Genomic DNA, 138,205 nt, shown 5'->3' on the forward strand with positions numbered 1-138,205 from the left:
GGGGCATTCTGAGTGCAGAGATCATCAGGTTCTGGCAGAGCTTTGCATCTAAACTAAGCCACTGTATAAAAATGGTTAATTAACAACATCTGACATTTACGGAGTGATTGCTATGGTGCCAGGCGATCTATGTGACTTGTCTAAATCCATCCTCTCAACAAATTATTATTTGAAGGCTATTTCATATTCTCTCCCATTTTACAGATGAAAAAACTAAGGCGGAGATAGCTGCCGAAGCTGGTGAGCTGCAGAGCCAGAACTCGAACACATGAAGTCTGAAAGCAGTGTTAGTACCCTTTATCATATTACGTTCCGTAACCTCGTAACCAGCAAAAGTCATAGGTGAAAGCAACTTTGTAGACGGAAATCAATGGGGTCAGGGGTCAGCAGGAAGTGGCTACAGGATTCTAGGTCAGAGGTCACTAATGCGTCAAAGGAGGATTGTGGGGGCGTTGCTAAAGATAGTCTGACTTAGCCTTCTCGATCGCGTATCGGTTAGTGGGACCGTAAAGTGACCAGAACACCTGGGGGTAAATAAAAGGCGAAAATGCATAAGAATCTGCGGGATCAGCCATGATGGGAGGGGGCGGTGGCGCATGCGCGGCATCCGGGTTCTTGAGCTCGCGTCTACTGCAGACGTGGCAGAAGGAGTGTTCGGCCCCGGAGCATGGGGGAGGAACTTCCGGGGACGACGCTCCGGCCCCCTCGGAACCGGAAGTTGGGCCTGGGAGCCTTGACGTTAGGAACGAAGTCGAACCTGGATCTGGAGCCGGGTGAGGAGTGGCATCGGGAGGTTGGTGGGTAGGAAAGCAGGGGAGAGGCCGGAATATCATGGCCTGATCGGGGTCCGGTCTGAGAAGGAAGGGAGGAGCCTGAGGGCGGGGCACAGGGAGAGACCCTCGCCTCACGCATCCATAATCCTGGATCAGTTCTGGACCCTCCCTTCTCTCCTCCAGGCCCAGGTTCCGGCTCCCGCTTCCTGCCCGGAGCCTGTTGAAGGGCGCAAGTCGCTCGATCTCCATGCTTAATGGACCACCCCTCTCGTCATGGCCCGAGAAGCTAGTTTGTCTTCTTGGTCTTGATGCCTGGCGCGCCCAGCCTCCACAGCTCGACTACTTTCAGAGTTCTAGGAAGCTTGCCCCGCCCCCTGGGTTGTCACCCTCGGCTGTCTACCCAGAATGGAGTCCAGACTTGAGCCTTACTCCAAACTCTTGGGTGTGAGATTATTTCCTGGCGAAGAAGCTCCTTTCCTCCGACCCCCGCCCGCACCCTGACTTTAGGAAGATAGAGGGGAAGGGGTCATCCGTCATGCTTAGTGTTGTGACTTGTGCAAGGTTTAGGATTTGGAAGAACAGTTCCTGGGATGGTTGTAAGGTTAAAGAATTCTAGTCCAGAAGCAGCTCAGTTTTTCTATAATCAGGATGACCCTCTCTAACAAATGGGAGAGGCCCATTGTTCTACTGCAGCAGCTGTGAACTGTCCTGCTTCTTGTGCCCCATCTGTCTATAGAGGAGTGGGAATGATCAGGTTGTTTAGATGTGATTAGACAGTCTTATCCTTGGAAGGACCTGGAAAAGGCCCTCCAATTCATTCCTCTGTTGCTGGGCAAGATTGTAATAACTTTAGTGGTGGCCTAGATTCATGACAAGCATTAAGGAAAGCAGAAACAGAATAGTTGGAGGAGTGCATGGGATTTGGGATACTCCAAGCTCCTCTGCTTGAAGGTTAGATAAATGATCTTTTTACATGAAATTTAACTTTGTCATTGATCCTTGAACTCTTTTCCTAGGTAATTGTGAGAAGTTTTTGTGCCTGGCCTGCACTTAATAGTGTCTGGTACCCTACTAGAGTTTTGGGGTATCCTTTGCCTTTAATGATTTTTTTTTTAATAATTTTTTTTAAAGATTTTTATTTATCCATTTGATAGACAGAGAGAGATCACAAGTAGGCAGAGAGGCAGGCATAGAGAGAGGGGGAAGCAGGCTCCTCGCTGAGCAGAGAGCCCGATGTGGGGCTCGATCCCAGGACCCTGAGATCATGACCCGAGCCGAAGGCAGAGGCTTAAACCACTGAGCCACCCAGGCGCCCCTAATGATTTTTTTTTTTTTTAAGATTTTATTTATTTGTCAGAGAGAGAGAGAGGGAGAGAGAGCAAGCACAGACAGACAGAATGGCAGGCAGAGGCAGAGGGAGAAGCAGGCTCCCCGCCGAGCAAGGAGCCTGATGTGGGGCTCAACCCCAGGACAATGGGATCATGACCTGAGCCGAAGGCAGCTGGTTAACCAACTGAGCCACCCAGGCATCCCGCATTTAATGATTTTAATGCTTCAGTTCTCAAATCCAACATTCTTTTGGTGGAAAGACTGGAAATGGAGTAGCATTTGAATTGTTGCTGTTCAGCCAAAGAATTTCATTTCTTTAATCAGTTACTCTAAAATTTGTCTTTTGAGGAGGAAGGAATTTAGCTGATATGTTTTATATGTGTAGCCTGAGTGATTACAAATGACTAGGACATTAGAGGGTATTCAGTTTTTTTTGAATGAACCCATGCTAGAGTGAATGAGTTAGAAGTGGGAACGTAGTTTCAGTTACTTAATATCACAGTAGTTCATCAGTAGCAGGACTCCTTGTGTGATTAGACACTAGAAATCATTACCACTGGAAAATGGAGGCTGTTGCCCCATTCCATTGGGCGTGTCTGAAGTTGAAATTTATACCCTTTTGTCAGTGATAAAGCATGGGGTTCACAGTAACAAATCTTTACTTTGAGGAGGTAATCTGGCTACTGGCTGGGACAGAAAATGATAAAGATCCTGTGGTAGTATGGGAACAATTAGGCTGATAACTGCCTGATAAGGTCAGTCCTTTTTTGTGTCTACTTCCTACCTTCTATAGTTGCTCTGTCTTTAGAAAGTTGATTTCGACTAATTTCTCACTTCTGTTTCATCTTAGGTGAGATCGAGTTGGGGATGCACTCATAATGAATGTCAACCAGTCAGCTCCACCTCTGCCGCCATTTGGGCAATCCCAGCCTGTCTACCCAGGGTATCATCCATCCAGTTATGGTGGGCAACCAGGATCCACAGCCCCCCCAACTCCCTATGGAGCCTACAATGGCCCAGTACCAGGCTATCAGCAAACACCTCCCCCAGGTATGTTTCCAAATTTCCTTTGAGCTAAGGATGGGAATCAGTAGTGTTCAGGTTGGGTGGTATTGCCCTACCTAAGCTGCCTAGAGAGTTGGGGTGTCTGGGATTGAGGAATATGACTCTGGCTCTCAGGCATTGAGAACTTTGTGGGCAGTCTGCCCTTTCCTGTTTTTATGGAGTTCTGCCTTAAGACATCTGCCTTAAGACATTAGTTTCAGGGGCAGTTCACCTCATGTGAGTGTCACCCTATACAGCCTCAACTGCCTGCTTTGTTCACAGCTGGAGGGCAGGGCTGTGGTCACAGCTCCTCCAGAGCCTGTAACCAGGATTGAATGTTTCCTGTTGACCTAAAGTCTCCCTGAAATGACTTGTTCTTCATATATGTTGATAATGCCTCTCACTGAATTAATGGTTCTATCCATAATTGACCCTGTGACAGAGAAACTAATTCATGGATAAAAAGTGTGGTGTTTGTGTGCTTCTCCTATCTTTCTGCTCATATCATTCTTTGCCTTTGCTTGAGTTTCATTTGCTTCTTAGATGCCCTGTAATATCAGGGCAATAAGAGAAAACTAATCTGGTCCTGCCTTCGGATCAGTGTTTGGCTTTTAGATTACTTTTGCAAGAAGAGCAGCTGGTACTCTATGGATTGTCCGTATGGCTTTTTGGGAAATGGCTAACAGTAGATCTTGATTAGGCTAGCTGAAGACTTAGGGTATGCCAAACATTTTATGCTTTTTAAGATAGTAAGTTCCATGCAGGGATATGGGGAAAAGAAGACACCAAGGAGGCATAAGTAAAATTTGGGAAATGAATGAAGTATTACCATTTTAATTATAATTTAGAAAAAAATTTGTAAAGTGGTCAGATTAGGTCTCAGCTCTTTGGAAGAGCCTTATTCTGGGTTGAGACTTTGGCTGGACAGAGTCCATCTCCAAACTCTCAAGTCCTGGCTTATCAAAATGGAGTTTGGCATTGGCATAAGAGGAAGTTTTGTTATTGAAAGGAAAACGTATCTGTTTCTGTGATAGCTAGCAAGCAGGTTCAGATTAATAAACCTGTAGGCAGTTTCTAAATTGTCAGGTCTCTACCAATTAACAGAGCAAAAGAAAAACAATTGTTTGAACAGGGGTCAGCAATATTTCCAAAGTGGTGTACCAACTTACTAATTCCCTGCATTTCATGTGGGAAGGATGGTTGGGGATGGTATGCAGAAAGAATTGTTGGGGGAAGTAGAAATAGCTTTGATGCATCTCTGATGAGCAAAAGGATGGAGTACAGCTTTTATGAAGACAAAGGTGGCAGACTAATGGGAAGGCAAATCAGTTGTCTTGACTGAACCACTGGGCAAAATCTCCAAACTGTCAGAACATTTCCCTGAGCCATGTGATATTGGAAGCATCAACACTCAAGAAGTGGATGAAAAGAAGATGGTTAAGATAATTAGAATATATGAAAAAGAGGTTGACAGAATGGTCTTCCCAAGAGGAGCCTTTCTTTACAATCTAGTTCAATAGATTACTTGATCATCTTCTGTATCAACTTTCCCATATGCTCTAAGTTTCTGAGTTCTGGAGTCGGATCTTTTCCTTAAAAGAGTTGACTTCCTAGGGTGCCTACTTGGCTAAGTTAGTGGAGCATATGACTCTTGATCTTGGGATTGTGAGTTTGAGCCCCATGTTGGGTGTGGAGAATATTTAAAATTAAAGTTTTTTTGTTTGTTTGTTTTTTGTTTTAAAGAGGTGACTTTTCGTTGAGGGTAAAAACATTAGACTGATCTGGATTGAGTAAGAGCGTATAGTGATCAGGAAGCCTCTACATTCTTGTAGTTCTGCTTACAGCTTCACCTGTAGTATATCTGTCTAGGAGAGTGGAGACACTGACTGATCATCCATGTTCAGAATCTGCTATAACTAGAGTTACATGTTCGTTCTATCCTTTTGATTGCAAAGCTATAGTATTGGGCCAGCGAAGGTCTGAGCTTATTTATCCTTGCTTTACATTCCTTGCTCAGGGTGGAGAAGAAAGTTATTTCCCAATCATTTAGTTTCTGTCCTTTACCCTCAGGTGTGTCAAGAGCCCCGCCTTCTTCAGAGGCACCTCCAGCCTCAACAGCACAGGCCCCTTCTGGCCAGGCTGCATATGGCCAGTTTGGCCAAGGAGATGTACAGAATGGGCCAAGCTCCACTGTTCAGATGCAGAGGTATGTACTTAGGTCAACCTAAAATTGGTTTGATGAAACTAGAAGAATTAGGAATGGATGAGGGCCTGTCTCCTTCTTTTTCTTTGCCTTTCTCTTAGATCCTCTTTTCACTTCCCTCCACTTTTTTGTATTTTGTTTTCATTTTTCCAGGTTACTGGTGCTACTGTTGTCCACTCTGTAGATCATTAACCCATCTTCATACCTAAGTTCTTTTGTGTATTCTTTCTCTTTCTGTGAACTTGAGTTTTTTCTTTACTAGACATATATCTTCAATAAATGTTACAATCCGGGATGCCTGGGTGGCTCAGTGGGTTGAGCCGCTGCCTTCGGCTCGGGTCATGATCCCTGCAGGGGTCCTGGGATTGAGTCCCGCATCGGGCTCCTTGCTCAGCGGGGAGCCTGCTTCTTTCTCTGCCTCTGCCTGCCTCTCTGCCTGCTCGTGTGTACTCGCTTGCTCTCTCTCTCTCTCTCTCTGGCAAATAAATAAAAAATCTTAAAAAAGAAAAAAAATTGTTACAATCCTACCGAACCTATCCTCAGGGAGAAACAGGAAAAGGGGATCTCAGATTTATCTCTTATATACAAGGGTCTCAGTACAGTGATACTAACACAATCACAAATGTGATTACTAAAAACAGTATATTTAAAAAATTTTGGATATACTGTCCTTATTCTCTAATAATTTTAAAAAATATTTATTTTTATTTTTTATTTATTTTTTATTTTTATATTTATTTTTTATTTTTATATTTATTTTTATTTATTTATATAAAAATATATTTTTAAAAAGAGGTGACCTTGATGGATTCAATAGTAGAAGTAGGGAATCAATCCTATTAAGAGGTTGTTATAGTAGTTCAGGTTTAGGATGGTAATGGTAGAGGTGGTGAGAAAGAGATCTGGGATATGTTTCACAGGTAGAGTCAATAGGATTGGATGTGAGATAAGAGTAAAAGAATAAGTCTGGATGTCTTTTAAGTCTTTAAGTCTTGATGGCTTAAGCAACAGCAAATGGTGCTGTTTACTGAAGTGAGGTATATTTGAGGAGGAACAAATTTTGGGGTTTATTGAAGGGTTTTATTTTGTACATTATAGGTTTAAGAAGCTACTAGCTACCAAGTAGAGGTATTGAATATGTAGTTGTATATACAAATCTGCAGGTGAGGAATAATGTCAGGACTAGAGATAAAAATTTGGGAGTCTGCAGCATAGAGATGTTATTTAATGGCATAGGACTAGATGAAGTCATTTAGAAAGTGATCACTGACAGTAAAGAACAGAATTGTGGGGTCATCTGGGTGGCTCAGTCAGTTGAGCGTCTGCCTTTGGCTCAGGTCGTGATCCCAGGTCCTGGGATCAAGTCCTGCATGGGGCTCTATTCTCAATGGGGAGCCTGCTTCTTCCTTTACCTGCTGCTCCTCCTGCTTGTGCATACTCGCTTTCTCTTTCTCTGACAAGTAAATAAATAAAATCATTAAAAAAAAGAAAACAAAAGAAAGAGAATTGAGAACTGAGCCTTAGAGCCTTGGAGCTTACCAGCATTTTAGAAGGAGGTTTGGGGAGGGGCCATGAAAAGACAATGAGAGGGATGCCTGGGTGGCTCAGTTGGTTAAGCCACTGCCTTCGACTCAGGTCATGATCCCAGGGTCTTAGGATCGAGTTTCGCATCGGGCTCCTTACTCATTGGGTAGCCTGCTTCTCTCTCTGCCTCTGCCTGCCGCTCTGCCTGCTTGTGTTCTCCCGCGCGCGCTCTCTCGCTCTCTCTCTCTCTCTCTCTCTCTGACAAATAAATAAATAAATAAAATCTTCAAAAAAAAAAAAAAATGAGAGCAGTAGTGAGATCAGAGATTAGCCAGGAGAGCGTGGCATCCTGAAACTAGGTGAGGAAAGTATTTCAGGAAGGCAGGGGAGTAATCAGCTATGTTATTTGCTGCTGAAAGGTAAGACAAGGACTGAGAATTGATTGTTGTGTTGGGTGAGGTTTGGCCTCATAGACAAATGTGGTTTCAGGAAGATATGAAGACAGCTGTGTAGTTGGAGTGAGTCAAAGAGTTTTACTTGAGTAGTAGATTAATACAATCTGAAACCCTTTTGCTACAAACATCTAGAAAGGAGATAGGATATAGAAGCAAAAAATGTTTTTCAAGTGCATAATCAAGCTTAAAAAGAAAAAGTGAGGGGCGCCTGGGTGGCTCAGTGGTTTGGGCTGCTGCCTTCGGCTCGGGTCATGATCTCAGGGTCCTGGGATCGAGCCCCGCATCGGGCTCTCTGCTCCGCAGGAAGCCTTTTTCTCTCTCTCTCTGCTTGCCTCTCTGCCTTCTTGTGATCTCTGTCTGTCAAATAAATAAATAAAATCTTTAAAAAAAAAAAAAAAGAAAAAGAAAAAGTGAAATCCTCATGTACTAGAGACCAAGTGAGAACTGAAAATCAAAGTGGTAAGTAGACACCGTGGCTGCCTGTGGAGAGGGCGGGAATGATCATTTTAAGAACTTGAGGACTTCAGTTTAAGGAGGTACTGGGAATGAGGGTCCAGAAAAGTCCTTGGGCTTTTCTGCGCTGGTGTTTGGTCTTGAGATCTTATCTGTGAAGTGTAGTCCTGGGCCGCACCTTCAGAGAATAGGTAGACTAGGAAGAAAATCTGCACATTGTTACTGGTTGATATTAAGGAATCTTATTTCTTGTGGGTTGACTGTGGGTAAGTGGTGGGAAGAACGTCTTAGGACTGCAAATGGACACAAGGGAACTTCTTGGGTAATGAAAGTGTGCTAAAATTAGGTTCTGGTCATGGCTGCACAACTCTATAAAATTTACTAAAACTCATTAAATTGTACACTTAAAAGGAATAAATCTAATGGTATGGAAATTGTATTTCAAAGCTTTTTTTAAAAAAAAATGTCATCTTTGGTGTCAGTACTGTTGGAGTATTTTATAGACGGAAATGTGAAACAACCACACTTCCTCAGCTCGGGCTGTAAAGGATTCTCAGAGGGAAAAAAGAAAATTGATTAGGCTAAACAGAGGCTATTAGAGGAAGCAGACAGTGGACTAGTACCTTGAAAGCGTTAAGGGAATACAGTTGTCATTGTAGAATTATGTACCTAGCTGGGAGGAAGCACAAATAAAGACATTTACAAACAGACTCAGAGTTTACCGTGTATAGACCTTGGCTGAGAAAATTATTAAGGGATAGGCTAAGGAATAAAAGGAAAATTAACCCAGAAAGAAGGATCTTTTTTTTTTTTTTTTTTTTTTTTTTAAGATTTTATTTATTCATTTGACTGAGAGAGACACAGTGAGAAAGGGAACACAAGCAGGGGAAGTGGGAGAGGGAGAAGCAGGCTTCCTGCTGAGCAGGGAGCACAATGCTGGGCTTGACCCCAGAACCCTGGGTTCGTGACCTGAGCTGAAGGCAGATGCTTAATGACTGAGCCATTGAGGCACCCCAAGAAGGTTCTTTAAAAAGAAAGGGAAGGGGTGCCTGGGTGGCTCAGTGGGTTAAATCTCTGCCTTCAGCTCAGGTCCTGATCTCAGGGTCCTAGGATTGAGCCCAGCATTGGGCTTTCTGCTCAGCGGGGAGCCTGCTTCCCCCTCTCTCTCTGCCTGCCACTCTACCTACTTATGATCTATCTCTCTCTCTGTCAAATAAATAAATAAAATCTTAAAAAAAGAAAGAAAGAAAGGGAAATAAGAACTCAAGACCTAGAGATGGAGCATAGACATATCAATTCTTTGGTAATGTTTGGCTAAAGGAGAAGCAAAAGCTTGAGGGAGGTATGAGGTTTTAGGGCAATTTTATTTGGCTGGATTTTTATTTTTTATTTTTTTAAAAGATTTTATTTGAAAGAGCATGAGAGAAAGAGAGTACAAGCAGGGGGAGGGTTCGAGGGAGAAGCAGACTCCTTGCTGAGCAGGGATCCTGATGTGGGACTCAGTCCCAGGAACTGGGATTATGACCTGAGCTGAAGGCAGACATTTAACTGACTGAGCCACCCAGGTGCCCTCACTGGATTTTAAAAAACAACATAATTGAGATATAACTGACATGCCATGTAGTTCTCCCATTTAAAGTATACAATACAGTGGATTTTAATATATTCATAGATACGTGAAACCATCACCACAGTTTGAGAACATTTTCATCACCTCAAGAAGAAACACCATATCCTTTAGCTCAGGATCCTTTTGCTTATCCTTTTGCTTGTCCTTCATTCCCCCTCAACCCTAAGCAACCACTACAGTAGTTTCCCTTTCTGCAATCCATAAGCAGATCATCCTCTCTCTGAGGTACTATCAGAGGGTTAGTAGTACAATAAGATAAAGAGAATATATTAAAAAGTCATTCAACTTCATAAGTAATGAGAAAAGTACAAATCAAAAGCGTAAGATTCTACTATGTATCCATTAAAGTGGCAAAATTAAAAAGTCTGATAGTCCCAGATGTTGCAGAGGATATGAAGTAGTAGGATCTCTTACCCACAGGTGGTTGGATGCAAATTAGAACAACTACTCTGGGGAAATAATTTGGAATTATCTGTTAAAATTAAAGAAATACATACCTTGTGATCTGGCAACTCACTTACAGATATATGCCTTAGAAAAATTCAGGTATATATAAACAAGTATATGAGTGTTCATAGCAATGTTATTTGTAATATTAAAAAATTAGAAAAACTGAAATATCCATCTACATTAAAATACTTAAGTAAATTAGGACATTTATTTAGTGGAATAGCATTTAGTAATGACAGGCAATGCCATTATAGGTGAATTTCAAAATCATGGTTGAACAAAAGACGCCACACCCAAGGAGTATGTATGATGTGATTCTATTTACAAAAGTTTAAAAAAGTGACAGAACTGAACTATGGTTTGTTGTTGTTTTAGGGAGAGACAGAGAGAGAGAGACTCTTTTTGCCCAGAGCAGGGCTTGACCCTCAGACTCTATCTTAACAACCCTGAGATCATGACCTGTGCCCAAATCAGGAGTCAGATGCTTAACCAACTGAGCTACCCAGGCACTCCTGAACTAGGTTGTTTTAAAAAGACAAGGAAATGAATATTAAGAAGTTAGGAAAGTAGTTAACCTCTGGGAGAAGAAAGGGAGCTGTGATGGAGGAGAGGCACAGGAGGCCTGTGGTCCTAGTGTTCTATTTCTTGACTTGCTTTTTAGTTACATTGGTGTTTGTATAATCATTAATACATATTTGTTTTATGTATTATTTCTATTTCCATTATATTTTACAATTAAAAGTAAAGTACATTGAACTAAGATCAGATCTGGGCTGTATAGTTCTAGCTTGTTTTGCTGCTTATACTCTTCGTGTCTTACTTTTCTATCTGCTCTGTCCTCATTTTACTGTGAGGATTAAATTAAAGCACTTAGAGATGCTTGTAAGTTGTAAAGCTATTTACAGATAATATTACTAGGGCATGTGGTGGAGTAACAGTGGGTAGTTGATATAGTTGATATAGTTATACATATTAAAGAAGTAGTAACCATGGAATATAATTATTCTGACAAGGATTTATGAGCATTGGCCATGGAGCTAATGGTATGTTTGTGGTATGGAAAACAAAAAAAGCAAAGCCCATCAAAGAGCTTAGGGAGGTGTAAGGTTCACTGGCATAACAGTCAGAAAATAGTAGTTGAATGAATGAATGAGTGAAAAGTGTTAAACTGCAACACTGTAGGAACTAAACAAATCAAATAAAATACAAGTTTTTTAGTAGAGACAAGCAGAAAGGATAAATCAGAATTTCAGTGTAACAGACTATTGTTTTGAAGAATTTGATTCATTCGTGAAATCCCATATGGAGCTTGTTATGTATAATAATCTATGTTGGAGATTTCTACGGTAATAACACCATAAAACACCACCAGTGCAGTTCCTCATGGATATGTAATGATACTGGAATGATTCTGTATTTATATTAATGTGCCATCTAATGCCATGGGAATGTCCAGTGTAGCTATCCAAGTAATGAGGCTTTTACTAGATAAACCCAGCTAGAAGGCTATCTGGTTTATGTCCTGTTTCTCTAGTCCCCTCTGGTAGAGTTGGCATCATCTTTGTAATTAGTACAAAATGTCAAAGTCAGTTGACCTACTTTGCTCCTAACACCTTTGCCAGGATAAAGTAGTTAAGTACTTTGGTTTAAAAGTTAAACAATCAAACTGCATTTGTTTGATCCCCCATTGGTTAAGTGCCTATTGTGTTAATGCTTCTGCACACTTTCCCTTTCAACTTCTTCAGGGCTTCTGTTTAACAGTACTGAGGTATTTTGTTTGTTTGTTTATGAGGTGGTTTTTCAACACAAAGGATTAAGTCAGAAGAGGTGATAATCTAGTAAACATTTGGTCTGAGGGTGCTTGGCATATGTTTGTGGAGTGAACCTAATGGAAAACAAGATTTGCCATGAATAATCATAGTGCAGATCATTAGGAACATAACATATTTACAAGTATACATAAGTACAAAGCCATTGAGGAGCCCAGATGATAGTAATATGCCGTACAACAGTACATTTTCTTATATGATGTGGAGCTCCTGCCAGCTTTGAAGGGGGTCCTAGCCTGCGTGTCACCTCTGCCTTCCTTGTCTTCACAGGTTCCCTGGGTCTCAGCCCTTTGGATCAGTACCACTGGCCCCTGTGGTCAGCCAGCCAACTGTGCTTCAGCCCTATGGCCCTCCCCCAACGAGTGCACAGGTGACCGCCCAGCTGGCTGGAATGCAGATCAGTGGTGCTGTGGCCCCAGCCCTTCCCCCAGTGGGGCTGGGCTATGGTGAGTAGCTATGACCACAGGAATGTGACTGTCCCCTTCTTTTTAGAAGCATCAGACTTTGGGGTATACCTGCATCCCTTTTATTTCTTGTGCTTCTGAGTGCCAGCAGATGGGACAATCATTCCTGCCCCTCTCATGTGGAAAGGGAGCGATTTACTGAATAAGAAGGCAAAATGACTAGAGATCTGATTCTACCTCTTCTACTTCTCAGGCCCACCAACATCGCTGGCCTCAGCCTCAGGAAGTTTCCCCAACTCTGGTCTGTATGGCTCCTATCCTCAGGGCCAGGCTCCTCCCCTTAGCCAGGCCCAGGGTCATCTTGGGGCCCAGCCTCCCCAGCGATCTGCCCCACCACAGGCCTCCAGCTTCACATCTCCAGCTTCAGGGGGTCCTCGGATGCCTTCGATGACTGGTCCACTCCTGTCTGGACAGGGTTTTGGGGGGCCCTCCTTGAGCCAGCCCAACCATGTGTCCTCACCTCCTCCTCAAGCTCTGCCCCCTGGCACTCAAATGACTGGGCCCCCAGGACCACCGCCACCTATGCACTCCTCCCAGCAGCCAGGCTATCAGCTGCAACAAAATGGTGAGTTTTCTGCAAGGTCTGTCTAGGGGCCAAAGCCTTCAGCTAGTCAGGTGTTTTTGTTTGTTTGCTCTTAGTATTGCTTGTTAGGTAGTGAACTAGGTGGACAGTTTCAGGGCATTATTACTAGGAGGTAGGGTTTATAAGACGTTCTTTTTTCTTTTATTTTTATAAGATTTATTTTTTTATTTATTTGACAGGCAGAGATCACGAGCAGGCAGAGAGGCAGGCAAAGAGAGAGGAGGAAGCAGGCTTCCTGCTGAGCAGAGAGCCCGATGCGGGGCTCTATCACAGACCCTGGGATCGTGACCTGAGCCAAAGGCAGAGGCTTAAACCCACTGAGCTACCCAGACGCCCCTCTTTCTCTTTTAGTTCAGATAGTGTGGTCTTTTTCTGAATGGTTATTACCTCAAAATTCTACACTTAAAGGAGTCTGGTCATTTTCCTGAGGCCCTAAGAGATAGGGAGGGGATTTTGAATTTATCAGCCTTGTGCCCTTGTGTCTCAGGTTCCTTTGGACCAGCCCGGGGCCCTCAGCCCAATTATGGAAGTTCCTACCCAGGAGCACCCACCTTTGGCAGTCAGCCTGGGCCTCCTCAACCACTGCCTCCTAAGCGCCTGGATCCTGATGCCATCCCCAGCCCTGTAAGTCAATACTTATGTGGTCCTAGGGATGGAGTTTTTGGCTGCCAGATAAGTGAGTCAACCTAGATGAGATGTTTGCCTAGCGTTTTCTGATTATGTTCCCTTTTCGTTCATCTTCTTGTAGGTATAGAACCAGTTCCTTTGAACTGGAACTTGGTAGGTATAGAACCAGTTCCTTTGAACTGGGACTTCTGCCCCCCAGAAGTCTTTTGGGGGGCACTTTTGCTCCATAGCTGGGCAGGGAAGGAAGGGAAGCCAAGAGTGATCAGTAGTGTCAGTAGAGCACTGGTTGAGTGCTGCATTCTGTCACTATTGGACATAGCATGGTAACCTCTGCCCTTGGAGTAGTAGGGGGATCCAGGTCGTATCCTTTTAGATTTGATAGGATGGCAGTCGTCTTAATGGGTGGAACTGGTGGGAATTAACTGATGGTAGGTGTTAAGAGAAGGAAAGCCTCACTGGTTTCTCTCTGTCTCTAGTTGGACAGTGTTTTAGGAGGAAGCCTACAGTACTTTTGTTGGCTAGAATCCTGCTGTGTAGATGAGAAGTGATCTACAGTTTACAAGGGCAATGTGGGGAAGCTGTTTTTTCCCAGGAAGAGAGTGACTCTCACCCTTAGAGCCATCATCAGAATCCTTAGGCCTTCCTTATCCTCCTTGGAATCGAGGTTGGGACTGTACTCCTAAGTAGGGGCTACTTTATAGTTCTGTCTACAACATTTGCTCTGTCAGTTACCTCACCATGCTTAGCCATTGTCATATTCCATTCTGTTCTCTTCCCTCTTCCTTTGGGGAATTACCATGGTGAAGGACCCTGTTGGCTAAGAGTGACTGTAGAGGATTAAGCAGCCTCTCCTTTTCCCCTCCTTCAGGGAGAACAAGAGTCTGGTCTGGTATAAGGAAAAGCTTCTTTAAGCATTAGCACAGTCCTTAGATGGGAGGTTTGGCTTTTTGGAAGGAATATCCTTCTTCCTCCTTCTTAAGGCTTCTCCTCTTCAGCCCCTCCCTGTAAAACCCCTGCTTGCTTCCTGTTTGCCCCTTTGTCCTTTGAACTGGAACTTGGTAGGTATAGAACCAGTTCCTTTGAACTGGGACTTCTGCCCCCCAGAAGTCTTTGTACATCATAGTCTGAGCCATTAAAGCCTATGTGTTGGGCCAGAGAGGCTTGGAATTTCTGACCTAGAGAGGGCCTGATTTCAGCAGTATGAGCTGGGCTCCAGCTGTTCATGTCTAACTCATCAGGGTCGAGAGAAGTAACATCTGCTTCTTGTTCTTTTGTCTCCCTCCCTGTATTCCCCTGCTGCCTTTATTATTAAAACACTAAAAGCAACTCAATGAGCTGCCTCCTCAGCAGAAAACCAGGCACAGAATAGACCCTGATGCCATTCCTAGTCCAGTAAGTGCAGGGGGTGGTGTGTGTGTGCGTGTCATCCCTGTGTTAATGCCACCCATGCATGCCTGTGACCTCATCTTCACCTCAACCACCATGTTCATCCCTCTCCATCCTCTTCCCTTAGTTTTTCTAGACCCTCGCTTTTACCTACCAGAAGGATGTGCATGTCTCAAATCACCATGTAATGAAATGACAAGCCATTAGCAGTGCTTTGAGTATGGGATGGTAGATCAGGCTCTAAGGGTGGGGTCAGGTGGCATGTTAAGCTTTGGTTTTAGTCCGGTTGGGTCTTCCGGTGGCCTGCATGTGACATTTGATAGAACAGGACAAAGTGGAGTGATAGGTTCTTCCCCTTTGGGATTGATTTGTCTACAGCTTATGGAGAAACTTTGGGTAGGTGACTACAAATGTATAAGTTTGGGATACTGGCATTTCTCACAGGGGAAGAGACTGCTGGTTTGGGAAAGCGTGGGCCACATTCTCATTGGGAGAGTTTGTTTGACTCTGATACATTTCTAAGCTTCAACTCTTAAGGATATGGAGTCTTATTCTCCATTTACTTTTTCTGGTTTTACCAAACCATCTTAAAGTAACTAACCAAAGGTTATCAGCCTACACAAAGTTCTGATTGCCAACTTTGTAAAATCTTTTTTTTTTTTTTTTTTCCCTTTGCTGGGTCTGTCAAAATGTGGGGGACTGAGGATTGGGCTTGTAAAGATCAGGTACTTAATCCTCTTCTCCCATATTGACACACTGATGCTTACTTGAAAATAAGGCAGCATCTGCTTCCTCACCTTACCTGGTCATTTCTGTTTAATCCTCTCTTCACCCTGTCCCTTCTACTTTCATTGAGTCTAGAGTCATTCCAGGTAGATCCATTTTTACATGGTTACTGTTGTCTGTTTTCCTGCTCTGACTCAGAATGTGTCTTGGTGAGAGGATTGGGAGGGGAGGTGTGCTGGGGGAGGGAAGTGGAATCCAGTCATGTTGGAAGGTTTATGATGAGACTTGGAGCTTTCCTGGACTGGGGGGAATAGTGGGGTGGTCACCACAGATTGGGGATCAGGGTAATTCATAAAGAAGCCCATTCTCAGTGTTGCCTGCTGAGCATTTTGCTGCTGATTATAGAATGGAAGATTGGCCTTGTAGCACCTTATGTGATCTCCAGAAGGAGAGCATACCTGGTGCATGAGGTATTCTTGACAGATTACTGGTTTCCATGCTGTAGCTCTAGCCTTTCTCCTGGCTCTCCAGGACCTGGTACTTGCTTTCTTCTGTCACCTCATTCATTTTAGTTCTTCCCTACAGATTCAGGTTATTGAGGATGACAGGAACAACCGAGGTTCAGAGCCATTTGTTACTGGAGTACGGGGACAGGTGCCACCCTTAGTCACCACCAACTTCCTGGTGAAAGACCAAGGTAAGGAGGGTATTAATTTCTCTCTAGAGGGCTTTTTCTACTATGGGTAAACTTTTATCAGTTTTTTGGGTTTTTTCAAGCTTTATTTATTTGAGAGAGAGAAGTTGGGGTGGGGGAAGTGTGCACACGGGGAGGGGCAGAGGGAGAGGGAGAAAATCTCAAACAGACTCTTTCTGAGCATAGAACCCAACCTAGGGCTCTACTGTGAGATCATGGCCTCACTGACCATTTAGCATTTTGGGGGGCAATGGGTGGATCAGCAACGGAGAGCTGGTGTTTGGAGGGATTCTTTGATCTGACCCTGGTTTTCTGCCTCCTCTAGGGAATGCAAGTCCCCGATATATCCGATGCACATCCTATAACATCCCTTGCACATCTGACATGGCTAAGCAGGCTCAGGTGCCCTTGGCGGCTGTCATCAAGCCACTGGCAAGGCTGCCACCAGAGGAGGTAAGTCAGGGAAGGGACTAGAGTATAATGAAAGGGAGGAAGAGGGGGAAGAAGACTTATTCCTAGAAATGATTCTGGCAGTCATAATGGAAGAAATCTTGGTTGGGCAAGAAGGGAGATTATCTTCAGTAGCTTTCTCTCCCGGGCCCATGCCTGACAGTTATGGTTGGGATGAAGGGAAAAGCCCAAGAAATTGTTGGAGGGGAGCAGGGGCCCTATGGCAGACAAACTATGAAAAGAGGTATGACCAACTAACAGGGGAGGAAGGCAGAGGCCTCACATGGCACGGTCATCTCCAGATGATTACAAGTACATTATCCTGTTTTTCTTCTGTACTTTTTGTCATTCCAGCTAAGTTTGGGAATGTTAGGACAGCATATAAGAAAAAAAGGTAGATTAGGGTCCAATAGTCCTTCTCTTACCTGACTTGGGCCCTGATTTATTACCTCAGTACCTGAAATCAGCATGAAAAGAGAGAGTGAGCTTGTCAGCTGCTCTGCCAGGCTTTGGTAGGATACCATCATGTTTATTCCGAGCTTACTGAATTTAGGGTAGATTTCTCTGTAACTAGAAGCTCACGATGCAGTTTATATCCTGCCTCTTTCCATCTTGCTCTGTTTTTTTTTTTTTTTTTTTTCCAGTCTCTGGGTCTCAATGGGGATGGTTAGACACTTGGGTGCTGATCTCTTATCTATAGGGTGACATGTGCTTGGGACATTGGTAGTTGTCACAGAAACCCAGGGGTGGAGGAGATCATTGTTAGAGATGCTTGGCTGGGGAAGGAAGCATAGAGTTAAGATCCCTAGGGCAAAAAGTGAGGAGAATTGAAGACAGGGCCAGAAATGAGAATCCTAGGTTATCTTTGGCTTTCTCCTTACATGCCTATGGCAGCTCCTTATTTCTCCATACATGCCTATGGGGTCGGGCCACTTTCACAGTTCTTTTCTTTCAAAAAGTGGAATTCTGGAGATGAGGAATAAGAAGAGGGAGCTATAGAATTTGAACGCTTAAGGACGTTCCTGTGACCAGTACCCTCATCATTTATCTTCATTCCCCTTTACTGTACTCTCCTCAGGCAAAATACCTTAGCTATGCCCCCCTCCCTTCAGGTTGTTCCTCTTTATCTCTTGGCATGTGTCTCAACCCACTGTAACTTTCCACTCTCTGAGCCCCTCCCTTTTGCTCCTTAGGCTTCACCGTATGTCGTGGACCATGGGGAATCTGGCCCTTTGCGCTGCAACCGCTGCAAAGCATATATGTGTCCCTTCATGCAGTTCGTTGAGGGAGGGAGGCGCTTCCAGTGCTGCTTTTGCAGTTGTATCAATGATGGTATGTTCGCTGGGATTGGGGGGATGTTCTTCTGTATTGCGTCTCTGTTACTCTCTTTCTAGTGAGATAGGTGAGGTTCCCTTATTTAGGAACTGGGGAAGTAGGGCACGTATGGGGATGTGGGGCAGTAGAGTGAGCTCAGCCAGGCCAGACTTATTAAGATTGAGATAGACATTTGAGTAGTATTCTGTCATGTTCCCCACAGTACCCCCCCAGTATTTTCAACATCTGGATCATACCGGCAAACGTGTGGATGCTTATGACCGTCCTGAGCTATCCCTGGGCTCTTATGAATTCTTGGCCACTGTAGATTACTGCAAGGTAAGGGAAAGTAGCATGGGGAGAAGCAGTGCGTGGCAGACAGTGAGACAGCTAAGAATTGCTGTGTTCACTTCCCTTACTCTTTCGTTGTCCCCCTTGATGTTGACTTCTCTCTAGTCACCTAGCAAGCTTACCAATCCCCCTCTCTCCCCAACGTTTCCTTCCTTTGCAGAACAATAAGTTTCCCAGCCCTCCTGCCTTCATCTTCATGATTGATGTCTCCTACAATGCCATCAGGAGTGGTCTTGTTAGGCTCCTCTGTGAGGAGCTCAAGTCACTGTTAGACTTTCTACCTAGGTGAGATTTATGGAGACAAAGTGCATCCCTTGGATAATCACTGGGGTGTGGGTGGTTCTGGGTTGTTGACTCAATAAGTAGAGCTTGAAGTCATGACGTTGGCTGGTGAAGAAGGTGGCAAGTGTGGGTAATGATGTTACCGTTTACAGGGAGGGCGGAGCAGAAGAGTCAGCAATCCGAGTTGGCTTCGTCACCTATAATAAGGTGCTCCACTTCTACAATGTGAAGAGCTCATTGGCCCAGCCACAGATGATGGTTGTATCTGATGTGGCTGACATGTTTGTGCCACTGCTGGATGGCTTCCTTGTCAATGTCAGTGAGTCTCGGGCAGTCATCACCAGGTAAGAGCCAGATTATAGAGGTAAAGTGGGAGTGGGGTGGAAACAAATACAGGAACCCAGACAGCTGAGCAGAGGGGTCAGCAGATGGACAGGGACTGTGCCTCAGGAGTTTTCAGTCTAGGGGGCTACATGATTCTTCAGAGGATTAAGGACTGAGGAATTGAGTCTGGATAGCAGTTTTGATTGCTTCCCATCACCTGTTTCTCCAGCTTATTGGATCAGATTCCTGAAATGTTTGCAGACACAAGGGAGACAGAGACAGTATTTGCCCCAGTTATCCAGGCTGGCATGGAGGCTCTAAAGGTAAGGTTAGAACCCTGACAACTTCCTCTGCCTTGCTTTCCTCTGACCATCTTATACCCTGGGATATAATTACTATTTCTTTAGTGATTGAAGGCTGTCCAGTGAGTGCATGTGTGACATAACTGGCACTGAATAACGGCAAGGGAAGGGATGAATGAATAATAGCTGAATAAAGGAAAGAATGAACAAGTAGTCTTCTCTTTCCTAGGCTGCTGAGTGTGCAGGGAAGCTGTTTCTGTTCCATACCTCCCTGCCCATTGCAGAGGCCCCAGGGAAACTGAAGAACAGAGACGATAGGAAATTGATCAACACAGACAAAGAGAAGGTATGGGATTGGGAGATGGGGGGGGACTTTCCATGACAGAGGAAGGTGGTGATTCTTTGCAATGCAATACTCTTAACTTTCTTGATTGGGTATTAGGACTAGACACTCTGCTCTTTCACATGTCTAGTCCATGACTGCCAACTTTGTCCAGTGCTCCTGCACTTCTCTGTCCCATTTCATCCCAAAGCCCTTGATAGATTCTTTTTTTTTTTTTTAAAGAGAATGTTCTACTACTGTTGCAAATACCTATGAAGTAGATCTGAAGTTGTGCATATATTTGAATATCCCATATTAAATACATAGTTCTCAAGTAGGGTGGAGCTATTTGAATATTTTCTTCTGTTCCTCCACAGACTCTGTTCCAGCCTCAGACAGGTGCCTATCAGACCCTGGCCAAAGAGTGTGTGGCCCAAGGCTGCTGTGTAGATCTCTTTCTCTTCCCTAACCAGTATGTGGATGTGGCCACGCTCTCTGTTGTACCCCAGCTCACGGGTGGTTCTGTCTACAAATACGCTTGCTTTCAGGTAGGGCATGGGACTCTGGGTAGCAGGTGGGAGTGGGACTGGGAATGTCTGCTTTACATGTGGAGCAGCTCTTTAGCTACTGACTCCTTAATAGGAATCCCGGTGGCAGAGAAAACCCTATAATCTAAAGAAGAGAGCCATAAGGGTAGTGGTTAGGAGCATGGGGCTTGGAAACAGTCCTGGGTGGTTATTCTGGCCTTCCCAGAATACTAGCAATATGACCTAGGAGAAATTACTCATTTATTGCTTTTGTTTCTTCATCTGTAAAATGGGGTTTTAATACTTCTTAATTAAGATCTGTCATTAGAATCAAGTAGTTATACGTAAGGTTCTTAATGTGGTACTTGGCACATAGTAAATGCTTAAAGGTGTCATTATCATTATCATTATTATCATCATCTTCACTGCTATTGTTATTATGATTCAGCAGGTTGTAGCATGGAGGGGATACAGGGAGATAGACAGCAGGTTGTTATGTAGTCAGTGATGTGACTCTGCTCCTGGGGGGCTGCAGGTGGAGAACGACCAGGAACGGTTCCTGAGTGACCTGCGTCGGGATGTACAGAAGGTTGTTGGCTTTGATGCTGTGATGCGCGTTCGGACAAGCACTGGTCAGTCCTGGTTAGAGAAGAGCAGGCGGGGGACTAAACCTGGGAGGGAGACAAGTGGCACCTGTGATATCTGTAGCCCTGACCTTATCCCTGTGGCCTCAGGTATTCGTGCTGTAGATTTCTTCGGGGCTTTCTACATGAGCAATACAACAGATGTGGAGCTGGCTGGGCTAGATGGGGACAAGACGGTGACTGTGGAGTTCAAGCATGACGACCGGCTCAATGAAGAGAGTGGAGCCCTCCTGCAGGTAGTGGGCAGGAGGCAGGGCCTGGGGAGAAAGTGTCAAGTATCACTGTACTGGATATAAATAGGCTGCAGGGAAGAGGGTTGGAGGTGGGTGGTGAGGACTAGAAGAGGCCAGGAAAGGGATGGCTCGTCTTTCTTCTAGCTTAATAATCCAGCAAAGGAGCAATTTTACAGAGGGCTTTGGTGAAGGAAGGGTATGAGTTCTCCCTTTCTCCCTTCCCCTAGTGTGCCCTGCTCTACACCAGCTGTGCTGGGCAGCGACGGCTCCGCATCCACAATCTGGCCCTGAACTGCTGCACGCAGCTGGCTGATCTGTATCGAAACTGTGAGACTGACACGCTCATCAACTACATGGCCAAGTTTGGTGAGGGTAGAGGCAGGGTGAAGTGGGATTGGGGCTGAAGGGTGATTGTCAGTGATTCAGCATTCCCAGGTAGGTGTGGTGGCAGGAAAGTAGGTGCGATGGGGTGGCCAGCCAGTGACTGTGCTGTCTCCATTTCCCATCCAGCATACCGGGGGGTCCTCAATAGCCCCGTGAAGACTGTTCGTGATACTCTCATCACTCAGTGTGCCCAGATCCTGGCCTGTTATAGAAAGAACTGTGCCAGCCCCTCCTCGGCGGGACAGGTGGGCAAGCACCCTGGAGGAATTGTTGGGACAAATGTTTGCATTTGGGGGCGCCTGGGTGGCTCAGTGGGTTAGGCTGCTGCCTTCGGCTCAGGTCATGATCTCAGGGTCTTGGGATCGAGTCCCGCATCGGGCTCTCTGCTCAGCGGGGAGCCTGCTTCCTCCTCTCTCTCTGCCTGCCTCTCTGCCTACTTGTGATCTCTCTCTGTCAAATAAGTAAAATCTTAAAAAAAAAAAAAAAATGTTTGCATTTGGGAGAGATTGCTCATGATCATTAACTTTATTTTGATAACCCCTGCAGTTGATCCTTCCTGAGTGCATGAAGCTACTCCCAGTTTACCTGAACTGTGTGTTGAAGAGTGATGTCCTGCAGCCTGGAGCTGAAGTCACTACTGATGACCGTGCCTATGTCCGACAGCTGGTTACTTCCATGGATGTGGCTGAGACCAATGTCTTCTTTTATCCTCGGCTCCTACCATTGGTGCGACTGAGGGCTGGATGAGGCATTGTGTCCTGAGAAAGGGGCATCATAGGAGGAAGGGAAGGGTTATTATTATCTCTTGTCTGACACTAGTGAATTTGTTTTCAACCTGCATTATCTGATGTAATTTTCACACTGAAGAAGTTACTGAGAGATAGAGCTTTCTGAAATTTCATGGGGAGGAGCCACAAAATGTGTCCTCAGTCCTTGGTAAATAACCTTTTGCCCCCTTCCTTTTGTCTAGACAAAGTCTCCCATTGAGAGTGCCACTGAACCACCAGCAGTTCGAGCATCTGAAGAGCGTCTAAGCAATGGGGATATATATTTGCTGGAGAACGGGCTCAACCTCTTCCTGTGGGTGGGAGCAAGTGTCCAACAGGGTGTTGTCCAGAGCCTCTTCAGTGTCTCGTCCTTCAGCCAGATCACCAGTGGCTTGGTGAGGGCAGGGAGTCAAGGGGAGTATGGGTGTGGAAATGCATTTTTGGATATGAGTGGGAGCCAGTAAAGTGTGTGCTAGTCTACTTTAATACCAGGGAACATTTGAAGAGGAGGGATGGGAGGGATGGTGCTTCCTGGGCTTGTTACAGATGATGAATAAACCTGTGCTGCCCCATTTTTTACTGGACTCAGAATATCTTACTATAAGGATAAATGAATTTTGTGTTGCAGAGTGTTCTGCCAGTTCTGGATAATCCGCTGTCCAAGAAGGTGCGAGGCCTCATTGATAGCTTAAGGGCACAGAGATCACGGTACATGAAGGTAACACTGACCTAAATCCTGGATTTCTTACCTTGTCAAGTCCTCTCCTAGAAGGGGAGTGGGAATAAGTGATGGGATAATGGGAATTTAGGGCATGTTTAATTTCTTTTGGCCCTGCCTCATGACCCTATTTTTCTGGCCATAGCTTATCGTGGTGAAACAGGAAGACAAGCTGGAGATGCTGTTCAAGCACTTCCTGGTGGAAGACAAGAGCTTGAGCGGGGGAGCATCCTATGTGGACTTTCTCTGTCATATGCACAAGGAAATTCGGCAGCTACTGAGCTAGAGCAAGTGGGTAAATGGCATAGGGTGCCAGGCCAGCTTCCAGAAAGTACTCCAGGATGGCAGAGAAATTGGATATCTAAGTCCATATCTAAGTCATGTAAGCTGACCTCAATCTCTTTGGGGGGAGGGGGAAGTATAAGGAGACACCTTTCTGGGATCAAGTATCCAACCACTCTGTCCTGTCCTGCTGATGGAAGGTGCCCCTATCTCCTCGCATTACCCTCCTTTTCCTGCTAATCCTGTCGTAATGAATGTAGTTTCTCAGTTCACTGTATATGATTCGGTGTTGGGGGATTTGGAGGCACCCAGACTTTGGCAATATTATGTGTCCCCTTGGACCAGCCTCCAAGAAGAGAGGGGCAGGCAGGAAGGAGTGGGAATCCCAGGGTTACTATGGGGGGGAGGGACTAATTCAGCTCAGTGTCATCAACAACTTCCTATATTAGGGATGAAACATACAGGTGCACAAGAGCTGGGGTATACAGTGGAGAGAGAAGTGGCTGGTCATTCCTTCTTGGGCCTGGAAGTCGGCAACCAAGTCAGAGTTAGGGAGAGTGGTTGATTAGCTTTTCTCTCTCTCCTGCAATGATGATCACTCAGTGGATAGAGGCACATTGTCCCGAGATGAATGAGCCTGGGAAATGAGTTGCAAAGCATATTAAGACATGGGAGAGGTACCAGCCTCTTTTCCAGCTGGAGAGGCTCCAACACTGGATGGTTCTGTAGAGAGCCTGGTCATCAACTTGCAATACCTCACAGAGCCAGCCCCTATCCCACTCTGAGTTCCCCCTGGAAACACTGCTTCTCCAAGCGGGAGTTGTTGGGGAGAGAGTCAGTGGCTGCTGGAGCTCTGTTCTCTCCTGCCGGGACACCACTCCAGCTTTGGTATTGACAGAGTGGCTGATAGATACCTTCCAACCTGAACTGGCTGGGGCAGGACAAGGGCTAGGCTTGATGGTGGCCAGGCTTGTCTGCTCCCAACCTGGGATGCCCCTGCTCTGGACCTCTCATTTCTCCTCATTGGTTTATTTTTCAATGCATCTTTAATTTGTAAAGAAATAAAATAAATTAAGATGTAACAATTAGTCTCATTTTTACTTGTGATTTACCACTGTTCCCCCTGTTCATTCCGGTTAGGCCTAGTACTTCCCAGGAAGTGGCTGGCTGAGCAGAACTGCGCATGCGTCACACGCACTGCGGGCGTAGGACCTCGTCGGGTTGCGACTCACCGCAGGGCGGGGTCTAGTGCTGCCGGGAGGAGTTGCGGGTTTGGTGGGCGGTGGGGGGGGGGGCGGTTGGGGGCAGCTGGCAGTGGACATGGCGGCGGGCCGCAGCGGGGTTGTGCTTGCCGTCTTCGGAGTGCTTAGTATTTGTACGGTCAGCGGCTCTGGGCCTGTGGCTGAGAGGGAGACCGGCGGGGAGGCGGGCTGGACGGAGCCATGGGATGGTGCGGTTTTCCGGTCGCCCTCAGCGCTGGGCGCGGTCGGGGTGGCGCGCAGTCCAGGAACCCCGCGGCCAGGGAGGGAGGAGGCGGTGGACTTGCCGGTGCTGCTGTGGTGGAGCCCAGGCCTATTTCCTCACTTTCCGGGCGACTCGGAGCGCATCGAGTGCGCGCGCGGTGCGTGCCTGGCGTCCCGGGACCGACGGGTGCGGGGGCACTCACGGACGCGCGCGCTGCTCTTTTACGGCACTGACTTTCGCGCGTCTGAGGCGCCGCTGCCGCGCCTGGCACATCAGAGCTGGGCGCTTCTGCACGAGGAATCGCCCCTCAACAACTTCGTGCTGAGCCACGGGCCCGGCATCCGCCTCTTCAATCTCACTGCCACCTTCAGCCGCCATTCGGACTACCCGCTGGCGCTGCAATGGCTCCCCGGGACCGCCTACCTGCGCCGCGCGGCGCCTCCGCTACAGGAGCGCGCCGAGTGGCGCCGCCGCGGCTACGCGCCTTTGCTCTATCTGCAGTCCCACTGCGACGTGCCTGCGGACCGGGACCGCTACGTGCGCGAGCTGATGCGTTACATCCCGGTGGGTGGGGCCGGGCGGGGCCGGGGCGGGGCTGGGGGTGGACGCGAGGGGGCGCGTGCGGCTGAGGCCGGGACCCCTGGCGTCCCGGCAGACATGCAGCACCCACTTGACGGCCGTACTCTACCCCGCTCAGGTGGATTCCTATGGGAAATGCCTGCAAAATCGGGACCTGCCCACTTCGCGGTTACGGGACACAGCCACAGCCACCACCGAAGATCCAGAGCTTTTGGCCTTCTTGTCTCGCTATAAGTTCCACTTGGCCCTCGAAAATGCCATCTGTGATGACTACATGACAGAAAAACTTTGGCGCCCCATGCATCTCGGGGCTGTGCCTGTGTATCGCGGCTCTCCTTCTGTGAGGGACTGGATGCCCAACAATCACTCCATCATCCTCATTGATGACTTTGAGTCACCTCAGAAGCTGGCAGAATTTATTGACTTTCTGGACAAGAATGATGAGGAATACATGAAATACCTGGCATATAAGCAGCCTGGGGGCATCACCAACCAGTTCCTTCTGGATAGTCTGAAGCATCGGGAGTGGGGAGTGAATGATCCTTTGCTGCCTAACTACCTCAATGGCTTCGAGTGTTTCGTCTGTGACCATGAACTGGCTCGGCTGGAGGCCGAGAAAGCTCACGCAGCCTCTCCTGGGGATATCCCTGGCCCTGAACCTCATATTGCCCAGCCCTCACACATGGATTGCCCGATGCCCACACCTGGTTTTGGCAGTGTGGAAGAGATTCCTGAGAATGACAGGTAAGGATAGCTGAGGACCCTGTGGCCATCGAATCAAATGACTGATTGAGTAACTTGCTTGCTGTGGGCAGTGAACTCGTATTAGATACTTAGGGGATTGTTGTATAAGGAAATTATGACATGGACTTATTCTGCCTTTAAGGTGTCAAGAGTCTGGTTGGGGAGATAAGACAAACTGAAAAAGCTCAGTAAAAGATGCAAAGCAAAATATCATTCAAGGTGACAACATGAGATCAGCTTATGTGAACAGTGTTTGCAACAGGTCAAAACAGGCTTCGATCAGAGCAGAGGGGGCCTATTCAGATGAAGTGATGAGAGACAGAGTTGGGCAGATAAACTGGGGCCAGGCTATACATAGCCTGAATACTAGGCTCAGGAGTTAGACTCTCCTGAAAATTAACTCAGCTGTTTATTTAGCACCTTCTAAAGGATGGGGGTGGGGATGAGCAATACAAAGATGGGTATTTTGAGAGGTTTGTCTGCAGTAGGGTTTACATCTGTTAACCTGGCATAATTATTTTTTTTTAGATTTTTAAAATTTATTTATTTGACAGAGATCACAAGTAGGCAGAGAGGCAGGCAGAGAGAGAGGAAGGGAAGCAGGCTCCCTGCTGAGCAGAGATTCCGATTTGGGGCTCCATCCCAGAACCCTGGGATCATGAACCTGAGCCGAAGGCAGAGGCTTTAACCCATAACCTGCCATAATTATTAATAGCATCTCCTTTCACTCTTAAAAGTACCCTAGTTTGGATGATAAATTACGCATTTGCCCTAAACAAGAGAGAAGGACTGCTTTCAATAAATAATAATGAACAGTGGTGGGCAGTGTGAATTAGAAAAGTGAGGAAGCGTGTGCAGTAAGTGGCAGAAGGTGGTGCACTGGGAAACAGGTCAGCATGGGAGGTGTGAAAGTGTTGAAGCAACGTGCAGCAAGCCACATCTGTTTGGGGAGAGGTGATAAGACTATTAAGCTTAAGAAAGCAAGGCTGCTAGACTGGCCTGCAGAGACCGACTTGCACAGTAGATGGCAGCAGAGGGCCGTCTATATACACGGCTGGCAAACTTTTTTTCTTCTGGGAATGGAGCCTTCCATGAAGTAATTTGTATCTAGTATATGCTGAACATAGTATGATTTACTAGAAGAAAAATGTAAAACATTAAAAAAATATGTTTTATCTAGACATTGGGCATCACAGCACCTTCATTTTGATTATGGAAATAAAGGTGCAACTTAATAAGATAACCATCTAGAGGCTCCCTGGCTTTTCTTACAGAGAACGCTGGCCCTTGCCCTGCCTTCCTCTGAACTCCTTCCACATTTGGGAACCTGGAGTGGGCAAGTCAGGAAGTTTCACTCATTGTGGGTAGGCTGTGTGATAGATAATGTGTTGCAGCTTACTGTCACCTGTACTACTACTAGATTTACTTCACATTTCATTCTCTTCAAAGCAGTGCCCTGTCCCAGCCAGAGATTACTGTATCTGTTTAAGATTCTTTGACCCATTCAGAGAAGGCAGGACCATAGCTGTGCAGAGGTTCCATAATCCAACTCCCATTTTGATGTTTCAGCTGGAAGGAGATGTGGCTGCAAGATTATTGGCAAGGTCTGGACCAGGGGGAAGCTCTCACTGCCATGATCCACAACAATGAGACAAAGCAGATGAAATTTTGGGATTATCTACACGAGATCTTCATGAAAAGGAACCAAAATCTCTAATTATCCTTGCAAGAGCCTTTAACTTGGTAGAGTTAAGGAGACAGAAGTCCTTATTCTACTATCAGGGGCGTCTGCTGCACAACCTTAATGAACACTGTCTTATCATGAGTCCAAGGAATTCCATTTATAGCCACTGATATTTTATCCTAATGTTGTGTACCCACTGTCTCAGCTTGTGGTAATAGGGCCTGTCTTCAAGGAGAGGTGGAGGTCTCCAGTTCTTAGATTAGTGGGAAGCAAATGCCTGAAACACCCACTTGTTTCAAAGTGCTGATTGAACAGAATTTTAAAAGAACTGCATCTTTTTCTAGCCATCTCATTCTCTCAACTGTGATTGGAACAACACCTTGGTACTTGTCTAAGAATGAGGTAAGGTGGGTCAGATTTAAGATCTTAAAACTTTGATGCTATTCTTTAAAACTTTTCATTATTCAGTACCTTTCCTAATCTGTTTTCCTCATCTCCTGCTTTATAAACTGTTATGTTGGTGGTGAAGCAGAACTCTTGGTGGGTTGTATTCTGGTTCTTAGAGTTGTATTTTTAATATCATTTACTTGTCTTCGATGTCAAACTTTTTATTTTAAATGAATTTTTCTTTCTTGGTTTTCCACAGTAGCTGATGAAGATGCAGGAGCCTTGCCACCATCCCCACACTCATTCTCCCCTGCATTAAACTGACTATAGACTTGACAGCTTTTTTTACTCCTGATTTGCCTTTTTTTTTCCTCTTAAGAGTATATCATGAATTCCTTCTCATCTCCTAAACATGAAGATTCAATGGCTAATATATGCCATGTCAATTTAATGAATTGTCCTGCTCTATTTTAGGTTGCAGATAGAGACTCGGGCTGGAAATGATGACAGAGTATATATCATTCATATATATTTAAATGATTTTGGAATGTTAAAATAGACCAGTGCAAATCAAACTGCAGATTTTTATAGGTCTTTGTCTTTTCTCCCATCCAAGTACTAACCAGGCCCGACCCTGCTTAGCTTCCGAGATCAGACGAGATCGGGCGCGTTCAGGGTGGTATGGCCGTAGACGGTCTTTGTCTTTTCTATTTGCCTAATGAACTCTTCTATTTTACTATTTTTATATGCTACCAAAGTCTCGTTTTCCCCAAAGAGTCATGAAAATTATGTGGGAAAAAACAACCCAGCAATATAGTTGTAGTCATTCCCTCATATTATGTAGCATTTTTCACTTTATGTGGAATGAATATTCAAACATCATTCTATTACCAGTATCTGTCTGTACAACTTTCTACTTACTGAGACTGCATTTTGATGGAGCCCACCTAAGGTCCTCTCCAGGGGAGGTGAGGCAAGAGATATCCACAAGAGGCTGACTAAATAAAAAATTGTTAGGCAGATTTTGGGGTATAGCCAAACCCTTTTATCGCTGTGGTTTGAATATAAAGCTTAATGGGCAGGGAGACCATTAGGTTTTTCTGGGCCAGTGGAATAAGAAAGAATACTTTGGATTTTAGCACTACTCTGATTGTATAATATATTAATGAATTATCACTAGAGAAGTTCCAGAGCCCATCAGTTTATCTGTTTGGGAATTAATGTATGTACTTTTATATACACGTATACACACTGATATACAACCAGAAGTGTTTGTGTGTGTGTGTGTGTGTGTGTGTGTGTGTGTTAGATGCTTCAACAACTAGGGTCCCACCCTTAATATTGTGACATCTAAGGATGTGGCAGCTGTAATTGGGGTTGGATTTCACTGCCAGGGTGGTTCTTTTTCCATTTAATTTTTTAGTAAAAAATACCCTTCACAACAGCATGGAAAGTTTGCTTAACCTGTTTGAGCTTGTTCAGAAAAGAACAAGAGGGAAAGACAGACCTTCAAACATACTTATATTAAAATAGTAGCGACCCACAAAAGAAGTCGAATTCAGGACTCTGATTTCTGAATTTGCAATCTACTTAAATGCAGGTGCTGATTTATAGTGCAAACTACATACTACTCAAGTGCAAACTAAGGTTAGGAATCAAGTTTCATGATGTGCAATAAAATGGGTAAGTGCCAAGTGTATAACCATCCTTACCTCTCCTAATTAGACCAGTTCACACTGTCATTCCTTAGCACTTTTATGTACAAAGTGGGCCAGTTGTTGATGAATTATTGTGGCTGGAGACTCATGCCTGCTTTGTGGACAGTGCTTCCCAGACTTTCTCCTTTAATCCTATCACAAAAGAAGTATTCATAAAAGACCACGGTAAACCAGGTGCTATGTTTCCGCAAGAGAAAGCAGAACCAATATGAAGAGAAAGCAAACAATGTGAATTTTCTCTGGTTTGGGCCCAGCTTGCTCTGTGAACAGCAACAGGCTCAAGATTATTGGTGGAAGAAGTGTCTGACCAGGAATCAGTTTTATTTGTGCTGCTGGGGTGGCAGTGGAGTACGGGACTGATGTCTTTATTAATCTGTATGTTGCAGTTCTCTATTTTCTTACGTTTCATTTTGTATAATAAATGACTTCTTTTTAAACAGTGTCTTCTGCTTGGTTATATTTCTGGGCTGAGTATGATACACCTGGAGACTTGGTGGGTTGTATTCTGGTTCTTAGAGTTGTATTTTTAATATCATTTACTTGTCTTCGATGTCAAACTTTTTATTTATTTTTTATTTTATTTTTTTTTAAAGATTTTATTTATTTATTTGACAGACAGCAATCACAAGTAGGCAGAGAGGCAGGCAGAGAGAGAGGAGGAAGCAGGCTCCCCGCTGAGCAGAGAGCCCGATGCAGGGCTTGATCCCAGGACACCGAGATCATGACCTGAGCCGAAGGCAGCGGCTTAACCACTGAGCCACCCAGGCGCCCCTCAAACTTTTTATTTTAAATGAATTTTTCTTTCTTGGTTTTCCACAGTAGCTGATGAAGATGCAGGAGCCTTGCCACCATCCCCACACTCATTCTCCCCTGCATTAAACTGACTATAGACTTGACAGCTATTTTTTTACTCCTGATTTGCCTTTTTTTTCCCCCTTAAGAGTATATCATGAATTCCTTCTCATCTCATAAACATGAAGATTCAATGGCTAATATATGCCATGTCAATTTAATGAATTGTCCTGCTCTATTTTAAAGATTTTATTTATTTACTTGACAGAGAGAAATCACAAGTAGATGGAGAGGCAGGCAGAGAGAGAGAGAGGGAAGCAGGCTCCCTGCTGAGCAGAGAGGCCCATGCGGGACTCGATCCCAGGACCCTGAGATCATGACCTGAGCCAAAGGAAGCGGCTTAACCCACTGAGCCACCCAGGCTTGGAAAAACATGTCAAAACATTTGTTCATTTAACGAGTATTTACTGTCACTATTCTAGGCACTGGGGATTCAGGAAGACAGGGTCCCTTTCTCTCATGGTGCTTATTTTAAATGGGTGTTGCTGGTAAGCAAAGCTGTAAATAAACAATTGTCGTGGCCAGCGTGACAAACCGACCAGGGTCGAGAGGGTAAGAGGATGGTGAAAAGAAATTAAGAGACAAAGAGATGGGGGCAGGAGGAGCACCAAGGAGGATGTCCAACAGTGCCAATTTTATTCAAGGCTGTGAGGCATTATATAGCTAACAGAAACAATCATAAGAAAAGTATCTATTTTTAGCTGATTACTAAAGAGTTTGCAACATGCACAGAAAATCCTTCAAGCTTTCCTTTAAAGGAGGCACAAGTCAGGGCCTGGTTTGGTCCTCGTCTCAAATCTTACCATGGCCTCCCACAAACAATAAGTGAACAAGATAATTCAGACTGTGATATGTGCTATGGAAAAAATACAAAAGCTTGGTGTGGGGGGGGCGGGCTCAGGGAAGGCCTTTCCGACAGGAACTGAGACTCAACAGAAGAAAAAGAATCAGTCTTGCAGAGATCAGTGGGAATATTAAACATCTGTGATAAATGATTTTAACTTTAACAGTGATAAAATGATTTTTTAATTTTAGCACACTAAATTTTATACAACCAAATAAATATTGCTCCTCCGAAGTAGTCCTCATATGAACTAAAAGCTGTTCAAGTTAAGCTTCCATTACCAGAACCATTTTTTTTTAAAGGAATATAAAACTATTTATTGACCACTGTTTACCAGTATTTACAATAAAGTAAACAATGTACAGTTGGATAACATTCTGACTACAAAGTTACGGTTTTTCCTGGTTTCTGCTGAACCAGTAACTCAAATACTGAAAAGACTGAGCTTACATGTCAGGAATGAACTGGGGTAAAGAAAAAACATGCAGGTGAAAAATTTGGATTATACAAGCCTGTCCACCTATTTACTCCAGCAGGTGCTAAACTGCCAACATCTCTAACCATCTGATTATGATTAGCTTCCGTGAAGGAAGTTGTAGACAGTCCATGAATCACGACCTTTTAGTCAATACAGCACAGAGAATTTCAACTTCTTAAAAAGGAATGGTTCACTAGAAGGAATCTTTAAATGTCCATTTAACTAAAGTATTGCTTACCTAAGTAAAACACACAAGGACTTGTCTAGTTTTGTCATTTGGGTGGGGAGGTTTTTGGTAGTGATAAAATTTTCCTTTCAGGAATCTTGCAAATATACTTGCATTTATATGGCTGTAGAGAAGGATATGGATTCTGATATGGCTGCTTTTAAATTGTCCAATTTAAATTGTTTACATTATATTTAAATTGTCCAATTAATTACAAAATTTGAAAGATTAAGGCCTCAGGAAAAACTTCACTTTAAGTGATTTCTTTCTTTTTTTCTTTTAAGTGATTTATTTCTTAAAATGCTGAAAATGATAGCATCCTGGAAACATGGGCTTATCCATGGTTATAAAATGCTGTTTTTGTTTTGGTGAATGTTAAAAACAAAAACCACTTATGTATTTTAAGTATATACACACAAAAAAACCCCTAAATAAACAAAAAACCCAGAATGGTCTTTAGGCATATAGGAGTTAAACACAAATTCTGACTGAGTAAAGACTATGAAGATTTCCCCCAACATTTAGAAAAGGTTCTCTAATGCAGGGGGATAATATATCATGGTCTCAAATATTCTTTTCCGATAAAGGAAGCAACTACAGAAAGCTTTTATTTGTTTAAAGTAACCAGTGCTATAGATGCAAAAACCCCAACAACTCCCCCAATACTACTTCAAAACAAATATATCAAACTTGATTTTCATTAGAATTTTATTTCTTCACACTAATAAATCAAAAAACAAAGACCAAGATTTTATATATATATATAAAATCTGGGCTATATATATATATATATATATATATAGCAAACAATTATTGAGCTTCATCTTCTGGACAAGAATGCCAAGTTAGTCTCTCTTCATAAAAAGCAATTACAATTTGAGGACACTTCATGTTTGCCTCTTTTGCCAGCACCAAGTCTGCCTCATCTAAATCTTTCCATTTCATGAGAAACATTAATTCTCCACTGCTGTCTGTGGCACCAATTATTTGTTCAGGATCAAGACCTCTGGCAAAGCCTCTTGGTTTATCAGCAGCATCTCTTTTCTTCTTTGATTTGCTATCATCAGATTCACTGTCAGATAAAGATTTTCTTTTTGTACCATCTTTTTCTTTACCAGCTTTTTGAGAGTTAAGAAATGCTTCAATTAACTCTGGACAATCTAGATTTTCTTCAGGTTCCCAAGTATTGTCAGCATCTGTAAAACCCTTCCACTTCAGGAAATACTCCACCTTCCCATTCACTACACGTCGGTCCAGTACTTTTTCCACCACAAATTCTTCAGGCTCTGCCTCTTCTACTTTTTTACTCTTTCCATTCTGTTTCTTTCCCATTTTTTGCAATGTAGTTTTATTGGAGGCCATTTTATTGCAGACTTGAAGAGCTATTATTCACCGCCTCCGAGCTGCTCCGGGTCCCGGATCTGCGGCGTCTCCGGCCCTGCACGCCTCAAGCTCCAGCCACATCCCCAGAACCATTTCTTGAAGCTTATTTTTAAAGGCCTTGAGAATCCCTGGCACATCTTTGAGTTTTGTAAATAGCTTAAAGACACTTAGACCCAAGTCTGATGAAGCTAGGCATCACAACTGATGGGTCCAGTCTATTAATAGGAATGATACCACCAAGTATCTTCACAGGATTGGAGAGATTAAATTAGATGATAAATGCCAAAATGCTTAAACCCCACCCTACCCAATTAGATTATTACAAAGGAGAGCAAAGGATATATAGATAAGATACATAAGTAGTAGCAACTTTATTTTTATTTATTTATAAGTAGGCTCCACTCCCATCGTGGAGTTCAATGAAGGGCTTGAACTCACAACCCGCTGTCAAGACCTGAGCTGAGATCAAGAGCAGGACGTTTAACTGAATGAGACACCCAGCTGTCCCAGTAATAGCAACTGTTTAAAAGATCCTAATTTTTCTTTACAGTTTTGGGGTGGTTTTAAAGGTAGTAAAATCCAACAGTTCTTGAAGACTTGCCAAAATACAAAATCTGTCCAAACCAAACATATTTAAGTCTCATATTTTGATTCGCTCCCATCCTCTGTCCTTGCTTATGTCAATCATACTCTAGTTCAGCCAGCTCCCACCATAAACGAGGGTCCTTTTTATCAGGTCATTTACTAGATGTTCCCTGCTTAGTACCGCCCAGAGACTTCAGGGCCGCGAGCCCACAAAAGAGCGGTCTAGATCTGCGAACGAGCCCCAAAGACTCTCTCCTAACCTGCACACACGTCTCGAACGGCCGGTGTTGGATCCCAGCGTCCCGCCTGCCAGGCCAAGAGACCAAACAGGTGTCCCAGCTTCCCGCAGGTTGCGCGCCTACGCTCCTCGAGCTCTTTGGGGTCACGCAGGGTCACGTACGGGACGACGCAGAGCTTGCCGGGAGCTCGGTGCGCAATGGCGACGCCCAGCCTGCGGGGTCGCTTACCGCGGCTGGGGAACCCGCGGAAGCCTATACTGAAGCCCAACAAGCCCCTCATTCTAGCTAACCGTGTTGGGGAACGACGCCGGGACAAGGGCGGTGAGCAGTCGGAACCAGGGAGGCTACAGAGAGGAAGCCGGAGGGATGCACCGGACGGCTGGGTGGGAGGGCCTTAAGGTAAAAGGTTTCCTTGTGACTGACGGTTCTCTCGTTCTGCTCCTCCAGAGGCGACTTGTATCACAGAGATGTCGGTGATGATGGCGTGTTGGAAGCAGAATGAATTCCGCGACGAAGCGTGCAGAAAAGAGATCCAGGATTTCTTCGACTGTGCTTCTAGGGCTGAGGTGATAGAAGGCTCTTAGGGTGCCCTCTTGGGAGGAGAATGGGGGCGGGGATACAAGTAATTGTTCTTGCCTCTTGCTAGGTGATAGGAGGACCTTTTCATTCTACAAAGGCGAGGAAAGTTGTGGGAGCGATTTCACTCACCCTACAGTGAAAAAAGTTATGTTTTGAAGGCATTGTGATCTTGAGCGATTTCTTTCACTGCTCTAGGCTTTAACTATACCAGATGTAAAAGGAGGTTAATATTAATACCCATCTTACAGAATGTTGTATTAAATGGAGGAATGAATGGGAAAATTTTAAATGCTGCTCAAATAGATATTATTGTCTGAAATAGAGCTAAATATTGTGAAGGGCAGGTTGTTTGGATTTTAGCCTAAAATTAGTTGCTAGCTATCATGGTAGCTCAAGTCATACTGTCATCTGTAGGTTCCAAGTCCCTTTTGAAAGGAGACTGGATAGATGACACAGATAGTTCCAGGCTGGTTAATGTGTTATTGTGGTTTGCGGCATTGTGAGAACTTTTGGCCTAGGTCAGGATAAACTCCAGAGCTGTCATTTTTTTTTTTTTTTTTCTGTATTTTCAGGGGGCCCGAAAGATGAGATCAATCCAGGATACAGGAGAATCTGGGAATTTACCCCCCATGAAACTCAATAAGTTGTTACAGAGATTTCCTAACAAATCTCATGTCAGTTGAAAATGGAGAAGCATTTTCTATGACTGGACTGTAGCTACTGAGAACTATGCAGAGGTGTTTTAGAGACGTTTGCACTGCCATGCTCTATTTGAAAGGTGAAAGGAGGCAAGATATCTTTTCATCTTTTGTAATCATTGTCAGGGTGGAAGTTATGCTTTATCTTGAAATAAAATCCTCTGAAGAGAAGTTGGCCTTTGTTGTAGATTAGGTTTGTCCTCTATACTTGAACTCTGTATCCTTTATGAGACTGGAAGTTATTTGCTCCCTGATTTGCTCCAGGATCAGGACATATTTATTCTTTTTTTTTTTTTTAAGATTTTATTTATTTATTTGACAGAGATCACAAGCAGGCAGAGAGGCAGGCAGAGAGAGAGAGAGAGGAGGAAGCAGGCTCCCTGCTGAGCAGAGAGCCTGATGTGGGACTCGATCCCAGGACCCTGAGATCATGACCTGAGCCGAAGGCAGCGGATTAACCCACTGAGCCACCCAGGTGCCCAGGACATATTTATTCTTGTTCTGCATTTGAAGTTTACACCATTTAGTATTCTTGCCTTTGGATGCAGTAAGGGAGTTGAAGTTGCCTATAGGCAGAATTTTTTTTACCATCATCTGTAAGTATTTCGTAACTGCCTATTTCGTGCATAGCCCCTGCAAGATGCTTCCAGAATAATCAGAAAGTTCACAAACTAGTGACCAAAGTTGCTGCAGATGTATTTTATTTAGCCAACACAATTTAAAATTTCTTTTTAAATTAGAAGACCACCTTCAAAATAGGAAAAAATATCATTAAAAATCCACTTTGGAGCTTTCCATTAAAAAAAAAAAATCTGGCAATACTGATTTCTTATTCCTGCATGGCAATAATCAAGTAGAGCTGATTATCATTGTCTCTGTTCTCCAGGTACCTGGCATTGGCCTCTCCCAAATGGTGAAACTGAAACTTATTTGGCAGTTACCTTCTTTATCACCTGTTCACTTCTCTCATTAAGTTATCTACCTAGTTGCTGAAGGCATTAACTTAAGTGACCACTTGATATTTGAGACAATTGTATAGCATTTAATGTATACTCTGCCCTTTCAGGCATAACTAACTTAACGTTTCCTATGTACATTAGAGGATTAAATAGACAAAGGGAGGGGCACGTGGGTGGCTCAGTGGGTTAATCCTCTGCCTTCAGCTCAGGTCATGATCCCAGGGTCCTGGGATCCAGCCCCGCATCAGGCTCTCTGCTCAGCAGGGAGCCTGCTTCCCCCTCTCTCTCTCTGCCTGCCTCTCTGCCTACTTGTGATCTCTCTCTGTCAAATAAATAAAATAAAATAAATAAATAGACAAAGGGATCGGTGGGGTTTCTAAATCTCCAGTGGGATAATTAATCTGATAAAGAAAGGGTCTTGCTTCCGTGACCCCCACAGCTACCTATTCCCATAGTCCTCATAGACCGTGGGTATAGCACTGGACAGCACTAGTTCTGAGAGCTGAGGCTTTTAGCTGTAGGAAGAAGCTCGGTGCTTAGGCACTTTGGACTGGACTCAGGAGTTCTTAACCTAGGGTCAATAGATTCCCAGTAACAGGTCTGTGGACATGAATGAGAAAACAGATTTTATCTTTAGCCACAACTGAAATTTAGCATCTCAGGACTGAGGAAAACAAACCAAAGTATCAGCAATTCTTATGTGAAATCATATTTTCATATAGTTGTTTGCAGATACCTTGGTATCATACCCATCACTAGCTTCAAAATTATGGTAGTTACTACACTTACTGCTGGATAGATCTTAATGTGTAAATAAACAAGTATTACTATGTTACAAATTTGTTTTATTATTTTAAAAATTGTATTTCGACATAATTGGTTTTCTTTTTAATTTTTATATTTTGTGCATTTACAAACAATCTGAGAAGTGTTCCAGACTTCACCAGGCTGCCAAAGGGTCCGTAGCACACACAAAAAAAGGCTAAAAACATCTGAACTCCGAGGACCCACTCACAAAACACTACAACCATTTCCTGAAATCAAGTGCATTCTTTTCGCGTTGCTTCCCTGATGAGACCCTATAATAAGCCTAATGGAATGTAGGCTTCTGAACTACAACTCCCAGAAGGTGATGCGGACCCAGGGCCTATCCGGAGTTAAAACAGTAACTCCACCCAATAGTTCTTGTGTCATCGCTTGACAGCCTACGATTCCCAGCATTCATGGCGGCTGTTTATTCCTTGGAGACAGTATGGATGCCCTGTTATTGCTGGGATCTGTAGTCATTTTATATACCTCTGGGGGTTGGGTTCCTCTTACAGTATCTGAGGGTGGGTTTGAGGGAAAAAAAAAAGGCAGGAAGTGCAGCAATTAAACAAACAAGTCCTCTACATCTGCCGGTACAGAGTCCGGCTCCGAAGCGCGTGAAGGCGGAAGTGGTGGCGGTCGGCGCGGCCGGAAGTTCAGATCAGCTGATGGGGGAGGCGGCGCCGCAGCAGCCGAGAGGCCCCGGCTGCCGAGCGCTTCGCCCGGGCCCTGAGTCTCGGATACTGGCCACAATCCCCTTTCGCACCTCGCAGTTGGGCGAGGCCCGGTTCCATATCCCTTCCAGGCTTGAGATCCTCGTCCGGCACGGCCGCCCTGAGCGCCCCGGCTACCCCCAGCCCCGGCTCGCCCCTCAGGCCCCGGGCCTCCCCTCAGCCCCCGGCCGGCGGCCCAGGCCCCGGATCCGCGGGGGGGGACCCGGCCCCGGGGGGTGCAGGCCCCATGGAGCTGATGTTCGCGGAATGGGAGGACGGAGAGCGCTTTTCATTCGAAGATTCGGACCGCTTTGAGGAGGATTCACTCTGTTCCTTCATCTCCGAGGCCGAGAGCCTCTGCCAGAACTGGCGGGGATGGCGCAAACAGTCCGCGGGGCCCAATTCCCCCACTGGCGGCGGTGGCGGAGGTGGCAGTGGCGGTACCAGAATGCGAGGTGAGAGTAAGAGGAGGGGGAAGGGAGCGGGCTGGCTCTGCTCAGGCCTTGCTGGGGAGCTGTCCGTGCTCGGGAGCTGTCCCGGACCGCGAGCTGTCCCAAGCTCAGAACGGACTTCTGGACTCGCTTTTCCAGTCTTCCTGGGGTTGGCTTCTCCACATCAGGGTGCGCGCGCGAGTGCGCGCGCATCTGTGTGTTTTGGAGTGGTGGCTGGGAAATCCTGAGTTGGATAGGATTAGCAACAGAAAGTAGATCTTTTGTGGTTCATTTGCCTTAGAGATGGGGTAGGAGAAAAAACTCGTCTGATTTGGGAATACGCACCGAGTTCAGCCCGTGGCGAGCCAGAAAACAGAAAAGAAGGTGGGTAAGAGGTGTCTTGTGAAGAGGGGACCACTTGAGGTGTGTCAACCCCATTGCAAAGTGCTTTGGGAGCTTCCTCTTAACGGTGATGACGGTCTTTGATCTGGCTACACCAAGAGCGGATTCCATCCAGAGGAAAGTGGAGGTGAATTGGCCTGTGAGAGGAAATTCCATAGTTACATAGGTTCACATCAGAGGCTTGGTTCTCGGCCATGTTGAACATCTGTGAGGAGCGGAGGCTGGGACCACTGGATTAGAACCTTACATTTTTATCATCTGGGGCCCGAAAAGAGTGCAGGTAATTGCCTCTAGATCTCCTTATGAAACACTTTTCTTGCTTTTTGCTGTAAGTGTCTTTCACTCTTGGGTCTTTCAGTAGATTAACCCATTAGTGCTGTGAGGAATTTCCCACTTAGGAAAGGGGATTGAGGGGACAGTGATGATAAGTGAAGCTCCACAGGCTCAAGACTCACCACATCCTTTCCCTGCCTTCCTCATGGCACAGTTTTTGTCCTGGGCCTCAATGCATGCTGACTTTTCTCAGCAGTTGGGGTTGTGATTCTACTCTGGCCATTCCAAGAATCCTGTTTTCCAAACTGTCCTACAAAGATTTTTAGCACCCCTCTGGGACAGAGGGAAATGTACACTTGTCACTTGTTCAGAGTGGTAGTGTTCAACTTCATTTGGAGCGGTGGCATATGTTCTGTGTACACACACCCACACGCCCACAGAGATCATAGGCAGTTTCACTGTGGGTCTTTTACGGTCTCCTTGCTTCTTTCACATTTGCATGTGTGGGTAGCCTTGGGGCTTAGAGCTCCTTTGCTTTGAGGGAAGTAACCCAAGTCATGTTGGTGAAATTTTTCAGCATATAGATATTTTCCTGAATAGGTTAACATCTAGGAAAGCATATCATTGCCCAAGTCCCCGCCCTCCTGGGCTACCCTCAGTTGCTCACTTGTAAAATAAGATTAACTTTAAAAAAAAAAAGGTTTCTTTCAGCTCCGTGATTTTCTGATCTGTTTTCTAATCTGACTAGCAATTTGGGGAGATATGCATGCAGTCTATTGTGTTTTACCACTATTTGGTTAAAACATTGTAGGAAATCTTGAGTGGCAGTTCCATCCTACTCCAGGTGATAACAGGAGCACTTAGGTTCCCTTGGGATAACCCATCTTCCTCCCCACCCTCCTTCCCAGGTTCCCATTGTAAGAAGCCAAGGTTCAGGTGTGCCACAGGACAAGCAGCCTGTCTTGTGCTGGAGTTCCCTCTCTTAATACCTCTGGGCTCTGGCCCATCTTCACTCCTTGGGTAGAGGTGTAGAGTCATCTAGAGAAAAAGGGATAGTAAAAAAGCAATTGGAGAAGAGAACGTCAGAGGAGAGATGTTAACAACATAGTATGAATCTAAAATGCTAGGTATAAGAGAAATTAGATGCTGAGCCATGTGAGAGGGGTTACTTGCTAGGATTCTGGAACACACCTGTTTGGCCAGGAGTTTCTAGGATATCCCTGGTATCTTCTGTTCTAGACCTTAGGTAACAGGCTGTGGGCTGCAGTTGATTCGTTCCCCTCCCCAAGATGGGAGTTATAAGGCTTAATGAATCCTAACAGGAGGGTCCCTTGGTTTTTCATCCAGGTCTCCCCTTTCTTTCTAGTGATGTGGGGCCCAAGAAGTTAGGCATTGGCATTGGTGCCAAGTAATCATGGCCCTTTTCATTTCCCCTTCTCTTTACCCTCACCCAAACATTTGTTTCCAAGATGGACTGGTGATCCCATTGGTGGAGCTATCAGCAAAGCAGGTGGCATTTCATATCCCATTTGAAGTGGTGGAGAAAGTTTATCCCCCAGTGCCTGAGCAGCTACAGCTCCGAATTGCTTTTTGGAGCTTCCCTGAGAATGAAGAGGATATCCGGTGAGGCTAAAGGACTGATGGTGGGGAGTGGGTCCTGATATTCCACACTGTGTACTGGGCTTCCTACAGAACAAAGGAGATACTGTATTTGGGGCTGTGGTAAGAAGAAGACAAGGGGAGGAGAGTGCCTGGGTTTTTCCCCAAGAGGGAGTAACACTGGGGAGAGAGTGCCCAGGGCGTTGTGGTCTCTGTCAGGGTCTCTAGAAAGTTGTTTGCTGAGTTGTGGCTGTGATCTTCTTCACTACCAGGCTGTATTCGTGCCTAGCCAATGGCAGTGCGGATGAGTTCCAGCGAGGGGACCAGCTGTTCCGCATGAGGGCTGTGAAAGACCCCCTGCAGATAGGTAAGGGTGCCTTCTGGCCCTGCGGCAGCCCCTGCTTCTCCCACCCCCTCTGTTAAGAATGAAGGACCTATTGCAAGGAGCTAGAGCAGGTTCTCAGACTAACTGCAGGGCCAGGGTTGCGGACAGAGAATGTTGTCGTGCTGGCGCTCCCTGACCATGCCCGTGTTTCTCCCCAGGGTTCCACCTGAGTGCTACAGTGGTGCCACCTCAGATGGTCCCCCCCAAAGGGGCCTACAACGTGGCTGTGATGTTTGACCGCTGCCGGGTCACTTCCTGCAGCTGCACCTGTGGGGCTGGGGCCAAATGGTGCACTCACGTCGTGGCACTCTGTCTCTTCCGCATCCACAACGTGAGGCCCTCCCAATTTATCCCGGTCCTATCCTACGCTCCATCCCCCCCTTCTCCGCTGCATGCCTGGCCACAACGTGAGCCCCCTTGCCCCCCTTAATCTGCCTCTCTTTACCCAGCTCCAGCGATAGCAGGCCTTTTCTCAGCTTGTTCTATTTCTTTGTGTCCCCTGCAGGCTTCTGCAGTCTGCCTGCGTGCCCCGGTCTCAGAGTCCCTATCTCGGCTGCAGAGGGACCAGCTGCAAAAGTTTGCTCAGTACCTCATCAGTGAGCTCCCTCAGCAGGTGAGTGAGGTTGGCACACCCTCATATCCAACTCCAGGCTCCGGATCGCATGTGAGCCTTCGTGTTAGACACTGCCTTGTTGGGTCACCGATGCCTTTGTCCCTTTCGATTTCAGATCCTCCCCACAGCCCAGCGGCTTCTAGATGAACTCCTCTCTTCCCAGTCAACAGCCATCAATACCGTGTGTGGAGCCCCCGGTTAGTGTGGAGTGAAGGCAGGGTGGTAGGAGGGAAGGAGGCGGGTAGCACAGAGCACCGCTTCCTCAAAGTGTGCTGTTGTCAGGCGAATCCAGGTCCCTATCTCTAGGCAACTGACTGCCTGTCACCCCCAGACCCCACAGCAGGGCCGTCCGCCTCTGATCAGAGTACCTGGTATTTGGATGAATCGACACTCACCGACAACATCAAGAAGACTCTGCACAAGTTCTGTGGACCCTCGCCTGTGGTCTTCAGGTACCTTGGATGCACGCCTGCATTCATGGCAGAAGGGAGCATCCCTCAGGCTGTTGAGAGCTCCTTTGTTTTGTGAATACCCATGTTCCAAGAATTTTTGTCCTGGACACCTTTTCCCCCTACACCTTGTATTTTGGGTCAGGACCCCTTTTGGGTCAAAGCTCAGGTGCACGTTGACTTGTCAAAGGCAGCCCCATCTCGGGGTCAGCATGTTCCACTCCACTGCCTTCACAGTGACGTGAATTCCATGTACCTGTCTTCCACGGAGCCTCCAGCTGCTGCTGAATGGGCATGTCTGCTGCGCCCTCTGAGGGGCCGCGAGCCAGAGGGGGTCTGGAACCTGCTTAGCATTGTGCGGGAGATGTTTAAACGGAGGGACAGCAATGCTGCCCCCTTGTTGGAAATCCTCACTGACCAGTGCCTCACCTACGAACAGGTAATCCTCTGGAGTTGGCTAGCCCCATTGCGGTTCATTTTCTCCCTCCCTGGACCTCTTTTCCCTCTTGCCGACAGGGGCGCAGGAGAGGGCTGCTCTATCTTTCTCTTCGTTTCCAGATAACAGGTTGGTGGTACAGCGTGCGCACCTCCGCCTCCCACAGCAGTGCCAGTGGGCACACGGGTCGTAGCAATGGGCAGTCAGAGGTCGCAGCCCACGCGTGTGCCAGCATGTGCGATGAGATGGTCACACTGTGGAGGCTTGCTGTTCTAGACCCTGCACTCAGCCCTCAGCGGTGAGTCTCTCCCTGGGCAATGCAGGTACTGAGACAGCCTGGGACAGATCCGGCCCTTGTCTCGTGTACACATAGAGATGTCCTGTTCTTCTAGCCCTTGGGGAATGGCAGGTGCTGGGCGTTAGGGTTACCAGTGACTTAGGAGTCCTTTTTCTGAGAGGCTTTCTTCCTTCCCTTCCCTAAATAGCTCCCACTTTCCCTCGTATCTGAGTGTTGGAGTGATGTGTGTGGGCTCGTTCAAGAAGTGCTTCCCTGGGCCCTTCCCTGGGCCCCCCATTCTGGGATTTATGCCTCCTCGGTCTCCTTCCATCACTTCTCAGGGCAGAATATAGCCGCCCCCCGCAGCCTCCCCAACTTTGTTCCCACAGCCGCCGGGAACTGTGTGCACAGCTACGCCAGTGGCAGCTGAAGGTGATTGAGAACGTGAAGCGGGGGCAGCACAAAAAGACCCTGGAGCGGCTCTTCCCTGGCTTCCGGCCGGCGGTGGAGGCATGCTACTTCAACTGGGAAGAGGCCTACCCGCTTCCCGGTGTCACCTACAGTGGCACGGACCGGAAGTTGGCACTGTGCTGGGCCCGAGCCCTGCCACCTCGGCCAGGTGCCTCCCGATCTGGGGCCCTGGAGGAATCACGGGAGCGTCCCCGACCTCTTCCTTCTGAGCCAGCTGTGCGGCCCAAGGAGCCTGGGGCCAAGCGCAAGGGATTGGGTGAGGGGGTCCCCTCATCGCAGCGGGGGCCCCGCCGCCTCTCTGCTGAGGGGGGAGATAAGGTTCTGCATAAGATGGGTCCAGGTGGGGGCAAAGCCAAGGCACTGGGTGGGGCTGGCAGTGGGGGCAAGGGCTCAGCAGGCGGTGGGAGCAAGCGACGGCTGAGCAGTGAAGACAGCTCCCTGGAGCCAGATTTGGCCGAGATGAGCCTGGATGACAGCAGCCTGGCCCTGGGTGCAGAGGCCAGCACCTTTGGTGGATTCCCTGAGAGCCCTCCACCCTGCCCTCCTCCCAGCGGCTCCCGAGGTCCTTCCACCTTCCTTCCTGAACCCCCAGATACTTACGAAGAAGATGGTGGTGTGTACTTCTCAGAAGGGCCTGAGCCTCCCACAGCCTCTGCTGGCCCCCATGGCCTGTTGCCTGGGGAGGTCTGTACTCGGGACGACCTCCCTTCCACAGATGAGAGTGGCAGTGGGCTCCCCAAAACTAAAGAGGCAACCACCGCAGTCGGAGAGGAGGATGATGACTACCAGGCATATTATCTGAATGCCCAGGATGGGGCTGGGGGCGAGGAGGAGAAGGCCGAGGGCGGGGCCGGGGAGGAGCACGACCTGTTTGCCGGGCTGAAGCCACTGGAGCAGGAGAGCCGCATGGAGGTGAGCAGGAGGGTGCTTCTTGGCCACAGCTGGGAGCAGGGCCAGCTGGCTGTAGTTGGGGGTGTCAGGAGTGTAGAGCATGGCTGTTAGAATCTGGCAGTGGGCTACTAGCTGGCCTCCCTGCCTGCAGTCTGTTCTCTTCACTGCTTCAGTATTGATTTTCCTGAACTGATGGTGTCACTCTCATACATAAAAGTCTTAAGTATTTTTCATTGCCCTGAGTTTAAAAATGAAGGTCCTTGGCATGACCTGTGAGGCTCTACTTGTTCTGATTGTTGTGTGCTTCTCCTGACTCATTTAGCTGTTTGTCCTTCATACTGGTCAGCTGAACCATTCCTCTAGCTTGCCATGTGCTTTCTTTTGCATCCTTACATGTGCACAGATTGGCCTTTCTGCCTAGAATGTTCTTCCCTCACCTTACCTGGTCAGCTCCTGTTCCTTCTTCAGGTCTCAGATATCTTGGTGATCACTTCCTCGAGGAAGTTTTCCCTGAGATTGCTCCCCTGCCCCAGGCCCCAGTGAGGTATCTTCCCCACCTGTTTTCTCTCTTGACCCTTCCCTGTGGTAGCTGGCTTCACGCTGGTTTGTGTGTTCGTGTGTTTGTTTCTCTGATCAGACTGTGGGTTTTTGTGGTGTCCCCAGGAGCAGTATAGGGCCTAGCATGTAGCAAGTACTCACAGGATGTTTGCTGCGTGAGTGAGTACGGTGCCCTGCCCCTGGAAGGTAGGGCTTCAGTCTGCGTGCTGCCCATGTGCTCTCCAGGTTTTGTTTGCCTGTGCTGAGGCCCTGCATGCGCACGGCTACAGCAGTGAGGCCTCCCGCCTCACCGTGGAGCTTGCCCAGGACCTGCTAGCCAACCCACCCGACCTCAAGGTAGAGCCGCCCCCTGCCAAGGTGAGAGACCCCCACCAACCTCCTCCTCCTCCGCTCACCCCTTAACCCTCTTATATGCCCCATCCCAAGTGAGAGCGTCCTCTTCCCTCCACCAAGATGAGTCAGATTCATCTGCCTGCCTCCTTGTACTTCTTCAGGGCAAGAAGAACAAGGTGTCTACGAGCCGTCAGACCTGGGTGGCCACCAACACCCTGACCAAGGCAGCCTTCCTGTTGACAGTGCTAAGTGAGCGTCCGGAGCACCACAACCTGGCCTTCCGAGTCGGCATGTTTGCCTTGGAGCTGCAGAGGCCCCCGGCTTCTACCAAGGCCTTGGAGGTCAGAGGTTCTTTGTTTCTGAGCCTTGTATTGCCATCTCCTCAGAGCCATGCAGCTTGATCTCTATGGAAGTATTGGAGGTCTGAGCTCCTGCTTACACTGTTAGGTGAAGCTGGCATACCAGGAGTCTGAGGTGGCTGCCCTGCTCAAGAAGATTCCTCTGGGTCCGAATGAGATGAGTACCATGCGGTGCCGGGCAGAGGAGCTTCGGGAGGGGACGCTCTGTGACTATCGGCCCGTTTTGCCTCTCATGTTGGCCAGTTTCATCTTTGACGTTCTCTGTGCTCCAGGTATGGCGCGTGACTCTACAGCAAGTAGGAATCTTGGGTAGGAGTAGTTTTCTCTAAGGAGAAACCAAGAGCCCCAAGGCTCTTAATTGCCTTTAGGACCCATCAGGCAGCTTCATGAGAGGTCTGAACTGATCAGGGTCTTGGGTTCCCTACATTTCATTCTTTTCTGTGTTGCTTCTGTCTGGCTAACTTACTCCAACTTTAATCTAGTGGTTTCTCCCACGGGCTCCCGGCCTCCGAGTCGTAACTGGAACAACGAGATGCCTGGAGATGAGGAGTTGGGATTTGAAGCAGCAGTTGCTGCCTTAGGTGAGTCTAGCATATCTTGAGCACATCTGTGAGCTAAGCCTGGCCCAGGCCATGAAGGGTGTGAGACATGGCCATGTTTTGAAGGGACTGTAGGGTAGTGGGACAACCAGAATGACCTATATAAGCCAAGTAGTGTCTATGAGACAGTCAAGAATTTAGGAACAAAATATGTGCTTTGGGTGTTGGCTTTATAAGGGCAGAGAAACAAAAATCTAGGAAAAGGACTCAGGAAGGGTGTAGAATATGGAATGTGGGTTAAAAGATCAGTTAAGTTTCTGATAGGTAGACAAAACACCATGAATAAAGACAGGGGGGCAGTCAAGTCTTCATGAGAGTGATGAGTCCAACATCCTTGAAGTGATGGGTATGCTGTGAAGGTAGAGTGGATCAGGTTATGAAGGTCTTAAAAAGCAGATCGAAGCTAAGGCTGGATGTAATAGGCACTGGGGACTTTCCACAGGGGCTATGGTTTGGTCCAGGAAAACTCCTCAGCTCAGATGCTGGTGGCTCGCAGCCCTGGCCTGTTCACCTTTGCTGCTGTCTTGAGAGTTACTGCCATTCTCAGGCCCTATGAGACTCTTCTTCTCACAGGTATGAAGACAACAGTGAGTGAGGCAGAGCATCCCCTCCTGTGTGAAGGCACACGTCGGGAGAAGGGTGACCTGGCACTGGCACTAATGATCACTTACAAGGATGACCAAGCCAAGCTCAAAAAGGTAGGGACTGAGGTACTGGGATTTTGACAGGCAGAGAGCAAATTTTACCACCTTTCTCAGGAATTCCAGTACAATGAGGAAAGGGCTATATTGCTCATAGGAGATTAATGGGAGAATCTTGGAGACATTTTATAAAGACGAAGACCAAATTGCTGGGGACGCGGGGACTAGGTGGCTCATTAAGTTGAGCATTCAACTCTTGATTTCGGCTCAGGTCATGATCGCAGGGTCATGAGATTGAACTCTGTACTGGGCTCTGCACTGGGTGTAGAGCTGGCTTGGGATTCTCTCTTCCCTCTGCCCCTCCCTGTCACGCTTGTATGTACACTCTCCCTCTAAAATTAAAAACAAACAAAACTAAAAAACAAAACAAAAAACCATAAAAGAAAAAACTAAAAACAAAAAAAGACCAGTGGTTCTCATAGGAGTGCTTGAGCAGGGGATGGAAGAAGAGAAACAGAGGGCATAGAGTCAGTTATACATTTATTTCAATATTTATTGAATATCAATATTCAGTCCTGTGATTAAGTCTTAGGCTATCAAGATACGTAAGCTAGCCCCAATCCTGGTCAGGGGGAATGGTTCTCCTATGGTTGTAACTGGGGAAGGCTTCCTGAACAGGTTAATATTAAGCTGTTTCAAATAGAGAGGAAGGTAATAGAAATTGATGTCAGGATATAAAGGGCATCTTGTCGCTGCTTCTGTTCTCCAGATCTTAGACAAACTCTTGGACCGAGAGAGCCAGACGCATAAGCCCCAGACACTGAGTTCGTTCTACTCATCTAGCCGCCCAGCCACAGCCAGCCAGAGGTCTCCTTCAAAGCATGGGGGCCCATCTGCCCCAGGGACCTTGCAACCGCTGACCTCGGGTTCTGCTGGGCCTACTCAGCCAGGGAATGTGGCAGGGACTGGGCCAGGCCCCACTGAGGGCTTCACAGAGAAGAATGTGCCTGGTGAGGTGGGGGCACTGGGCAGGGGGGATGAATGGTGTGGAACGGTGTTGGGGTCCTCTTTCCTGAGCTCATCCCAATGTCCTGTTTTCCCCACCTAGAAAGTTCCCCACATTCTCCCTGTGAGGGTCTCCCATCTGAGGCAGCTTTGACCCCCAGGCCAGAAGGGAAGGTTCCCAGCCGTCTGGCACTTGGCAGTCGTGGAGGCTACAATGGACGGGGCTGGGGCTCCCCAGGGCGGCCTAAGAAGAAACACACAGGTATGAGAACCCGTGGGATGAAATGGAGGGAAGGATATTCCTGAAGTCTGAATTCTGGAACTTCTAGCCTCTGAGATTCACTTGTCTTGGGGGGTTAGGTATGGCCAGCATTGATAGCAGTGCCCCTGAAACCACATCGGATAGCTCTCCCACCTTAAGTCGGAGGCCACTTCGAGGGGGCTGGGCCCCCACCTCCTGGGGCCGAGGACAGGACAGTGACAGCATTAGCAGCTCTTCCTCGGACTCTCTGGGCTCCTCGTCCTCCAGTGGAAGTCGCCGGGCCAGTGCCAGTGGAGGGGCCCGGGCGAAGACCGTTGAAGTTGGCAGGTTAGTGTAAGAAATACCATCTCCTCTCATCTGGCCCACCTTCAGACACATCCCTAGTGTAATCTAGCTATTGTTCCCCCAGTGACCCTACTTACCCTGGTTTTTCCCACCCTACCTGGATACCCGTTTCAGAGAAACCCCAACCCCCGTCCCTACCCCATTGCCCCTTCAGGTACAAGGGCCGCCGTCCCGAGAGTCATGCCCCTCATGTACCCAATCAGCCATCAGAGGCAGCTGCACACTTCTACTTCGAGTTGGCGAAGACGGTGCTGATCAAGGCAGGGGGCAACAGCAGCACTTCCATTTTCACACATCCATCTTCCTCAGGGGGCCACCAGGGTCCTCACCGCAACCTGCACCTTTGCGCCTTCGAGATTGGGCTTTATGCCCTTGGCCTGCACAACTTTGTTTCTCCCAACTGGCTCTCACGTACTTACTCTTCCCACGTTTCCTGGATTACAGGTAAACCCAGTGGCTTGACTTGGGTATGGGAGGGGGGTTAATTGGTAGAGCGGAGTCTTATCCTTGTGGAATTACTGATCTGATAAAATGATCTGACACCATTCCTGCTCCCCATTGGTGCCCCTACTAACCCCATTCTGATTTTTGCTCCTTTCCCTGAAGGTCAGGCAATGGAGATTGGCAGTGCAGCTCTGACTATACTGGTAGAATGCTGGGATGGACACCTGACACCCCCTGAGGTTGCATCCCTGGCTGACAGGGCATCACGGGCACGAGACTCCAATATGGTGAGGGCGGCAGCAGAGCTAGCCCTAAGCTGCCTGCCTCATGCCCATGCACTGAACCCCAATGAGATCCAGCGGGCCCTGGTGCAGTGCAAGGAGCAGGTATTTCTACAGGCAATCTGGGGACCTGCTTTGAGGCATTTGTGCAGGGGCACTGTGCATGGGGAAAACTAACAGCCCAGCTCTTAATTCCCATTTCCTGAAGTTCACAGATTGTCCAGTTTGTTCTGTTATGGTGATACTTGACATATTAATATTAATGCATTTTAATATCCATTACTTCTTTTGCTTTGTAACTCTGGGATTAGGATTATTTCTGTTTTATAGATAAGGAAATGGAGGCCTATACTTTAGGGACCAAGGTGATCACCAGGCTGGAATCCTTAGAGCAGGTCTTGGGGAGACAGTGGAATTGAATGGGAGTGTGTGGCTAAGTTAGTTTGGAACTGGGACTATAACCTGGGTCTTCTACTGGTCAGCAGGTGTTTTGTTCAGTGCCTGTGTGAAACATTTGCTGCTCTGACATAGACTCTGAGCATTGGCCCTAACCTCTGATGCCTCCTTGGGAACCAGCCAACTGAGAGGGAGATGCTGGAATGTTACTTTAAACCGTGCTTGAGTAAAGACCCTCCCCCACTTAACCCTCTGTGCCCTTCCTTCCAGGATAACCTGATGTTGGAGAAGGCCTGCATGGCAGTGGAAGAGGCGGCTAAGGGTGGGGGTGTATACCCCGAAGTGTTGTTTGAGGTTGCTCACCAGTGGTTCTGGCTATATGAGCAGACAGCAGGTGGCTCATCCACAGCCCGGGAAGGGGCTACAAGCTGTAGTGCCAGTGGGATCAGGGCAGCTGGGGAGGCTGGGCGGGGGCTGCCTGAGGGCAGGGGGGGCCCAGGGACTGAGCCGGTTACAGTGGCAGCGGCGGCAGTGACAGCAGCAGCCACAGTGGTGCCAGTCATCTCAGTGGGGTCCAGTTTATATCCAGGTCCAGGACTGGGGCATGGTCATTCCCCTGGCCTGCACCCCTACACTGCTCTACAGCCCCACCTGCCCTGCAGCCCTCAATACCTCACCCACCCAGCTCACCCTGCCCACCCAATGCCTCACATGCCCCGGCCTGCCGTCTTCCCTGTGCCCAGCTCTGCATACCCACAGGTGAGACCAGTGTTCTACTGGGGGGTGGGTTTGGGCATGTGGAAGAATTGTGAGTTCATGTGGGGTTGGAGTGGGGTACTCTGGGAGAATAATAGGGCTGTCCTGGTGAGGTAGTAGATGTCTGGGTGATCCAGGCCATCTAAGAAATGTAGAGACATCCAGTTGTGGGCAGAAGAGGGAGAACTGTATCTTAACATAATTTCCTTCTCTTCTCCCTATCTTTAGGGTGTGCATCCTGCCTTCTTGGGGGCTCAGTACCCTTACTCAGTGACTCCCCCCTCACTTGCTGCCACTGCTGTGTCTTTCCCCGTCCCTTCTATGGCGCCCATCACAGTACATCCCTACCACACAGAGCCAGGGCTCCCACTGCCCACCAGTGTGGCCTGTGAGTTGTGGGGACAGGGAACAGGTGAACGGAGGGGAGGTCTACTGGGCAGGGGAGATAGGGAAGGAACCCTCTCTGTCCCTCTGTGGGCTGTGAGTTGCTCATATGGCTTTCATCCTTCCCACAGTGAGCAGTGTCCATCCAGCATCCACGTTTCCAGCCATCCAGGGTGCCTCGTTGCCTGCCCTGACTACGCAGCCCAGCCCTCTGGTGAGCGGGGGGTTTCCACCACCCGAGGAGGAGACACACAGTCAGCCTGTCAACCCACACAGCCTACACCACCTGCACGCTGCCTACCGTGTTGGTGAGAGGAGGTCCCCTTTTGTGCCCCCACTTGCAGTTGTGCCGCAGGCTCTTTGGTGACACCTCCCTCCCTCCCCTCAGCTCTTGATTTGTTTCCTGTGGGATCAGGTGTACCAGGTTGGGGTAGAGGAGGGAAAGGATGTCCCCTCACCGTGTGCCCACCCTTTTCTCCCAGGAATGCTGGCACTGGAGATGCTGGGTCGCCGAGCACATAATGATCACCCCAACAACTTCTCCCGCTCCCCCCCCTACACTGATGATGTCAAATGGTTGCTGGGGCTGGCAGCAAAGCTGGGTAACACCTCCTCTCCCCAGGACCATTGTCCGCCCCCCACCCACTTCCCCCACCTTCCTGTCCCAGACCTCCTTCCTAGCTCTTGCTCAGAGTTGAGGCCTTGGTCGGGTATGTGTGCGTGCGCGGGGGGTGGGGGGTTACCTCAGCTCCTGGGGTGGAGGGAGGCTCTCTGCCAGGCCAGAGCTGAGAGAGAAAAGTTGGGTCCCTAGGGCAGAGGTGGCCACCCCCGTCTCATGCCCCTCCCCCTGCCCCCCAGGAGTGAACTACGTGCACCAGTTCTGTGTGGGGGCAGCCAAGGGGGTGCTGAGCCCGTTTGTGCTGCAGGAGATCGTCATGGAGACGCTGCAGCGGCTGAGCCCTGCTCATGCCCACAACCACCTGCGTGCCCCGGCCTTCCACCAACTGGTGCAGCGCTGCCAGCAGGCATACATGCAGGTGCCAACGCAGGATGGATGGAGGATGGGGGAGCCCCTCCTGGGCAGGCAGGGAACAGGTTCCCCCACGGGCCAGGGAGGACAGGCCTGGTTCTGTGCTTAGTGGCTCATCCTCTTGCAGTACATCCACCACCGCCTGATTCACCTGACCCCTGCCGACTACGACGACTTTGTGAACGCGATCCGCAGTGCCCGCAGCGCCTTCTGCCTGACACCCATGGGCATGATGCAGTTCAACGACATCCTGCAGAACCTCAAGCGCAGCAAACAGACCAAGGAGCTGTGGCAGCGGGTCTCACTCGAGATGACCACCTTCTCCCCATGAATCTGGCCCCTCTAGGGTCCTATACGGGGACACAGGCCTGTGGCTATGGGGGCCCCTCACACAGAGGGAGTGAATCTTGGCTGGACAGATCATCCCCACTCAGTTCTCTGGTAGCCCAGACTGGCAGCTGCTCCTGGGCTGTAGCTTGGGGCCAAGATGTCTCAGACCCTAGAAGCCTAGGGTTGGGGGAGACAGCCCTGTCTGGGAGGGGGCATTGGGTGGCCTCTGGTATTTATTTGGCATTTATAAATATATAAACTCCTTTTTTACTCTAGTCTGCCTGGGACTTCGCCTTCCTTCCCTCCATGTGCAGATGAGCTTTGAACCAATGTGGGGGGAAAGACTGTTATTTGCTTTAGTCTTCAGTTTCTCCCACTCCAGTGAGGCAGACAAAACAGAAAAATAAGGATGTTTATTAAGGACATTTCTAGCCCACAGCTAGGGCTCATACTTAGCTCTATGAGCCACTGTCCAGCCTCATCCCCATTCAATGTGAATGACAGTAGGGAGGCTGGGCCACAGGTAGATCCCATTGATCCCACAGTAGGGGGTCCCTCCCACAGTCAGGTATAGATGTACTGCTGAGGATGAAGAGGGAAATCACTGGATTAATATGTTCCTCTACACCCTGCCTGGACCCTTTCATTCTTGCCCACCTTCCAAGACCATGGGTCAAAGGTGCCTAGTACCATGATGTGGGGTATCAAGGGAAGCCCCTTTAGAAGACCCCAGAGCTATGGGGAAAGGACTTCCCTTCCCTTCTCAGCCATCCCAGGCCTCGGGGCCACTGAGGTAGAAGGGGTAGGGGCTGGGCCACTAATCCCCCTTGTGGGCCCTGCTCTGGGCTTGCCCTTTAGGGAACCAGGGGGCTTCTGCTGGTACAGGAGGCCTGGACATCAGCCCAGACTGGAATGTTGCAGTTCTTCCCGAAGCCATGAGGGCACTGGCTGTCCAAGCCGGCTTAGCAGCTTCGACAGATCCAAATTGTGGTTCCGGAAAAAATCCGTAAGAAAAAGGCGGGACTAACAGGAGAAAAATGGAGGCAGAAATGGTAAGGAGTGGAACAAGGATGAGATTTTAGAGGCAGACGGGGATACCTTGTCCCTGGCTTTACTCACCTCAGCGTCCATATCTGGATACCTTCGGCCTTTGCTCTTGCCTAGACAGCGAGTCTTACCACCTTCAAGTCCCTGGCACCAGAATCCTTTATCTTCATCAAATCTGTTCAACAGGAAGAGGCCACTAGTTGGTAGGAAGAAAGGAAATTCAAGCCTCATAAATGTACACTATCTCTCCCAGCTCCTAGGGACACATGTCTCTTCCAAGCAGACATGGTCAACCTGCTTCCCCATTTCCCCCAGATTCCTCCTCCCCTGGGTCATACTCTCCCACCTGAGGGTCCGTGTGTAGTTCAGAAAGGGTGTGATACCCAGGAACTTCTGGATGCTCTCCATTGAGGCAGCTGGGTTGGAACGCAGCTCTTGCCCATCCACAATCAGCAACTAAAGGGACAGGGATGTGGTTCCCTCTGTATTCCTTAGAAGCCTCTAGGCTGAAGGGGAAGAGGAGGGGAAGGGGGACCCTAACAAGGGCTACTGGGGAATCATACCTGTCCAGAGGGGTAGTAGGTCAGCCAGCGCTGCAGATGTGTAGAATAGTAGCCAGGGACAAGGCAGCGGTTCTGCAGGGAGCGAAGTGCCAGAGGGGCCTGAGAGGAGGCTGAAATCACCTGGTAGAAGGTATAATTCAGAGCAACTGGGTCTCCATGTGCCCGCTGGTGCTGAAGGACAAGGAATAGGAAGGGAAGGGATGGGTGATGTGACAATTATTCTGCCCTACTCTCGATCTAGTGAATAAATAGCATAGGAATCCTTCCCCAAAGCAACTGGTTTAGTTTCCCTACCTTCTTGCTTCCTGTCTAGCAGTCACCATCTCCCTTAAGCCCTAATGTAGCCCTAGTTTCAGGCTCACCTGATACCAGGAGTAGGCCCTGTCAGCAGGGTTGGTGAGCACAGTGATGATCTTGGCTCGTGGCAAGAGGGCAGCCCCCCGACGTGGTACAACCTCTGAGTCAAAGTAGGTGGCACTTTTTTCAAATAGAAAGTCAGTGCTGGCATTGGAAGGGACAGGGAAGAAGTCCATATACCTAGGAAGTAGTACAAATATGAGGCAGATAATTTGCAGAGTAAGCTGTGTTAGTGGAAGCTGGAATGGGGTATTGGGTGGGGAAGAGTGTTCCTCTGAGAAGCATTCCAAGGGGTCTCAGTCTCACCAATCAATGCCCTTGTGGTAATTAGGGCCGTTGAAGAACTGAATCTCCTCAAAGGTGCTGGGGCTAGGGAAGCTGCTAGTCACAGCTGGGTGCAGGCTCAGGAAGAAGTGAATAGCTGTGGTCCCTAAACGGGAGAGAAAGTCCAAACTATTGGAGAGCAGCCAGATCAAAAACATGAGCTTTAAGGAGGTGAGAAAATAACTACTCTGGGTAGTAACAGTCCCTTTGGACAAACTACAGTGAGAGAAGGAAAGACTAAGAAAGGCCCAAGGAAGGGTTAAAATAGTAGTTCTCAGCCTTGACTGTATTAGAATCGCTTGTGGATCTTTAAAAAAAAAAAAAAATCCACAGATGATTCTGAGGTACCACCAGAATTAAGAATCACTGTCTCAGGAGACTGGATCAAGGAGGGGTGGGTACGAGAAGGGAGTTCTTTGGTGGAAGAATCCTTTGGGTTTAAGGCAGGGGGAAAAATAGTTAGCTAGAGATGATTCACCTGTCTTCTGGGGTCCCACAATCAGGAACTTGGGGAGCCGATCACAGGTTTTCTCCTTGGACCAGATATCTTTGTGTCTCTTGTCATCACAGGGATTCTGAAAGTGAGGCAAAGAATCAGATGTCTAATCTTTCCTTCAACCCTTACCACCTTTAGCATGTCGCTCTGGTCAGCCAGAGCTCCATCCGTACCTGCCAAAGGGGGCTCCGTTCTTGAGGGAACAGTTCAAAGTACTTCCGTGCAAGAGGGACAGGAGGAAGGGTCTGCAGGCGCAGCCGTGTCCAGCATTGGAGAAAGCGCACCAGGCTCTCAAATGTATACAGGCCCAGCCGATCATTTCCATAATTGGACAGATGGGTCATAAAAATGCTGATCTGCAAGGGGGTGCCTGCATGTCAGAAGTGGGAGAGCCTACCCCACCTCTGAATCAGGCTTGGTGAGCAAAGGTCCTAACCTACATACACTTTGGCTTGCCAGTCTTCTAGCCCTTCCTCTCAGCACCTTACCGGATTAAGCAGCACTGTCAGAAAGAGCTCTCCACCTCGGATGCTCCGGTCTAGTTCACGAGAGCCTCCAGGATATTCATTATAGAAGATTGTATGAGTGAAGAGGCCACACGTCTGCCTTGGCAGTACCTAGAAAGCAGGAAAATAAAGAGACAGATGGGGTGTGAAAGGTGGAATGAAAAGTAGGTAAGGGACAAAAGTCCCTACAGCATCAGGATTCCCTGGGTTTGCAGAGGACTGACTTATACCAATAGAACTTACTAGGCATTATAACTTTTATCCCTTTACCCCCTATTATGTGAACTTGGACTAGAAGTTGACAGGACATAGGACAATGCAGGTTGGTGGCTGTCTAAACATAGGAGTTTGATTCAGGTTTGTATTGAGGGTCCCTCACCATAATGCCATTGTGAATGAAGCCACGGCGGTAGCGGGCAGGGCGGAGATGAGGATACTCCTCAGTGCTGGTCACCTGGATGCCCCACACAGATTTCCAGGCCTCATAGAGCTGCGTGTGGATGGGGTACACACCCGAGTGGTGGGGGGCCACAGCATACCCCAGATCCGTGGGAATCCCATGCTCCTGGGAATGGCATAGACTCTCACCAGGACCTGGTGAGGTTCAGGGAGTAGAGGGTAAAGAGGGTGGGGATGCCTCCACAGAAAGAAAAATGGGACAGGGTAGGGAGAGGGCACCCCATTAGGGGAAGGTTGAAAAGGAAGCATTATCTCGGAAAAAGTATAGGAGAGAGATCCAAGGGGCTCACCAGAGCAAACTGTTTGTTGAGCCTCATCTGGTCAGCCAGCACGGAGCGATTGTGGAACAGGTGCGGCTGCATGTGGCTCCACATGTGGGGGAACCACCAGAACTCTTTGCGGTGCTTCAGCAGCATGTCGTCCCCTGCATCCTCCTCCTCTGTCCCTATGATCACACACTGACCACTGACCACAGCCAGTCCGGCCATTTGCCCTCCTCTATTCTGTAATAATACTGACCACCTCCCATTCTTGGGACAAGACTGCTAACCTCTGACTACCTAAGCCGATTTGCCCTCTCTGCTGACTTGCTCTCCAGCCACCCATGCTAACCTAAATTCATATCCACTGCTAGCTCCTCACAACATTTGGGCCCCAAGCCCTGACCCTTTCCTCCAACTTCTCTGCCTAGGAAGGTGAACAGTGAGGGGTCAGACCAAACTAAGCTTGATATGCTGAGGGAGCAGAGAATACACTTACCAGTATGATAGAACTTGCCCGAGAAGCCCAAGTTGAAGGTGAAGTTGGGGACTAAGGTCCTGAGTTTGTTCTGGGTGGTCAACAGAGCCTGGGAAGGGTGGCAGGAACATGAGAAATCATGAGAGCAGACTATGTAGGAGAAAAATGAAAAGTGATGCTCTCCCTGACCAAAAAGGGCAGGGATTAATACCTAGGACAAGCTCAGAGTCAAGGGAGTCTGAAAAGACAGAGCCTGAAACAGCTTCTGAGGAAAGAAACTTGAGTCAGGAAAAAGACTGACCTCAACATCAGCCACCTTCATGCGGGTACCTTCTTTGCCCACAAAGATGTCATCGATGTCCACCAAGATGTAACGGTCAAGGTCTAGGCAGAGGCGCTTGCCAGTAAGGTACGCAACAGCATCAACAAAAACAAGTTTGTGGAGCCAGAAGGAAAGGCCATGGCCAAAGAGCACCCGCTGGATGCCATCATGAAGCCCCAGGTCCTGTATGACGGTGGGAAGCCGGGTCCTGCGAGGCACTGGTGCTGGCACAGGGGGCTCAGCTGGCCGAAGGCTGGCAAGAAGCACTGGTTCATATGTGCTATGATTGGATTGGAAGATGGTCCAGTCATCACCAGGCAGTGGCCCAGGTTCCAGGCGGCTGGGGCGTGTGAGGTGCAGTAGGGGGGCAGAAGGATTCACCTGGTAGTCCTGGAGCCCCAAATTTGAGTGTAGGAAAAGGGGAAAGCCCTTGAGCTGGGCACTTAGTAGGCTGTGTTCATGGGCTCGGAAAAAGCCAATGATGCCCACACCATATTCCACACAGTACCGGTCTAGCAGTTCCCGACTCCAGGCATCCAGGTTGACATACTTGAGAAGGTTTTCATAAATGACCAAGACATAGCGGCCACGGGTATGATCAGTCAGTGTAGGCATGTCCCCTCGGCCAGGTGCTAGCTCGGTGCTGTAACGAAAACGACTAGACTCCAAGATGGCCACAATCTCCTGCCCCAGCTGTGAGTATGCACTCTCCACAAACACAAGGACCACAGGTTCAGTTCGTGCTGTTTCTGGTGGTCTGGGGGGCCGTGGTGGGACTGGAGGACGTGCAGGGCCAGGGCCAGCTGCCCCACCACTGCTGCAGTCTCCCAAGGGCAGGGGCAAGGGCTCTTTGGCCTTGGGGCTGGTGGATACATAGTAAGCCAGGAAGCCCATGGAGCCCAAACTGAACGCGATCAGCAGCAGTATGAGGCGGTGCAGTTCCAGCTGCCGAGCTGGGCGTACCACCTTCCACAGCTTGAGCATGGCGGGGAAGGGGAATTAGGGATGGGGACTACCTCAGGGGATGGGAGGTAGGAGTTCTACAGGCTGGGGCTCTTGCAGGAGGGTAGAAAGATAGAAAAACAAGGGAAAAGGATTTCCTCAGGGTCAGTTCCCTGAAAAGTTGGAGTCAAGTTCTCTTACTTTAGTGTAGGGGAATTAGAAGGGGCAACAGGGGGCAACTGGACAAAGTCCACTGATATCAGGTCACCATGGCCCCCTGGTCCATGGCTTCAGGATGCAAATCTAGCCAGGCTCCACTCTTGGTCCTGCTGAGCTCCTCACATCAGAGGTCAACAACGTTCATCATCTCTGCTCTCACTATTTGTAAGACAGAGAAATCAAGGGTTACTTCGTTCATCCATTCCCCTCTTCACCCATTTCTCTTACCTCCTGCTCACAGGATGATCTGTTCTCCAAAAAAAAAAAAAAAAACCCAAAAAAAAACCTCCTGTAGAAGAACACCACTGAGTCTCACACCTTCACTTCATAGCTTGTTCCCTTTCTTAGAATACTGTCTAAATTCTCCTTCCTGAGGAGTATATCCAAGGGTTGGAAGGGAACAAATCTTCCACCAGCAAGAGACCAAAAAGCCCAGGAGGCTGAAAATGAACCTGCTCTGTAAGAAGTTTCTAGCCCACGAATGAGCAGTTGGGTCGGTGGTCAGCCTGGGAGGAAAGGACGGAAAGACCCACAAGTCCTGTGCTCCAACGAAATATCAGATAAGAGGAAACTCACGAGTCCGTTAATCTTCCTCATCAATCAAACCCAACATCACAAGTTAAAAGCACTAACGAACTTTCAGTCAGGAGGACACTATGGTGGGGGTTGCTGAAGAGGCCGGAGAAATGCTGCTAGCTAATTATTCTATTCACTTCCAAACCCAGAACCTGGGAACTCTATTTTCCATGGCTTTTGAAAAATACTCATCCCCTGCCCTTCACCTCACCTGCACCAGTGTGGGAGAGGTGATAAAAATGTACCCCCAGGGCAGGCCACATCACTGGGCTCTAAGATAAGCTCTGAGTCCAGAGTCCCTCTCCCTATCACCTCAGTTTTCCTTCCTAACTCAGCCTTGGTGAGTTATATCCCATCACGGAACAGCTCAGAAAGGTTCTGAGCCAGCCCTGTGGAGATATGAGGGACTGAATCCCGTTACAAAAAAACAGAGCAAACTGTGTGGGGCTGGATGAGAGCAACAGGAGCTTAAGTCATATCCAACCAATAAGAGATGGGTAAGGACAATGTGATCAGAAAACAGTTTCAGGGAGACCTAATTTTGAAGACTGTTTTCTTCAATAGACAGACTGCTTCTAGAAGCTGTATCGTTGCTCTCTCCAGCTTAGCCATTCCTAGTAAGGGCAGTGGCTGGCAATCCTTCTCTACTACCCCCTCCCAGACATACACATCTCAGGGGTGATTAGGCAGAGACAGGGTTCCTCAGAATTGAGAGAGACCATTTAAAAACAGTTCAGCTTTGGCCTGGGCCAAATTAATTGATGTGAAAAGCAAGCTGGGAGAGGATCAAAATGGTGATGGAAAGGGGTGACTCTTAAGAGGTAAAGGAAACTCCTGAGGGGGAAACACAGTAGTACAAAGTCATCACTGGGGTGAGATACTCACCCCTTAATGTTAAGAATAACAGTAAATAGTTACAGTAAACAGTAAATAGCTTACTCCTTGTCAGACATTCTTCTAAGAGCTTCCCATATGTTTAATGCTCACATCAGCCCTGGGAGGTAGGTAAGAGGTAGAGACTATTATTACCCCCATTTTACATACGAGTAATCTGAGGTCCAGAGAAGCTTAGAAACTTGCCCAGGATCACACAGCTCAGTCAGTGGAAGAACTGGGATTCAAAGTCAGGCCTGCCAAGCTCCACAGCCGGGACTCTTAAACCATTGCATGTTGGCTTCACACCTAGAAGCAGCAGCAATATTCAGGGAAGGGGCACTGAGGGAGCTATGGGGTAGAGTGTGGGATGGGATAGGAACGCGGGGTAGGGGATGCTGTACCCGTGGGCAACAGCGGGAGGTTTCTGAGGCAGAAACCAAAGGGGTCACCCAGGCTCGGGCTGGGCGACAGCAACAGTGATAGGGACTGGGGAAGGCAGGGCTGGGGGCCCCGCGCGGGGAGACGAGCGGTGCAGACGCCGTGGGAGGAGGGGGTACCCAGCAGCGACACGGGAATGCGGGGCTGGCATCCCGGGAGGGGGGTACCTGCTGAGGGGGAACATGTGGTCACAGGTAGATATGAAGGGAGCGCTAGTTGGGGACCAGGCAAGGGACGCGCTGAGGAGAGCCTGGCGTGACATCGAGGCAGGCGCTGGGCTGGGGGAGCCCGAAGGGGAGGAGGAGCCCCGTATGGAGGGCCCTGAGACCACTCCGAGGGAGGCTAGTGGAAGGGACGCACGACCGGGGCGCTCTGGGCCGCACTGGGGGCCGCCCAGGACAATCCCGCGGGTGGTTATGGTGGCTACAGTGAGAGGAAGTCTGTGAGGGGAGGAACTGCGGGAACCGTGGGTGGGGGCCACACTCTGAGTGGGGGTGGTTACCCTCAAGGGCGGCTCACCCGGCGGACTAGGCGGCGTCCCCGCTGGCCCCGGGCTCCGCCGCGTCCCGGGGCTGCCCGGCTTCCCAGCTCTCGGGGCCTCTGGCCGCGTCGAGGCGGCTCCGCCATCTCCGAGCGAACGCTCTGCCGCAGCCGGACCCAACCACCGCTCCCACCCGGGGGGGAGGCGGCGCGCTGCCACTCGCGGCGCCCGCACAGGTCCCCTCAGAGTCCGGGCCTCGCAGCCGCACTGCCGAGATACCAAGCAGCCGAACGGTCCTCTGCAGGGCTCTGTGGAACCTCAGCCTCCCGGACGGTGGGCTGCGCGCCCCGCCCGCAGAGGCGCACCCCCTCCTCCCCGCCCGGTGGCACAGTCTGGCGAGCGTCGGGCGCCGCGACTCCCCGGGCAGGGGCGGGCCCAGGCTGCGGGCTCGTCCACTCAGCCCGGCGGAGGGGGAACCGAGTCGGCCCACTGAGGGGCCGGGGGGCGGGGCTGCCCTTGACGCGGGCGGAGCCCGGGGGCGGGGCGAGACCCCTGGCCCACCAGTGAAGGGCCCGCAGCTTTTCCCCACCCCCACCCCCACCTCTGCAGCCGGGTGGGCCAGTTGGTGGCCGATAAGTTTATGAGCAGGTTTGCCTCAAAAATGGGCCCCAAGGGAGTGGGAGAAGCTACATCTCTCCATCTGAAGCCTTGTAACCCAGACTGCTAAACTCTTAAGCCTTTGGCTATAAGCCTCCAACAGCAGTAACACAATGGACTGTTTAAAGGTTATTTTATTAAATATCTTCAGTTCAAGGTTTCATTGTAACAAAGCTATGAAGGGTCTACCAACATTCAGAACAAACACTAACTATTTTTAAATTATTTCTATGTCATCATGCAAAAATTCTGCATCAAATGCCTTCCATTTCCTGTTTAAAAGGTGATTTTTTTTTTTAATAGTCTATAATCTATAGATGCTGACATTAGCCCCAGAAGAGGAGTAAGAATGCTAAGAAGTGGGGCTGGAGCAGCCATATGAAGCTATGGGTCTTAATGAACTCTAAGACCGTTTGTCTTCAAGCCAGCAAAACCAAACCCTGTGGTGAAGGCGTCTGCGTGCTGGTACTGCAGGCTGCAGGGCAAGAAAGGGCTAGGGCCCAGGGGCTGAGGCATGCATGAGGTGCTCAGAGGAGCCTGGCTAAACCCAAGCACCAGCACCAGTGAGTCTACTCTCTTCTCAGCTGGCTCCAAGGTAAATCTGTAGCTTTGCCTCTTCTCCCAGTTCCTGTGCCTCCTACACGTAGTCCAGGAAGCTGGGTTTACCCACCTTTCCCCCAATAGTGCAGATATTTGTGCAGATAAGTCTGCAGAGTTGTTCTGGGGAAACCGAGGCCATGACCCATTGCTCCTCCATTGTCTTCTCTCCTAACTGTTTAAAGTATAGATCTTTCTCTCCTGGAATGGAACTCCTTGAGCACAAAGAGGGACAATGAATGTAGGAGCCTTGGCTCTGGACACCTCTTTTGGGTACATGCAGGTGGGGGGGGGGTGATGCCCATGCAGATTGTCCAGCAGTTAAGTCATATACTTCAGTTGGTCAGTAGAGAAGCCTCTTTAAAGAGAACACCTCTTCTTGCTAGAGCAGTCAGGTCAGTCTCAAAGACAGGAAAAGAGATGGACGTGCAGCAAGGGAAGAGTAAGAAGGGAGGCAGTCCTGAGGTCAGCCTGAATGCATAGAAAAACCATCAACTCAATCCCGCTGCCTCACTCCTCCCATCCCACAGGGGCACTTGGCAGAGGGCCCAGGCCCAGATGAGGGTCAGCACGGGGACCACCACCATGAAAAGGCAAGACAAAGATGGTCCAAATCAGCACAGAAACAGAACCGCCAAAGGCAGCAAGGGGAGCCCTGGCCAGGGCCTGGCTCTCTCCTTGCTAAGTTATAAGAAAACAAACACAAAGCAAAGCAGCAACCCCTCCCCTCTTCCCAGCTGCAGGTATGGGGCCTCAGTATCAGGGCCCACGTGCATTGTGCATCCTAGAGAAATGGATGAGTAAGTGAGTACATGTCAGACTAACACGAGGTTTCTCATCTGGTTTGCAGCGGACACACTTCAGCACCAATTCTCTTCCCTTCTACACTAAACGAAAACAGTACAGCAATGTCCAGGCCCTCAGTCCCGAGGTCACTGCTTCTCAGCTGCCTCCACAGCAGGCTGGGAGCTCTGTGTTCTCTCCCAGGTAGGTCTGATGGCCACGATGTTCTCATCAGCCTCATTCTAGGCGCTATGCAAGTTCAGAAGAAGTCCGTTCCTAGACCTGGGGCAGGCAGGCCACCTCAGGGGCTGCAGTCACATCACAGCCCCCAGAGCTCTGTCAGAGTTCTCGCCTGGTCCCCTGGGTCCACGGAGGCCAGAGGCCGAGCTCACCTCTTCAGGGCTGGCAGGTGAGCCGGCTGCTCATGCCGGGACGGGTGTCACACAAACTCCTGCCTTCTTGCCAGCCCAAGGGCTATCGGTGGTTTTAAAACGCATCATGTTATGGATTCCGGTTTTGTTTTGTTTTTTAAAAACAATCTTTTTTTCTTTTTTTTTTTCTTAAATGTAAAAAACACCTCGGTACAGCAGAGACAGACACGAAGGGCGGGCGGGAGGGCTGCATGCAGGGGCGTGCATTGGCTGCTGCCGCTTTGTAATTTAATTGTTTTAAACCTCAAACGAACAGGACTGCCGCTGTCACTCAGGCCCTCCAGAGCCACTGGCTGCGAAGGTTTGACCTCCGGCTGGGATCTCCTAATGCCCCTGTCAAAGAGGACAGACGTGGTAACAGAACAAAGGACAATAAGCACACAGATGAGTTCCGGGGACTTCAACACACGACACACGTGGCCAAGTCTGCCTGAGAAGGTGGAGGATGGGGGAGAAGCTAGCATTTAAATATAACATCGCTTCATTTGCTGAACAAATGCTTCACTTAGGAGTATCTTATTTAATCCTCAATGAAGTAGGTACCACTCTCTCTTTCTCTCTCTCTTTTTTGACAGTTAAAGAAACTGAGGCTTAGGGTAGGGAAATCACCTGCCCAAAATCACTCAACTTGGAGTTCTGGAGCCAGACATAAGTCTGTCTGATGGCCTCTGCCACTCTCCTGGGACAATCCATGTCTCCTCCCCCAGTGCCACTTTTCAACCTCCTCTTCCTTCTCTGATCCCATCTGTCCCCTTCCTCGCCCCCCTACCAAGTGCACCTGTGGCTGAGCTCACTGCAGCGGTGCGGCAGGGGCTCCTGAGCAGTGATAGTGGACATTGAGCCACTTGCCATCCCGGCGGTGCCAGACCCGGGTCTCCTCCGACTGGCTGGTGCGAGGCCGACCCTGCCCATCGATGTACTGGGTGAGGCGGATGTAGGCGATGCAAGCTGCGTCCTCCCCGATCACGTGGACGTGCGGGTTCAGGATGGTGGTGTGGATGGGCTTGCTGTTCTTGGACAGAACTGCAGGGGGCAAGGCAGAGTGTGGGAGGCAGGAGGGCGTCAGGCCTGGGCACTGATTTCCCTCCCAGCCTGCGCTTCTGGGTCTCACCCTCTCTCCAGCAACCATTCTGGGAGTCTCTAAGTCCCCCACACACCAGAGGCCAGGAAATCCCAGAACATTAGTCTCAGTTATCCAAAAGGAAGAAAGAGGTGGAGAACGATGATAATAGCAACTGCTACTTTAATCAGACATTGTGCTGGGGATTTTTACATACATAAGCTATATTTCTTGGTCAATATTTATTATAAGATAATGAAACAGGCTCAAGGAAGTTAAGTAATTTGCTCAAATCACACAACATTTGAACTCAGGACCAGCTGACTAAAGCCTAAGATCTTTCCACTCTTCCAGGCTGATGTTTAGATTTCGTAAGGGTTGGCTTGTCCCTAACTGGCTGCAGAGCAAAATCCAGAGCTTAAGATTTCAAAGTGCATTTGTGATTTAGAAAAAAAAATGCCCGAAGTTAAAACAGAATCACCAAAGCACCAAGCTCAGGATGTTCCCAGGGTTCCCAGGTTCTTCTGGGGGAAAGCCAAAAGAAGTTGTATTGCCATTATCAGCAAACACGGCAGATTGAATTCGTTTAAATGAGATTCACATTTTAATTCGTTTCAGATGTTGGATAGGGGCTACCTGAGACTCACTCTAGGGCTTCTATATACTCTGAAACTGCTTCTGGCTAACAGAATTACTTAGATAGTCAAAGGCTTACATTTGTAGCTGAGACAGGGAGAGGATGGTAGTTAGTAGAGAAAACAGTGACAAAATAAAACTTGGGGCAGGACGGGGAAGGCCTAGGATAAAGTAGGAAAGAAAAGAAAAAAAAAACAAAACAGGGAGGAGGAGGGTGTGAGAGAGTGGAGAGAAAGATAGGAAGAGGTGGTGATTCATCTTCTCCCCTGGGACTTCCAAGAACTGTACAGAGTACACAGCCCCTCAGGCAGGACTGTCTCCCTCCATATTCAGGAGGGACTCAAGCCACAACTTCTGATCTCACAGATCACCTACAGTGCCCTGCTACTTGCTTGTACATCCTTATCCTGGTTTTACTTTCCTCTACTGTGAAACCTGTAGATAGAGAGCTTCGTTATTACTTGCTGACATCATGTCAACCTGATCTCAGTGGTTTCCGGTGTTCACGGAAAGAGGTGAGGCTTAAAGGAATAGAGACCCTGATTGTGAAACCAGTGTTGCCACAAAGCCGCTGCAGGATGAAGGCGCACGTGGGGCTCTGGAGCAGGTCCTTCAAAGGTGTCAGTTTAAGACCATCCTCAGGGTATAAGGAGGCAAACGCATAGACCAGGGTGCAGCCAAGCAGGTCAAATAAGGGAAAAGCGGGCGACTGGGAAGAGGAGAAGGTGAGCAGGGATAGAGGCAAAGGGGGTGAAGGGGCAGGCAGGAGTATATCAGCAGCACGAACCCACTCACGATTCTCAAAGTAAAACTTATGGAAATCCATCCCCTCCACGAGGTTACCGAGGGCCTCAGGCTCAAAGGAAGTGAGGCCTGGATCGCAAATCTTCCTGCAGAAAGAAAAGCAGCCTGTCAGTCTCCTACAGGGATGACCTGTGTTTCTTTCTTGTCAGTAGCATCTGTCCTGCAGCAGGTTAGCTGTGGGCTAGGCCTGATAAGATGGCTAAGACCTTAGGGGGTGCAGAGTACTATCACAGGGTATCTGCCCGGGACAGACCCCAGCCCAAGGGCCGGGTGTTTAATTCAGGCACTGTGCCCAAGGCCCGGCTTTCCCTTTTCCCAGGGTCCAAGTTGATTTTGGGGAGCAGAGGAGGCCTCAAGAGGTCTTAGGTCACTTAGAAACAACTTAGGTCACAAGGAAACGGGTCTTTACTCACGTGTAGGCTTCAAAGTCCCCATTGTTGATGGCCTCAATCAGTTGTTCTGTGATCTTAATGATCTCCTGTTTTCGCACTGGGGGGGAAAAATCCAGCAATTTACCTCCCTGAGACTAGGGATCTCCCAAGTGACAGAGAGCCCTCCCCAATCCTTCAGAGAATCCCCTGTGATCTCTGTGACAAACAGCTCTCTTCCCTGTCTTGAACACTAAGTCCCTCTGCAGGAAGAGTGAGCCCGCTTTTCTCTTCAATCCTTCTCTGTTGTCTACAGAGTTAACAGCCCCCTCCTCCTGAAGCCTACCCATTAGGTATGGTTTTCTAGCCTTTGTCTCCCTCTCCATCAACAACCAGGATGCAGAAAACATTCTTATCTTTTACAGTTGAGGAATCTGGCCATCATTAATACTCTGCCCAGAGTCCATGTATCCCATCCCCAGCACGTTCAGCCTCTCGAAGAAGCATCTCCCGAGATGGCTGTTTCCACTGCCTGTTTACTTCTCTCACCTGAAGGGGCTCAGTCAGGTCTCAATTACCAGCACCACCACACCAGCCCCAGCCCTCACTCAGCGGGCCAGAACCTAGCCCTGGGCAGCAGCCAGCCTGAGAGCAGAATCTAGCCAGGGATAAGGGCGCTAAAAGGATGAACAGAGCCCCAGGATGGAAGCTTAATTCTCTTCACCCTGCTCATCTCCTCCACAGGGCTTTTCTGGGATAAAGGATCTTGGAACTATAAACACTTTTTTAAAGTGGAACTTCCCACTGGGGAGATGGCTCCATTTACCCTGGACGAGCCTTGGGAAAGCTCTAAATCTCACACCAGCTCTCATGCCAGGATGTGTCCCTCAAGAAAACAAAGACAAGGTTCAGAATGATAGGCAGGCAGACTGGTGGCCTCAAAGCCCCCCACCCCCACCCCATCCAAAGCCGAGGGACTGCTGCTGGCTGTATCCTGACAGGGAGCACCACTATCAGCAGGGGCACCGCTAGGGTAAGTGAGGGCTCAAGACCGAGCTCAGGCTAACCCTGACCAGAGCCCTGGGCTGGCCCAGGCCACAAGCCTCTCCTCATAGGAGCGAGAGGCTGCGAGACAAATGTGAGCATTAGAAGAGCACGGCCAAGAGGCACAGCTGGGACAGGGCAGCGCAGCCAAAGACACAGCCAGGTGGGGGCCCCACAGCCACCAGCACTGTCAGGGAGACAGCTCCGGAGAGTAAGCAGCATGTTAGGGGAACAAACGAGCTCTATCGACTTCCCAGAGGCAAGCAGGTAAGTGTGTACACACACACACACACACATAGATACACACACATACACACCCTCTCCAACCCCACCAAACCCATTTGCAGGACCTGACTGGGGCCCTATGGGTGAAGAGGATTGTGTTCATTAACTCTAAAAGGACAGATGGTAGAAGGAAAAGAAGCAGACAAAGGCATTCTCTACACAGACACAAAATATAAATATGAGCTACTGTTAACCCAGCAAGGCATCGTTTCAAGACATTCTACTATCTCATTTATTTTTCATGACAGTGCTCTGAGGTAGGTGCTATTTGACTCCCACTTCATAGATAAGGAGGCCGAGGCTCTGGGAGGTGTAAGCTACTTCACACATTTCCGGAGGTAGCGTAGCTGGGATTTAAACTGGGGTCTGTCTCACCCCAAGCCTCCTGCTCTTAATAGGATATGTGAGCCTCAGGCAACACCACATCCCAACATGATTCTTGGCTACAGCAATTTCATCACCACCCCCGCTCCCACCACCTTTGACCTGATTTCTGACCCGGCCTTTCTTCCTGGCTCATTGCTGAGGCGAGGCCCACTGAACATCCCAGGGGCTTCCTGTTCCTTCCCACCATGCCCTGTTCTTCCACCCACTCTTCTTTATGTCTTTGGGCCCTGGTCTCAGGGGCCCCTGCCTGCTATTAACAGCACCTCCAATCAGCTCCCCCACCCAGCAGAGGCTGAGCTCCCCAAGCTTACTAAGACAGACAGCTGAGTTGGGCTGACAGCTTGGGGTGGGGGGTGGGGGTGGGGGATCCCTGAGGGGCTTCAGGATGAGCCAGGGAGACAGAAGCCAGATTGTGCCTCCCTCACACTTACTGGCTGAGGAGCAGAGAGAAGGCTGGGGCTGCATGCCTGCAGAGGGGGCTGTTCTGTCCCGGGAGCTCCGTCCTTCAGGCACCGAGCTGCCATTCCCAGTGCGGAGCGGGGCAGCTAGCCAGCCAGGGCAGGGCAGGGCAAGGCAGAGCAGCCAAAACAAACAGAACAAGGCAGGTGAGCGAGCAAGCCAGACAGGACCCAAGCCCGTGGCACTGCAGAGCCGGGGCAAGGCAACGCCTCGGGCTGCTGTGGACACTGGACCACATCCCACACTGCCACCTCTGCCGGAGAGGCCTCCCAGCTGACAGCCCCAGGAAGGTACACAGACTTGGGCTTGCGGCTCCCAGAGCCTTCAAATAGCCTGTCACAAGGACCCCTGCTCCCAGGGAAGATGTTGTAGGGGGCTAGGCTACAAAGTCAAGAGCCATGATGGAGCCACTTACTCCATAGCACCCCCAGAACTGAACTGCTCCGGCCCAATTCCCAGCAGCCCTAGAAGTACTGTTCTTCACTACCTTATATGTTTATGCTTTCTATTTTTTGGTTCCCAACGGTTTAGTGGCCCTCTACTGCCCCTGGGTGTGCTCTCTCAGCTCTGTCCTTTCACATTTCTCCATCTGTTCTGCGAGCCTGGCCTCGGGTCACTTACTGATGGCAAAGGCAGCGATTCCAGGAGACCAAACCGAATAGCAGAACCGAGATTCCCGGTGGTCTGGTCTGCCATGCCCTCCCACACCCTCTGGCCAGGTCCACACTTAGGCTGGTGGTCCTCATGGGACCATCAGGACATGGCCAAATGTGGTTCTGACTCCACCATTCATGCCAAGACTTTGTGATGAGAGTCGCTGATCCCAGTGTGCCCAGGACTGTTCCGGTTTTAAAACTGAAAAGTTCCACATCCTGGGAATCGCCTCAATCCTAGGGAAATCAGGACGGTGGGTCACCCTCCTAATGACTTACTGTATTTGTGGGCTACTTCTGCAGGGACTCAGGACGTTCCTGTACTGGGATGTCACATCACTATTGGCAACAGGGACAGTTCTCTGAGCCCTGGCCCCAGAAAGCCCCAGGTAAAGCTCTAGCTTAGCTATTCTAAACTTGGGGGTCAAAGAAGAGAAGCCTCTTGCCCAGCCCAGCCAGGCCAGCCAGGGACCTCACATCTTAGCCCATGGAAAGGAGCTCTTATGCCAAGCCCTCTCCTCGAGTAGAAGGAGTGAATTCTCAGTTCTGGGGACAGACAAGACAGGTGCCCATTGGAGCCAAGGTACCTGGGACACTGCTAGGGTCCCTTCCCCACCAAGGGCCAGCACCTACCTTTGAGGTCTTCATCTTCTGTGGTGGTGTTGCAGCTCTCCGTGGAGCCCTGTAGGCCAAAAAGAACATGATTCTATACATTCAGGTCCTACACCAGAGGAACCAAACAGAACAAAAGCAAAGTGTACTCCTGTAGGAGATGCAAGGAAGAATCAGAGAAGGTTTGATTTTCACCCTTGCCATCTGACTTTTTTTACAGAACCCTGAATTCCTAAACTCCCTCCCTAGTCTTCCCCAACTCAGTAAATGACACTATCTATCCTGTTATTAAAAGTTAGAGTCCTCTTCTAGGTTTGATTCTAGGTTGAATCTTGGTTTTCTTTCCCTTATATCTTAATCATACAATCTAAATTCAGCTCTGTCAGTCCTACCTCCTGTCTCCTACCTCTTCTCTTCAATTTTTTTTTTTTTTAAGATTTTATGTTGAAGTAATCTCTATAACCAATGTGGGCCTCAAATGCACCACCCTGTGCTAGAGATTCATACGCTCTATCCACTGAGCCAGCCAGGCACCCCTACGTCTTCTCTTCAAACGCACAGCTACACGCTGAGTCCAAGTGTCTGGCACCCAGACTACGATTGCTTCCCAGTCCCCCTGCACCCATGCCTGCCTCCTCCCTAAAGTTCCTGCCCACAACATGGCCGGAGGGGCTTTCCAAAGTGTCAATTAGACTACATTACTCCCCGGCAAAGAACATCGGGATAGCTTCTCCTTGTTGCTGGAAGAAGATGCATCCGGCCATGTGGTCCTATGTAGCAGGCTTGCCTGCTTCTCCAGCGTCTCCCCTCCTGCCACTTTCCCCCGGCCCCACGCTGTAGGCTCTGTTTCATTTCCTCTGTTCTGTGTATAGGCTAAGCCCCTGCACTTACAGCTCTCCTGTCTAGGGCACTCTGCCCTAGAGTCTGCCTGGGTGTCTCCTTTCCACCATTTAGTTTTTAGCTCAAAGACTCGCCTCCGGGGGCGCCTGGGTGGCTCAGTGGATTAAGCCGCTGCCTTCGGCTCAGGTCATGGTCTCAGTGTCCTGGGATCGAGCCCCGCATCGGGCTCTTTGCTCAGCGGGAGCCTGCTTCTCTCTCTCTCTCTCTGCCTGACTTTCCGCCGACGACTTGTGATCTCTCTCTCTGTCAAATAAATAAATAAAATCTAAAAAAAAAAAGACTCGCCTCCTGAGAGAGGTCCTTCCCTGACCACTTAAAGAAAAGCACTGCTCACCCCCTTTCTTTTCTTTTGTGTCATTTTCTTCGTAGCACTTACCACTACTGGATTTTATCTGACTTATTTGGTTTGGGGTTTATTATCTGCCTCCCCTACACCTGTGGAGAGATTTTTGTAAATCTCTCCAGACCCATGGATGGTCTGGCTCAATAAATATTTACTAAGGGGGTGCCAAGAAGACAACAAGGGTATTGAGGGCATAATAGGGCGAGGCAATGGAGGATGCTTTAGGGTCTGATTATATTCTTGTCTCTGTTTTTCTAGCTGTTTGCTGTCATTTAAGCCTCATAAGTCATGGAGGGAGACTCCATTGTTATTATCCTTCATTTACGGATAAGGAAATTGAGGTGCAGAGTGCTACAGTGGCTGACTCAGTGGCCCAGGATTCAAACCCTGGCCTGTGTGACTAGAGGGTGTAAAGTATAATACCCTTCCAGGGAACAGAGTGACAAACAGGTATACGCTATCCCCAGCCTAGACTCTGCACACACCTTGGCCTCAAGGCGCGGCCTGCAGGCTGCCATCTGCAGGAACCTAGACCCTGGGACCCAGTCCACCTGTTTCCTGCTGATCCGTAAAGCAGGAGACCAGCTCATGTGCCACTCACCTTGATCCCATCTGTAGCATTGTGTACCACGGTGGTCTGTGGCTCCTGTGAGAGAAGATGAAAATTATCTTCCTGACCTGGGGACAGACCTATGGCTCTTCCCTGAGGGACCCCATCTGTAGCCCAGTCCCTCATAGACTCTATGATGACCACTGAGGTCTGCCCACCAGCTATTCCTATAAGACAAAAGATCCTGGCTCATCTGGGTCCCAGGCAGCTGGGAAGCCCCAGATTCAGGGGACAGTACTGACTGAGTAAGAAGGACAGGGCTGGCACTTAGCAAGAGCAGGTACCAGAAAAGGGGAGAGGACAAGAGCCTCTGTCCCTGATTCCTGCTGGATCTGAGGGTTCTTTCCCCATGGAACAAGTATGCTGGAGGAGCCATGGGGCTGAAGGCACAGGCCAGGCCCTGCCAACAGCATTCACCAAGGGGTGTGTAGGAGGGAGGGACACAGACCAGACTAAAGTCTCCCAGAGAGACCCAGAATGCCCCCTCAGCAAGCTGAGCCAGGGAACTACCTGCTTTACCATCTTTTGTGTTCCCCGACTTCCTGTCCCTGATGTGCCCTGAGGCAGTGCGAGGGTCCAGGGCTGCAGGCCGTAGGAGCAGCAGGCACAATTACCCCTCCTTCTCTCCCAGGCATCCCCCCTGCCAACGCTCTCATTAGTCACTACCAACAGAAAGAGCTCTGGGAGCACATGGTGCCCCCAGCATGGGGCTCTCCAGGACCTTAGAGACCTCAGCACCATCCAGAGGTGGGGGACCCCAGTCCTCCTTCCTGTTCGTAGCTTTGCGAAGTAGAGGGTGAGGCAGGTTTTACAAGGAGGTTTCCAGGAAATGAACGACAGGTCCCAAGAAAGCTCCTACCCTCTTCTTTTATAAGCCACTCACCTTCCCGGCCCCCACAGCAGACCCAAGGGGGCCCCGCCTGGGGCTAAGAGGTTTAGCTGAGAGCCCTGACCCCTCTTCCCCACCCTCCACAGCAGAAGGAGCAGGAGCGGTAGTTCCGCAGTGCAGGAAGGAGCATGGCACACGGGACAATGAGGGGGAAGGGGCCCACGGGGCAGGACACAAAGCAGCCTGCTCTACAGGGATGAGAAGGTCAAGGCCAAGGAGGCCTGGGAGGGAGGGCAAGAAGAGGAAGGGAGAAGGAGCGGGAGGCAGCCAGGGGCAGGGGCGGAGAAGCCGGAGTCAGGAGGTACCATGGCCGTCTGCAAGGGCGCGGGCTCTTGGGCTGGGCTTACGAGACTGTTTTTGTTGTTGCTCTGTGGCTGAGACAAGAAAACAGATGGTTTAGTTCCTCTAGAGTCGCCGAAACTGCTCAGGTTCGACTCCCAGACCTCCCTTGCCCCCCGGCCTGGCCTGGAGGAGCTAGGACTGAGCTGGCCTCTGTAATACTGTGTGGATGGGAGCAATGGTCGGAGAGATGATCCACTGGAGGACGGGAGTATTTGGAGGGGCCCAGAGACCTAACTCTGGAGGTATCCTTAAGGTGGGACTGGGCCAAAGACTTGTTTCAAAGCATGTCTCCAGAAATCTCTGCTTATGCCAGATGCCATGTCATTGCACAATCACGTTTTCCCCAAAGAACTTCAGGATCTTCTCACTTCACAGGGAAAAAGAAGGGCAGTTTGTAAGGAAGCCGAACAAAATGCAGACACTCTGGGTCCCCTATCCATGGGTAGGCTTCCATTGCCCTTTCAACCTGCCACCTGCATTTCCTTTCCCTTAAGACACCCGCCCGAAGCCTGATCTGAAAAGAGGAGGAACATGAAAAGGAGGAAAATCTTGCTTAGAAGATGGTATCGAGAGAGGAAACAGAGGGATGTGACTTTTGGATACGGAATGCACCCACTGACGCCAGGGAGCAGACACAAGGCTGTGCTGTTGTCCTTTCTGCCTGGTAAATCATGAATTTGTTCAACTGGGGGTGAGGGTAGAGCTCCAAGGAGGGGCAGGTGAATCCAAGGCTGCGGGTGGCTGTGGCTGCAGTCCCAGAACCCAGCCCCTGGGAGAGTAGGCTGCCCAACGGGCCAACATTCCTAACAGCAGCAGACCACCAGGGTATCTTGGGACATCTCTTGCCTTTTGAAACGTGACGCTGAGTGGCCCAGCAAGGTAGGGTGTGGGAAGGATGGCAAGGAAGGAAGGAGACTGATTTCCAGGGCAGGCAACCTCTTACGTATGCCCTCACCAATGTACTGGGTCTCACTGGGAGTCCCAGTGGAACCAGTGGCCACCGAGGAACAGCCTGACGCCTGCAAGTTCTTCAGAAGATGGAGAGACAAATATGTAGCTACCATCTCTCAGCCGGGCACAAATGACACCCTGGCAAGTAGGATATGCTTCTTCTCTTTGAGGACACAAATGGAAAGCTGTCCAGACTGTCCTATTTCTTCTTGCTTGGAGGCTTCTTTTATGGCTCTTTGGACCAGACCTGAAGGCATCCAGTCCTAGGTTGCTGTCAATGGCTGAGATGTCCCTAAACCCAGGGCTAGCATGGAACATTAAGCCAGGGACCAAATGCCACCAGATCCCCACTGAACACTGCAGGCTGGAGAAGAGGGGTCCCAGGAAGAGTCAGGATGTGGGTCTGAACTCCCATGACCTCTGCTCTCTTTCATTTCCACCCCAGAAGGAGCAGAGCTGTCCTCGCTCAGCAACTAAGTCCGACCTGTTTGGACTGACTGGATAAGGGTGTCCTGCCTGCAAAGCCTGGATGAGACAGGGACCCTGGCAGGGGGCGAGGATTCCAGGGCACCCTTGAAACTGCCATTATCTGCAGAGGGCGGAGATGTCACTCACGTGGCCCCACCTCTGCCTTTAAAGCACGGTTTCATAATGATTCAGGCTGCTATGCTCCCTTTGGTGGCCTGTGTCCCACATGAAAGAAGATGCGTCCTCTCCAGTCTTTCAGCTGTCCCCCTGAGGATGGGTGGGATGGATGAAACATTGGGCATGGCCTGTTCACAGGCACTTGCCCAGGGGCACAGGCCTGGAGAGGGAGGCTTGGGGCTGTGAGCCTGCAACCAGCTCCTCTGCCCACCAGACAGCTACCCACCAGCTGCCAGTGTGTGGGAAGTGCCCAGTGAGCAGGGCCTCTCTTCCTGAGCAACAGCGAGCAAGGGTCTCTCCCTGGGAATGCCACCTGGTTCCGAGTCCCTGCTAGCTTCACTTCCTGCCCTGGGCTGCTGGAGGCAGTCCAAGCTCAGGTTGCAGGGGGCTGGCGAGGGAGGGGGTGCCACACCGCGCACTCCGATGCCCACTGACTAGGCCACCAGGAGACCTTGGGCCACGGCCCCCACCTGTCAGGACAGGCCGCGCTTGCCCGCATAGCACAGACATGCAGTGAGGATGAGTGGAGCACACGCACATGGCGGAATGGGGTTGCGTGGCGGCAGGCGGGCGCAGGCAGCATGGACTAGGCAGATGGGTGGGCAGGCAAGGCTCACCATTAGGTGCACGCTGGAACTCGACTTCCTTTTCTGGACACACCACAGCGAAAGGGAAAGAGAAGGGGAAAGAGGAGGTAAGAAGAGAAGCACAGAGATGCTGCAGGTTAGTGCACCAGCGTGGGCTCTGCGTCCGGAGAAAAGAGCAGAAGAAGGGGACCTGGAGCCCAGCACCAGAAGGATTCACACAGCACCTAGCCCACCAGGCACACACATGCCTCTGGGCCCTTTGCCGTCAGGCTCACAGACACGGACTGAGTATATTCTAAGGTTCTCTCTCGGCTTTGCTCATAGAAAGCTTTGTGAAGGTGAAGTCACGAGTTTATAAAGGTAACATTTGGCTGCAAAGTTATAGGTTTGAGCTTCTAAGGCTGGCTCCCTGTAAGATTTTTTATTTTCTCTCACTAGGTCTGCCTGAAATTTGGCTGAGCAGCTACCAGGTAAATAGTAAAAGCCACTCGAGGCCATCCTCGGCTTTGGAAGCCCTGGGCTCCTTCACCGAGACCTTTTTTGCTGCTTCCCTACACTGCTTTTCAGATAAAGACAGTGCGCTTTATAAAATCATCTGATAAACAGTGAGTTGGGGGCATCCCTTTGTCAGTATGGCCGCGCTTATCCAGAAGATTTCAGTATCTCACTGCATTCTTCAACTAGTAGGACACAGGGCAACGAAAGTACTGGTGACTAAAAGTGGAGTGATCACAAAGACGTCAAGACGAAAACCAGGGGGGGATGCTGAAAGCAGTGATTTCTCAGTCTTGGCCAGCTGCTCACGGACGTTAGGTTCAGATGTGAAACAAGAGCAAAAAAATAAAGACCACATGGAACACTGAAAATACATCTCAGAAGACTGTCTAAAAGGTGAAAGGCACTTAAGAAGTTTATAATTAGCTTGCTGGGAGACAGAAGTACCCTTGGAACCTATCTGTTGTCTAACTACTGTTGTAGGCACAGTGAACGTGTCAGATAAATGTTTCGTCCCTCCAGAGGCTGACATCCTGCTTTAGAGGACATTTTCAGGACAATATTTAATTCAAAATAAGAGGACTAGAAGTATTTAAAAGAATTTAAAATTATATCTAAAGAAAAAGAAAGCCTAAAAATAACTGGGCTGCTGCTTCTTTTTTTTTTTTAAAGTAAATTCTATGCCCAACATGGGGCTGGAATCCGTGACCCTGAGGTCAAGAGTTACAGGCTCTACTGACTGAGCCAGCCAGCCCCCAAATTGGGCTTCTTTTGCATTAGCCTTTTGTTTATGACCAACGTGGGATTTTATTTCCAAAGTTATTCCTCAAAAAGAGGAAGTTGCTTTACCTTCATACTTAACCTTTTATCCAACTAGAGTGTCTACAGTGTGAGGGAAGGTCCACCTCTGTCATCTCCTTGGTTTCTAGCAAACTCCCTTAAAGGGAGCACACGATCGACAAACTTCTGCTAAGTTGAACTGGGTTTGCTGACTCTGGTTTTCCCTCAGGCTAAACCAGAGCACAGGTCTCTAACTTGCCCAGGATCAATGGAGTGAAAACTCTGGGAGCACAGACCAGGCCCACCCTTGGTCCTCGTGATTTCCAGGCACTTGCTGTGAAAGGCCTGTGTCGGCAGCCAAACACTTTGAAATTTCTGCTGCACCTCATGGGGAGGAGAGTCCCAATTGTAGCTGGCTCTCTTTTTCCTTGACTGTCCTGCAGGAAAAGCCAAGACAATCCTTTTCTACTCAAGGGTTGGTTTCTACTGGGTTAGTAGACTTCTGTCAGTTCCTCTCTCCATCTTCTCAGGGCTTTGACTTCAGCCATGTGCAGCTGAGTCCTTCTCAAGCAGCACACTGCAGCACTGTTTAAATACCAGATCATTTATAAAGAACCACATCTCACTTTTATTTACAAATTAAATATTTATTTAAAATTGGAAGCCAGAAAAGGATTCAAACCTACTTTCCACACTTAAACAAATATTCAAAGAGTACTTAAGAAAATGGCTATCTCCCTTTTTTTTTTTTTTTTTCTTTTTTTTCTTCTCTTCCTTTATTACTTTTTAAAAGACTGGATGGCCATTCTGGCCTGGGACGAGCAAAATGCACTAACTGTCCTCAGCTAGAGGCCTCTCAGGATCTGAGAGTCTGTGGCCCCTCCAGTCTTGTCCTCGCAAGTGGCTGTCATTCTTCTACAGACCCTGGGTCCCTGTATCCACTCTCAGAGAAACCAAATCAGAACCTGGGGTCCTTACACTCGAGAGCACAAAGTGGACTCAATGCTCAAACCAGGGCTAATGTTCCAGCATCTTGTAAAAAGCTTCTGGACAGCTAGGAGGAAACTTTCCTATAGACCTTAAGCACCAGGAACTGGGAAGGGAGATGCTGGGAAAGCAAGGTGTGGTCTCTAAAAGACCCAGGCTGCTCACAGGTCAGCATCTTCTGAGCAAACTCACAGGCCTCCCTCATACACACTGGTCATCACCTTGACCTTCAAGAGAGTCCAGAAAAGTTGAACCGCACACGTCTTGCTTTGTCGTCCCCCGCTACCTTTCGCAGCACTTCCGTCCAACCATGCCATTCATTGTTATATACACATTCCCCATTCTAAGAGGTTCTGCAGCCACATTAAGAGCAACTTGGAAAACAAAGAAGGGGGAAAAAAATAAAACCCATCCATAATCCTACCTCTCTTGCTAGTCTTTTTTCTTACATAATTTAAAAATATCATTATAAGCTACATCCAAGTTGATGCCTTACTTTTAAAATAAATAGCATTTTGATTTTTATTCTGGTTCTCAAAGCAATGCATGGTCTACATAAAAAAGGTAGAAAACACAGAAAAATATATAAAATAAAAGTTTCCCAAATTCCCATCACCCGGTGAAGTTACTATTAACACTTCATGGGGTTTCGTCTATCCACATAATATATACTGAATATAATCAACAAACATACTGTTTTTTTAAACAAAATTTAGATGATAGTGTACATACTGCTTTATATCCCATTTTGACCACTTGATATAAAACACATGATTATATAGTCATGAAAAAATGTAAAGGTCTAGTAAATGGGTTTCCTGTAATTATTTAGTCATTATCTTATTGACTTTTGAAATCGTCTCCAATTTTTTCAGTTAGAGATAATGTTATGATGAACATCCTTCTGCTTTCAATTTTTCCATATTTTGAATTATTTCTTTTTTCTCCTAAAGTTCATTTATTTTTGTAATCTCTACACCCAGTGCAGGGCTCAAACTCATGACCCCAAGATCAAGAGTGGCATGCCCTTCCAACTGAGCCAGCCAGGTGTGACCTTGAGTTATTTCTTTGGGAGAAATTCCCAGAAGGAAATTAAAGGGTAAAACCAGCAGTAATAATTTTACAGCTTTTGACATGCAGGCTGTTTCCAAAAGGGCCACTGCAATTTACTCTACTATCCCAAACTTAAGAGTCAAAATGTGGAGGCTCATTTCAACTTGCATTTCACTGATACTAGTGAGGCTAAACCTCCACATTTGTTAACTAGTTCTACCTCCTCTTCTCTGGGTTGTCAGCGCAACTTCTCTGACCATTTGTCTACTGGGCTTTAGGGGGAACTCTTGTCTGCTAGGCAGAGCTTTTTGTAGAAAAATAATATTAACCCTTCCCATCACACCGCTGTGAATATTTTCCTCAACCTGCTGCTGGCCTTTCAATTTTGGTTGGTCATTCCCTTCTTAAATATTTGCATCTTTGCCTTTGTTCCCACCACTATATTCAAAGTCTTTTCTCATGCACAAAACTCGCGGAGTGCATAGCAGGGTCAGACACTAGCTTCCCCACACATGTTCTTGTTTGAAGTGATTTATTTAACCATTTGCTGGCCCTGCCCTCATCCTTCTCAGTGCTCCGTAAGGTCCAACACTGTTGCACACTTCTGTTCTTCCCCCACCTTTTCTGTCTTTTCTGTTTCCTTCGATGACTCTTCTTCTTCCAGTCTCTCAATGACAGATGGCCCTGAAATTTTGTCTTTACTGAACTCTTAAACCTTCACGCACTTTAGATTCATATGGGAGAAAGGGAGTATTAATAAAATTCAGATTCTGCCTCCCACCCAAGTCTTCCTGAATCTGAATTCCAGGCTGGACCCTGAGAGCTGTTATCTTTTTAAATTAGCTCCTTACACTAATAGTGCATGGCTGCACCTGACACTCATCCCTGGGGCCAGCCCTCTAGAAAGTTCCATCAGAAACCTATCCTTCAATGGCTCCTTTATCCATCTTTTCACCACTGTCTAGGCTGGTATTGCTTTATTTCAGGTCCAAAATATTTATTTATTTATTTAATTTTATTTCACAAAGTAGTGAAATCAGTCTTTCCTTCAGCCTTTCAGAGCTACTGAATTCCCAGAATCATCGCAGTTTCAAACCTCTATATCTTACGCTATTCCCTCTGCCTGGAATATTCTTCCCCCTTTCCTGCTCACTTCAACCTAGCAAGATCCTTCAACTCAGTTCACAGGCCATCACATTCAGGAAGATTTCCTGTTTTAGCATGAATTCTGGTATCTGTTCCTCCAGGGCCCACCCTTATCACACCTCCTTCGACAGACCTGCCCAGAGCACGCAGCACTGCTGGTTCCCCTGTCTCTCCCCTCTAAGGTCTCTGAACACCTTAAAGGGTGGATTATGTCGCTGTCTTCCCAGCTCCCAAAGCATGGAACTGGCTGAGGAAGTGAACTCATGGAATTCATTCACACGAGTCCCCATCAGCATGGCCAGTGCTGACCTCTTCCCTGGGCCACCTCAGGTACTTCCCAGCACCTTAAAAGTCCTCTCCCCACAGATCTTCACCTGTCTCTTCATCTCAGGAGGGTCCAAGTAAAACTCTTGCTGTCATCATGGACATTCCTTCACAACCACTCCCATTTCTAGCAGAGGTACCACCAATCCTTCCAACATCCAAGGAGCTTTGACATCATCCTTGATGGGTCCTTTCTAACACATCCGGTGTGAACTTTGACACATCTCTACAGGGGAGCTAATATCTAGTCAGTGCCTTGCATCCCTGGTGACAGCTGGGTCAGTTCTCCATAGGTAGGGCCTGTTCCCGTTGGTCAGTTCCTGGGTTCTTCTGGTGGTTAAATATTTTCAACATCAATCCTTTCTATTTCTAACCACCTTTCCTTCACCCTATGCCCAGATTACAACAAATCCTAATTGAGACCTCTGTGTCTAGTTCCCACCCTCTTCTATTCATCCTTATACCCTCAGCCAAATCCTTTGAAACCATTGCTCTCATCATAGCTTCCCTGCTCAGTGGCCTACATTTCCTGTGGTCTGACACACAAACCTCCAAACCCACCACCCTACCAGACCAATCCAGCTGTAATTTCGACATCCTTCCACCACAAACACCATGTTCCAGTTGGGCAAAAAACATCAATATATAGAACAGAATCCATAAAAATATTTTGTTGCTTTTAAGTTATAGCAGGAACACCTTCTCCTTTTAAAGAAAAATGTACCAGGTAAAAAATGAAAGGTGTGCCTTTCCACCCCGTCCTCGCCTCCAATCCCATTCTTTCGAGGCAATCGCCGACTGGACTCCAATCTTCCTACATCCTTTAAGTTTTCTCCAGTAAGTTTTTGCCCAGTAGTTTCTTGGACGGAGCCATGCAATGTAAGGTCTAGTACCACAGACCAGACAGTGCTTAGCTGATTCCAGGTGTGTCCAATTTCCTCTTCAATTAACCTTGTGACTTCTCAAAACTAGATGAAAACTACATCAACCTCTTCTCCTTCTGGTGGGCCCCTAGAACTGAGTACAGCCCTGGGCCTCTGATAGGAACTTATTCAACACTTTGTAAAGAATAACTGATTCTAGCTTCTTTCCTGGATAGAAATATGCAAATACTTTCTCCAACTAAGCCTGGCACCCTTTCCTAACTTGGTTCCACCCATTCCAGTTCACGTCCCTAATACTGGGAGGCTGCTGGTCACCCCCAGATCCATGTCAGCTGGTGTGTGTGGAGCTCAAGCTCCCCTCCTTGGTGCAGAAGCACACAGAAGCAGGCATGCAGAGAATGAGGGAAAGAGGAAGGAGAGCGGGGAGGGGAAATGGGGCACAAGTGTGTATCTCAGCTGGGGACAGACGATCCTGGGGAAAGGCCCAATTTAAGCTTTTGTTGGAATATAAAGGTTTGGATAATTTCACCGTTTGAAATACTCGATGGTGTAAATTGGTAGGCTTCAAGATGGTACGGACTCCTATCCAGTGCCCTAGCCCCAGGACCCGTTCTGCCCCCAAAGCATTTATAGAACACTCTGGGCCCTGTGAGGACCCCTAGCCACCTCTCCTTCCCCTTCACCAAGCAGCCACCCCCACCAGGGCTTTCCGCTGGTCCCCGTGGGACCCCGTTCTCTCCTCTTGCTGTGATCCTACAGGAAAAGCTCCCTCACCAAATGGGAATGAGCTGTGATATACCACCTCCTTTGCCTGTTTCTGAGGAGCCTATGCCTCTAGAAAGTTTAACACACTTTTCACTTAGTGGCATTTGAGCTGGGTTCTGGAAGTGCTTTGGAGATGAGACAGAAAAACTAAAAGGATAGTGGCTTCAGGTTCCAAGCCCTATACCCTGAGTCAACCAGGCCTACTTTGCTTTCATTTCATATAAAGGGTCTGTGCTCCAAAAAGAAAAAGGAAAAAAGAAGATTACCCAAATGACCTCAAAAACCCTGAGAGTAAAGTCGTGGAGAGGAGGCATGTGTCTGCCGTGAGGTTCAGGACTGAGCTCTAGGAAACCAAAATTTAGATCACTTCCCCTGAGTCTTTACGCTCAAGCTAAGGTCAAAAGAAACGCATCTTTCTTTTGCCCTCTCAGGCCAATGGAACCTGCTGTTCTGAGCACAAAGGTTTCTGGTTTTAAAGCAGAAAAGCAAGGATAGGAAGGTTCCTGGGGGAAAGGAGGAACAAAGCTAAGAACCCCCCACAGAGACTGTAGGGAGAGAGGCCAGTCTCGGGCTACAGGGATGCAGACACCTACCTTGACACCACCGTCCGACTTCTTGTTCAGTAGGCTTTTGGCAGCTGTGAAAACAAAAAGAAAAATCAAGCCTCTTGCATTGTACGCTTCCCTAGCCTGAAGTCTGGCAGCCGGATCCGCAAGAGTCTGCTGTGTCTGACAAGGGGGCCAGGAGTCTCCTGAAGCCCCTGGAAGAGGCCCTTCCTGGGAGCCCCAAAGCAAGAAGGGCATCTCAAGCTGCTTCAGACCCTCTGGGTGGCACCCCAGGATCGCTCCTGCCACAGAAGAGGACAGGGACACACTGCACATGGGAGGAGAAACCACATTCAGTACAGGAGCTGCCTGGGGTACTGGGAACTCTGCCTTCAACCACTTCCACCCACGTCTGGAAGTAGCAGAGTGCCAGAGTGAAAAGTGAGGGCTCCGTCCCTAGATGCCACGGAGTTCCTCAGAACGGCCAAGCTGGAAGGATGCAAGACATCTCCTGAGAGCTCTTAAGAAACGAGAGTGTCACAGTTCACAAAGGAGACCAGACGTGAGGACAGACAGACACAGACACAGAGACCAGGACCACCTACAGGAGGATTTTGCCGGGGGGTTGAAGCCTTGACTGGGCAGGTCCTCACCAGGATGACGGGGTCCTATCCACCCCTCTTTCCTCAGTCTACTCTCTGGACCCACTGAGCAGGAAAGGCTGGGCAGAATAGCGAGGTATTAAATGGATTCTAGCCAGGCACAGGAAGAGGCTCAAGGCTGATAGGCTTTGTGTAGGAAGGTTGGTGACACCTGCTGGTCACCAAGGCCACAGGTATGTAGCAGACAGTGGATGGAGGAGTCTGGGAGGCACAGAGACCAACTGTATGAGCCACCTGGACTTCACTGGCTCTACCAGTTGCTCCCTGTATGACCTTGAGTGAATTCCTTAACCTCTCTGAACCTCAGTTTCTTTATCTAGAAAATGGGATAAAATAGGGCCTAGGTAATAGGCCCTAAGGGGACCATGAATGAAAAGCACTAGGCAGAGTGCTTGGCATGTAGCAAGTACTCACTAAGTGTAAGCCATTGTCACTATTACTGCTGCCGTTCTTCCCTCAGGTGGCAATTCCTACCCAAGTTGGGGCCCATCTCTCTCCAGTGAGAAGAGGGATCCCACCCTCACAAGAATTCTGACCTCCCCAAATGGCCTAGGATCCTATCTCCAGTCATGCTGGGGTGATCTGAAACTTATTTTTTTAATGTGTTTACTATGATGCCTAACCACCTACTGTGTTAGGTGCTTTATATATATCAGAGTTCAGAACTCTGGCTGCCCATCAGAATCACTTTAGGGGAGCTTAACAAAAATCATTATGCCTATCCCATGCCCTAGGGGTTCTGATTTTATTGGTCTGGGGTAGGGGTGTCCGCATTAGGACGTTTGACAAAACTGTCCTCTACAGGCAAGGTTGAGAGCCTTTGACATACATGATCTTAATCATCGCCACATTATTTATTAGCACCACCAGAAAAAGGAGGAAACTGAGGCTGGGAGGGTTGACGAGACTCGCTCGGGGCGTGGCAGGGCTAGGATCCAAACCCAGGGAATGCTCTCCCCAGGCAGCTTCTACGCTCCACAGCCTTTCAGACCTGGAGGCCTGCAAATGTCAGACTTCACAGTTTCAAGGGGCACGGCGCCCCCTATGGGTCTCCCAGCAGTGCTGAAGTAGCCTAGTCCTAGCACTGGGCAGCTCCAGCCACGCCCAGGACTGTCTCTGTGGGGGCTGCCAATGGCCACAGCCCTCAGGCAGGCCAGGCTCTCGGCTGTCTGGAGGAAAGCCTCCTGCTGCCCAGCTCCACGTCCCCAGGCTATTGCCTCCTGAGAGTTGGCAAGCGCCCAGCATGCACGGCTGGTTAGGGGGCTCTGTGACACCAATGCGCTCGCAGATGCCAAGTTAGGTGGTCCGTCCGGCATGCCCATCTCAGCCCGCAAGCATGGGACTCGCCTCCCTGGTGAGCGGGCCTGGCATGCTGGCCCTCCTGGTGGGGTGGCAGGGAGCCGAGGCAGGCGGTCGGGGGACTCATGCCACGTACCTTGCCCGGCCAGGCCGGCGGCGCTCGCGGCAGGCGAGGCGGGGGCGGAGCTCTGCCTGCCAACTGAGGGGATACAATCTCTCAGTGCACAGAGCTGCCGCAAAGCCACAGGGGCCAGTCAGCAGCGAGCATGCCCCAGCACGAGGCGCGGGAGCCGCTGGCCGCCCACGCACAGCAGGGCCCAGGCGGCGTGGCCAAGCCAGCCGAGCTGGGGGAGCGAAGGCGCCGGGGGCAGGCTGAGGAGCAGGTGCGGCCAGCCCTGCAGCAGTCTGGGGGCCTGAGAGGATGGGGTTCGGTCAGGGTGTAGGGATCACCACAGCTCTAGCACCTGGCCTGGGAGCGCCTAGAGAAGGGTCTACAAGGGAAAGCCTGAACTGGGGAGAGGTGGGGTCCTTTCTGAGGCAGCCAAGCTAGCTCGAGGCTGTGAGGAAAGGGAGCCTCAGCTTCAGAACTGCCCTCTCTAGGGGACCTAAATGACATCAGAGAGCCCTTTCCTCTGGCCATATTCCAAACATTTGGGGCCCACGGAAGGCACATGGCCCTCATGCAGCTAAAGTTCACTGATGGGCCCCAGCTCCCTATTCCTCTCTTAATCCTCCAGTTCCTTGGAGACATGGTTTGCTTTCCTTCTTCAAGGCAGGTAGCCAGGACAGACCATTTTTCTCAGCCTGTACTTCAGTATTCCAAGGGTGAAGATGCCAATAAATGAGCCTCCAGAAAGAAAACAAAAGCTGCTGAAGCTATACATTCTATAAGCTCTGATTCCACAATTAGCCAACTTGCTAGAGTCCAGATTGCACCCCCTATTTGGGGTAGACTCGGGAAACAGCCTAGTTCATGCCTTAAAAAACACACACAGGTGCTCTTCCTTCTTGATTTTATACCTGGTGACACCTCTTTCTAGAGAAGCTTCTAGAGATAGGCTCCGCCCCCAACTGTTCCAGAGTCAGGGCAGCAGAGGACATCCTATAACGCTTGCAGCACTTTTTCAGTCTCCTCTGTCCCAGGGCAAAGTGAGCTCAAAGGCAGACAAGGTCTGGGCAACAAGGACAGGAGGAGGCTTTTTAGGGATGAGTGAAAGTGCTTTGTCCTCACAGAGAGGCCAGTCTCCTGAAACCAGGATACCAGTTTCCTGAAATGGAATGGAGGTGGGGGAGGTTGATGTATATGGAGGCCATGGGACAGGGCACATGCTACTGATTTCCCAGTCTAGAAAATAAGTAGTAGCCTATTATCACATTTCTTCTATTCAGAGATACAACAGATCACCCTTCTAGTTGGGCACAGAAATGCCCTCAAGCGTCCCCTAGAAAGGCTCTCACACTTCTGAGAAAGTAGAAGCTTCCAGTAATTCTGAGGACAAGCCTGATGTGGAACTACAGCTCCATCTCCATTGGAGGCATCCAAGCTGTGCCCTCCCGCTCTCCTTTGTGAGAGCTGAATCCATAACAATAGTCTTCCCCTCATGGATACCCACATAAGAATGAGCCCCAAACCAGGAGCACAGGGAACGGACCTGAGGTGGGACACATCCCTGGCTCACTCGCCAGTCCTGCCCCTCTGGTGCCTGGGGGGTTAGAGGCTTCGGTTAGAGGCTCACCTGTGGTATCCTCGGACCCAGGGCCCTTAGGTTACCCTGAACCAGCACAGACAAACCCCTCAAGCTCAAGGGAGCAACCTTGGCCCAGGGCGGCTGCCATACAATCCTGTCTCCATATCAGTGTAGAAGGAAAGCAAGGGAAGGAATCCCACTGTGAGAATGAGAGAAGGGAGTCTTCAACCAAAACAGTGGGGCTGGGGGGTTGCAGGGCTGGGGAAGCTGGGTGAGGGGTGGTGGGCAAGGTGGGAAGAGACCTTCTGTCTTCAGTTAAGTTCTGACATTAACCTTTTCCTCACAGAAAGCCATTCTGCTTCCCTACTGAGAGCAAACAAGATGGGGGTTTGGGGTGGGGTGGGTGGGTGGAGTGTCTTGCATCTTAAAAAGAAAGGCCAAGTGATTTACAAATGACTGGTCCCAGCTCCCCCAATTTCTCCGTCAAATTTAAGTAACTTGCTTTCCCTCCATCCTGCTGCTCTTTCTTTCTTCACTTTTACAGCTAGTATCGCAAAGCATATTACAAGCAGTCTCTGTAAAATGTTTAAACATCTGGAAAAATTTCTATTAGTCATCTCCACTTAGACACAGTGAAGTAGAGAATCGTCCCAGTAGACAAATTAATGGTGGGTGAGAAGATTCATTACACCTCATCTCTTTCTTTTCCCCAAGCCATTGTCCAATACCCTATCGACTGGCTAAAATCCTAAAGTGCTGAGAGTCTTTAGAGAATTAAAGAAGAATCCCCAGGGGCAAGGGAGATGGAAGGCTGGGCAGTTTACTCCTTGGGAGGGTGTAGGGAATAGAATTCATCAATGTGAACCCAAGAGAAGTCCCCCAGAATGTCAAGTTGTAGGACCCAGCAGCAGCAGCCCCCTTAAAACAGGGCCTTCTTCATCTTGGTCAAGGTGTTGCCTGAAGACACCCAGCACTGGGATGGCAACACCCCATTCTGACCCACTCACCTCAGTAGAATTAAAGTGCACAGCTGGGGAAACATACCTGAGAAGTTTCTGGAGACAAGCATGGTCGTGAGGATGGCACCCTGGGGAAAGAAGAGGGGCCTGTGAATTCAGCTGGACTCTAGAAAAGCAAAAGTTAGGCAGAGGGCAGCTGCTGGCCAGAGCTTCAAGCCCTCAGGTCTTTGGGGCCCCCCAACAGGTATAACCTTCAGAGCTCAGCTCCAGCCGCAAGGGAGCTTTCTCTTGTGCTGGGGTAGTGGGTGGACTGTCAAAAGCTATGGTTTCAGGATGTCGGCAGCCTGGAAAGGCAAGACTCACCTTCAGTTTTCTCCGAGCATTGAACTTGCGTAAGCACTCCACAGTCTCTTGACGATGCATCATGGATGCCACTGTGGATCGTTGCTGGAAGCCAAACAGACACGCCTGTGAGCCCTCCAGCCGGGCCCCCTGCCCCTCACCCTAGTCCCAGCACTGATCGCTGTGTGCTCAGCCGCCCCAGAGTTGATCTGAAGGTAAAATGAAGTCATAGATGTGAAAATGCTTTTACAAGAAAAGCACTACCCCAAACTCAAGGTTATTTAAGGACAACAATCCAAACACAAAAACACCACGGAGAATTGATGCTAGATGAGGAGGGTGCCTGAGACAGCACTCTCCCCTTCCTTGGGAAATGGAAGCTATGAAAAGGAAGAGAGTATCCTGTGTGCTGTGATCCTCACACAGTCACTCCTTCAGCAACTGTTTACTGAGCCCCTACTGCGTGCCTAGGCCTCTCCTTAAAAATTTAAAAACTCCCCTGACTCATGACCTTCTCTGTATAATGCCATTTCTTTCTCTCTTCCTCCTCATGCCCTATTCACCTCACTGAAGAAAGGTTTCAGTCTCTCACTCCACTGCATCAGTCAGTGAAATAATGAAACTGGGCTTCAACTGGTCAGAGTCCATGGAGTCTTTCCCGTCTTTATCAGGGATTCTGTGGCATCTGATTATAGATGCTCCCTTACTGAGACCACCTGTTTCTTAGGGTCTCCTACTCCTGAACCTCCTTCTGCCACAGAAGTTCTCACTCCCAGCCTCCTTTGCTGGCGCCTCTAACTTTGCCTGTCTTTACGTGCTGGTGTTCGGTGGCCATTCCTTCTCTTACTGAAGCAAATACAAGCCCGTAGTGGGAATTCGATCAGTGTAAAAAAAATCCCATTTATTTCCACACCACCCACACAGATATGACCACAACCTGCATTTCCAATTTTAACTTCTTTTCTAATTTCTGGAACCACATTTCTAACTACCCAACTATGTCTCCAGCTAGAGGTCCTCAGACACCACACTCAGTCAAACGAAGATCATCATTCTTTCTCACAAACTGGCTCTTCCTCTGGTTTCCTGAGTCAGTAAATGGCACAACCTTTGCTTATTACCAACTCAAAATCTGACAGTCCCTGTGGGTCCCTTGCTCTTCTTTACTCCCTAACTCCAACTGGTCACTAAATCCTTTTGAGTCTACCTACCAAACATGTCTCAAATTTGTCTATTCCGTGCCACGCCACCCAGGCTATCACTACCCTTAGCTGAGATCTCATCCGGTCTTGCTCAGGCAATTACAACAGCTTCCTGAACTCCCTGCCCCAGCCTCCTCTTAAGTTCCATTTTGTACACAGCTTCCAAAGTGACCTTTCTTAGCTGTGTATTTTATGCCCTCTTTGTTTTGTTTTAAATTTATTGATTTAAAGACAAAAATTTTCTTTTTAGATTTATTTTATTTATTTATTTGTCAGAGAGAGAGCACACAAGCAGGCAGAGCAGTAGGCAGAGGCAGAGAGAGAAGCAGGCTCCCTGCTGAGCAAGGAGCCTGATGCTGGGGTCAATCCCAGGACCCTGGGATCATGACCTGAGCTGAAGGCAGCAGCTTAACCAACTGAGCCACCCAGGTGTCCCTGTTTTTAATTTATTATTATTTTTTAAGATTTTATTTTGGGGGCACCTGGGTGGCTCAGTCAGCTAAGTGTCTGCCTTTGGATCAGGTCATGATCTCCAGGTCCCTGGGATTGAGCCCCACACTGGGCAGGGAGTTCAGCGGGAAGCCTGTTTCTCCCTTTGTCCCTTCACCTTCCCCTGCTTGTGCATGCTTTCTCTCTCTGTCAAGTAAGTAAATAAAATCTTTAAAAAAAGAGAGAGAGGGAGATTTTATTTTTTTCTAAGCTATCTCGACACCCAATGTGGGGCTCAGACTTACAACCATGAGATCAAGAGTTGTATGCTCCACCGCCTGAGCCAGCTAGGCGCCCCTTTGTTCCCTCTTTAAATCCCTTAAATGGTTCCCTATGCTTCCTGAATAAAATCCAAACTCATTAGGCAGAAACTTGTATGTCATGGAATCTTTCTGGCTTTGTTCTCTTGCATTTTTGTAGGCGTATCTTCATCTACAACTAAACTACTTAACATTCCTTCAACTTGCCACAATTTCCCATGACCTTTCACCCTGGCTCATGCTAAGCTCTGCCTGCAGGTTATCATCCTGAGGAACCCCCAGTCAGTTGCCAAGAACCAGGATGGGGTCACCTCCTCCATGCAGCCTTCAGTAATCTCACAGCTTACCAGGTAGCAAGAGTTGCTGTGCACTCGTTAGATTCTTTTATGTACTTCTCACATTGCAGAATGGTTGCCTGTTTGAGTGCCTAGCTCCCCAGATGATTTTTAAGGTCTTTGGAGGAAGGGACCACCCCTCACTCATCTTTCTATCTCTAGGACCCAGGCAGTGACTGGTACCAAAGAGGCATTCAGTAAATATGGGAAAGGACAAATACATAAATGCATCCTGGTTGTCAGAAGGCCTAACTGCAGCAGACCCTCTTCTTAGTTTGAAAACAGACACTTCACTTTATATAATTTTACAGAAGTATTTATGAAAACAGAGTATGTCGATCCACATTGACAGCTGGTGGGGGGGGTGCAATTCTCCTAGGGTGAGTTTTTTTCTTTCGGTCATGAACTTTAAGATGTTCTTTTTAACTCCCAGAGGCCCCTTTTGTTTATTTGTTGGATCTTGGTCACATTTCTGTTACAGTCGTGCGACAGCTGAGATCTGAATATGTACCCTCAACTTGGCAATTCAGTTTGGGTTTTGCCAGCTGCTATTCATCTTCAACTACCCAGAGTCCGAAAGGGTTAACCTAAGCCCTCATCCAAGATCAGAACTAAGTTACACCTGACAAGTGAGTGGAGGGCAAGATAGGTTGAATCTAATGAGGCCACCTGCTTCCTTGAATCCCTCCAGGGCCCCACCCAGTCCCCCTCCCTCTCTGCTGGGTCCCTGCTCAGGGCCCAGAACAGTCATTCCCTGCTTATAGACAGTAGCTATAGACTTATAGACAGTAAGAGGGCACACTGAGGGCTGACATCCCTGAGCCGCTCTACCCCAGGTGAAGACACTTACACAGACCCACGGATGCTTGAGAGCCTGGTCAGCTGTGATGCGCTTTGCAGGGTTTATGGTCAGCATCTGGTTGATCAAGTTCTTGGCTTCAGGAGTCACTGTGTCCCACTCTGGTGATGGGAACTAAGCAGGAAGAGGGAAAGGAGGCATATAACCTCTGTGAGCCTCACACCCTGAAAGGGAGGCTCTTTCTCCCAGCTCCTATAATCGGAATACTCTGTGCTAGCTAAACCTGCCCCGCAGAGAACTGGGGAGGCTCTGGGGCATCCCAGCACCTGTGTCAACTTAAAGGACTAGGAGAGGAAGACAGAATCACGGTTAGAATGCCAGAATATCCAGTCAGAACAGGAAGGGGACTCTAACATGTCCTGGTTCAGCCCTGGTTCAACCACATCTCCTTACTAGAAGGGCCCACTGCAGTGGAGGGAGCCATGCCACTTCTTGCCCCTATGTTGGCGGCACACTTCTCAGGCCATTCTCTGCAAATAATGGATCAAAGAGCTTCGGTGGGCTTCTCGATTTTATAGCTACCAAGAAAGACTGTGAAAAGAGTTGTTCCTGGGATAGGGTGTGGCAAGAATTGAGACCTGTATACCCATCCTTGGGTCCTCAAAGTTCCCTGACACTCCCTGTACCCCACAACACACTGTATATGGCCCCTCCTGTGGAAACAGCCTGAACGTCAAGAACAAACCAGTCCTTACATCATAGGCCCCGGCCTTAATTTGCTGATACAACTTGTGTTGATCCTCATCCCAGAAGGGAGGGTATCCCACCAGGAGGATATACAGGATGACCCCTACGAGACAGAACAAAGGTCACTGGGGTCAGTCACCGACTCCACTGAGGAACCAAGAAAAGCCACAGAGGGCTCAGCCACCTGAAAAGTCAAGGTTATACCAGAGGTGGAAGTGGCTATCAGCTAAAAATGCTGGCACCTTCTGCTTTGCTTCCCTCCCCATGTCAGCAAGCCACATCGGGGATGTCTTTAGGCATACCCCATCCTCTAGGTGTGGGTCAGTCCCTCTTTAGGAAGGATGAAGCATAGGGCATCTGGGGGGCTTAGTCAGGTAAGCCGCTGCCTTTAGCCCAGGTCGTGATCCCAGAGTCCCAGGATCCAGCCCTGCATCGGGCTCTTTGCTCAGCAGGGAGACTGCTTCACCCTCTTCTCCCCATTCGTGCTCTCTCTCTTGCAAATAAATAAATACAATCTTTAAAAAAAAGGAAGGCTGCAGTATAATCCAGGAGATACTTGGGGAGGAGCATGTGATGAGAACAGACATCTCAGGGGCCCTAGAGACAACACCGTGACTTCACAGACACCAGACACTTGTGGGGCCCCCAAGGAATAGCGATGCCTCTTTTTCACCATCGCTGGAAGTTGAGGGCCCTTAACACCAAAAAGCTGAGAGTGTGGAATGGGCTTACCGCACGCCCAGATATCCACAGGTTTTCCATAGGGATCTTTCCTCAAGACCTCAGGGGACAAGTAACCTGGGGTTCCAGCAAAACCTGTAGCAGAAGAGAGGGCAGAGGCACACTGAACCTGCTTTTTCTCTTGTTAAAACCACATCAGCAATCTTCCTCCAGGTCCCTCCTCGTTCCTGCTGTTTTGGGTATATAAGCTCTCAGCACATGGGCGGCCTGAGAGACACAGACTGGGTTTCTTGTAGTGCCCAGAATAAAATCACAGGGCAAGTCCAAGTGCCTACCAGGAACTCCCATTTCTCCCCAGAGGCAGCAAGAATGCGGGCTGACAACAGCTAGATTCACTGCACTGAGTCACCTAGGGCCAGGGGACACTCTGTACCCTCCCCCACTTCTCCAGTCTCTGAGACATGGGCCGGGCCGTGAAGGGTCTGGCTTCCAGTTCTGAAAGAGGAAAGCAGATCAGGAAGAGGAGGAAGGGCGGGGGCCACATTCCAGGAAGACAGGGTCACTCTTACCAAACCAAGCCTGCTGCTCTCCCTGTACTTCGATGGCTAGGCCAAAATCAGCCAGCTTGACGGCGGCACCCTTGCATTTACTCGCCAGCAGCAGGTTCTCAGGCTGAATAAGGAAGAGAAGACCTCGTGAGGCACCGGCCCTCAGACCCTGAGGAAGCCTAGTTTGGGTCCCCGCAGTCCCATCACCTGCCACCAGGTGGCGACTAAGCTTCACAAGCAGGAGACAAATGGGGAGCCTGGGTAGTACCTTCAGGTCCCGGTGGACGATGTCATGCTGGTGGATGTGGTTCACACTCTCCAGAATCTGATGTATACAGTGGCTGCAAAAGCACAAGGAGAAGGAATGTCAGTGCAGGGTTAAGCCACTCATCCACAACCACACACTACAGATGCAACCATGGAAATCTGGGTTCCAGAGTCACAGGGAATCCCTGAACAACAGCTAAAAGCCTGGGACTCTGGACATCATCTAGTTCAACGGATTGTACAGAAGAAGAAACTGAGGGCCATGCATATTAAGTGGTTTATCAGGGGTCTCCCACTAGATAATGGCTGAGAACATACTAGAACAGAGTTCACCATACCTCCTCGGACGGTAAAGGCCCAATATCACCAGTCCATTTCCAAGAGACTGGGGACACTTCTGAGCAAAAGATACCATCTAACCCCTTCTTTCTTTTTTTCCCCCTATAGTAACTCTCCTTGGAGAAGAGGCTTGTGATGGCATCTTAGGAAGGAGAATACAACTGTACCTCAGTTGTTTCACTGAGGTACAATGTTTCACACTCATTCATTTATTTAAACATTTACTGACTACCTCCAGGCACTGTGCTTGGGACCACACAGACTCTGAAGATCAGTAAAACCCTGTGCCTACCATGGTTTATCATCTAGTAGAGGAGATAAGACCCAGCACACAGACACCTTTAAGAAACGATGTCCTTAAGAAGGTTCCAAACAGGGCAACTGAGGAGGATCTGGTAATGATTTTTGATAGAAAAAGATAAACTAACCCGAGTCACCTACAGCTCCTATTTCTTTCCTTTCCTTTTCCTCTCCTCTCTTTCTTTTCCTTCTTTCTTCCTTCCTTCCTTCCTTCCTTCCTTCCTTCCTTCCTTCCTTCCTTCCTTCCTTCCTTCCCTCCCTCCCTCCCTCCCTCTCTTTCTTTCTTTTCTCAAATAGGCTCCACACCCAATGCAGGGCTTGAACTCAATATGGGGCTTGAACTCACGATCTCGAGATCAAGAGTCATATGCTCCATCAACAGAGCCAGCCAGGTGCCCTCTCTGCCATTTCTTTAATCAGGCTGCCCACCTTCCTAAACATCTGACCACACTTGCAGTCAGACTCCTGGCAGGGAGCATTAGCGATCTAGAGCAATGGTGAAAACTGGCGGCGGGGGGGGGGGGAGGCATCTGGTAATACCCGGAGACATTGCTGGCTGTCACAATTAAGGTGGAGATGCTAGTGGCATCCAGTGGGTAGAGGCCAGAGATACTTCTAAAACTCTATAATGCACAGGAGGGGCCCTCACAACAAAAAGTTATCTGGCCCCAAATATCCGTAGTGCTGAGGTTGAGGATCACTGGCCTAGAGAATGAGGCCCCCATTCGCAGGTACTAGCATGTGTGCGGAGCAGGCTTGTGGAGGGGTGCTGGGCTGGTGACCTGGACTTCTGACTCCTCCTCTAAAATCTGATTCTTGGGCTTTCACAAGAGCCAAGGGGTCTTACCGGGCTGCTGGAGGCTAAGGCTCAGGCCTCCTTTCAAGACACAGCCCATGAGTAGGCCAAAGAGACTTTAAGACCGAGCTGAAGAGGCAAGTCTCCACAGAAATATATAATTAGAACAGAGCCAGGCTAGCAGGGAGAGCCTTCTGGCCAAAAATGGCAAAAGTGCGAAGTGTCCCAGCAGAGCCAGGCCAAGCCCACTGGTACAGTCACACACCACCCCTCCCCTCCCCCTAGCCAGCTCGCCCTCCTCCCGCCCGGCTCCCAGAGCTATCACCGCCTCCTCCTGCCCCGAAGTCCGGTCCTCCCCTGCTGGCACTGGAATTCATCTCCCCACTTGAGAATTTTTCCTGAGGCTGAAGCATCTGAAGTTGATCAGCAAACACTGGCCTCTCAGAGTTGAGAAATTTGTGAGGAAGCTGTACTCCCCCACTCTCTAGAGGCAGCCAGAGCTGCCACATATGCCAGATAAGCTGCAGGCAGGATGATCAAAACCAGGTTGTATGGACATCACCCTCAGAGAAAAGTCGGGGCCGGGGGAGGAGCCAAGGCAGGAAGGACCGGCCACACAAACACCCCAGATCTGTGGTGTGGGCGGAATTCTGCCAGGGCTTCCACAGGGGCGGCTGAGGGCTGAGGGATGTGGCCAAGGAACAGTTCTCCAGCTGGAGGAGCCCCACATCAAGGCTGGTCGTGGTGGTCAAGAGACTAAGGGATTCAGGCTGGAATCTCTTTTGAGAAGGTTCCTGTTCATTAGCCCAGATGTTTACACTCCTTCAGAACGCAAACCACGTTTCTTCCATCTCTGGAACATTCCCAGGGTGCCCTGCACACAGTCAAATTGGTCAGAGGAAAGAAGCAGAGTAGGAGGGGCCCTTGGGCAGGCTGGCAAGTACACAGCAGTGCAAAGAAAAGGTATTTCTGGGGTGAAGGGGTAAAGGAAGCTTGTAAGTGCTTCACAAAAAAAAAAAAAAAAAAAAAAGGCTCTAACTTCTAACATCACCCATAAAATGCAGCTCAGGTCCAGCTGTATGGAACCTTTGTCCAGAAGGGAGCTCTTCTGATCTACATCCAAAGACTCTTCAAATAGGCCCAATGCCTGCCCCCCCTGAAGTGGCTGAGACTCACAGTGAACTCAAGGGCCCTTGCCTAACCTGGCATCAGCTTCACTGTAGTACTCTCTGGCCACGATGTCTTCAAACAGCTCCCCGCCAGTCACACTGCAACCAACAGACAGAGAGTGTCAGAGAAGGCAGCTCAGGGGGGCCAACCCCAGCATCCAGCAGGCAACAGGTTACACCACGGAATAGCTTTTAAGGAAATCCCAACTCCACATGCATTCCTTCCAAGAGCCCAGAAAGTGTTTGATCCTTCAATGACATGGGGCTTCTCCTTGGGGTAACATGGGCCCTCCCTTCCTCCTGCACATGTCTCTGCCTATAACCCACAGATCAGCTAATACTCAGGCAAAGATGAATATACAGGGATCTAAGAGAAAATTGTCAACCTACTCAGAAAGTCATAGCTTTATTTGAGACCAATATGAATACTAAGATACACAGCTGCCCAAGAAGGACAGACCTACTCCTAAAGCTGAAGAATAATGAGATCAAGGACACAGAGACCCAATCCCGAAAATACTGGAGAGGCATTTTCAGGAGGTGAAGAGCTACTTTTGAGATATTAAACCACAACCAAAGTGGAGGAGAGACCAAGTGGAGTCCAGTTTATGACTAATAAAAGCCACCTTTAATTTCCCAGAATTTTTAAGGTCATGCGAAGAGCTCTATTCTGTTTCTCCACAGAAGACAACACACCAAGAAACAAGAAAAAAAGCATCTGCACAAGGTGTGCTGCTGAACAGAAATGCGAGTGCAATGCCCTCCAGGGTCTTGAGCCCTGGGGAGACCGTGAGGGAGCAACGCAGTCCCCTCCGCAGCCTGACCATTACCGGAGGAAGGTCAAAATCAAAGCCTTTCCCTCGGGTAAAGGAGAGGGGCCTTGGCAGAAGCTGAAGACCTAGTTCAGGTCTTTCTCCAAGCCTTCATGGTGAGCCAGCTGGAGGGAAAGGCCCCCCACACCCTCAGAAAGGGGCACTTACAGGTCAAACACGAGGTAGTGAAACCCTTCTTCAGAAATACTGTCATGGAGGCGCACTGCAAGAGAGGAGAAGGGGGACAGAGATTAACAGAGAGAAACCTCGGAAACCTACTCCTCTCCTCTCAGCAACCCCACCCCTGCCCCAGCCTGCCAGCCTCCCTGGATGGTCTTCTGACAGCAGTGAGAAGTGGCAACGTGCCCATCACCACCCCACCCCCAAGGCGAGGTGACATGGCTGCAGAGCAGAGAAACCACCAGACCCTGGGTCCAGTGCTCCGACTGCCACTTCGGACTGCCTCAGACGGAGGCAAGAGAGAGAAGGTTTGTGGCTAAGAAATAAGACAAAACAGAGAAAACCAAGAACCTTCCCAGAGGGACTAGTCCCGGAGAAGAAGGTCCTGGGACCTGCTGTGTGATGGTGTAATTCGGGACAAGAGTGGGGGTGCCTGAGGGAGGCTGACCATGGAGGGACAGAGGATGGTAAGACGGAAGGGCCCCAGAGCCCTTCCACAGGAATAGATGGCAGACAGGCAATTAAAGGGCAGGAAAGAAGCTGGAAAGGTAGCGTCCAGCAGGAAGGCGTGGGGAGTGAGGCTAATGGATGGTGAGGGTGGGAGGCAACATGCAGACTAGGCAATGACAACAATCACTGTTTATTCGGTGCTTCTTACATGCCAGGCCTGGGGTTAGGCTCTCTGCAGACACGACTTATTCTACAAGGGTTTACTGAGTGCCTGCTGAGCGTCAGACTCCATGCTAGATGGTGGGACTCGCGAAGGACACAGCGGGTGTCTCTGAGGAGTTTATTTTTCTGGACGACCACCCCGAGAGGAAGAGTCCGTGAAGGCTCAGAGACATCGTATCTTACTGAAGGCCGAAGATGCAATAGGTTAAGATATCAGTCCAGCTCTTTCTGACTCCAAAGATGAGTCTACACCACTGCTCCCTCTAAGAAATGTGGTGAAGCCTGCACAGCCAGGCACCAGAGCAATGGGGCCTGGGAGAGAGACTAACCATGAATGCAGCTGCAGTAGCAGCACGGACAGGTCCGGGAGGCCCTGGCACCGAGCAGACTGGGGCATCTCACCGGCTGCAGGAAAACACTGGCAAGCAGAATCCCTTCCCACTCCCCGCCTCCGGAGCTCCTGGGCGAAAAACCAACCTAATGTCTTCCGAGGTCTCCTCTTCAAGCTTCTGCCCACAAAGCCACCTCAGGCTTAAATGCCAACCCCTGAGCACCATTCTCATGCAAACACAAGGCGATACTGTGGCAAGGCAGTCCCTGTCCCTTCCCTCACCTGAACTCTCCTGAAGGGGAACCTCTATTTGACCTTCACACCAGCCCTAGGCATTTTCAGGAGCACCTCACAGAGCACTTTAGGAATGGCCTGACATCAAAACGACCCACAAAGTTCTCAGATACACGGGAGTCACCATGTCTCTTCCTTGGTGGACCCAGGTTGCCAACTGCCCCTCACAACAGGATCCATTTCTGGTGTCAGACTGTTTCCTCAGGGCTGGGGTGCCTTCCTGCAGCCTCTCCCACCACAGCAAGATCACAAAATACAGGCCCTTGGCCTTTCCTGCAGCTCTGTGGTTCTCAGCCGACAAAAATGAGGACTTGGGCCTGACAGGGCTGGATCGAGGGCCTCTTGACTGTTGAACGCTTCCTACTGCCTGCTTTATTTAATCTGATCTGGTCACTCAACTCTGATCTGGTTGCCCCAAATTCCACCCCCAGCTGTGATTTACCAATGGCATCAAGGGCAGGGGGTACTTCAAAAGCCCTCCTCCTCCAACTGTTCTCTCTGATACTTGGGCGAGCAAGTTCATACTTCTCTAGGCCCCCAGATGACAGAAGGAAGCTATAGTCAAGCCCATCCCCCGCCAAATCAACCCAGGCATGCTCAAGTGAGCTCCCTCACAGCCTGCCAGCCCCCTCCTCATGTGTGCTTCTCTTGTCTAAGTCGGAGTTGCACACGGGAGTCCTGTTGCAGCTGCTGCTCCCTCGCTTCCAAAAGGACTTTCCATTTAATTAAAAATTTGCTATTAAAAAGCATTAAAGTGTGTAATACAAATAATCCCCTGGAAATCAGCTGTCCCAGAAGCTAAAGACCAGCTTCATTAGGGAGGTGACTAACAGTAGCAGGACGGCAAGCTAACAGTACAGCAGGTACGATGCTAACAACCACTCCCAGGAGAGTCCTGCTCCCTGGCCCTGCCTCTCCCTGCCCTCCGGCCCCCAGGTCTGCCCCCCTCATCCTGCACGGCGGGGCTGATAGTGCTGCAAAAAGTCCAGGTGCCCAGGCCTATGCCAAGGCAGGGAGGTACGGGCATGTGCCCTTCTCCAGGAAGGCCACACACAGAGCTCAGGTGGGAGGAAGCAGGGCAGGGGAATCAGAAGAGAAGAGCAGCAGCAGCAGGTTAATCCTTCCAGGACACCCAGCCCAGAGAATGGCTTTGATGTGTGCCCCAGAGCAAGGTACCACTGAGACAAGAAGGGACAGGTGCAAAAGGCCTCATAGCTGAACAAGATACTATCTTTTTTTTTTTCCATTTGTAAAGAAAATTTAAGAGAACTGAGAACAAGAGAAAAAACTTGACTGTGCCACTCTAAGTGCCTACCCAGCAGCATCTTGATAATAACAACCCAAGTGGATCGCTACTAACAGAGGTGATGTGAGAGCTTAGAAACATAATGTAGGTAAAGCACTTGGCACAATGTGCTTTACCTACATTATGTTTCTAAGCTCTCACATCACCTCTGTTACCCCCATCTGACAGGAGAAAAGACTGAGGCCCCGAAAGGAACTCATCCCAGGTCACCCCATGTGGCAGAACTGAGACTTGAAGTCAAAACAAACTAACATCAAGATCCTTAACACTGTGGAATTGCCTGCAAGGGAGACCCTTTCTCTGTCCTCTTGGGCAGAGGAACTACAACCTGTCCCCAGTAGCTCTGGCCGCTCTGATCTGCTCGACAGTGTCCATGAGGTACCTTTCCGGAAGCAGGCATGGCTGCACATGCCACGGACTCGGCAGTGAGGAAGAGAAACCTGGCCCCGCTGCCACGGAGCTTCCGGGTCAATGGGGAAGACGGTCGTGAAACCAGCACTTACACAAAGATGTCGCTACGCCCTACTGCAGAAAGAGCTACAAAGTAGAAGTAAAGGATGCTATGGAGGTGTGGGAAAAAAAAAAATCTTGACACCCAGTCCATTCCACAGTGATTAGATAGCTTGAAGGCCAAGGAGGGCCAGACCACCTCCTCAGACAGAAAGACCTGGAAAAGGATTAAAAAGCATCTACTGCACTTCAGCAATAAAACTAGCTATTTTTCTTTAAAAACTGTGGAGAGAAAAATGGTCCAACACCTAAATACCTTAACGTAACGTTTCATACCTTCAAGGACTAACAACGCCATAACCCACATGCTGTGGCTATTTCCGGTTCTAGAAACCACCCAGCAATATGCCACATTTTAACTAGCAAATCTTGGCTCAAAAAGCTCTGAAAAAGTGTCAGTGTTAAAAGTGTCTGCAGCAAGAGCACAGTGGAAAGGAGGTCCTGCTTCCCGGGGGGCTGGCAGGGAACCGAGGCTGCCCCCCAGGAGCAGGTGGGCAGGACTGCCTGAGGCACAGATCTAGGAGGGCCTGGTCAGGTACCCCATCTTTTTCTTCTTTGCCCCTGCTTTTGCTCCACTTACTGTTAGCTGAATGGGCTCTAGGTCCGAGGTAAATGGCAGCCTGGCGTAAATACCCTGTGAACTGAGCCGGGGCGCTGAGGATTTAGGCAAGGTCCCTTCCAGGAGCTGCGGTCCTGCTTTTCATCGCCTCCGTTCTTTCCAAGCCGAGGCTTCCTTTGCCCGCTGAACCCTCAAACTCGACGAAGAGGCTAAATATTCTGAGGGAGGTCACAGCTACAGACCAGCCAATCCCACATGCAAACCTGGACAACAGGATGGCAAAGCCACGGACACACGGCCCGCACGCCAGCAGCGGGAGCATGCCCTGGAGACCACACTCCGGAGGATGCTCAGGTCCTCCCCAGACCTACGGAATCAGAACCAGAGCTTCACACGATCCCTTGGTGGTGTCTGAGCACATGAAAGTCTCAGTAGTGCTGCTCTAAATCATCACGCCAGACTGGGATTGAATCTGCTGGGGCAACTCAGCACGAAGGAAGACAGAGTCTATTCATTAGAGGAATTTAAAGCAGGGAGGCAAGCAGATCACAGGTAGAACACGCTCCATTCAGACTGGGGACAGGACGACTGCCGGCTCCTCCTCTCCACTCCACATCTCTGGCCACCTTTCCCAAGTTGTTTGAGGTTCTGCAGCACGCCTCCTAACTGAAAAGCTTTTTTTTTTTTTTCCCATCAATAAACTATTTTTTTGAGCAGTTTAGGGTTCACAGCAAAACTGAGTAGGAAGTCCGAAAAACATCCACATACAACTTGCTGCCCCCTCCCCACGCACGGCCTCCCTACCACCAGCACGCCCACCAGACCAGCACGTTTGTTACAATCAATGAACCTACACTACACATCGCTGTCACCCAGACTCTGCAGTTTACGTGAGCGTTTGCTCTTCCAGCAGCTTTTTAACTTCTGGGATAGAATATCGATTAGGGAAGAAAACTGGGGATGCCTGGCTCCTTGCACCAAATATCCTCCTGAGTTCAAGTGCCTTTGAATCTGACTGTAGCCAGAAGGGGACCGTGTGCTCTCTTTCTGAGCTTCCTCAACTCTGCGCCCCTTGTGGGATGGTCCACTTGTATCCCTGCAGGATGGAGTTAAAGAGGCTGGCGACAAAAGGGCCACAGCTCTGAGGGACAGGGCAGCGAAGAGAGTGGAAGAATAGTGAATTAGGGCACAGAACGGCCTCCTCTCTGCCACAAGCCAGATCGGGAGCCATAGCAACCTCAGCCTCCCGGATCCAGTGCCCCACCACATCTCCAGGAGCCCCGGTTCCCACCGGAAGCCATAGAGCCTGGCCGGCCAGCTCTCCCAGGACACAGTCCTGACTCCCCCTTCGCTCTCACTGCTCTTGACCCCAGAATAAGGCCTCAGACCGCCATCCCTCAGGATCTGGGAGCAGCTGTGAAATGAAGCACAGCTCTAGGCAATCAGATGCTGATGAAGGGAGTGTGCCTGGCCTGGCTTGGATCTCTCAGGCTCCCTAACAGGGCAGATGGCTGGGGTCGACAGTCCCCCAACGGCTAGGTCCCTGGGTCCAGCCAGGGGCAGGTGATACAAAGGAAAGAGGTACCAAACCAAGTGAGGTCTAAAAGGTCAAAAGTACGTATTTAATTTCTAGAAAGGCATAGTAAGAAGGGTACGACTGTTTTCACCTGGAATCCCATTTTTGTCCTTCCCGGTCCTTTCTCCACCGTCTTCACCTTACCCTATTCCTTCTAGGGATGCCTCTAGTCACCCATATGTTCCTTCTTCCTGTTCTGAAACTTCCAGGTTAGAGGTCACAAGCTCAAAAGCCTCCAGGTAGGCAGTGCAAACGTGAGGTAACGGGGAGTTAGCGAAGGACGGTTGCCCGGCAGACTATGGGGACAGCCGCTGCCCAGCCTGAGCCGATTATGGCGGCACAGAGAGGCAGGCTCAGCAGAACCCTGATGTCTGATTCGCAGGACTGGGAAACAGAATTATTTTTCCCCAAAATGCGAAATCTCATTTTTAAATACTGGCAAATAATAAAATATTTTTAGACCGCTGAGCCGGCCAAACAAAACACACCCAAATTTGCGACTGCTGTTCTAGGCATTCCTCTCATTGTCTCTCTCCTACCGAAGGTGACATGTTGGTCCCCATCGTGCTATTTGCAGGCGAGCGTCTGACTTCGGAGCTCACCCAGGGAGCTCCAGTAGTTCTCAGCCCGGGGCCCGCCGGCTGAGTGGTGTTGGCTCAGTGGGACACACCGCACCAGCAGAGCTGAGCCTTGGCTATGCCAGTCTGCTTCGGGTGTAATCCAAGCTGCTACCTGCGATCTGTAAAGCCCTGCATGGTTGGCATTCTGGTACTTCAGAGCTGCTCCTCTCCCCTTGGGCTGGAGTACAACCTCAGCTCTCCCACGTAAGAGCTCATGTTAAGCTTCCCAGCCTGAGGTCTGGGAGACCAGAGGCTGGGCAGCTCTGGAGGAAGCATGGAGCTTCAGCAAGTCACCTCCCAGCCCTGGCCTCCAGCAGAGCAAAGCAGGCGGCCTCCGGGGCACTGTGGGAGCCCCGATATTTAGGCCATGCCTGAGGAGCAAGGAACACGTGTTGTTCTTTGTGATGACTCAGGGCTTTCAGGGAGAAACCTAGGAGATGCTCCCTGCCCTGCCTCAAGTCAAGACTGGGGTTTCTGCTCAGACACTGCAGCCAGCCCGGTTTCTGTCCCCACTGCAAGAAGCACCAAATCAGGGCCAACGCTTTTGGCAAAGACTATTTCAGCTGAACAATGTAAAACTGAGCCGGAGTGGGTTGTGGCAGGCAAGCCTCCTCAGGCTTTAGAACAACCAACAATGTGCTCTTGTCCCCCAAGTCAGGGTGGGAGCAGGGAGAAATCCTCTTAATTTTTCCTCCTTCCCCATGAGAGTGGCTCCTGCCATCCCTTCTCCAGAGAAGCCAGGCGGGTGGGCAGCTTGCTTTCCTGGCTCTGGGGGAATACAAACGGGAGCACCATGGAAACCCCCAGAGTGTGCACGACACCGTAACAGAAACAAAACTCTTTCAAGTCCAGAAACAAAATCCGGACCCTTTTATGATGGCTGTGGAAGGCCCCTGGTGAGAGACGCTGGCAGGCTACTAGCCCGGAGCCTCACACGCTGTGGACCCTGGACCTCAGCCCAAAGACAGAAGGAGAAGGGGAAGAAAGGGAGTCTGAAACCTATTGCAGCACCTCCCATCCTGAATGGCACTGGCGGGATGGAGACCCTCAGGTGTCTAGAGCAGAAGGCTCCAGAATTCTGAGCAAGACACAACTGCTATCCCACTTGGACAAAAAAAGTTATACCAGGCAAAGGTCCAGGGTCAGAACTGGTTTCAGACACCAAAGCAGTGGATCTCTGTTCTCCATACCTTCTACCAGATGCCCAAGAAATACCCCAAGCGAAAGTGCTTACCAATGTTTGGATGTTTCAAAAGTCGGCATATCCGGGCCTCACGTTCTAGTTTCTGGTGATCTAAAAGCAGAAGAGAGAAGACAAAACTCATCAGCCATCTGTTCTATTTGTGGCCACCTGGTTATTCATAGTCCTTCAGTTATTAGGCACCAACTATGCACTTTTCACTAATTTGCCAAATTAATGGAGCAAGTCATGGCAATCCCAGAGACAGGTATTATGACTTTTTTCAAATGAGGATATGCCCTAGGAAAGTCCCTCAAGTTAGTGAGAGGCAGAGTCAGAACTTGAATCCAGGTCTCCCACTATAACTCCGGTACCCTTTTCACTACAGCAGGGATTTCACTGGGCCAGGGCGTCCAGAATCTCTTTCTTTTTTTTTTTTTAAAGATTTTATTTATTTATTTGACAGAGAGAAATCACAAGTAGATGGAGAGGCAGGCAGAGAGAGAGAGGGAAGCAGGCTCCCTGCCGAGCAGAGAGCCCGATGCGGGACTCGATCCCAGGACCCTGAGATCATGACCTGAGCCGAAAGCAGCGGCTTAACCCACTGAGCCACCCAGGCACCCCAGAATCTCTTTCTTGATAGAGGTGCTACTAATAACTAAATTTTACTGAGCACCCAACTACATGAGCAGGCACTGTGCTAGGAATTGTGCAAATATCCTCTGACTTGGTCTTCAGAGTATCCCTGAAACATAATGAGGCTGACAACCAAGATAATGATGAGGATGCTACTGATTTGACAAAATGATAAGCAGAGCTAACATTTCTCGAGAGCTTACTTCTATACCAGGGAAAAACATCTTTTAATTTATTCTCGTAATCACTCTACGAGGCTGGTGCTATTATGATGCCCACTTTACGGTCATCCTGCTTCTCCCCAGGATCCTGCTGGCCACAGCCTGCTGTGAGTGCTCGCCTCTTGGCACTCAGGCACGGGGGTTACTCTGTTCGGGTGAAAGGACCAGAATCGAGGAGTCCCCTGGTGCAAACAAGCTGCCTTGGTCAATTCCTTCCACAGGAAGGCAGAGCTCCAGGAAGCAGGAAGAGAGGACAGACACCACTACTGAAAGCAGCGCGGCCTAGCAGCCCTTCCCCTTCCACCTGCTGGAATCCTGCCCAACAGTCCCCTCCTTCACAACATCTTCCCTGTTCTGGCCGGCAGGTGTGACCTCTCCTCGCTCTCGAGCATCCCCCCATCCTCCACCACATGTCTTCGAATTGTCACATCATACAGTATGTCCAGTATCTTTTGGTCACAAACTCTTCAAAGGGTGGGACCTTTCGGAGTGCTGCTTCCTAGAGGTCTTGCCACAACAGGAGCTTTGTATTGGACTATCCATAACACCAATCGTACTAACAAGCGTTGTTTACTGAGGATTCACTACATGCCAGGCAGAAGCATGGGTGATCTTACTTGATCATCCTCACCGAGACCCTGTGAAGTAAAGGATCCAATGAACTCCATTACATGGCAAATGAGGAAACTGAGGCTTAACAAGTTGAAGTAACCCATCCGAGGTCCCAGGCAGTGGATGCAGGCAGTCTGAGCCTGGAGCCCTTTCTCCATCACTGTGCTAGGATGACAGGACAGAGTGAGAGCAACTGGTAATGACTCTGGGTTTTGGGAGGCATTTCTCCAGGTCTAGGCAAGTGCCTTCATATCCACACCTGCCAGGCACTTCCGGCCTCCCATGGTAGGGGTTCTTTCCACCCTACCTCCAGCTCAACAGCAAAGAGCCTCTGCAGAGCTCCTCATGACCCCCACAACCATCCTACCAGGTAGGCGCCATGACAGTCATCATTTCACAATAAGAAAACTGAAGCCCACAGAAGTTAAATAACTGGCTTGAGGCCCTACAGCACGGAATGGCAAGAACTGGGATTCAAACCCAGGCCTGGCAAAATAATGTAGTCTGAGATAATGCAGGGATTACAGACCAAAAGGAATTCATACTTGTTGTTTCACCAGACACCCCCAGTTTTGTCCTAAACTTTCCCTCTAGCAATAGCTCTGCTTTGTGGAAGAAGGAGGTGGGGACAGGCAGAGATTAGTTCCTGCTGCCCAGCTAATCCGTCCCAGCTGCCCAAAGATCTGGGTCAGGCCCTCCTTTCCATCCTCAGGTTTGGCATTACCATAACCAGGATGCAGCCAGAGAACCACAGGTAGACCCCACATTCCCATACCACCTGGGATCCATCGTTCCTGGGGATCTTCAGACCCTGAGGTTGAAGAAGTAGGGCTAGCCCTGCCCAGTGGCAGAGGTTTTGCTTCTTCCAGCTCTGGCTGGGAAGATGTCAAGGTTACCCACCTTCCTCCCAGCTCTTGGACCTGGGATGGAAGTACCAAGCTAGGGAGCCCCAAAGCTTCCACCCTCTGACCACTCACCTCGCCGCCCTCTGACCCAAAACTCTTGGGCTTAGCTGCCCAGGCAGTCGCAGGAGAACAGTATCTTGCAATGCGGAGGTGGCTGCTGAGGGGAAGGCCTGGAAGATTAATGTTTATCTCCTCCCTTAAGTCTCTTACTGGCTAATGGTTGCAGGCCCATAAGAGCAACAGCACTAAAAATAAGGGTGCTCCTGCTTCACCAGTGACTCAGAGCCGGGAGAGGAGAGACACAGGCTCATACTTCGAGCTCCTCGAAGGAGCTGCCCAGTGCCCAGAGGGTCCTTGTCAGCCACTTATTTCAACCCTGTCTCCAAGGAGCCGAGTCCCCATGTCTTCTCTGAATCCCAGGCTGCTCCTGGTCTTGGCGCCAGTCCTTAGCATGTACTCCATCCATGAACACACAGTTTTGGGAGTCAGACAGCCCCAGGGTGAGTCTGAGCATGTCTATGACAGGTGAGTTATTAAAGCCATCTGACCCTCCTTCATTCTTTCAAAAAACACTGTTCTAAATGCTATGGCTACAGCACTGAACAAAACAAGACAAAAATCCCTGCCTTCATGGAGGTGATATTCCAGCAGGGCTGGGTTGGGGGAGGGACAGACGAGAAGAAGGGGATGGGACATGAAATGTTGTGGCAAGTGCAATGTGGGAAAATAAAGCAGGGAAGAGGCATGACACATGTTTAAATAGGACGGTCATGGAAAGCTTCAGCAAGGAATGACGTTTGATTGGGACCTGAAGGAGGTGACAAAAGGAGCCACGTATCTTGGGAAAGAGTTTCCTCGCTTTGAAAACGGAGGCGGTGTTCTCTGCAGATTAAATGCGGTAATTGGGTAAATGCTCAGTGCAGTGCCTGGCACCCAGGGAAAATCTGAGCCGTGGCTATTGCCAGAGACACACAGTGAGTCGGACCGAGCCTCCCGCAGCCTGGGCGGCCAGAGTCCCCAGCACACGAGCAGAGCCTTCTGCCTTGGCTCGCTGCAGCCATCCCGAGTGGGGAGATATTCCTGCCTGTTTTGGTTGGGGCCCACCTTGGGGAAAGGTTAGCAACGGGGGCTTCTCGAGAGAGGACAGCTTAGAAGTGCCACTGCCTGCAGGATCCCTCCTCTTCCTCAGCCTCATGCCTGGTGGCTGTGGCATCCTGTCTTCCAGAAGCTCTGGTCAACGAGCCATGTGGTTTCTGCCTACCATCCTCTCCTTGCGTCCTTATACTGTGCCCCAGGCTCCCTGCTGTCTTCTCCAGCCCCTTTCCCCCGCATACCTCCTGTCCTGGAGTCCCCTCCAGGAGTCCCCTCCAGGACTGGGCCGTCTGGGAAAAAAAGCAGAGGGCTCCACCCCAGCAGCAGAGTGGTATTTCAGGAACAAATATGGTTTGTAGAGTATCTTTCCCAATGGCAAGGGCTGTTCCAGCTAAAGCACAGCATCACAGCCCCAAAAAGGGTGAAGCCACTGAACTGAGTCGGTCCACAGTGGTCTCGCTAGGGTTTGTCTGGGTATCCTGAGGGGATAACACATGAGCTGGTGCTTTTGTCCCAAAGATGGCCTTCTCTCTCAAGACACCCCTTTTTCCACAGACCCCAGAGCTCGCTCTTCCTAGGCCTTCCACGGCTGATCCTCTTCCCACCCACCTTTCAGCTGGGCTATTCCCCGCCCCCTCACGTGGCCCAGCCCCCCTTTCCTGTTTGACAAGAGCCACTTCCCGCTTTTGCACAGGGCCACTTCCTGCCCGCCTATGTGCTACTGCCATGGAGAGACCCACCCCTGCCGACCTTCAGCCCAGCTCCAACCACATCTCTCTGCAAGGTTTTCCCCCTCAATAGCAGAGGTAGCAACAGGAGCAGAAAGCAGAAGTGGCCGTTATCAGGGACCTGCTCAGGCCTTCCCCAACAACCCACCCAGCGTAGAGCCCGGCCCAAGAAACAAGCATCCCAGGAGGCCTTGCCTCTCTTGCCTTTGGCCCCAGCACTTTGAGCCTTGGTCCAAGCCAAGTACCCATCACAGGAAGAGCGGCAAGGAGTGACCAGGTAGTTGGTACCAAGGGAGGCAGAAGAGGAAGCAGTGAGGAGATGGCATGTGGCAAAGGGGAGGCAGGGTTCTAGAACCACCTCTCCCCTAAATCCAAACCAAAAGCCTACTCCAGATGTATTTGCCTTTCCCCCAACAGAAGAGGGGGCCAGGGAAGGCTGGCTATTGATCTCCATGGCCCTGCAGGGACATGACTGCTTTAGTGACATTTCTCTGAAACCATAAATGTCAGCACTAGCTTCACCTAAGAGCCTCCTGCCACCCAAACACAGCACCCTCTGTGATGGGAAAGAACACACAGCCCTATGCCGGCTATGAGGACCCTCCCCAAGTTCCAATCCCAACGACACCTTGACTTTTCAAAGAGTATTTCAAGGGTCTGTGCCTGTGATCCCGATCAATGATGAGAAGATTCCTACAGCTTCCTCCGGCCCAATTTCAGATGCCCCACAAGTAGCGTCTCGTCTTGCTGCCTTCCGGAGTGCCCTCCTCCTCCTTCCCAAGTGGCAGAGGCCTCCGTCTGGCCCCCGGGGCCTCACTCTCAGGAGAAGGAACGAGGGCACCATAGGGATTTGGTGTTGTAGTGTACATTTCCAGCTGCTTATAAACAGCCCCTGGCCTTGGGCACGGACCAGTGGGAATCCCAGGCCACCATCCCACTGACCTCATCTTGATGCTGCGATGCCACATCCCTTCCTCTTTGAGTCTCACTCCAAAGGTGCAAAGAGTCTCCAATTAAGAGCAAAGTCCACCCACCATGTCCGCGCCAGGGTCACGGCTTGGAATTCTTTCACACTCACACACCCGGGACCAGCCGCGTGCTGTGAGGACAGTGGGACGGGGCCCAAAACGAGCTCGCATGAACCCCTAAGGCTCTGTCTCTGAAGCTGGCACCCTCCCTTTCTCCTCAGTCCTCATTCAAGCAACTTTCACCAGGTGACACAGAGACCAAGCCCCACTGTGGCCTCTGTCTCTTAAGAGAAGCTTTAACTAAGAAGGGAGAGGAGAGAGGCAGCTAAGAAGTGCCCCACAGTGAAAGTCTCCCAAACCAGCCTGGATGGAGAAAAGATGGAGAAAATCCCTGTGGGGTCACTTGCAAGCTCCAAGAAGGCAAAGTTCTGCCTCTGGACACTCTGGATTCTCTCTGGGCCAGAACAGGGTCAGCAGCTTGGTTCTCCATGCCCACGGCAGGGATCTGGGTGCCTGCAGCCTTTGCCCACTGTTTTGGTGACATTTCCTTCATGGTAACCAGCCCCAAGTAAAACATCCCAGGAAGCAGCCCCTAAAAATAGCTCCTCCCAGGGCAGCAGCAAGCAAGGGGGAGGGGAAAGAGGGAGGAGAAAAGAGGGGAGCAGATGGGAAGCTGCTGCTGCTGTTGCTGATAGGACCCAGGAAGTAGAGATAGTGGGGGGGGGGCGCTGCAAATATCCCCACCACAGAGGGGTCTACACCCAGAGATGTGGGTACAGATGAGAGCAGGGCCTCAGCCAGCAAAAGAGATGGATTTGTTCCACCAGGCTTTAGCACTCTGGGCCTAGCTGGAGGTGTGGGGATGAGAGAGCAGCATGTATCACAGGAACAAAATGCCCAGAATCTGTGTTTTCAAGGGAGGAGCCACGGGGTAGGTGAAGACCATACTGCTGGAGGATGCCGGGGTCTGAGCACTGGCAAAATCACTGGCATACCTATAGCTCAAAGTAAACAGACCAATCGTTTGTGCCTTGGTTTCCCCACTGGCCCTGGGGCAGATCCTTCTGGCCATGGGCAGATGACAAAAGGCCTCTGCCGAGAGGCACTCAAGAGGTGCAAAGTGCCCATCTCTTCCTGTCATCACCCTTTTCGCACCCATGGGATCAGGGCCCTGTTGGCCTGCCAAGGCTGTCCAGAGAGCAAGCACAGAGCTGGGGGCAGGAGTCTGTCCTACCCACTCCTCCCCTTCCCTGTCTCCAGCCTCAGCAGAGAATGGGGTCAGCCACTCACCTCTAGGGTTTCAGCAGAGCCTCGAAGCTTAGAGCACAGCTTCTGACAAGAGACCAGGGCAAGCAGCCAGGAGAGAGCAAGGATGGGGCCACCTTCCAACTGCCATCCCCACTCCATGAGGCCAGTACCCAAAGTCGCTCTGGGAAGGTGGGTGGAATGGCAGGGTGACAGGCCAGTGTTGTATGAACTAAGTCACATCGCTCACAGCGTGACTGAATGACAAGACCAACCCAGAAGAAGCCTTTGGCACAGAGAAGGGGCCTTCAGGCTGCTTTCTCATCCTCTTAGGGGGATAAGTCAGTGGAAGCTCAGTCATTTATATACAGGATGCCCATTTCTCTGTCAACAGAAACTGACTGGCCTGTTATCCTCAGGAGGAAAGCACAGTTTTGCATACAGCCTCCTTAAATGCTTCCTCAAGTAGCAGAGTCCCAGCGTTCCAGCACTGCACAGATTGCTCTTCCCTCCCCCCCCCCAACCCTGCCACCCCAGCCCTGCACTGCTGCTTCACCCTCCCCTCCCAGCCTCCCCTCGCTTCACCCAGATCCTTAACAGGAAAGTCTCACTTGGAGATACCACAGGGGACACAAATGTCATGGGGGCTACTCAGGCCAGCACTAAGGGGGTGGGGACTTACAGCTGGCACCACCCAGGGGGATCTGATTTCAGTCCCTAGGGCCAGCTGGACCCAGAAAGGGACAGCCTTTGCCCTTCTGGTGGCCAACATGCCACAACCTTAGCCACTCAGCCTGCTACAGCCTTGGATATAGGCTGACACCCCAGTCTGGGGGCTCAGAAGAAGGCCCCTAATCTCAGAAAAACCAATGGGCACAGATGGCCACATACTGGCAGAGATGCCACCTGGAGAAGGCTGGGCCAAGGTTTGTCTGGGAAATCTCAGAGAACATGACAAGAGCGACTGGTGGTGTGTTTGCTGATTTCAGATGGCATTTCCTAAAGCGTGGCTGGGGGACCCCATGTATGAAATTCACCAGGGCCCTTGTTGAAAGTGTAGATTCTAGGGTCCAACCCCAGGCCCCTGTGGATAGAATCCAGGAATCTGTATTTTTTAACCAGTACTCAGGTGATCCTTATGCACACTAAAATTGAAAATCGCTGCTGAGAGGAAGTCCCAACATTGCCCTATAAGGTCATTACTGACAGGGAGGAAAGAATCACAAGCTACACTGTGTTCCTACGTCTCCCACCCACCATATATGCCCCAAGCACAGGTCTTTAACCTCATGTGTCCTATCCAACAGCCATGTCACACCTATGCCAGGTTCCACGAATCAGAAAGGGAGGAACCCAAGCCAGCACCAGGGTATAAGCGTTCCTAAAACTAGGCTCTGAGTTTCATGAGAGCCAAAGCCAAGAAGTAACCATGACTAGTTACATAGTGTTCTGAATCCATCCATTCAACATGTATAGGCTAGGTATGTGTCGGGTACTTGGCTGGGTACTGCCCACACCAAGGTAAAGAAACAGATACGGTCCCAACCCTTTACCTCCCCAGTCCTCAGGAAGAGGAAAGCTTTTGCTTACATTTAGCCTCTACAGAAACTTCTTCACATGGCGTATACAGATTAAATAAATAAACACAGCAAGTGCTAGAACAGATTTCAAAATACTGTTTCTGATAGCACCTCTTAGTAAGGCCAAGTATCCACAGTAGTAACAGCAACTGGACTCCAGATAAATGGTCCAAATACAGAGGTTCCTTATGATGCTAACTGTTCCAAAGATAAACCCTAAGCTACGGAAGGAGAAAGGACCATTTGCCCTTCAACTATAGCAATATGGGGAAACGCTTTGGATGTAAGCAAGAGAGCAGGATATAAAATGTTATGCTCCATGAGGTGAAAATCTATATGCATATGAATAAAGATAAGAAGGGAATCTGAAGATTTAAAAATAAAAAAAGACATAAGGGCTCAGGCTCCTTGGGGGGATGCTCTTAAATCTTAAAATAACGACTTATCATTGCCATCACCTGGCCCACTAGCTCCTGCATCCAAGCCTATTTTAAATGCCTCCTTCAGCCTAGTGGAGAGCTAAGCTTGGAACCGCGGGCTCCCTTAAGAGGCCCAGCTCCACACCTATCACTGTTCCAAGCAGAGGGAGTGACGTTATTTGACTTTCAGTGACTTTACATAGACAGGCCTGCAGACAGAAATGGTGCTCGATGCCCAGCCACACGAACTCCCTACCTTGTAACACAGCTATGAACGTGGACCTCTGAGGCCACATCGACAAGAAACAATGGAGCCAAAGAAGGATTCCCACCCAGATCCAAACTCCCCAGTAAGACCTGGTGATGTCTCCTCATGCCTCCTGAGCACTTTGCCGAGGATGCCAAGGAGAAGCAGCTTGGTACCCTTTTCTTTCCCTTCGTATTCGCAGCACAGAAAATCACAAACAAGAAAGAAAAAAAGGCAGAAAGATTCAGCAAACAGAGCGAACCCCTTCAGACCCCCAAGGATGACTGGCAGGACCACCACATTCCCAGACACAGAAATCCAACACCTGCGGAGCCCTAGACAGACAGACAACGAAGAGTGAAACCCAGCCCCAGCTGCTGCACCTTTATAAAATATACAGCGTAAACTGAGAGGCTGCAGGGAAGCCATGGGCCCTCACTCCCTAACCCCGTGGGCAGCCTAGTGGGCACCCTGGCCCAACTCTCCAGGAGCTCACATCCCCTGAGCCCACACCTACGGCACAGCCCCCAGCTTGGTCCCTCCATCTCCAAGACAACACCCTCCCACTCTCCCACCTCCAAACAGTATTGGCACTGACAGATTCCTGACCCGTCTTGTTGGCATCTGTGCCCGTCAGCCAGGACCAGGCCTCTGTCCCTAGGTTAACCTGGTACGCAAGCCACACGACAGAGCCCCAGTTTTGGCATAAGCATCTTGAGAGAGGGGGAGTTGATGTCTGAAGCATATGATCTTACACAAGAATCCTTAAGGGACCAAAAAAAAAAAATCAAAGAGAAATCAAACCTCATCCAGTTTGGGCAGGGAAAGAAAGCTGTCAGTTGGAAAAGACAAGACAAGGTTGAAAGGAGGTGGGGAAGGGAATAGGACATGATGACCCAGGTCAGGGAAGTTCAGGTGGGTAGGGAAGGAGGACAGAACGAGAGCCGAGGGCAGGCAGCTCCACAAAGTCCCCACGACAGTGAGCCTCACAATCCAGAGTGCGGCTCCCGGTGTTTCTCCCTCCCTCACCCCTGGGTCAGGGGACATTGGTGAAATGAGGAACACGAAGCACTGTGTCATTAACTGGAGACACCAGACACCAGCCCCACTTCTGCTGCACCAGGGCTCGGCTGTGTGGGCACAGGCGTCCACTCCTGAGCTGCCGTCCCCGCCTGCGCCCTACACCCTTGGCCACAGGATGTTTGCCAAGGAGCCCAGCCCACTGTGTCATCCCCCTACCCCAGGAGAGGAGGGCATCTGACTGCCCACACATCTCTATGGCAACCGTCGCCTCCGACTCAAGGTACCCAGAGAGAAAGCAAACAAACAAATAAGTCAACTTTATAGCGGGTGTAGAGGAACAGCAAGAGATGGAGGCTGGGAGGGGGACAGCAAGACAAGCCCTGTTGGTGGGGAACGAAGAGAAGCCCTCTCAGCCAGGAGGCAGACGCAGCCTTGCTAAACAGGTCCCAGAACAACTGGACACATGACAGGAGCCCACTGTGATCTCTGAGGAATTTAATAGCTTCTCTGATGCTTAGGGACGTCAACTACATCTCTTACCCTGGAGTCGCCTGGGTCACTATAAGCCACAGCCCTCACCTTCCCCAGGGCATCGGTCCTGGCTCCTAATATATGTATGGCATCCTGTTGCCCCATACTAACTCCTTTCTCTGGGTCTAAAAACCTTTGTCCCCTGCTGCACCCCGCGGCCCTCAATGACAACCCGTCCACATACCTCTGTACTCCCCAGACCTGTTCACACACACACTGCTGGGTCTATACCTATCAGATGAGGCGAGTCTGGCAAGCACCCAATAGAAGGTTCAAGGAGTGTAGGTTCGAGGTGTGAAAGACAGGGCCTCACCCTCCTGGCCTCAGGTACTTGGGAGGATCTCCCAAATCAGCTCCAACGCCTGGGCCTTCACAATCCTTGGACCTGGAGGCAATGCTGCACCCACCCTGGCCAGGCCACTGAGACTTCCAGACCATGAAGCATCACCCTCCACCCAGGACAGGCTGCATCTGTTGTTGCACCACCAACTTTGTAATTTGATCAAAAAAGCAATCAAGTTCATCTGGCAGGATTTGTTCCTGAGAAGCCCTCGCCAGTAGCAGCCTCCCCTGATGTTTACAGATTGCCTTCCCTTGGGAGTCTGTTCTGCCGCCTGGTGGGCAGGGGGAGGCTGGATTTGTCAGAGCTGTTCACTTACTGCATTTCCATCCTAAGTCACCCCTGGGGCACGGGGACAAGGACAGGCCTGGAGGGGCTGCCCACTGCCCGCAACACAGAGACTCCAAATTAAGAGCTCTCCATTCCATGCTACCACTATTCCCCATATCTCCACCTCCCTTAAAAACCAAACTCCCTGGAGCCTTCAGGTACCATTCCTCCCTGTCACTACCTACATGTCTTACATCTTTCTCATTCATTTCTACCTGAGCACTTCTGGTTCCCCATGTCACTCTGTGTCTGGTTTCCAAGTCAACCAACCCGGAAATTCCACTTCTTCTGCAGGTGCTAAAATACACAACTCCCAATTCCTGGAGCATCTTCAGAGCTACAGCCCTTGGAAGCAGCCTACGGAGACCAAGATGGGGGAACACTCACCCCGGGCAGACAACTTCTTGGTATTGATGATTTTTGCTGCATACTCTTGCGTGGAGGTTTTCTTCACACACCTGCGGACCACAGAGAAAGCACCCCTGGAGGGAGAAGGGGGAAAGAACTGGGACACGGAGCAGAGCAGAGTGACACAGACACACTTCGGGTCTGAGAACAGCGATGCTCCCATCACTAGCCCCTTAGTCAAAATCATACACACCAGCGTTGTGACCATCACCCTCTAATGTGAGGCAGAAGGATGTGGCCACTGAACGACACTGAACGGATGTGGGTGGAGGACCACCCCATCCTACCCCCATGTCTAGTTGCTGGACAAAGCAACACCCCAACCTCAGACTGTACATCAGGAGCTGGTGGGCAATGTTTAAAACACACACCTGCTGCATCTCAGGGACAGCCCTGCAGTCCCAGCCAAGAGAACCAGGAGAAGGGACAGAGACCCTGCTCTTCTCTCAGCATGAACAGTTGAGGGTAGGGGAAGGAGAGATTAGGAAGAGGGTATGATTTCAAGAGGGAAATCTCCCTCAGTCACGGCGGTAGGTGAGGAAAGTGAGGCTCAAACCCCCAACCCCCCAGGACTGGCTTCATCCCACTGCATCCCTGGCTCAACTGACAGCAGGGAAACAGAGGATCCAGTTGTGGGTCTCAGACATCAATAGCTCCCCTACCCCATGATTTTCCCCACTACTTTCCCCCGAAATGGGAGCTCGCACTCTCTAGCTCTGGAAACGTCCAGGGGGGCGGGCAGGGCGGGGGCTGCAGTGGCCAGGCTCGGCGCCGCGGGTGGGGGTGGGGGGGGCCGGGGCTGCTGCGGCGGCCAGCTCAGTGCAGAGGGGAGGGGGATGCTGCGGCTGCGGCGCGCGGCTCCCGGGACCACTGCAGGGATAGGGGGAGGGGACAAGGGGGTGCTGCAGCACTGCCCAGCAGCGGGGCTGGGATCCTGGAAGCATCACTAGCGGGGGGCGGGGCCGGACATCCAACATCCCCCCGCACTCGGGCACCGCAGCGGGGTTGGAGCTGCAGGGCCGGGGAAGGTCTAGAGTGCCAGGCGCATGGGACATGGGACAGGGTGCTCAGTGAGCTCCCGAGCAGGGTGAGGAGGGGGCGCGGCGAGCAGGTGGGGTCAGAATCGGGGGCGCCTGAAGGGTGAGGAAGGGGCGGGGCTGGAGGGCGCCCAGGAGCGGTCCGGGGGCTGCAGTCCCCGCGGCAGCGCGGTGTGCAGCAGCCGGGCAGCTGCTGCAGGGCGCGGAGGGGGCTGCGGGGCAGGGAGCTTGGGGCGAGGGGGCCCGGGAGGCGGCGGGCGGGAAAGGCTGGGGGTGGGGCGGGCCGAGGGGGCGCTGCAGCGGCCGGTGCAGGGCCGGGGGGCGGGGCGAGGAGCCGCATAGCGCCCGGGCGGCGGGGACAGGGTGGGGGGCCGCGGCTGGCGGCGGGCGGGCCGTACTTGCCGAGCTCCTCGAAGAGCTGATAGTCGTCGGTGAAGCGGGTGCAGGTGGCTGTGGTGGCCATGCTGGCGGGCGGGCGGACGCGGCGGTGTAGCCCGCGCCGACGTCGGTGCACAGTCACCGCCGCCCGGCCGAGGGAGCAAGAGGAGGAGACGGGGCTGAGCCCGGCAGCACCGCGAGACTTTACCGGGGAGAGCGAGGGAGGGAGGGACACCCCCGCGCCCGCCCGCCTGCCCCGCCCCCAGCCCCGCCGGCCCCCCGCCCGGCCCCCGGACCGCCCCCGGGGAGGGGCCTCTTGCCGCCGGCTCCGCCCCGCCCCGGGAGCCGCCCGGGCTGGGCCGCGCGCGTAGGGGAGGCGGGAGGGAGGTGGGTGGTCCCAGCTCGGGGCCACCCGAAGGGAGCTGAAAGCCTCACGACCTGTGGGGTTTGTCCCAGGGCAGACCCTGCAAAGGGCTGGGGATGTGCATGCTATGTGTGTGTGTTGGGAGTGTGTAGGGGTCTGGACCACCGAGTTTTCTAGCCGTCTTTAGACCCCAGCCCGGCTCACAGGATGTGGCGAGAGGGCCAAGGTCAAAAAGTCCGCTGTCAGATTGCACACGCGGAAGGCGCCCCCATCCTGTGCAGAGCCAGCTCCCTCAACAGCCTTCCCTCTGGAAGCGGACAGTCTAGACTTGTATAAGCATCAGGGCCATTATTAGATAAAACCCTTCAGGCACGGTTTGTTCAGGGAGACCAGGCCAGGGCCAACGATGCAGGTGGAGCTCTGCCTTCCTGCACTCCAACCTTGGCGATGAGAGAATGTTCTCTCTCAGGCCAGACACCAAAGGGATAAGGTGGGAACGATTAGAAAGGTTTTGTGCGGTTGTGGGCTAGAAGAACAAGTGGAAGGAAAGAGGGAAAAAAAAATCCCCATTTTCTTGTCGGGCACCCTGCATTATTTTATAGCACTTATCACATTTTGTAATAATATATTTAATTTACTGTTATGAGAGTTAGTAGAGCTAGAATCTGGTTATCTGAAGAGTGAATTCTGATGTCAGACTGCCTGCTTGAATTTCTGGGCAACTCATTGACCCAGCTGTGTGATGTTGGGCAAGTCACTTAACCTTTCTGTGCTTCAATACTTTATCTGAAAACTGAGAAGAATAATATTATCTACCTCACAGTGTTGTGAGTATTAAATGCGCTAAATCACATAAAGCACTTTGAATAGCTCCTGGCACCTAATTAGAACAGAGGTAGCTATTATTATTTGTTTAATATTTGCCTTCCCACTAAATTGTAGACTCCAACAGGGCAGGGCCTCTGCCTCCTCTGTTGCCCATTGTATACGTAGCCCCCGTCCTCAGTAAACATTTGTGGAATGAAGGGACTATTTGGGGCCATGGCAGGGGGAGTTACCATCCCTTCCTCTGTTGCCATTGTCAGAGGACAGTAGGACTGAGGTACATAACTGTCTCTGTGGAGGAGAAACAAGCTGGGCAGGTTCCCAACCCTCCCTGCCCAGGCAGCTGTACCCCCAAGTCAGGGGCCAGTCCCAACTGGGCACGATGGAGTTGGGCCAACTGCTGCGGCTCAGTCTTGATTACAGCAGGACGCCCACTGGGAGTCAGGCCTCCATTGTCAGCAGGCTGGCTCACCGAGAAGGCAGCTGAGAGGCCTCCCAGCCTCCCAGGCTGCCTCCCTTGGGGGGGGGGGGTGGAGCAAAGCTCCCAAAGAAGTCTCCCCTCCTTTCCTCACCCAACAGCCCTGGGAGCTGGGGAAAACCAGACTGCCCAGTGGGGATGATTAAGGGAATAGGAGAGGAAAAACTTTAACAGATTGCCTGGTGGAGGGCAGAGAGGGCCAGAGGAAAGGGCTGAGAAGACAGAACATCATGCTCCACCCGTCCCCAGGGCAACAGGAAGTGAGACGCTGGGGAGTAAGGCCACTTCCTATCTCAAAGCACTGGGGTTAGAGCCGAGTTCCAAGTCCCAGCGCGGGTCAAGGCAATGAGATTATGCGTCGGGATGACAGTGAGTCCTGAGTTTCTGTCATCTGGCTTAAAGGCAGCAGTGATGGCTAGTCTGCATTCCAGAAATAGGGGCTGCGTATTAATCATCAGTGTCCCCTTCCCGAGCCCTCTGGACAACTTGGTTCCTGACCTCCTCGTGCTGAAACTTTATATTCATTAACGTAAGATGCAGTGAGAAGATGGAGGGAGATAAGAACAAACTAGAGCTGCAGTGCCATCCCTTAGGCTATCCCAAGGAGAAACGTAAAATCAGGACTACAACTCCCAAGTGCCCACTGGGATAGGGGTATCTTCCCCACCCAGGGTGAGCCTTCCACGCTGCGTTTTAGAGGGTAACTGTATAAGCATTTTGCATTGAGTCTGTGGGTACAAGGAAGAGTGATGAGAAAAATAGTGGGGGGAAGCCTTGGGGAGGACCCACACTGCCATGTAAGTGGACCTGACTGCCTTTCAATGAATGTTTATCCACTGCATACTGTTTGCTGGGCACTATTTCTCATTTTCTAAAAGGTCCAAATAAAGTGAAAAATTAGACTTCACAATGAAAACAAAACTCACATCAAGCTCTCCTTTCTTTCTTTCTACGTCTACCTCACTTCTCCCTCTCTCCCTACTTCTGTCAACTGGTCAGACTCTGACGTGGCCAGAGTGGCCATGGAGCCTATAGACATCTTTGTGTGCACGCACACAAATACACACCCTGGTACACACCCTCCTGATCCCCATTGCTATAGCACCCACACAACCTACAAATACCCCACAGCAATTAGAGGGAAGATACATACAAATAATGAGTTCACCAGCTCCCTGCGCATCAGTATCTATGGCAACCTCATGGGGTCCTGGAGCTGTGCTGTTCCGGTTACAGCCAGTCCCCTGGGTAGCACCAGCACTCAGTGCCCACAGCATGGGGAACAGGGGATTACACAAGAAATCGATGCCCCCGTAATCACCAGAGGTGCTCCACTGGGTGGGACTCCAAAAATTACGAAGTCTCCAAAAATTACACCATGGGACTTGCCCCCTGAATGCCAGAAGCTTCCCTCCCTAATTTTGGAATGCAGTTTTTAAAAAAAGATTTTGTTTATTTATTTGAGAGAGAGATTATGAGGGGGGAGAAGTTGAGGGAGAAGTAGACTCCCAGCTGAGCAGGGGGCCAGATGTGGGACTCCATCCTAGGACTCTGGATGACCTGAGCCGAAGGCAGATGCCCAACCAACTGAACCACCCAGGCACCCTGGAATGCGATTTTAGATTGTAAAGGTACTTATTCTTCAGACCTGAGGAAAATAGGGCAATTGAAAGTGAGGTGTTTAAATGCAAGGGGAATGATGCTCCTGGAAACAAAGAATAGTTAACCTGCTTGTTGAGGGATGTTGTAAAATGCATTTGAAGACAATTTAGTCTTGTGCCTGTGAGGGGTTTTCAATCCATGTTCCAAAGAAACCTACAGGTTATATGGTTTTGCCTCAGCAGCCGCTCAACCTATATATTGGGGTTCCGCATAAGATTTTCCTGAAGAAGAATTCTTGGCTAAAAATAGTCCCTGAAATAAGTTTGAAAATCACTGGACCAGTGGTTTCTGAAGTCCCTTCCAACTCTAAGATTCTATGGCTAGTTTTGGAGAATTAGGGGTGATGAAGTCATAGCCTCTCCCCAAGGACTCTGAGAAAAGTTTTAGTAGAAAGTTATTTGAAACTAGTGACAAGATATGATAATGGGGATAAGAAAGAGTGAGAGAGAGATGCCTGGGAGGCTCATTCAGTTAAGCATTTGCCTTTAGCTCAGGTCTTGATCTCAGGGTTCTGGGATCCAGCCCCTTGTTGGGTTCTCTGCTCAGCCAGGACTCTGCTTCTCCCTCTCCTTATGCCCCGTCCCCCTCCCTCTGCTCGTGCTCTCTCTTTCTCTCTCCCAAATAAATAAATAAAATCTTTTAAAAAAAGAGTGAGAAAGATAAATGAAAACACTTAAATTTCTTTGTGAAGTTTTATTTATTTAAGTAATTGCTACACCTGTTGTAAAGCTCAGATTCATGACCCTGAGCTCAAGAGTTGCATAGTCTTGGGGCGCCTGGGTGGCTCAGTGGATTAAAGCCTCTGCCTTCAGTTCAGGTCATGATCCCAGAATCCTGGGATCGAGCCCCGCATCGGGCTATCTGCTTAGCAGAGAGCCTGCTTCCTCCTCTTTCTCTGCCTGCCTCTCTGCCTACTTGTGATCTCTGTCTGTCAAATAAATAAATAAAATCTTAAAAAAAAAAAAAAGAAGAAGAAGAAGAGTTGCATGGTCTTCCAACTGAGCCAGGAAGACACCCTGACAAATGAAAACATTTAAATAGATGATTCCTAAACGAGGGGGGTCTAGTGAGAGATGCTCCTCTCTCTATGGAAAACACATGAAATCACAACCATGCACGGAATAGTTGATATGCTCCGTTCTCAGTAACTACTCCCAACAAACATTGTCCTTAGCGGGAGTGTTTTCCCATCCCTGCTGCGTCTAAGAGCTAACATATTTCTTAAAAGAGGAGCTGAGGAATTTAAAGTGGGGGGCTGAGGTTTGAAAGATTGGGCATAGGGGATGAACTTTTGGGGTAAGAGGCTAAGGAGATTCAGGCTGTGGGCAGAAAACTTTGGTGTGAAGAATTGAAGTGTTTGGAACAGGGTCTGAGGTGTTGGGGATGAGATGAGTTCAGAATTTCGGGTGAGTTGTGGGAGTAGATATTGTGAGGATCTGTGGTATTGGGAGGGAGGTGCTGAGGGACCAGCCAGGAGAAACTCTCTTCCATTTTCCAGCTAGAGGGCTGGTTCCAAAGGGCAGCCTGATTTCCGCCTTCCCACCCCGGACTGTAGGTCAGGGCTCCCTCTGCCTCTCCTCCTCTCCACCATCCCCCTAGAGACTGTGCACTCCTTGAAGACAGAGGGTACCTGATCTTTCTCCTTGCATCCTTAACAGGTTGAGCAAAGCCTGGCATATAGTAGGTGTTCAATAATTATTTGTAGAATGAATTGGAGTACTGGGGCCACGAGACTGAGATATTTAGGATGAAGAGGGGGCACCTGAAGAGAAGTGACAAAACTGTCATGAGAGAAAGAAGGGAGATAATGGGGTAAGGGGCCGGCTGCCTGCTCTAGCGGGGACAGTCAGGGCAGAAAGAGTGGCATGTGGGGCCCCCTGGTGGGCAGACCTGAGGCTCACAGGGTGCTCAAGGGAGGGGCTGAGAGCGGGAGGAATGTGAATGAGAAAGAGAGGTGCGGTGAGGATAATAAAACCTCAATTGTAGCTAACCTTTAGGGAGCGCTTGCTGGTAAGAAAGGCGGAAGCACTAAGTCCTCTAGCTTACCCTTTTCCATTTCACCGTCAACACCACACTCTTGAGTATAGGAGCCATCAGCCCTATTTTACAGAAAAGGAGACTGGAATTTAGAAAAGCAATTAGGGGCACCTGGCTGGCTCAGTCAGTAGTACACCTGACTCTTGATCTCAGGGTTGTGAGTTCGAGCCCCGCCTTGGGCGTAGAGATTACTTTAAAAAAAGGTGGGGCGGGGGGAGTAGATTGCCTAAGAACAAACAACTAACATGTCGTAGGACATGATGTGACTGAAGAGAATAGAAATGGGTATTGAGGTGGGGGGGGGAGTGGTAAATTGTATTGGAAGGGGGTGGTTCAGTTCAGATGTACTCATACCAACAATGGGATCTAGATTGGAATCTTAAACCCAAGGTGGATTTATCCCAATCTAATCCTAGTTCTGAATCCAGATACTTACTCAGTCATTCATTTCTTTAGGTTTTTGATCACCTCTCTTTCCTGTCACTTAGAAACCCAAGAGAACAATTTGACAAAATTCTTGCCCTCGTGGAACTTACATTGGAATAGGGTCTGTATTGCCAGTAGGCAATGAACCTAGAAAGTGGTCCTTTTAGCTTAGAGTAAGTTCTACAGAGAACATAAAATAAAGTGATGGGATAGAGTGGGAGAGAAATAGATAATTCCTTTAAATGAGGTACTCGAGCATGGCTGCCCTTGAAAGGGACTTACAAGGGAGACCTAAATGATGATAAGGAGGTAGTCCTTGGAGGTATGGAACAAGAGCATTCCTGGTGGAAGGAACTGCAGCAAAGGCCTGGGATGAAAATGGTCACGGTATATTTGAGGGGTGGAAAGAAGGGCTGTGTGGCAGGAACAGAGTGGGCAAGAGGGAAGGCATATGCCAACAGGACCTGGAGGCCCCAGTAAACCCTACTGTCCTGGTACAAGCCCCCTGGTGCTCCTTCCAAACTGTGAGTCACAGGGAGTCCACAAGGACAGGCTGCCTCCATGCACACAAAGGCAGGACACCTGAAACCCCAGCTTAATGCCAGAAGATACCTTTATCAAGGGTGAACATAAAAATGGGCCCGAAGCTGAAAGTGATGCTATTCCTTGTTTACCACAAAGGAAGGTACGGAGGTGGGTTTAGGGTGACCCCTTAGCACTACTGGGGCTCTGAGGGTGTTGTGCTGAGGGGTTCTGCAGAGAGTCAATATCCCTCTGTCCACTTAGACAACAGTCTCACTGCCCTGGGCAAGCTTCAGGCCCAATTCTTAGAGGGATAAAAAGATGGGCCAGAAATAGGCCCTGCCTTGAAGGAGCTTTACCCACTGGAGGCAAGAAGATAAGCATGATAATAAAACAATGATATAACAGAAGATTAGTATGAGTACAAATGGCTACCTGCATCACATGGCCCTCCCCTTGCCTAACCTCAGTTGCCTGTTCAGGTGTTACATCTCAGAGTTGCTTTTCCTGGTCTCTTGACCAGATCGGATCCCTGAATGACAGCCCTCCAAAGTTCTATCACCACTTCTTCAAAGCACTTATCCCAAGTGTAATCTTATATATACGTTTGTGTGACTACAGACTTCCCAAGGGTAGGGTCTGTGTCTGTTCATGTTCATCCTCGTATCCTCTTAAGTTCCCAGGATCTAGTAGGTACTCAGTAAATGCCCAGAGGGTAAAAGCAAAGTACTATGGGACTTTTAATGAGGGGGGTAAGTAGATCACATTGAAACAATTGAACAAACTGGAGCCGATGAAAAGGGGGGAAGGATGTTGACAGATGGAGTTGTAAGTGAGGGGTCATTGCTGGTAGCAAAGAGAGTGTAAGTCAGGTGCTGAGATGCTGAGGGCTTGGCAGGTGTATGGGAAACTGGGTGGTCAGGAAAAGAACATAAATCTGGGGATGAGCCAGATGTTAATAGTATTTGGCTCTGGGCAGGGCAGAGATGGGCTTTGGGAAGGACCAATGTCCAACTTTCTGACCAGACCAGGGGAGAGGCTCTTAGATCCCAGACCTCGGCTAGAGATGATTACTTACCAGATATTCCCACTTGAATGTCCTGCCGTCCCCCCAAATTAAAAATGATCCAAATCCAAATTCGTCAGATCGAGAGGCAGTATAATATGGCGGTTAAGAACAATGAAACCAAATCCTGGCCTCCTACTAACTATGGAAGTCTGCACATTTTATGACTTCTCTGGGCCTCAGTTTTCTCACCTGCAAAATAGGGATAACAATAGCACTCACCTCATAGAGGTCTATGGAATACATGACTAGTACATGAGAAAAGTATAACAGTGCCTTGCATATCAAGAGTTCAATAAATATTAATATTATAATTGCGTCTCTTGCTTTGCCCAGTTTTTTCCTCCAGTTCCTTTGGCTCTGACAATGACATGGCTCTCCTGCCAATGACCTATGTTCAGAATCTCCAAGTCAACTTTGACTCATCCCTTATGTCACTTAGAGGGCAGAGCTGGGTTTGAATTCTGCCACTCACTAGTTGTGTGACCTGGGCCAAGTTACTTGAACTCCTTGAGCTTCATGATCCTCATTGGTAAATAAAGATGTCGCAATGTCCACTAGAGGGTGGTTATAATAATTTACTGATAATATTTGTAGGTTAATGGCTCACTTCCTGATGCCAAATAAATGGTAGTTATTATTATAATCATCCTGTGTGTCGTCAGGAACCAACACCAGCACATTTTCTGCTTTATTTATTTATTTTTAAAGATTTATTTATTTATTTATTTGACAGAGAGATCACAAGTAGACAGAGAGGCAGGCAGAGAGAGAGAGAGAGAAGCAGGCTCCCTGCTGAGCAGAGAGCCCGATGCGGGACTCGATCCCAGGACCCCGAGATCGTGACCTAAGCCGAAGGCAGCGGCTTAACCCACTGAGCCACCCAGGTGCCCACATTTTCTGCTTTAAATGTCTTTGTGCCCATTCCTTCTTTTGCATTTTCCTCCCACCACCCTAGACTTGGCCTACCTCACCCTCCAGAGTTGCTGCAGTAGCTCTCCTACCTTTGCCAACTCCATTTTAAAGATATTTAGAAAAAAAATTTTTTAAGATTATTTATTATTTGATATAGAGAGACAGATCACAAGTAGGCAGAGAGGCAGGTAGAGAGGGGGAGCAGGCTCCCCGCTGAGCAGAGAGCCCAATGCAGGGCTCCATCCCAGAACCCTGAGATCATGACCAGAGCTTGAGGCAGAGGCTTTAAGCCACTGAGCCACCTAGGCGCCCCGCCAACTCCATTTTATACTTTACTTTTCTTTCTCGCGCTTTCTTTTTAGAAATGTTGGTTGAACACCTACTTTTTTCAAGCACTGTCTCCGTGCTGCGGGTAGAGCAGGGGACAACATAGATGCTGTCCTTGCCCTTGGCAGGCCTACCTTCTGGCGAGAGGGACAAACTATAAACAAATAAATATTTAATACATCAGGTGGTGATAAATGTTATGAAGGAAATCAAGGTGGGGAAAGGGGGTAGAGGTGCTATTTAACATAGGGTAATTAGGGAAGGCCCTCTGCTAAGATGAACATATATGCAGAGAGCTGCAGGAAATAATGTTGCTTTCAGTAGGTCGTGTCTTTGCTGAAATGCTGTTTCCTTCAGAATTAAGCATGAATGCTCATGCATAACCTCCCAGAACCTCTGTAATTCTAGTTGGTTTTGTGATTTCATACAGCTCCCAGAATGCCCCTGCTTCTACAGACATGCTTAACACATTAAGAATGTATATGTGGTATCAGTGTGAACTTCTTCCTCTTCCTTAGGTTTGCTTTCTAAATTTTTTTTATGCTGAACGTAGATTACTTGAATAACAGCAAGAAACACAATGCCACGTTTCTCCCTCGTCGTCTTATTATAATTTTCGTACAACTCTGCAAGGTAAATTTTTTTTTTTTTGGCAAGGTAAATTTTATATCCCCATTTTACAGATGAGAAAACTGAGGCACAGAGAAGTTAAGCTAGTCCTCTGAACTCAGCTTTTGAAATGTTTGGCACCTGATGACAGGCTCGCTGTTTGCTTGTTTTAAATTTTAGTTTGGCCTTCTGGTTAAAGCATAGGTTTCTTAAGGGTGGAGTCCTTACTTATTCTCATGTCTCCCTCTTCCTCCCTCTCATGCTTTTATCAGACGACTATGTACTGGACGTAGAGGGTGCTTTTTAATGGATTGGTCCGGTACATGTCTGATCTATTGTTATGATATGGTTCATTGTCTTGCTGGTGGTGCCATCGTGTATACTCTTGACCCTGGGCCTGCAGGTGGAGAACCTGAAGATCCTGGGGCACAAAGAGATAAGAAAGTTGGACCTCCACCCCCAAAAGGGCAGTGATTCGGCTTGTCCACTAGAGGCCGCAGTAGGCTCGGGTTTAGAGAGACATCAGGGCGGTAGATTACTCAGCAGACCCCACCCCAGGAGTCATTTCCAGTCCCAAATCTGTCTGAGAGCCCACAGGCCCAGAGACAGCCTATCAGTGCATCTGGCTCCAATTCCTTCCAATAGTTCCTCAGATTCGCGGACCTGGAATAAGTTAGCTCCAAAATAAAAGGTGCTGATGGCAGCTGCTGGCAGGCTCCAGATGCCCCTCAATTAGCTCAATCTACCAACATGCACGGAGCACCGTACTGAGTGCCTACTGTGTACCACGCAGCGTGCTAGATTCTGGGACTAGCCTGGTGAACAAGACAGACTCTGTTCTTGCCCTCCCAGCTCTTATGATCTAAGGAGGTACACAGACAAGCCTAAAAACGTTGTATTGTATTTTAAGTGGCTAACATGATTTCTGTTCCAGGATTAGTTCTCCTTGGGTCTCATTTCGGTGTGGATTATCCCATGGGATATCTACCTGCTTTAGAGAAATGAGATAAATAAAGGTGAGAGGCAGAGAAAAGAAACTGTCCACATTTGGAGAATCACTGTGGAGCCCCCCTCATTGGCAGATCTTGGCAGATCTGAGGGTGTTTGGGGTTGGGGTGGGTGCTGGGGCAAGGAAATGCCAGGCCACCTCTCCACAGCTTTTCTTCTCTCCTTTTTCCAAGTGACCTGAGAGCTTTGCTTGGAAAGGAAAGGAGAGTCCCCAGATTTTGGGGTGTGACCCAGACTGCAGGTTTTCTCACTATTTTTTCATTGCCTCTTTCTTTTCTTTGTTCCTTTTTCTCAGATTATTTGTCAACCAATATATTTATCAAATGAAGATTATGTTCAGGTTATCTCTTTTTACCCAGAAGCATGAAGTCAAGGAGTTGCAACAGTTAGGGAGATGAGATAATCAGAGAGGGGGAAGAGACAGATGCCCATGCAACGTAGCATTTTGACAAGTACAAATCGGTGGCTACAGACACTCATTGCTGGGGTCGATCCCTGGGGCTGATGTGGTCCGGGGAGGCTTCCTTCTTAGACAGGGAGACCAGGACCTTCCAAGATGAGCCCTCAATCTATCCTGGTAGGGTTTTTCTGTGAGAGACATTCTCAGAGAACAGAGGGGAGGATAAAACAGCCCCCATGCCCCAGCTGTTCATTCCACTGTGCCTGGACAAGGGGCTCAGAGGCCCATGTGCTCAACATTCCTGAGAAGCAGCTTCTGAGTCAGAGCCCCAGAAACAGCTGAGGCAGCTTCAGGCTGGAGTCTTGGCTCTCTTTCCCCCTTTTCTGTCCAAAAGCAACTCCCTCCCTAGCTATTTGGATGTGACCAGAAACCCAAGCAGGGCTCTGGGGTGGCAGCCTGGCTCAGCCAGTTTATAAAATGCCTTTGGTCCCTGCATCCGGTCCTAGGCTGCAGCCCTTAGGTAAAGGCGTGTGCCCCATACCATCTATGCCAGGAAGTCCAAGGGGTGAGGAAGATTCACCCCATGCCTACAAGTCAAAGCTCCCAATGCAGCCATTGTTGGGCTTCCTCCGGGAAGGGGTCTTAACTAGGACTTGGCTGGAGTGAAGACAGCAGCATTCCCTGGGCAATCTGCCAGCTCCTTCTCACTGCCTGGGCGTGGGGCCCAGGACATGCCAGGGCAATGCCAGCGAGCTGACTCAGGGGGCGGCATGAGGGGAAGAGAAAAACCCTTCTCACCCACCAGCTAAGAGAGGAGGTGCAGCTTACCCGAGGCTGGCTGTGACTCTCCTGTAGCGCAGACCACCAGCAGGCTCTGTGGGAGGGTCCCCTCCTCAGCCACTGAACCACCAAGCACCACATGTCCTGGGGCCCCCAGCAGGAGGTCAGGAGTCCCCCTCTCCCCCGCCCCCCAGTCCCCTTTCCTCCAAAGACCTCTAGATGTGCAAAGCTGGATTCCCAAAACCCCCTGCTGCGATTACTTCAGGCCCTGCCATTGTCACTTCCTTAAGACTGTGACCTTGAGCAAGCCACTTTGACTTTGGTGAGTCTTTTGATTCCTTATATTTAAGGTGGGACGGGTAATGCCTGCTTGTCCCAAAGGACTGCAGTAAGGATCAAATAAGATCATCTCTCTGAAGGATACTTAAATACTTTCCAGCTCGTTTATAATAAAGTATTATTATTGTCATGGTTATTCCTAAGACGGGCATTAAAGCCACTGGCCCTTGAACCTCAAAGTCCTCCTCTTTGCCTCTTTTGTCTGTCAAGTTGCTGCTTGTTAACCCAGGCCTGAGCCTCAGAGGCAGTGACACAGGCTTTTCTGCAGGGTGCTATGGTGCCAACCTAGGGAAGCAGCCTCCCCTAGCCCAGCTCTGTTAAACAGGTTCTTTCCCTTCTAATCAGACTCCTCCAGTCCAGTTTGCCTGCAGTGATGACAAAGGAACCGAAAATAGCACAGGCTCTGCAAACACGGCTGGAGACAGCTTGGGGCATAAGGTGTAGCCTGTCACCCGTGGGCCTGTCTGGGCATCCCGGCCAGGTGCAGCCCTCACCCCTCTAGGGCCTGGTGTGTCTTCCTCCATGCAACAGAGGATGACAGTGCCTCCTGTCAGCACTTTAGGTGGCTGAGTTGGAATGACTGCCTAGAAAGTTGGCTTGACTAGAGGTGCTGGGGGTGGGGGCTCACAGCTCTCCCCAACCAGCTCCTCACACACACACACTCTTGAGGCCTCTCCCTGCACCACGCTAAGATCGTGCAGAAAGGCAGCTGTCTTACAGTTCCGGGAAGGGCTGTGACTGGGAGCCCGGAGAGTCTGATTCTGAGGACCCTGCAGCCAGCAGGCCCTGGCTTGTCACTCTTGCTGCAGAACCAGTTTGGGATAGGCAGCTGCTGGGCCTGACTCTGCTCTGAGACTTTGCATGGGGACCTGGTTTATTCAAACGAGGAGGCATGCAGGGAGCCAGGGGCAGGAGCTGCCAGACCTCAGAGCAGTGTTCCTCATCGCTGAGACCTTCCTAACTCCCCATCTTGGAAGCTGTCATTTTCATGCAGCACTGAGTCTCACTCTTAGAACTTTCTCATCCAACTCTGCTTTAAACACTTTTCTCTAGCCAAGGTATTCCTCTCCTGGGGGATTGTTGTAAAAAGATGAAGTCTTAGTTTAGGTCAGGAATCCCAAACTGATGGTCCGTTGGCTAAATCCAGCCCTTCAGCCTGTTTTTGTTGACTTGCACAATTTCATTTGGGAGGTTTTAACATAAAACAATCCAGATTTCAGGAAGCCTGGGTGGCTTAGTCAGTTAAGCGATGGACACTTGGTCAACAGACCAAGAGGTGTTCAGCAAGGGGTCTGCTGGATATTCTTTCTCCCTCTCCCTCGGCCCCCTCACTTGTTCTCTCTCTAAAATAAATAAATAAATAAATCTTAAAAAAAAAAAAAATCCAGGTTTCAAATGTTTCTTAACATTTTGTGTCCTAGGTTGGTTCCTCCCAGCACAAGTCTTTAGCTCCAAGTAGTTTATTGGGAAGGTGATCCTAGGAAACTCCAGGTAGGGAGTAGGGAAATGAGACAGGAAAGGTAAGGGATAAGGTTAAGGTTACTAAGGAAATTACCATCTGGACGTCTGGAGCTTAATTCTCCTGGGGAACTCAGAGAAACAGTGTAGGACACAGGCCTCAAAATTCTCTCACCTGAGAGGCAAAGGTATTAAGCATGTTTATCCAGCAAACCCAGCAGTCACTGGCTGGGAACTGCTTTGCCTCTGGGGTGTTTGCATTTATGACTCCTGGTTTATAGGCTCTTCAGAGCTATCACTGTGAATCCTACTGTTCCTGTTTCCAATAACCTGTTTCTTTTTTTTTTTAAGATTTTATTTATTTATTTGACAGAGAGAAATCACAAGTAGGCAGAGAGGCAGGCAGAGAGAGAGAGAGGCAGAAGCAGGCTCCCTGCTGAGCAGAGAGCCCGATGCGGGACTCGATCCCAGGACCCTGAGATCATGACCTGAGCCGAAGGCAGCGGCTTAACCCACTGAGCCACCCAGGCGCCCAACCTGTTTCTTATTTTTCTTTGCATCTCACAGGGCACTTCGCCCAGTGATTCCAAAAGATACTGACTGATGACTTTTTTTTCTCTAGCCCTGTACTCTGAATTATTTAATTTTCTGAGTCTCAGGCTTCCTTACCTCTGTGATGTTCTATACACCGCCTTAGAGATGTTGAATAGGTCCTTACTTTGGGGGCTGACTTGGGGAGGCCCTTTTTTTTAATCTCTTCAACATCATCTTAATTGGCTTTCAGTTCCTAAGACGCACTGAGCTCCTTTCTGCCTCAGGTCAATACCCCTGCCTGGAAAGTTCATTTCCTCTTTCGTTCTTTCTTTCCTTCTCTCTCTCCCTTCCTCCCTTTCTTCCTTCCTTCTTTTCTTTCTTTTTTTAGATTTCACTTATTTATTTGACACAGAGAGAGAGAGAGAGAGAGAGAGAGAGGCAGTGAGAGAGGGAACACAAGCAGGGGGAGTGGGAGAGGAAGAAGCTTCCTGGTGAGCAGGGAGCCTGATGTGGTACTTGATCCCAGGACCCCAGGATCATGACCTGAGCTGAAGGCAGATGCTTAATGACTGAGCCACCCAGGCATCCCGGGAAAGTCCTTTCTTTCCCTTTATGACATGCTAACTCATATTCCCCATTTAGGACTCAGTTTAATGTCACCTCCTCAGTGAAGCCTTCCATATCATTCACTTGTCTACCCCTTACTAAACTATGTCCCTCCACTGTACATATTCACAGTGCACTGTATTCTTCTTCTCCGTATTTATAATAATTACATACATATTATATATATTATTATACATATTGGTGTAATTTGTATTTATGCTGGAGTCTCATCATTAACGACATTAACTTATGCAAACCCAACTATCCACACTCAGCTGAAAGATCAAGAAACAAAGAAATCCCTTTATTTAAAATCATACTCCACCAGACCTTGCCATTTACTATTTCAGGGTGACACCCAAGGTGCAAAGAGAAATAGATGTTATTTCTTGGCTTTTGTGCTTCTAAATGCCAAGGTGCTGGCAACGTAAGGCATTTTCAAGAATAATTTTCCAATCTTTGCCTCATGCACTGATTTTAGAATCCGCCACCACCCACTAATGCACACAAATGTAGAAGGTGGCAGTCAGCTGCATTATCTGTCTCTCCTTCTAGACTGAAGCTCCATGAGGACGGAGAACATGCTTGCTTCCATCCATTACTGGATCCCCAAGGTCTGGCAGAGTGCTGGCCCCATAGTAAGTATTCAATAAATCTTTGTTGAATGGATGATGATGGGTAGATGGTGGATGACAGAAGATGTGTAATGAAGGAGGGGTGATTGTGAGGACCAGGGCTGTGCAGGACACACCTGGAGATGGGATGATACTTAATAAGACTTAGCTACTTCCCCGGTTGCTGGGAGAATAATGAAGGAGATGAGGATGCTGAACTACTACAGTTGGACTATCTGCCTAAAGGCTTACTCTTCTATAAGTCTCTCAGGATTTGTTAAGTCCTATACTCTACTTTCCCCCAAACCAAATTCTCTGGATTAGAGCCTTATCCCAGGGAGTGCAGCGGCCTCTGAATCACTGCACAGAACTGCTGTACCCCTCGGGGCTCAGACAATGGGCACAATCCGGCATGGATTCCTAGCTCCAAACTAAAAACTCCGCCCAACCCCCTACTGCGATCCTGTTCATGACTCCCTTCCTATTTTAGCCCCAAAGTTTTTTTTTACTCCAAGGCCAGCACTGATTTCTATCATAGTTGTTTTATAGCTCTTGTGCTGAGCCCAACCTTGATTCCCACGTTGACCTTAACGTTGGCCCAGATATAGCTTGCTTCTGGTCCTGAGTACAGTATACATCCATGATTTTTTTTTTTTTGGTGGTTTTTATTTATAAAGCCTTTACACATAGAGTTTAATTTGAAATGAACACCTCTATATAATCATCCCCATTTTACAAATGAGGAAATCAAGAGGGTAGAAAATGTCCAAGGTCACACAAGTAGTAACTGGGGATCCCAGATCAGATTCAGGTCTTCCTGCTCTAAATCCAGAGCTATGGGAATCAGGGTTACTGACTCTCCAGATATAAATCTTCATTGCTTTTGTGGCAAAGCAATCCTAAATAATCAAAGATCTCGGGGTACTAATAGTAGTCCTAATAATAATACCTTAATTTACTGGGCAATTTCTTTGTGACAAGCAAAGTGCTGAGAAGCTCTCTGTACATTATCTCATCTAATCCCCACCACAAGGCTGCAGAGCAGCGTAGCTCCATTTTACAAGTGATGAAACCATGGCTTTCAGAGGTTAAGTAATTTGCCCAAGGTCCCATAGCTAGTTAGAGGCAAGCCAGAATTTGGACTCAAAAATTTCTGATTTTAAATGTATTTCACTTCCGGGGCATCTGCCTGGCTCAGTCCATGGAGCTTGCGACTCTTGACCTCAGGGTTATAAATTCAAGCCCCATTTTGGGAGTAGAAACTACTTAAAAATAATAAAATATCTAAACATAGTTCACGTCAACCTTTACAAAGAAATGGGAAGGCAACAGGAAGCAGCTAGGAACCTGGGTCTTGCAACCATGTACCCCCCCATACCTTTTGAGCCATAGTGCCAAATTCCAGGGTTCTATGTTTAATCACCAAAACTGGGTCAAAAATGAGTCAAGTCTTGGTAGAACTGACTCACTGTGGTGTCTGTCAGCTCTAAAAGGAGACAGGAAAGGAAGCCTCAGAGGGTAACAGTCCGATGACCAGTGCGGAGGGGATGAGGGTCCCGGAGGCATCATGCGCAGGCCCTGCAGCGGTTAAACATGGAAATCCATGTGCCTGCCAAAGAAAACACCCAGACTTCAGACTCATTGAAAAAATTAGACCTGCCAATCCCCCTTTGTCTCTCCATACTCAGCCCTATTCCCTAACAGGGCTCCATTTTGGTCAGCTTCTCTGTCTTTCATCTCTGACTCTCCCATTCTATCCTTCTCCTTCATGGACAGGCTCTTTGTTTCCATCCCAGTCCCTATCCCCATCTCAGCTCCTGAGTCTGAGTATCATTGTGGCCATCTTCCCATGCCCTGTTTCTCTGAATCTTATTCTCAGTGCCGGGTAGATTCCTGTGTACCCCTCTTTTCTGGCAATCATTTTTTAGTAAAATATACATAACATAAAATTGACCATTTTAACCATTTAAAAATATTAATCACTTAATCTTTATTATAGTGAAATAGACATAATACTTACCTTTTTAACCACTGTTAAGTGTTCAATTTGGTAGCATCAAGTACATTCGTTTTGTTGTACAACCATCATTGCTACTCATTTTCAGAACTTTTCAACCTTCCAAGTAGAAACTCTGTACCCGTAAACAATAACGCTCCAACCCCTCTCCCCTCAACCCAGATAACTTCTTCCTCCTCTTCCTCTTCTTCTTTTTTTTTTTAAAGATTTTATTTGTTTATTTGACAGATATTGATCACAAGTAGGCAGAGAGACAGGCAGAGAGAGAGGAGGAAGCAGGCTCCCCACTGAGCAGAGAGCCTGATGCGGGGCTCGATTCCAGGACCCTGGGATCATGACCTGAGCCGAAGAGAGAGGCCTCAGCCCACTGAGCCACCCAGGTGCCCCTGCCCTGGTAACTTCTATTCTACTTTCTGTCTATACGAATTTTTTTATTTTAAGTACCTCCCAGAAGTGGAATCATATGATATGTGGTCTCTGTGTCTGGCTTATTTCACTAAACATAACATTTTCAAGGTTCATTCATGTTGTAGTGTATATCAGAATTTCATTCCTTTTTAAGGCTGAATAATATTCCCTTGTATGTATAAGCCACATTTTGTTTACCCATTCATCTGTCAGTGGACAGTTGGATTGTTTCACCTTTTGGCTTGACCTATGGTGAATAATGCTGCTGTGAATACGGTGTGCAGTATCTTTTAGAGGCCCCGTTTTCAGTTCTTTTGGATGTATACCTGGGAGTATACCTGGGAGTGGAATTGCTCAATCATATGGTAATTCTATGTTTAACTTTTTGAGGACCTGCCAAACTGTTTTTCATAGTGCCTGCACCATTTTACATTCCTATCAGCAATGCACAAGGGTTTTAATTTCTCTACATCCTTGCCAAAACTTGTTATTTTCCACTTTTTTTTTTATAACAGCCATCTTAATAGTTTCAAAGTGGTATGCGAAATCCCTTTTGCACACAATGTTTCTAGCATTCCAGATTCTGAGGGTCCACTCCTCCCCCTGGGCTCTTCAACTTACCCTGGCCGTGACGATTAGCATTTCCCTGCGGCAAAGAAACCACCATCGCTGAAAAGCGGCCAACACACATTTTTCTCCATGTGCCCTCTGGTCTTTCTTCTAAACTGTGACAAGCTGCTGTCCATCTCTCTGCCTTTTGCTTATGGAGAATTGGACTGAGAAATAATATCGGCTTTGGGAGGAATACAAACTCAGTATCTTTAGGCCCGTGTGTTCTGAGCTCTTTAATTCATGGACCTCCAGACCAAAGACCATAGGACTCCACGGGGACTGACTTTATGGCTTTGACCTGCTACTGACCTCAGAACCAGAACAGCATCCAGATCCTTGGGCAAAAATGTTTCTTGGTCTCACTAGGACCCAAGGGAACCACTTATGTTCTAGTTACAACCCTCAAGCTATTTGAATTGAGCCCTTTCTTTTGCTGGGGCTCAGATTCGGTGGTTTAGGTCTCCAAGACAGATCCTGGGTGTGGTGATTCACCTCTGGCATAAGCCTTATGACTCCTTGAGGGGAACTTGGAGACCTGGAATTTTGGTTGGGATTCCCAGTTTGTATTCCCAGAACCCAGACTCTCTGGGGCAACATTTGTTTATATTGTTTAATACTTACGTCCTCTCCGTGGACTTCTGATGTCAAGAGCAGAACACGTCAGACCTGATCCCCACGTGGGTGCATATCCTGAGCTTTGTTACAGCCCAGGCCTTACCTCTTTGCTCAAATTTGATGCCCATGTACATTTCTTCTTCTTTTGATCTTCTCTGTCTTCTGTGAAAGCAGGTGGAAAAAAATAGAGACCTCGGAGGGAAATGATTCACCCCAGTGCAGAGATGGAGTCAGCAACCAAGCTGGGAATGGGGTTCCACTCTCTGACTCTGAAACCACAGTCCTCACCATGAGCGGTCACCCTCTTCCTCGTGATAAAGCTCTCAGCTTGTGCTCCAAGATAGGGCCTTTGTACTTGACAGGTGCCACTGGGATTGGGTGGTGGAACTCTCTACCTTCATTCTTCCCACTCTAACCCATGAGAATATTGTGTTGATTTTCAAATATGGATTTCATGGTACAGCTGTTGAAAGGAAATTTCTAAGGCTCTTTCTAAATCAAAACACATGATCTTGCAAGTTTGGAAAAGTCCTGAAGACCAAGAATGAAGAGGCAGCTTAGTTCTCCTCTCTTCCCCTTCATTCTCACTTCCCTTCTGCTATCCTTTCATTTCAATTCTCCATCCAGCTCCGGCATCCAGCCCTGGGGGAGTTTTCATTCTCCCATTCCCTCCAGCCTAAGCCCAGACAAGTCACTGTTTTTGCTTCACTTATTTCAGTTGAGACTGTACGGATTTTCAGCTTTACTAGAAACCTTATACACATCCTTGTTTGAGAACCCATAGTGCCGTGGGGAGCCTAGGTGGCTCAGTTGGTTAAGGGACCAACTCTCAGGGTCATGAGATGGAGCCCCGGTTGGTGTGGAGTCTGCTTGGGATTCTCTCCCTCTGCCTCTCCCCACCTCACACACACTTTCTCTCTCTCTCTTTAAAAAAAAAAAAAAAAAAAAAGTAAAGAATAGAAAAAAAGAAGAAAAAAGAAATGAAAAGAACCAATAGTGCCTTCCTAGAGTCTATGGTATCAGGTACAGACTTCCACCTGGCTTTTAAGAACTTTTACCATCAGACCTCAACTTTCCTAGCTCTACTTGGTTCTCACTGATCTTCATTGTAAACTCTTCCTAATTGTGCCAGATTTCTCACTACTTGTATACATGTGTATACACATACACACACATATTCTCCAGGATATATACAAAGTTTATTGCAGCTTCTCTCATCTTCCAGGACTCTTATTTGGAACTTCTTTTTCCCCACGTGCTTTACCAATCCAACATGACACATCCTTTATGATCTGGTCAGGTCTAGGAAGTCTCTAACTTCAGTGTGTCTGTTCTGTCTTTACTGCAATTTTGATCAGTGGTCAGAGTGTTTAGTGTAACTTATTTTATTTTATTTTTAATTTTTAAAAGATTGTATTTATTTAATTTTTGCGAGACAGAGAGAGAGAGCCCGAGCACAAGCAGTGGGGAGGGGCAGAGAGACAAGCAAACTCTTCGTTGAGCAGGGAGCCTGACACAGGGCTCCATCCCAGGACCCTGGGACCATTACTTGAGGAGAAGCAGATGCTTAACTGACTGAGCCAACCAGGTGCCCTGTAATTTTTTTTTAAATTATGGTAAAAACACACATACAACTTACCATCTTAACAGTTTTTAAATGTACAGTAGTGTTAAGTATAGTCCCCTTGTTGTGAAACTAATTTCCAGAACGTCATCTTACTCATTAAACATCAACTTCCCATTTCTCCTAACCGCTGGTAACTATCACTATCTGTTTCTACGAATTTGACTACTTTGGAAATCTCTATATCTAAAGATATGTAAAATCATGTAGTATTTGCTTTTTTTTTTGACTGGCTTATTTCACTTAGTATAATGTTCTTAAGATTCATCTATGTTGTAGCGTGTGACAAGAATTCCTTCCTTTTCAAGACTGAATAATATTCCATTTTGTGTATAGACCACATTTTTTGTATCCATTCATCTGTCCATGGCCACTTGGCTTGCTTCTCCCTGTTGGCTATTGTGAACTGTTCTGCAGTGACATCAGTGTGCAAATATCTCTTTGAGACTCTGCTTTCAATTCTTTTGGATATATACCCAGAGTTGGGATTGCTGGATCATATGACAATTCTGTGTTTAGTTTTTTTAGGAACTTCCATGCTTTTTTCCATGGTGGCTGTGCCATTTTACAATCTTACCAACAGTGCCAAAGGGTTCCAGTTTCTCCACAGCTTGCCAACACTGTTCTTTTCTTTTTTCTTTTTTTAAAAAATAGTACCCATCTTGCTTAATGGCATTTTAATTGTTTCATGTACACTCATTTTGTCTTCCTTACCAGATTTTAAACTCCTTCAGAGTACAGATCACATATGTTCTTCTGTGTACCCTCAGGGCCCAGCCCAGCACTAGGTCCACCTTAGGTATTTAAAAGTAATTTTTGGTTGATTGAAAGACATTAATACCTTGAGTTGAGCTTAATTCTTTTATTTTTGAACTTTGGGTGGAATTTTTTTAAAGATTTTGTTTATTCATTAATTTATTATTTATTTATTCTGTCAGGGAGACTAATAGAGGGCTCGATCCTAGGACTCTGGGATCATGACCTGAATGGAGACAGACAGACACTTTTTTTTTTTTTTTTTTTGTTAAGGCAGACGTTTAATCAACTGAGCTACCCAGGTCCCCCTAGAATTTTCTTTACAAATAGAATGAGCTGACTGCTGCCAGGATAGACTGAACAAATCTTAGGTTAGTATGCCATGGAGCTGAGGGTCTGCTCATGTCACATGTCACTGTTGCTTCCTTCTTGACTAAAAATGCAAACATCATGGTCATCCCACAATTTTCTGGGCCCATTGTTGCTGAGGATAGTTCCCATGCTCCCACCCTCTCCCACCCACGCTCCCACTGTCCCAAGGGACAGTGCTCTGGAAACCCTGTTTCACTCAGGTGGAACCAGAAAATCCCAGAGAGGAAGAAAAAAAAATCGAGGCATTCAGAAGGTTGCCTGCAGGAACTATGACTAAAGGAACGGTCCAGAACTATTCCTCAGAAAGTATAGCTAGTCTCAATTCTGCTTTGTTCTCTCCTTTACCCAGTTTCTCCCAATTTTCCTGAGGTCCTCAGGAACCAAATTCTCATCCACTGCCATGACTTTGAGGGTTGCTCTCATTCCCCAGACTCTTTTAATTTCTATATGGAAAAGTCCCTCCATTAGCCATCCATTTGGCATTTTAAAAATGAACTGATCACTAGCATCTAAAAAAAGAACAAAGTACAAGAGTGCTGAAGCGATTACTTTTTGAGACTAGATTCTTTAGAAAAGTTGCCTCAGGGTAGCTGGGTTTGCACAAGACTCTCAGGTGTACATTCCCTTCTTGATTCATCCTTGTCTGAGAAATTCTGCCCAAAAGTTGGCCTTCCAGCCCTGGATCTTTCCCACCTCTATACGGGCCCTCATTTCAAAGGATAGGGTTGGAGTAGAAGCCCCAGTAGATAGAAAGTTTGTGATTTAATTGGGCATTTCCCGGGTAAAAAATTTAATCAACACTCCCTAGATAAGCACCGACTGACATTTTCCCCAAGCTTGTTTGGTGGTAAGACTCTTCTAAGATGCGTGTTAAAAATCGAGTCCTGGGGGCGCCTGGATGGCTCAGGGGGTTAAGCCGCTGCCTTCGGCTCAGGTCATGATCTCGGGGTGCTGGGATCGAGTCCCGCATCAGGCTCTCTGCTCAGCAGGGAGCCTGCTTCCTCCTCTCTCTCTCTCTGCCTGCCTCTCTGCCTACTTGGATCTCTCTCTGTCAAATAAATAAATAAAATCTTAAAAAAAAAAAAAAAGAATCGACTCCTAGGGGCGGCTGGGTGGCTCAGTGGGTTAAAGCCTCTGCTTTCGGCTCAGCTCATGGTCCCGGGGTCCTGGGATCGACCCCCCCCACATTGGGCTCTCTGCTCTGCGGGGAGCCTGCTTCCTTCTCTCTCTCTGCCTATTTGTGATCTCTGTCAAATAAATAAATAAAATCTTAAAAAAAAAAAAAAAAGAATCGACTCCTAGAAGAATAAATGAAACAAGATGGGATTGGGAGGGAGACAAACCATAAGTGACTCTTTTTTTTTTTTTTAAGATTTTATTAATTTATTTGACAGAGAGAGATCACAAGTAGGCAGAGAGGCAGGCAGAGAGAGGAAGGGAAGCAGTCCCCCTACTGAGCAGAGAGCCTGATGCGGGACTCGATCCCAGGACCCAGAGATCATGACCTGAGCCGAAGGCAGCGGCTTAACCCACTGAGCCACCCAGGCGCCCCCATAAGTGACTCTTATCTCACAAAACAAACTGAGGGTTGCTGGGGGGAGGGGGGTTGGGAGAAGGGGAGTGGGGTTATGGACATTGGGGAGGGTATGTGCTTTGGTGAGTGCTGTGAAGTGTGTAAACCTGGCGATTCACAGACCTGTACCCCTGGGGATAAAAATATATTATATGTTTATAAAAAATTAAAAATTAAAAAAAAAAAAAAAAAAAAAAAAGAATCGACTTCTAGGCCCCAACCTGGACCTAATGAAGCAGAATTTCCAAGAAGTAACCTGACAATCTACATTTTTTCAACCTTCAAGCCCAGTAATTTTTTCTTTTTAAGTT

The 138,205-nt window shown here is 49.1% G+C and overlaps 7 protein-coding genes and 1 pseudogene across 56 annotated transcripts; 5 read left to right on the forward strand and 3 right to left on the reverse strand.

The window, feature by feature from the left end:
- The first annotated feature begins 409 nt into the window (after positions 1-409).
- SEC24C (SEC24 homolog C, COPII coat complex component) lies at positions 410-24,152 on the forward strand. Of its 8 annotated transcripts, none has more exons than XM_082716633.1 (24): positions 639-773; positions 2,953-3,152; positions 5,217-5,352; positions 11,961-12,136; positions 12,348-12,719; positions 13,225-13,361; positions 14,688-14,756; positions 16,062-16,173; positions 16,496-16,623; positions 17,814-17,952; positions 18,158-18,273; positions 18,446-18,570; positions 18,720-18,911; positions 19,121-19,214; positions 19,423-19,539; positions 19,893-20,063; positions 20,578-20,674; positions 20,777-20,922; positions 21,147-21,285; positions 21,430-21,548; positions 21,850-22,029; positions 22,274-22,465; positions 22,699-22,788; positions 22,934-24,152. In XM_082716633.1, exons 2-24 carry the CDS (start codon positions 2,981-2,983, stop codon positions 23,072-23,074), a joined length of 3,360 nt encoding a protein of 1,119 aa, XP_082572759.1. In that variant the 5' UTR covers positions 639-773; positions 2,953-2,980; the 3' UTR covers positions 23,075-24,152. The 8 variants fall into 8 exon arrangements, with proteins under 8 accessions (XP_082572761.1, XP_082572759.1, XP_082572756.1 ...); XM_082716634.1 differs by lacking the exon at positions 639-773 and adding an exon at positions 957-1,215; XM_082716635.1 differs by lacking the exon at positions 14,688-14,756 and having other exon boundaries at positions 410-773.
- A 94-nt stretch (positions 24,153-24,246) lies between these two features.
- Positions 24,247-30,088, forward strand: FUT11 (fucosyltransferase 11). Of its 9 annotated transcripts, none has more exons than XR_014307115.1 (5): positions 24,247-25,098; positions 25,232-25,857; positions 27,427-27,943; positions 28,188-28,519; positions 28,620-30,088. XR_014307115.1 is itself a non-coding variant. In XM_082717162.1 (4 exons), exons 1-4 carry the CDS (start codon positions 24,391-24,393, stop codon positions 28,192-28,194), a joined length of 1,404 nt encoding a protein of 467 aa, XP_082573288.1. In that variant the 5' UTR covers positions 24,274-24,390; the 3' UTR covers positions 28,195-28,264. The 9 variants fall into 9 exon arrangements, 4 of the variants coding, with proteins under 4 accessions (XP_082573288.1, XP_082573287.1, XP_082573289.1 ...); XR_014307116.1 differs by having other exon boundaries at positions 24,275-25,098; positions 28,191-28,519; XM_082717162.1 differs by lacking the exon at positions 28,620-30,088 and having other exon boundaries at positions 24,274-25,098; positions 27,886-27,948; positions 28,188-28,264.
- Positions 30,089-31,650: 1,562 nt separating this feature from the next.
- On the reverse strand, positions 31,651-34,227 carry LOC309856370 (chromobox protein homolog 3 pseudogene; annotated as a pseudogene). The gene has a single exon. The product of its transcript is annotated as a chromobox protein homolog 3 pseudogene (transcript).
- Positions 34,228-34,395: 168 nt separating this feature from the next.
- Positions 34,396-35,701, forward strand: CHCHD1 (coiled-coil-helix-coiled-coil-helix domain containing 1). Its single transcript, XM_082717478.1, has 3 exons — positions 34,396-34,574; positions 34,701-34,819; positions 35,405-35,701. Exons 1-3 carry the CDS (start codon positions 34,451-34,453, stop codon positions 35,513-35,515), a joined length of 354 nt encoding a protein of 117 aa, XP_082573604.1. The 5' UTR covers positions 34,396-34,450; the 3' UTR covers positions 35,516-35,701.
- A 2,009-nt stretch (positions 35,702-37,710) lies between these two features.
- Positions 37,711-38,255, forward strand: LOC309859356 (uncharacterized protein; the record flags this gene model as incomplete). Its single annotated transcript, XM_082719993.1, has 2 exons — positions 37,711-37,739; positions 37,896-38,255. Coding segments are annotated over exons 1-2 (387 nt in total), but the record flags the coding sequence as incomplete, so codon positions are not given.
- Positions 38,248-52,234, forward strand: ZSWIM8 (zinc finger SWIM-type containing 8). Of its 6 annotated transcripts, none has more exons than XM_082716300.1 (26): positions 38,250-38,464; positions 40,585-40,738; positions 40,987-41,081; positions 41,258-41,506; positions 41,576-41,712; positions 41,828-41,909; positions 42,044-42,164; positions 42,399-42,600; positions 42,720-42,895; positions 43,264-44,257; positions 45,020-45,151; positions 45,289-45,468; positions 45,575-45,758; positions 45,969-46,067; positions 46,659-46,783; positions 47,496-47,736; positions 47,835-47,993; positions 48,092-48,320; positions 48,493-48,782; positions 48,945-49,168; positions 49,730-50,218; positions 50,444-50,627; positions 50,731-50,907; positions 51,082-51,201; positions 51,458-51,636; positions 51,757-52,234. In XM_082716300.1, exons 1-26 carry the CDS (start codon positions 38,257-38,259, stop codon positions 51,958-51,960), a joined length of 5,634 nt encoding a protein of 1,877 aa, XP_082572426.1. In that variant the 5' UTR covers positions 38,250-38,256; the 3' UTR covers positions 51,961-52,234. The 6 variants fall into 6 exon arrangements, with proteins under 6 accessions (XP_082572430.1, XP_082572426.1, XP_082572427.1 ...); XM_082716301.1 differs by having other exon boundaries at positions 50,444-50,603; XM_082716303.1 differs by having other exon boundaries at positions 41,258-41,430; positions 41,605-41,712.
- Positions 52,235-52,357: 123 nt separating this feature from the next.
- On the reverse strand, positions 52,358-60,761 carry NDST2 (N-deacetylase and N-sulfotransferase 2). 5 transcript variants are annotated; one of them, XM_082716857.1, is made up of 15 exons: positions 60,342-60,761; positions 59,553-59,690; positions 56,751-58,091; positions 56,471-56,558; positions 56,002-56,156; positions 55,632-55,817; positions 55,235-55,363; positions 54,920-55,102; positions 54,729-54,825; positions 54,233-54,356; positions 53,932-54,106; positions 53,570-53,689; positions 53,390-53,462; positions 53,079-53,181; positions 52,358-52,982 (listed from the first exon to the last, which is right to left on the reverse strand). In XM_082716857.1, the coding sequence occupies exons 3-14, from the start codon at positions 57,753-57,755 to the stop codon at positions 53,120-53,122; spliced, it is 2,397 nt and encodes a 798-aa protein (XP_082572983.1). In that variant the 5' UTR covers positions 57,756-58,091; positions 59,553-59,690; positions 60,342-60,761; the 3' UTR covers positions 52,358-52,982; positions 53,079-53,119. The 5 variants fall into 5 exon arrangements, with proteins under 5 accessions (XP_082572983.1, XP_082572981.1, XP_082572982.1 ...); XM_082716855.1 differs by having other exon boundaries at positions 53,353-53,462; XM_082716856.1 differs by having other exon boundaries at positions 53,570-53,740.
- A 315-nt stretch (positions 60,762-61,076) lies between these two features.
- On the reverse strand, positions 61,077-115,171 carry CAMK2G (calcium/calmodulin dependent protein kinase II gamma). 25 transcript variants are annotated; one of them, XR_014307076.1, is made up of 23 exons: positions 114,968-115,155; positions 113,512-113,606; positions 102,302-102,361; positions 95,188-95,242; positions 94,241-94,306; positions 91,605-91,677; positions 91,358-91,460; positions 90,840-90,923; positions 90,116-90,210; positions 89,412-89,534; positions 86,297-86,380; positions 86,019-86,061; positions 83,423-83,485; positions 81,374-81,417; positions 74,377-74,409; positions 72,127-72,195; positions 70,924-70,968; positions 69,101-69,149; positions 67,787-67,900; positions 65,685-65,760; positions 65,255-65,357; positions 63,550-63,794; positions 61,077-63,104 (listed from the first exon to the last, which is right to left on the reverse strand). XR_014307076.1 is itself a non-coding variant. In XM_082716908.1 (23 exons), the coding sequence occupies exons 1-22, from the start codon at positions 115,030-115,032 to the stop codon at positions 63,562-63,564; spliced, it is 1,767 nt and encodes a 588-aa protein (XP_082573034.1). In that variant the 5' UTR covers positions 115,033-115,171; the 3' UTR covers positions 61,077-63,104; positions 63,550-63,561. The 25 variants fall into 25 exon arrangements, 24 of the variants coding, with proteins under 24 accessions (XP_082573034.1, XP_082573019.1, XP_082573038.1 ...); XM_082716908.1 differs by having other exon boundaries at positions 65,263-65,357; positions 114,968-115,171; XM_082716893.1 differs by having other exon boundaries at positions 65,263-65,357; positions 113,512-113,582.
- Positions 115,172-138,205: the final 23,034 nt, after the last annotated feature.

This window comes from Mustela nivalis, assembly GCF_964662115.1.
Source record: "Mustela nivalis genome assembly, chromosome: 2".
NCBI lineage: Eukaryota > Metazoa > Chordata > Mammalia > Carnivora > Mustelidae > Mustela > Mustela nivalis.

Bases quoted from the DNA above. Each gene is read 5' to 3' on its own strand.
- SEC24C (XM_082716630.1), top strand. From the start codon at position 2,981: ATGAATGTCAACCAGTCAGCTCCACCTCTGCCGCCATTTGGGCAATCC. The intron at 14,757-16,061 runs GTAAGTGCAGGG...TCTTCCCTACAG, and splicing joins CTGATGCCATTCCTAGTCCA to ATTCAGGTTATTGAGGATGA. The intron at 20,923-21,146 runs GTAGTGGGCAGG...CCCTTCCCCTAG, and splicing joins AGAGTGGAGCCCTCCTGCAG to TGTGCCCTGCTCTACACCAG.
- FUT11 (XM_082717161.1), top strand. From the start codon at position 24,391: ATGGCGGCGGGCCGCAGCGGGGTTGTGCTTGCCGTCTTCGGAGTGCTT. The intron at 25,858-27,885 runs GTAAGGATAGCT...ATCTTTTTCTAG, and splicing joins GAGATTCCTGAGAATGACAG to CCATCTCATTCTCTCAACTG. The intron at 27,944-28,190 runs GTAAGGTGGGTC...TTTCCACAGTAG, and splicing joins GGTACTTGTCTAAGAATGAG to CTGATGAAGATGCAGGAGCC.
- CHCHD1 (XM_082717478.1), top strand. From the start codon at position 34,451: ATGGCGACGCCCAGCCTGCGGGGTCGCTTACCGCGGCTGGGGAACCCG. The intron at 34,575-34,700 runs GTGAGCAGTCGG...CTGCTCCTCCAG, and splicing joins ACGACGCCGGGACAAGGGCG to AGGCGACTTGTATCACAGAG. The intron at 34,820-35,404 runs GTGATAGAAGGC...CTGTATTTTCAG, and splicing joins ACTGTGCTTCTAGGGCTGAG to GGGGCCCGAAAGATGAGATC.
- ZSWIM8 (XM_082716305.1), top strand. From the start codon at position 38,257: ATGGAGCTGATGTTCGCGGAATGGGAGGACGGAGAGCGCTTTTCATTC. The intron at 42,165-42,398 runs GTACCTTGGATG...CTGCCTTCACAG, and splicing joins CCCTCGCCTGTGGTCTTCAG to TGACGTGAATTCCATGTACC. The intron at 48,321-48,492 runs GTTAGTGTAAGA...TTGCCCCTTCAG, and splicing joins AAGACCGTTGAAGTTGGCAG to GTACAAGGGCCGCCGTCCCG.
- NDST2 (XM_082716853.1), bottom strand. From the start codon at position 57,755: ATGCTCAAGCTGTGGAAGGTGGTACGCCCAGCTCGGCAGCTGGAACTG. The intron at 56,157-56,470 runs GTAAGTGTATTC...GTGTGATCATAG, and splicing joins GGGCAAGTTCTATCATACTG to GGACAGAGGAGGAGGATGCA. The intron at 54,107-54,232 runs GTGAGACTGAGA...ACTACTTCCTAG, and splicing joins TACCACAAGGGCATTGATTG to GTATATGGACTTCTTCCCTG.
- CAMK2G (XM_082716908.1), bottom strand. From the start codon at position 115,032: ATGGCCACCACAGCCACCTGCACCCGCTTCACCGACGACTATCAGCTC. The intron at 81,418-83,422 runs GTACGTGGCATG...TTGTTTTCACAG, and splicing joins CGCCGGCCTGGCCGGGCAAG to CTGCCAAAAGCCTACTGAAC. The intron at 72,196-74,376 runs GTGAGCCTTGCC...TTCTTGTCTCAG, and splicing joins GTTCCAGCGTGCACCTAATG to CCACAGAGCAACAACAAAAA.